Source organism: Pelobates fuscus, chromosome 3, assembly GCF_036172605.1.
Source record: "Pelobates fuscus isolate aPelFus1 chromosome 3, aPelFus1.pri, whole genome shotgun sequence".
Lineage (NCBI taxonomy): Eukaryota > Metazoa > Chordata > Amphibia > Anura > Pelobatidae > Pelobates > Pelobates fuscus.
This window is the reverse complement of record NC_086319.1, coordinates 425,770,318-425,914,496: the sequence shown is the minus strand read 5'-3', so window position 1 is coordinate 425,914,496 and position 144,179 is coordinate 425,770,318. Positions and strand designations below refer to the sequence as shown.

The 144,179-nt window shown below is 47.2% G+C and overlaps 2 protein-coding genes across 2 annotated transcripts; both read left to right on the top strand.

The window, feature by feature from the left end:
• Positions 1-8,972: 8,972 nt before the first annotated feature.
• Positions 8,973-18,209, top strand: PHF23 (PHD finger protein 23; the record flags this gene model as incomplete). Its single annotated transcript, XM_063446593.1, has 5 exons — positions 8,973-9,060; positions 13,745-13,776; positions 14,721-14,819; positions 17,286-17,724; positions 17,922-18,209. Coding segments are annotated over 5 exons (861 nt in total), but the record flags the coding sequence as incomplete, so codon positions are not given.
• A 10,806-nt stretch (positions 18,210-29,015) lies between these two features.
• DVL2 (dishevelled segment polarity protein 2) lies at positions 29,016-110,197 on the top strand. Its single transcript, XM_063449841.1, has 15 exons — positions 29,016-29,267; positions 62,789-62,858; positions 65,076-65,221; positions 65,303-65,409; positions 67,629-67,755; positions 68,133-68,223; positions 70,084-70,153; positions 70,738-70,877; positions 73,969-74,045; positions 74,128-74,195; positions 74,273-74,407; positions 88,987-89,136; positions 89,272-89,448; positions 107,403-107,627; positions 108,676-110,197. The coding sequence occupies exons 1-15, from the start codon at positions 29,107-29,109 to the stop codon at positions 109,119-109,121; spliced, it is 2,190 nt and encodes a 729-aa protein (XP_063305911.1). The 5' UTR covers positions 29,016-29,106; the 3' UTR covers positions 109,122-110,197.
• Positions 110,198-144,179: the final 33,982 nt, after the last annotated feature.

The window sequence follows — 144,179 nt, the reverse complement described above, 5'->3', positions numbered from 1 at the left end:
TTTAGAGGGGTTATACCCTCCTGTACAGGTTACCTTGTGTCTTACCCAAACACTAGGTGAGACGTAGTGAAGGATGGAGACAAACTGATTTATTAAGGCAAGACACACTGAATTCATACACAGACCCCCAGCATGGTGTCTCCATTCAAATTAACATAAGTCTGCCCAGGCATCTCTGTGTCTAGGAGATAATTGTGTCAGCTCTTGGTTACAATAATTATGTCCTGTATACATAAAGCCAAACACAAAAAAAATACAGAAAATACACATAATACAAAGAAGCACTCCCACATGCCATACATCCCCGGAAAGGTGGCTCTAGATCACCCAATCTATCCAAAAAGCGCCCGGATTGGAGCTGGCTAGCCTAAATTATGTGACAGTACAAAGTTCTGTGAGACGCAGCTAGCGCCGATATGGCGCAGAGTGCCGGGTAGAGTTTCCTTGTCGTCTTAAAATAAACAGTGCTTTCTGCTAATACAAGGAGCTCCCCAAAGTCATAGGTGTCATTCGGTGTCTCTCTTCTGCTCCTCTGTTAACCCTCCAAAAAGTACTCTGATTGATGGTCTTGGGGCCGAGAGCACTCTGCTTAATGATCTGGGGGGGTGGGGAGAAACACTATAGCAGAGGGGATAAAACGCTCTTGGGGGGATTAGATGGTTATAACGCTCTGGGGGAGGGGTCAGAGGGGATAAAAATACTGTGGGGGAGCGGTCATATAAATATAACGCTTTGGACGAGGGGTTAGAGGGATATAACGCTTTGGAGGGTGGGTTAGAGGGATATTACCCTCTGGGGGAGGGGTTAGAGGGATATAACCCTCTGGGGGAGGGGTTAGAGGGATATTACCCTCTGGGGGAGGGGTTAGAGGGATATTACCCTCTGGGGAGGGGTTAGAGGGATATTACCCTCTGGGGGAGGGGTTAGAGGGATATTACCCATTGGGGAGGGGTTAGAGGGATATTACCCTCTGGGGGAGGGGTTAGAGGGATATTACCCTCTGGGGGAGGGGTTAGATCGATATTACCCTCTGGGGGAGGGGTTAGAGGGATATTACCCACTGGGGGAGGGGTTAGATGGATATTACCGATTGGCAGGGCCGCCATCAGGGCATGACAACCATAACAGTTGTCATGGGCTGGGGGGCCCGGCCGCCCGGGCCCCACGTGTGGGGCCCATCGGGTGGCCCACACACTTAAGGCCACCCGATGAGCCCCCTCCTTCAGGGGCCCGGTCAGCGCTGTGGCCGTTGTATAGCGCGACCGGGCCCCTTTAAAGAAAAAAAACAAAAAAACAGCCGCAAGTGCTGCTGGGAGGAAGTGCTCACTTCCTCCCAGCTCACTCCGCGCGGGAGGAGCGCGCCTGCCCGCCCAGCCGTAAAGAGGGAGAGCCCAGCAATGAAGAGGGAGCAGCGCCGACTCCCATCATCCCCAGCCACCCTCCTGCAAAGAAAAGGTAAGAGACAGGAGGGTGGCTGGAAAATGAGCTGTGTGTGTGCATGTATGTATGTCTGTCTGTGTCTGTTTTTCTGTATGCATGTATGTGTATGTCTGTGTGTCTGTATGCATGTATGTGTATGTCTGTGTGTCTGTATGCATGTATCTGTATGTCTGTCTGTCTGTATGCGTGTATGTCTGTGTGTCTATGCATGTATGTGTATGTCTATGCATGTCTATGTATGTATGTATGCATGTATGTGTATGTATGTCTGTATGCATGTATGTGTATGTCTGTCTGTATGCATGTATGTGTATGTCTGTCTGTATGCATGTATGTCTGTGTGTCTGTCTGTCTGTATGTATGTCTGTGTGTCTGTCTGTATGTTTGTGTGTGTCTGTCTGTATGTTTGTCTGTGTCTGTATGCATGTATGTGTATGTCTGTCTGTATGTATGTGTGTGTGTCTGTATGCATATGTATGTATGTCTGTCTGTATGTATGTATGTATGCATGTCTGTATGTATGTATGTCTGTCTGTCTGTCTGTATATATGTATGCATGTATGTCTGTCTGTATGTATGTGTATGTCTGTATGCATGTATGTCTATGTATGTCTGGATGAATGCGTGTATGTATGTGTATGTCTGTATGCATGTATGTCTATGTATGTCTGGATGAATGCGTGTATGTCTGTGTGTCTGGATGCATGTATGTGTATGTATGTATGTCTGTCTGTGTATGTATGTCTGTCTGCATGCATGTATGACTGTCCGTATGTCTATGTGTGTATGTCTGTATGTATGTCTGTGTGTATGTCTATGTATGTATATCTGTATGTATGTATATGTCTGTTTGTATGTATGTGTGTATGTCTATGTCTGTCTGACTGCATGCATGTATGTCTACGTATGTATGTCTGTCTATGTATGTTTGTGTATGTCTGTATGCATACATATATGTCTGTATGCATGTATGTCTGTATGTATGTCTATGTATGTATATATGTATGTCAGTATGAATGTATGTCTGCATATTATTATGAACGTAGGTCTGTGTGTATGGATGTCTGTATGCATGTATGTCTGTATATATGCATGTATGTCAGTCTGTATGTCTGTATGCCATTATGAATGTATGTGTGTATGGATGTCCGTGTCTGTATGTATGTATGAATGTGTGTGTGTATGTATGTATGTATGTATGTCAGTGTCTGTATGTATGTGTGTCTGTATGTATGTTATTATGTGTCTGTCTGTCACTATGTATGCCTGTGTGTATGTCTCAGTATGTGTGTGTTAGTATGTATGCCTGTATGCGTGTATGTCTGTTTCAGTATGTGTGTCTGTTAGTATGTATCTGTGTCCTTTTGTATCAGTGTGTGCGTTTGTGTCTGTGTGTGGACCCAGTGGGCGGTATTTGGAGGCGGGCCCGAGGGGGCCCAGACCCTGAGCTGAGTTAGGGGCCCCAAAATTTCTGGTGGCGGCCCTGCCGATTGGGAGAGGGGTTAGATAGATATTACCCATTGGGGGAGGGGTTAGAGGGATATTAGCCATTGGGGGAGGGGTTAGAGGGATATTACCATCTGGAGGAGGGTTTAGAGGAATATAATGCTCTGTGGGAGGGGTTAGAGGGATATAACAAGACACATATTTCCTGGAACTATTTGGGGCTAGCGTCTCATGTATGGTCGGTCAAAACTTCCACATGATGGCATTCCCGTTCTACCGAACCGATCTGAGTGATTCTTGGATATGTTGGTCACTCAGATCGGGGCTATCAGGGAATGTGTTTTTTTTGTAGGGTTCCCAGGTATGGTTGGGAGACTTGGGGTACAGTATATTTTGTTTATTTTTTGTGCCTGAGAGATAATTAAATTAGAGAAGTTAATTCAAGCAATTATCTCTCAGGCACAAGGGATCTTGGCATTGAAACCCCTGAATGTTCTGTATGTGAAACCCCTTGCATGGAACTGGGCATAAAAGCCATGGATGTGACAATAAAAATCAGTTATACCCCCAGAGCTGATTGTCGTCCAGTTGCGGGGAATGAGGTGGGAGATTCTTGGATTGCTTTACTTGTTCCTGAGTGTATTTTGGTGTGGCCTGCGGAAGAGAGTCCCTGCTAGGACTAGGGCTCTGCTACAGATATAACGCTCTGGGGGAGGGGTTAGAGGGACATTACCCTCTGGGGAGGGGTTAGAGGGATATAACGTTCTGGGGGAGGGGTTATGAGGATATAAAGCTGTGGGGGAGGGGTTGGAGGAATATAATGCTCTGGGGGAGGGGTTGGAGGGATATAACGCTCTAGAGGAGGAGTTAGAGGGATATAACGCTCTGGGGAAGAGGTCAAAGAGATATAATGCTCTGGGGGAGGGATTAGAGGGATATAATGCTTTGGGGGAGGGGTTGGAGGGTTATAACCCTCTTGAGTTGGGGTTAGAGAGATATAACGCTCTGGGGGAGAGGTCAAAGGGATATAACGCTCTGGGGGAGGGGTTAGAGGGATATAATGCTTTGCGGGAGGGGTTGGAGGGTTATAACCCTCTTGAGTTGGGGTTAAAGGGATATAACACTCTGGGGGAGGGGTTGGAGGTTTATAACGCTGTGGAGCTGGGGTTAGAGGGATCTAATGCTCGGGGGAGGGGTTAGAGAGATACTACCCATTGGGGGAGGGTTTGGAGGGATATAACTCTCTGGGGGAGGGGTTAAAGGGATTTTACCCATTGGGGAAGGGTTAGAGGGATATAACGCTCTGGGGGAGGGGTTGGAGGGATATAACGCTCTGAGGGACGGGTTGGAGGGATATAACGCTCTGAGGGAGGGGTTGGAGGGATATAACGCTCTGGGGTGAGGGGTTGGAGGGATATGACGCTCTGTGGGAGGGGTTAGAGGGATATTATTCATTGGTGGAGGGGTTGGAGGGTTATAACCCTCTTGAGTTGGGGTTAAAGGGATATAACACTCTGGGGGAGGGGTTGGAGGTTTATAACGCTGTGGAGCTGGTGTTAGAGGGATATTACCCTCTGGGGAGGGGTTAGAGGGATATTACTCTCTGGGGGAGGGGTTAGAGGGATATTACCCTCTGGGGGAGGGGTTAGAGGGATATTACCCATTGGGGCGGGGTTAGAGGGATATTACCCATTGGAGAGGGGTTGCAGGGATGTCGAACATGCGGCCCCCCAGATGTTGCTGAACTACAACTCCCATGATTCTTTCAATGAAACAGATAGCCAGGGAATCATGGGAGTTGTAGTTCAGCAACAGCTGGGGGGCCGCATGTTCGACATCCCTGGGTTAGAGGGATATTACCCATTGGGAGAGGGGTTAGAGGGATATTAACCTTTGGGGGAGGGGCTAGAGGGATATTACACATTGGGGGAGGGGTTAGAGGGATAGTACCGTCTGGGGGAGGGGTTAAATGGATATTACACATTGGAGGAGGGGTTAGAAGGATCTTACCCATTGGGGAGGAGTTAGAGGGATATTACCCTCTGGAGGAGGGATATTACCCTCTGGGGGAGGGGTTAGAGGAATATTACCCTCTGGGGGAGGGGTTAGAGGAATATTACCCTCTGGGGGAGGGGTTAGAGGAATATTACCCTCTGGGGGAGGGGTTAGAGGAATATTACCCTCTGGGAGGGGTTAGAGGAATATTACCCTCTGGGAGGGGTTAGAGGGATATTACCCATTGGGGCGGGGTTAGAGGGATATTACCCATTGGAGAGGGGTTAAAGGGATATTAACCTTTGGGGGAGGGGTTAGGGGGATATTACACATTGAGGGAGGGGTTAGAGGGATAGTACCGTCTGGGGGAGGGGTTAAAGGGATATTACACATTGGAGGAGGGGTTAGAAGGATCTTACCCATTGGGGAGGAGTTAGAGGGATATTACCCTCTGGAGGAGGGGTTAGAGGAATATTACCCTCTGGGAGGGGTTAGAGTGATATTACCCATTGGGGGAGGGGTCAGAGGGATATTACCCTCTGGGGGAGGGGTCAGAGGGATATTACCCTCTGGGGGAGGGGTTAGAGGGATATTACCCATTGGGGGAGGGGTTAGAGGGATATTACCCTCTGAGGGGGGGTTAGAGGGATATTACCCTCTGGGGAGGGGTTCGAGGGATATTACCCTCTGGGGGAGGGGTTAGAGGGATATTACCCATTGGGGGAGGGGTTAGAGGGATATTACCCTCTGGGGGAGGGGTTAGAGGGATATTACCCTCTGGGGAGGGGTTAGATGGATATTACCCTCTGGGGGAGGGGTTAGAGGGATATTACCCTCTGGGGAGGGGTTAGAGGGATATTACCCTCTGGGGGAGGGGTTAGAGGGATATTACCCTCTGGGGAGGGGTTAGAGGGATATTACCCAATGGGGGAGGGGTTAGAGGGATATTACCCTCTTGGGGAGGGGTTAGAGGGAAATTACCCTCTGGGGGAGGGGTTAGAGGGATATTACCCTCTGGGGAGGGGTTAGAGGGATATTACCCAATGGGGGAGGGGTTAGAGGGATATTACCCTCTTGGGGAGGGGTTAGAGGGATATTACCCTCTGGGGGAGGGGTTAGAGGGATATTACCCTCTGGGGAGGGGTTAGAGGGATATTACCCTCTGAGGGGGGGTTAGAGGGATATTACCCTCTGAGGGGGAGGGGTTAGAGGGATATTACCCTCTGGGGGAGGGGTTAAAGGGATATTACACATTGGAGGAGGGGTTAGAAGGATCTTACCCATTGGGGAGGAGTTAGAGGGATATTACCCTCTGGAGGAGGGATATTACCCTCTGGGGGAGGGGTTAGAGGAATATTACCCTCTGGGGGAGGGGTTAGAGGAATATTACCCTCTGGGGGAGGGGTTAGAGGAATATTACCCTCTGGGGGAGGGGTTAGAGGAATATTACCCTCTGGGAGGGGTTAGAGGAATATTACCCTCTGGGAGGGGTTAGAGGGATATTACCCATTGGGGCGGGGTTAGAGGGATATTACCCATTGGAGAGGGGTTAAAGGGATATTAACCTTTGGGGGAGGGGTTAGGGGGATATTACACATTGAGGGAGGGGTTAGAGGGATAGTACCGTCTGGGGGAGGGGTTAAAGGGATATTACACATTGGAGGAGGGGTTAGAAGGATCTTACCCATTGGGGAGGAGTTAGAGGGATATTACCCTCTGGAGGAGGGGTTAGAGGAATATTACCCTCTGGGAGGGGTTAGAGTGATATTACCCATTGGGGGAGGGGTCAGAGGGATATTACCCTCTGGGGGAGGGGTCAGAGGGATATTACCCTCTGGGGGAGGGGTTAGAGGGATATTACCCATTGGGGGAGGGGTTAGAGGGATATTACCCTCTGAGGGGGGGTTAGAGGGATATTACCCTCTGGGGAGGGGTTCGAGGGATATTACCCTCTGGGGGAGGGGTTAGAGGGATATTACCCATTGGGGGAGGGGTTAGAGGGATATTACCCTCTGGGGGAGGGGTTAGAGGGATATTACCCTCTGGGGAGGGGTTAGATGGATATTACCCTCTGGGGGAGGGGTTAGAGGGATATTACCCTCTGGGGAGGGGTTAGAGGGATATTACCCTCTGGGGGAGGGGTTAGAGGGATATTACCCTCTGGGGAGGGGTTAGAGGGATATTACCCAATGGGGGAGGGGTTAGAGGGATATTACCCTCTTGGGGAGGGGTTAGAGGGAAATTACCCTCTGGGGGAGGGGTTAGAGGGATATTACCCTCTGGGGAGGGGTTAGAGGGATATTACCCAATGGGGGAGGGGTTAGAGGGATATTACCCTCTTGGGGAGGGGTTAGAGGGATATTACCCTCTGGGGGAGGGGTTAGAGGGATATTACCCTCTGGGGAGGGGTTAGAGGGATATTACCCTCTGAGGGGGGGTTAGAGGGATATTACCCTCTGAGGGGGAGGGGTTAGAGGGATATTACCCTCTGGGGGAGGGGTTAGAGGGATATTACCCATTGGGGGAGGGGTTAGAGGGATATTACCCTCTGGGGGAGGGGTTAGAGGGATTTTACCCTCTGGGGGAGGGGTTAGAGGGATATAACCCATTGGGGGAGGGGTTAGAGGGATATTACCCTCTGGGGGAGGGGTTAGAGGGATATTACCCTCTGGGGAGGGGTTAGAGGGATATTACCCTCTGAGGGGGGGTTAGAGGGATATTACCCTCTGGGGAGGGGTTAGAGGGATATTACCCAATGGGGGAGGGGTTAGAGGGATATTACCCTCTTGGGGAGGGGTTAGAGGGATATTACCCTCTGGGGAGGGGTTAGAGGGATATTACCCTCTGGGGGAGGGGTTAGAGGGATATTACCCTCTGGGGAGGGGTTAGAGGGATATTACCCAATGGGGGAGGGGTTAGAGGGATATTACCCTCTTGGGGAGGGGTTAGAGGGAAATTACCCTCTGGGGGAGGGGTTAGAGGGATATTACCCTCTGGGGAGGGGTTAGAGGGATATTACCCAATGGGGGAGGGGTTAGAGGGATATTACCCTCTTGGGGAAGGGTTAGAGGGATATTACCCTCTGGGGGAGGGGTTAGAGGGATATTACCCTCTGGGGAGGGGTTAGAGGGATATTACCCTCTGAGGGGGGGTTAGAGGGATATTACCCTCTGAGGGGGAGGGGTTAGAGGGATATTACCCTCTGGGGGAGGGGTTAGAGGGATATTACCCATTGGGGGAGGGGTTAGAGGGATATTACCCTCTGGGGGAGGGGTTAGAGGGATTTTACCCTCTGGGGGAGGGGTTAGAGGGATATTACCCTCTGGGGGAGGGGTTAGAGGGATATTACCCTATGAGGGGGGGTTAGAGGGATATTCCCTCTGAGGGGGAGGGGTTAGAGGGATATTACCCATTGGGGAGGGGTTAGAGGGATATTACCCTCTGGGGGAGGGGTTAGAGGGATATTACCCTCTGGGGGAGGGGTTAGAGGGATATTACCCTCTGGGGAGGGGTTAGAGGGATTTTACCCACTGGGGGAGGGGTTAGAGGGATATTACCCTCTGGGGGAGGGGTTAGAAGAAAGACTAGCTTCAGGCCCCACCCACTGATGACGTGTTAGCCACACCCACTCCCCCATGTTATTTGCTGTGAGATGAAGGGCCCACTAATAGAAGTACAGTTCACCGCACGCGCAGGGGGCAGCAGCCAATCAGCGTTTGGGATGCAGGTCAGCTGACCGACTTGCGCAGTGCACCCGTCAGGGCTGTCTGGACTGCACTCCCCTAACTTGCCGCGGAGGCTGTCGGGAGTAGTGACGCACTTTCCCGCAATGTATGTCGGGAGATGGAGTTCTTGCTCTCTCAGTGGGCGGGATTAGCCCGAGGTGGGTGTTCCTGTCGGACCACAAATCCCGTGACCCCCCGCGGCGGCCGTAGGACTACATGTCCCTGCAGTCAGTGCGCGGAGAGCAGGCGGCCGGGGAGCGGCGGAGAGGGAGGGGGGCAGTTACCGGGACAGGTTATCCGGAGACAGAGAGCCAGCCGGCGCTGGGGCCGGGCAGGCGCTTACCGTCCCCGGCCGGGACTGTGTGACCATTACCGCCCGGAGCAACCCCTGCCGACCGGGGGATCCGCAGCCGGACATGCTGGAGGCGGCCGTGGGGAGAGCCCAGCCCGGAAGGTGAGAGGGGGCAACTAGGGGCACCGGGGGGGGGCAACTAGGGCACCGGGGGGGGCAACTAGGGCACTGGGGGGAGAGGGGGCAACTAGGGCACCGGGGGGGGCAACTAGGGCACCGGGGGGGGCAACTAGGGCACCGGGGGGGGCAACTAGGGCACCGGGGGAAGAGAGGGGGCAACTAGGGCACCTGGGGGAGAGAGGGGGGCAACTAGGGCACCTGGGGGAGAGAGGGGGGCAACTAGGGCACCGGGGGGGGGCAACTAGGGCACCGGGGGGAGAGAGGGGGGGCACCGGGAGGAGAGGGGGCAACTAGGGCACCGGGGGGAGAGAGGGGGGGGCACCGGGAGGAGAGGGGGCAACTAGGGCACCGGGGGGAGAGAGGGGGGGGCACCGGGGGGAGAGAGGGGGGCAACTAGGGCACCGGGGGGAGAGAGGGGGGCAACTAGGGCACCGGGGGAGAGAGGGGGCAACTAGGGCACCGGGGGGAGAGAGGGGGGGGCACCGGGGGGAGAGGGGGCAACTAGGGCACCGGGGGGAGAGAGGGGGGCAACTAGGGCACCGGGGGGAGAGAGGGGGGCAACTAGGGCACCGGGGGGAGAGAGGGGGGGCACCGGGGGGAGAGAGGGGGGGAGAGGGGGGAGAGGGGCAACTAGGGCACCGGGGGGAGAGAGGGGGGCAACTAGGGCACCGGGGGGAGAGAGGAGGGCAACTAGGGCACCGGGGGGAGAGAGGGGGGGCACCGGGGGGAGAGAGGGGGGCAACTAGGGCACCGGGGAGAGAGGGGGGGCACCGGGGGGGAGAGAGGGGGGCAACTAGGGCACCGGGGGGAGAGAGAGGGGGGGCACCGGGGGGGAGAGAGGGGGGCAACTAGGGCACCGGGGGGGAGAGAGGGGGGCAACTAGGGCACGGGGGGGAGAGAGGGGGGCAACTAGGGCACCGGGGGGAGAGAGGGGGGCAACTAGAGCACCGGGAGGAGAGAGGGGGGCAACTAGGGCACCGGGGGGGGAGGGGGTAACTGGAGCTTGGCCGTGGTGGGGGGGGGGAGGTAGGGGGTAACTGGAGCTTGGCCGGGGGGGGGGGGTAGGGGGTAACTGGAGCTGGGGGGGGGGTAGGGGGTAACTGGAGCTTGGCCGGGGGGGGGGTAGGGGGTAACTGGAGCTTGGCTGTGGTGGGGGGGAGGTAGGGGGTAACTGGAGCTTGGCCGTGGTGAGGGGGGGCTCCAGTTACCCCCTACCTCCCCCCCACCACAGCCAAGCTCCAGTTACCCCCTACCCCCCCCCCCCCGGCCAAGCTCCAGTTACCCCCTACCCCCCCCCAGCTCCAGTTACCCCCTACCCGGAGCTTGGCCGTGGTGAGGGGGGGCTAAGGGGTAACTGGAGCTTGGCCGTGGTGAGGGGGGGCTAAGGGGTAACTGGAGCTTGGCCGTGGTGAGGGGGGGGTAAGGGGTAACTGGAGCTTGGCCGTGGTGAGGGGGGGTAAGGGGTAACTGGAGCTTGGCCGTGGTGAGGGGGGGGTAAGGGGTAACTGGAGCTTGGCCGTGGTGAGGGGGGATAAGGGGTAACTGGAGCTTGGCCGTGGTGGGGGGGAGGTAAGGGGTAACTGGAGCTTGGCCGTGGTGAGGGGGGGGTAAGGGGTAACTGGAGCTTGGCCGTGGTAGGGGGTAACTGGAGCTTGGCTGTGGTGGGGGGGGGGAGGTAGGGGGTAACTGGAGCTTGGCCGTGGTGAAGGGGGGGGTAAGGGGTAACTGGAGCTTGGGGGGGAGTAGGGGGTAACTGGAGCTTGGGGGGGAGTAGGGGGTAACTGGAGCTTGGGGGGGTAGGGGGTAACTGGAGCTTGGGGGGGTAGGGGGTAACTGGAGCTTGGGGGGGTAGGGGGTAACTGGAGCTTGGGGGGGTAGGGGGTAACTGGAGCTTGGGGGGGTAGGGGGTAACTGGAGCTTGGGGGGGTAGGGGGTAACTGGAGCTTGGGGGGGTAGGGGGTAACTGGAGCTTGGCGGGGGGGTAGGGGGTAACTGGAGCTTGGCGGGGGGGTAGGGGGTAACTGGAGCTTGGCTGTGGTGGGGGGGGAGGTAGGGGGTAACTGGAGCTTGGCCGTGGTGAGGGGGGGGTAAGGGGTAACTGGAGCTTGGCCGTGGTGAGGGGGCTAAGGGGTAACTGGAGCTTGGTGAGGGGGGCTAAGGGGTAACTGGAGCTTGGTGAGGGGGGCTAAGGGGTAACTGGAGCTTGGCGGGGGGGGTAGGGGGTAACTGGAGCTTGGCGGGGGGGTAGGGGGTAACTGGAGCTTGGCGGGGGGGTAGGGGGTAACTGGAGCTTGGCGGGGGGAGGTAGGGGTAACTGGAGCTTGGCCGTGGTGGGGGGGGGTAAGGGGTAACTGGAGCTTGGCCGTGGTGAGGGGGGGTAAGGGGTAACTGGAGCTTGGCCGTGGTGAGGGGGGGTAAGGGGTAACTGGAGCTTGGCCGTGGTGAGGGGGGGTAGGGGGTAACTGGAGCTTGGCCGTGGTGAGGGGGGTAGGGGGTAACTGGAGCTTGGCCGTGGTGAGGGGGGTAGGGGGTAACTGGAGCTTGGCCGTGGTGAGGGGGGGGGTAAGGGGTAACTGGAGCTTGGCCGTGGTGAGGGGGGGTGGTGGTAAGGGGTAACTGGAGCTTGGCCGTGGTGAGGGGCGGTAGGGGGTAACTGGAGCTTGGCTGGGGGGGGGTAGGGGGTAACTGGAGCTTGGCCGTGGTGAGGGGGGGGTAAGGGGTAACTGGAGCTTGGCCGTGGTGAGGGGGGGGGTAAGGGGTAACTGGAGCTTTGGCCGTGTTGGGGGGGGGGGGTTAACTGGAGCATGGGGGGTGAGTAGGTGGCAACTATATCACTGAGGGGGCAACTGGAGCACGACAGCGGTTTACCAGTGGAGGGGGCAGCTGGTGCGTGGCAGGGACGGTGAGGGGTCAACTGGCGCATGGCCTGGACAGTATAGGGCAAATGGCAGGAGGGTAGGGGTGGAGATGTATGGTGGAGGTCTTTGGGTCTAGTGGGTGGAAATGTACGGATGGAGGGGGATCTCTGGGGCTGGTTGGTGGAGATGTACAGGCGGAGGGGGGTCTCTGGGGCTGGTGGGTGGAGATGTACAGGCGGAGGGGGGGTCTCTGGGGCTGGTGGGTGGAGATGTACAGGCGGAGGGGGGTCTCTGGGGTTGGTGGGTGGAGATGTGCAGGCGGAGGGGGGTCTCTGCGGCTGGTGGGTGGAGATGTGCAGGCGGAGGGGGGGGTCTCTGGGGCTGGTGGGTGGAGATGTGCAGGCGGAGGGGGGGTCTCTGGGGCTGGTGGGTGGAGATGTGCAGGCGGAGGGGGGGTCTCTGGGGCTGGTGGGTGGAGATGTGCAGGCGGAGGGGGGGGTCTCTGGGGCTGGTGGGTGGAGATGTGCAGGCGGAGGGGGGTCTCTGGGGCTGGTGGGTGGAGATGTGCAGGCGGAGGGGGGGTCTCTGGGGCTGGTGGGTGGAGATGTGCAGGCGGAGGGGGGGTCTCTGGGGCTGGTGGGTGGAGATGTGCAGGCGGAGGGGGGGTCTCTGGGGCTGGTGGGTGGAGATGTGCAGGCGGAGGGGGGGTCTCTGGGGCTGGTGGGTGGAGATGTGCAGGCGGAGGGGGGGTCTCTGGGGCTGGTGGGTGGAGATGTGCAGGCGGAGGGGGGGTCTCTGGGGCTGGTGGGTGGAGATGTGCAGGCGGAGGGGGGGTCTCTGGGGCTGGTGGGTGGAGATGTGCAGGCGGAGGGGGGGTCTCTGGGGCTGGTGGGTGGAGATGTGCAGGCGGAGGGGGGTCTCTGGGGCTGGTGGGTGGAGATGTGCAGGCGGAGGGGGGGTCTCTGGGGCTGGTGGGTGGAGATGTGCAGGCGGAGGGGGGGTCTCTGGGGCTGGTGGGTGGAGATGTGCAGGCGGAGGGGGGGTCTCTGGGGCTGGTGGGTGGAGATGTGCAGGCGGAGGGGGGGTCTCTGGGGCTGGTGGGTGGAGATGTGCAGGCGGAGGGGGGGTCTCTGGGGCTGGTGGGTGGAGATGTGCAGGCGGAGGGGGGGTCTCTGGGGCTGGTGGGTGGAGATGTGCAGGCGGAGGGGGGGTCTCTGGGGCTGGTGGGTGGAGATGTGCAGGCGGAGGGGGGGTCTCTGGGGCTGGTGGGTGGAGATGTGCAGGCGGAGGGGGGGTCTCTGGGGCTGGTGGGTGGAGATGTGCAGGCGGAGGGGGGGTCTCTGGGGCTGGTGGGTGGAGATGTGCAGGCGGAGGGGGGGTCTCTGGGGCTGGTGGGTGGAGATGTGCAGGCGGAGGGGGGGTCTCTGGGGCTGGTGGGTGGAGATGTGCAGGCGGAGGGGGGGTCTCTGGGGCTGGTGGGTGGAGATGTGCAGGCGGAGGGGGGGTCTCTGGGGCTGGTGGGTGGAGATGTGCAGGCGGAGGGGGGGTCTCTGGGGCTGGTGGGTGGAGATGTGCAGGCGGAGGGGGGGTCCTCGGGTGTTGGTGGGTGGAGATGTGCAGGCGGAGGGGGGGTCCTCGGGTGTTGGTGGGTGGAGATGTGCAGGCGGAGGGGGGGTCTCTGGGGCTGGTGGGTGGAGATGTGCAGGCGGAGGGGGGGTCTCTGGGGCTGGTGGGTGGAGATGTCTCTGGGGCGGAGGGGGGGGGGTCTCTGGAACGGAGATTTGATGCTTTTATTTCTATCTTCCCAGATCCGTCGTTGAACCTAAAGTCTGTATCTCAGGTGGGGCCCTTTTTCATAATCCGCTTATTGTTGTTTATAAATCTATTCTACTTTAGAAAGTGTTTTTACCTGAACCGTTTAGTTTGGTAGACTGTCCCACTGTTGTTCCGTTGCAGTGGGAGGGTTTATACGTTGACTGCCCTGCTAGACCTCAAGAAAATCTTTGTTTTTTATTTTTATGAAAAGAGAGAAATAAATCCCCATTGTAACATCTCCCATCTTTCAGGAGGGTTTTTACCTCACTCCCTTCGAATTACCATTGTAAGCAATTCAGCTCATTGTCCAAGAAGCGATGTTCATTCACACTTCCACTCTAGGGACTCACATTATTTTTCCAGCTACCACCCACCCACCTAAAGATTACTGTTCTTCTATACCAAAAGTGTAGCGGAGAGCTGGTCTTTCACACGTTAACTCCACTAAAGATCCCAGTGAGGCTCAGGAACAAGTAATAAAATCCCATAGAACAATAGTCACAGCAAGCGAGGTAATCCACGAATATCCCAATACAGATCCCAATGACTGGATGACACACAGCAACAGGAGCAGAACTGAACCGAACAATCATACGAAAGCTATATACAATACTTCTACACATAGCAACAATTACACGAAATACAGCCCATTGCCATCCGCTACAAAAAGCACCTACAAAACAGAAGTAATAGTTGATGAGTAGATCCCTGGCCAGATCACAGGATCATCACTTACTGTCTCCTATCCATTGCTTCTTTCCACTAGTCCACTCCGTATTCTGCTCTCTGTAAAATAGACGGAGTTAGAAAGAGATCTGGTGCCACATTTGTCAGGTGTTTACGTGTGTTAGCATTCTGATCTCTGGTTATCACTCACTACAGCCATGGCTGCCGCAGCATGGCGCTAAATATTAAATATACACACAGTAAAACCTACAGAAATTCATAATCTTTTTAATTCTTCCCCAGCAGCCACCGCAGAAACGTTCCAGGACAGTTGAAGACTTTAACCGGTTCTGCAGTTTTGTATTGGCATACGCTGGCTACATACCGTCCTCTGCAAAAGAGGTGAGAGAAATTTATGGTACACGTTGGTGACGGTATGAGAGGTGTGTTATGGTACACGTTGGTGACGGTATGAGAGGTGTGTTATGGTACACGTTGGTGACGGTATGAGAGGTGTGTTATGGTACACGTTGGTGACGGTATGAGAGGTGTGTTATGGTACACGTTGGTGACGGTATGAGAGGTGTGTTATGGTACACGTTGGTGACGGTATGAGAGGTGTGTTATGGTACACGTTGGTGACGGTATGAGAGGTGTGTTATGGTACACGTTGGTGACGGTATGAGAGGTGTGTTATGGTACACGTTGGTGACGGTATGAGAGGTGTGTTATGGTACACGTTGGTGACGGTATGAGAGGTGTGTTATGGTACACGTTGGTGACGGTATGAGAGGTGTGTTATGGTACACGTTGGTGACGGTATGAGAGGTGTGTTATGGTACACGTTGGTGACGGTATGAGAGGTGTGTTATGGTACACGTTGGTGACGGTATGAGAGGTGTGTTATGGTACACGTTGGTGACGGTATGAGAGGTGTGTTATGGTACACGTTGGTGACGGTATGAGAGGTGTGTTATGGTACACGTTGGTGACGGTATGAGAGGTGTGTTATGGTACACGTTGGTGACGGTATGAGAGGTGTGTTATGGTACACGTTGGTGACGGTATGAGAGGTGTGTTATGGTACACGTTGGTGACGGTATGAGAGGTGTGTTATGGTACACGTTGGTGACGGCATGAGAGGTGTGTTATGGTACACGTTGGTGACGGCATGAGAGGTGTGTTATGGTACACGTTGGTGACGGCATGAGAGGTGTGTTATGGTACACGTTGGTGACGGCATGAGAGGTGTGTTATGGTACACGTTGGTGACGGCATGAGAGGTGTGTTATGGTACACGTTGGTGACGGCATGAGAGGTGTGTTATGGTACACGTTGGTGACGGCATGAGAGGTGTGTTATGGTACACGTTGGTGACGGCATGAGAGGTGTGTTATGGTACACGTTGGTGACGGCATGAGAGGTGTGTTATGGTACACGTTGGTGACGGCATGAGAGGTGTGTTATGGTACACGTTGGTGACGGCATGAGAGGTGTGTTATGGTACGCGTTGGTGACGGCATGAGAGGTGTGTTATGGTACGCGTTGGTGACGGCATGAGAGGTGTGTTATGGTACGCGTTGGTGACGGCATGAGAGGTGTGTTATGGTACGCGTTGGTGACGGCATGAGAGGTGTGTTATGGTACGCGTTGGTGACGGCATGAGAGGTGTGTTATGGTACGCGTTGGTGACGGCATGAGAGGTGTGTTATGGTACGCGTTGGTGACGGCATGAGAGGTGTGTTATGGTACGCGTTGGTGACGGCATGAGAGGTGTGTTATGGTACGCGTTGGTGACGGCATGAGAGGTGTGTTATGGTACGCGTTGGTGACGGCATGAGAGGTGTGTTATGGTACGCGTTGGTGACGGCATGAGAGGTGTGTTATGGTACGCGTTGGTGACGGCATGAGAGGTGTGTTATGGTACGCGTTGGTGACGGCATGAGAGGTGTGTTATGGTACGCGTTGGTGACGGCATGAGAGGTGTGTTATGGTACGCGTTGGTGACGGCATGAGAGGTGTGTTATGGTACGCGTTGGTGACGGCATGAGAGGTGTGTTATGGTACGCGTTGGTGACGGCATGAGAGGTGTGTTATGGTACGCGTTGGTGACGGCATGAGAGGTGTGTTATGGTACGCGTTGGTGACGGCATGAGAGGTGTGTTATGGTACGCGTTGGTGACGGCATGAGAGGTGTGTTATGGTACGCGTTGGTGACGGCATGAGAGGTGTGTTATGGTACGCGTTGGTGACGGCATGAGAGGTGTGTTATGGTACGCGTTGGTGACGGCATGAGAGGTGTGTTATGGTACGCGTTGGTGACGGCATGAGAGGTGTGTTATGGTACGCGTTGGTGACGGCATGAGAGGTGTGTTATGGTACGCGTTGGTGACGGCATGAGAGGTGTGTTATGGTACGCGTTGGTGACGGCATGAGAGGTGTGTTATGGTACGCGTTGGTGACGGCATGAGAGGTGTGTTATGGTACGCGTTGGTGACGGCATGAGAGGTGTGTTATGGTACGCGTTGGTGACGGCATGAGAGGTGTGTTATGGTACGCGTTGGTGACGGCATGAGAGGTGTGTTATGGTACGCGTTGGTGACGGTATGAGAGGTGTGTTATGGTACGCGTTGGTGACGGTATGAGAGGTGTGTTATGGTACGCGTTGGTGACGGTATGAGAGGTGTGTTATGGTACGCGTTGGTGACGGTATGAGAGGTGTGTTATGGTACGCGTTGGTGACGGTATGAGAGGTGTGTTATGGTACGCGTTGGTGACGGTATGAGAGGTGTGTTATGATAGATGTAGATGTTTAATGAATATTAATGTTGGGTCTTGTTTTCTCTAATTTGAATCGCTTTCCTCTAGGAGAGAGCATGGACACCATCAAGTTCGACATCTCCCCACAGGACTGAGGAGAGTGACAGCTGGGAGTCTCCTGACACCCCACGACCACCCTTGACTTCTGACTTACCTGGAGCACCTCAAACGTCTGATTTAAATACTATCCAGACTTTTGTAATGAAAGCCAAGACCCATGGATCCAGTGGCAGCAGTAAGAGGAGAGTGGGAGAACATTCACGAGTGAAGAAGAGCAGTCGGCGGAAGAAGAGACAGAGATACAGGGGGGGGGCAGCTATGAGACTAAGTGACTCGGATACAGAAGATGATGAACGAGGAGAAAGAAACCTTGGGTCTCCTCCTGGCCCACAGCCGCCACCAAGTGCAGAAAGCAGCAGAGATGGTGGCGGAAGCTCGAGTGATGCAGACACACAAGTGATGGATGAAGATATAATGGTGGAATCAGGTGATGTTTGAGCAGTAGTAACAAATAAAATGAGTCTCTTCATTTACTACTATAATACTGTAAAACGAGGATTGGAAGCCTGGGCCTGTGAGCTCCTCCTTTTCTCAGGCTGAGCTCCTATTGCTGTATCCCCTGTCCCCTCTTAATTCCACCCCCCCAGGACAATGTGTCACAATATATCTTCTTTCTTCCAACAGGAGATGATTCATGGGACCTGGTAACATGTTACTGTGAGAAACCATTTGCTGGCCGTCCCATGATCGAGTGTAACATTTGTTGTACTTGGGTTCATCTTTCCTGCGCGAAGATCAGAAAGAGCAACGTTCCAGATATCTACTATTGTCAGAAGTGCAGGAGTGGCCGGCCAAGTGGGAACACGGGAGCCAGGCTGGAGCCATGACACCTCACTGCTCCGCCAACAGACTCTTTAATAGAGCGGAATGGTCATTGAGAGAGCTAATGCAGGAGAGGACACGGAGGTTCCGGGGTGGGGGGAGTGGGGTGGGGGGGGGGGGGAATTTACGTGGTTAATGAATGAAATATGCAATTAGTTGAGTGAGGAAGCGTTTTCCTGACAGTCTAGCTCGTTGGGATGCTATAAATGGACATGACTTCCTCCCTTCGTGCAGACCATCGCTTTCCCGAACACCTTCTGCTCATTGTGTAAATATTGGACAGAAGCTTTTGGTTTTTGTTTTTTTCTTTTATTTTTTTTTTCCTCCCTGTAATAAATCCAGTTTCTATCCCAGAAATAAATGTTACTTTGTGTATAGTAGTGATGGGTTTTTATCCAGGAGCTGTGTGTTATTGGAGAGATGTACAGATGTCTTAATATTGTTCTAGTTCAGCACGGACTGAAATCCCAACACCCCAGAACAACTTCCTCTGTCAGAGGTGGTTATAGTGCCAGGAGAGCCTGGGTGACATCTTGCCTTTAGGGGTCAAACTGTTTGTTTTTTCTGGCCACCATACCGTCTGGAAAGGTCTGTTTTGGCGGCTGCTGTTGACCCTGGTATGGTAAGAAGGTGGGTTTTTTTATTATTATTATTTATTCACATGGCAAGCTCCCATACATTCCCATAGAGAGCCTTCAAATGAAAATCCACCTGCCCTGCCCATATGAAAATGGCAGACACTGCGTGTTAGCAAGTAGTGGATCCTCTATTCTCTAAGACCGGACTCCCATTTCCATTGGCAAGTGAAAAGTCTGCCCTGGCAAATGTCCAGTAAATTGGTTATGGTGCAAGGTTCCCTGGTGACAAGTTTGCTGCTTTAGCTGGTTCTGTGCTGGATAGTGCAGAGCTCTGGAAACGGCAGCATCGTCACTCATTGGCTGACTGCAATTGGACAATCGCTGACATTCTCTGGACGAAAGTTGCACAAGTTTAATGTTAACCATACCAGGACGGCTGTCACCCCAATGACGCTGCCGGAAGTGTAACCGAGGGGGTTAAACTATGTGCAGTGTTACATAGTGGTCATGGTGTTTGTAGTAATGCTTTAAGGATCTGACAGTTTGAACCCACAATAAGGTTTTGATCTCTTATGGAAAAGTGACAAAAAAAATCCTTTAAACATCAAACAAATGCAACAACACTTCTCCCTTATGTAAATGTATTTGAATAGTTCCATATATGCAGCGTTTAGTAGAATACAGAGATGTCTGACGCTTCATCTCCGGCAGTTTTTATTGGACGCCTGGCTTCACATACCCAGTGCAATGAGCTGTAAAGATTGACGTTTGGAGTAAGCTGTCTCTTTGCAGCCTGCAATGACTGCTCTGTATTTGCACTATCCTCTCAATGCTGCCATCTTGTGTTTAGAATGCTGTGTGCAGTGCTGAATAAGTGATGGTTCTTGGGATTTAATTAAAACATCTGTTTCACATATAACTTGTTTGAAATCTTGGTACAACCACTCTGCCAATCAGATGAGTCCACAGCATTTGCCAAACCCAACTGAAATATATGCTGGTTGAGTAACCACTGGCACCTGCACAAAATCCCACCCACTATAAAGATTATTAAGATGGGTTTAGGGTATACAATGGGGGAGAAAGGTGTAGCTGGTGGTTTTAAAATTTTCAAAATGGAGTTAAAATAGGGAGGGGATTGGAAGGGGTGTTTTTGAACAGACTAGTTATAGCTGGGGTAGATGTAGAAGGGAGTAGAAACATAAGGAAGGTTATATAAGATATATATATAATGTGTGTATATATAAAGGGGGGGGAAGATCTAAAACGAGGAGATTAGGATAGATACAATAGGGAGGTTAGAGGGGGTAGATGTAGAAAGAGAAGATTAGAAGTATAGATACAGTAGGGAGGTTAGAGAGGGTAGATGTAGATGAGGAGATTAGAAGTATAGTAGGGAGGTTAAATGGAGTAGATGTAGAACGAGGAGATTAGGAGTGATACAGTAGGGAGGTTAGAGGGGTAGATGTAGATGAGGAGATTAGAAGGACTGATACAGAAGGGAGGTTAAATGGAGTAGATGTAGAACGAGGAGATTTGAAGGATAGATACAGTAGGGAGGTTAGAGGGGGTAGATGTAGACCGAGGAGATTAGAAGGATAGATACAGTAGGGAGGTTAGAGGGGGTAGATGTAGATGAGGAGATTAGAAGTATAGATACAGTAGGGAGGTTAGAGGGGTAGATATAGAACGAGGAGATTTGAAGGATAGATACAGTAGGGAGGTTAGAGGGGGTAGATGTAGAACGAGGAGATTAGGATAGATACAGTAGGGAGGTTAGAGGGGTAGATGTAGACCGAGGAGATTAGAAGGATAGATACAGTAGGGAGGTTAAAGGGGGTAGATGTAGAACGAGGCGATTAGAAGGATAGATACAGAAGGCAGGTTAGAGGGGGTAGATGTAGAACGAGGAGATTAGGATAGATACAGTAGGGAGGTTAGAGGGGTAGATGTAGAACGAGGAGATTAGGATAGATACAGTAGGGAGGTTAGAGGGGGTAGATGTAGAATGAGGAGATTAGAAGGCTAGATACAGTATGGAGGTTAGAGGGGGTAGATGTGGAACAAGGAGATTAGAAGGAGTGATACAGTAGGGAGGTTAGAGGGGTAGATATAGACCGAGGAGATTAGAAGGATAGATACAGTAGGGAGGTTAGAGGGGGTAGATATAGAACGAGGAGATTAGGATAGATACAGTAGGGAGGTTAGAGGGGTAGATGTAGAACGAGGAGATTAGGATAGATACAGTAGGGAGGTTAGAGGGGGTAGATATAGAACAAGGAGATTAGGATAGATACAGAAGGGAGGTTAGAGGGGGTAGATATAGAATGAGGCGACTAGAAGGATAGATACAGTAGGGAGGTTAGAGGGGGTAGATATAGAACGAGGAGATTAGAAGGATAGATACAGTAGGGAGGTTAGAGGGGGTAGATATAGAACGAGGAGATTAGAAGGATAGATACAGTAGGGAGGTTAGAGGGGGTAGATGTAGAACGAGGCAATTAAAAGGATAGATACAGTAGGGAGGTTAGAGGGGGTAGATATTGAACGTGGCGATTAGGACAGATATAGTAGGGAGGTTAGAGGGGGTAGATGTAGAACGAGGAGATTAGAAGTATAGATACAGTAGGGAGGTTAAATGGAGTAGATGTAGAACGAGGAGATTAGAAGGATAGATACAGTAGAGGAGGGTAGATATAGAACGAGGAGATTAGGATAGATACAGTATGGAGGTTAGAGGGGTAGATATAGAACGAGGAGATTAGAAGGATAGATACAGTAGGGAGGTTAGAGGGGGTAGATATAGAACGAGGCGGTTAGAAGGACTGCTACAGTATGGAGGTTAGAGGGGGTAGATGTAGAACGAGGAGATTAGAAGGATTGATACAGTAGGGAGGTTAGAGGGGTAGATATAGAACGAGGAGATTAGAAGTATAGATACAGTAGGGAGGTTAGAGGGGGTAGATGTAGAACGAGGAGATTAGGATAGATACAGTAGGGAGGTTAGAGGGGTAGATGTAGAATCAGGAGATTAAAAGGACTGATACAGTAGGGAGGTTAGAGGGGGTAGATATAGAATGAGGAGATTAGCAGGATAGATACAGAAGGGAGGTTAGAAGGGGTAGATGTAGAACGAGGCGATTAGAAGGAGTGATACAGTAGGGAGGTTAGAGGGGGTAGATATAGAACGAGGAGATTAGGATAGATACAGTAGGGAGGATAGAGGGGGTAGATATAAAACGAGGAGATTAGGACTGATACAGTAGGGAGGTTAGAGGGGGTAGATATAGAACGAGGAGATTAGGATAGATACAGTAGGGAGGTTAGAGGGGGTAGATATAGAACGAGGAGATTAGGATAGATACAGTAGGGAGGCTAGAAGGGGTAGATGTAGAACGAGGAGATGAGACGTATAGATACAGTAGGGAGGTTAAAGGGAGTAGATATAGAATGAGGAGATTAGAAGGATAGATACAGTAGGGAGGTTAAAGGGAGTAGATATAGAACGAGGAGATTAGAAGGATAGATACAGTAGAGGGGGTAGATGTAGAACGAGGAGATTAGAAGGACTGATACAGTATGGAGGTTAGAGGGGGTAGACATAGAACGAGGAGATTAGAAGGATAGATACAGTAGGGAGGTTAGAGGGGGTAGATATAAAACGAGGAGATTAGGACTAATACAGTAGGGAGGTTAGAGGGGTAGATGTAGAACTAGGAGTTTAGAAGGACTGATACAGTAGGGAGGTTAGAGGGGGTAGATACAGAACGAAGCGGTTAGAAGGACTGCTACAGTATGGAGGTTAGAGGGGGTAGATGTAGAATGAGGAGATTAGAAGGACTGATACAGTAGGGAGGTTAGAGGGGGTAGATATAGAATGAGGAGATTAGAAGGATAGATACAGTAGGGAGGTTAGAGGGGGTAGATATAGAACGAGGAGATTAGGATAGATACAGAAGGGAGGTTAGAGGGGTAGATATAGAACAAGGAGATTAGAAGGATAGATACAGTAGGGAGGTTAAAGGGGTAGAAATAGAACGAGGAGATTAGGTTAGATACAGTAGGGAGGTTAGAGGGGTAGATATAGAATGAGGAGATTAGAAGGATTGATACAGTAGGGAGGTTAGAGGGGTAGATATAAAACGAGGAGATTAGACGGATAGATACAGTAGGGAGGTTAGAGGGGGTAGATATAGAACGAGGAGATTAGTATAGATACAGTAGGGAGGTTAGAGGGGGTAGAAACAGAACAAGGAGATTAGAAGGATTGATACAGTAGGGAGGTTAAAGGGGTAGAAATAGAACGAGGAGATTAGGATAGATACAGTAGGGAGGTTAGAGGGGGTAGATGTAGAATGAGGAGATTAGGATAGATACAGTAGGGAGGTTTGAGGGGGTAGATATAGAACGAGGAGATTAGAAGGATAGATACAGTAGGGAGGTCAGAGGGGGTAGATATAGAACGAGGAGATTAGAAGGATAGATACAGTAGAGAGGTTAGAGGGGGTAGATATAGAATGAGGAGATTAGAAGGACTAATACAGTAAGGAGGTTAGGGGGGGGTAGATATAGAACGAGGATGTGAAGGGTTTCCCTGTATTCCCTGGCTTCATTCGACTATTTCCTCTCCCTGCTACCTAAAAAACTTGGCAGCATTAGTTTTTCTGTGTGTGTTCGGTAGATTCTTTCTACCGAACAGAGACCACCATGGGTAACAATTAGAACGTAGAATACCATGTTGCAATACGAAACCACAAGGTAATTGAGTGCTCCTAGGTGGCTGCCATTCGGCATACGAACACGTGGCGAGAACAAAGGATGGCGGCCATCTTAAACTCCCGAACGAGGCCAGCGGGACTTGGTCGTCGAGTGCCTGGAACTGTTTTCGGCATGGCACTCGCACGAACACCCGGCCTTTATGGAAGTCCCGTCTGACCTGACCTATTTCTCCTTGCAGTACAAGACTGGCGTCTGGGGATTTCAATCAACCAAACGAGGGGAGCATTCTCATGTAACCAGCTGCATTCTACCTGTAGGGTTTTTGTATAATTCTGCACGAACGGAGACCGACTCTTACTACCAATTTCATGGAACTCTAAATCGGATACAACCGCATGGCAAGCCGGTCAGACTTCCACACGATGCGACACAGAAACTACCAAACGGATTTTCGTGAAATTTGGATATGTTACTCCCAGTATCCTCAGCTACCCAGGGATGTGGTTTTTATATTGTTATATCATATAGATAGTATATTTCTAAAAAATTGTTAATGTTTCTGGCCAGCAGATAATTGAGTTTAGTATGTTGCTGAAACTCAATTATCTAGCCTGGCCCAGAGGAGGAGTCTGTTACTGTATAAATTGAATGCCTGTTGCTTCCAGTAAATCAGTCTTGTTCCAGCATTAAGCTTTGGCTCATGTGTGGGTTATTTGGCGATACCAGTGATATTTGTTCCTGTGGATTCTAGGCGATACTCTGCTTATTGGGAAAAAGGGAATACTGGACGGTGGCACAGATTATTACCGTCACAGAGGAGATTAGAAGGATTGATACAGTAGGAAGGTTAGAGGGGGTAGAAATAGAACGAGGATATTAGGGTAGATACAGTAGGGACCTTAGAGGGGGTAGATGTAGAATGAGGAGATTGGGATAGATACAGTAGGGAGGTTAGAGGGGGTAGATATAGAACAAGGAGATTAGAAGGATAGATACAGTAGGGAGGTTAAAGGGTGGTATATATAGAACGAGGAGATTAGTATACAGATTGGGGGGTTAGAAAGGGGGGGGGGTGTGGGGGGTGGATACAGATGGGGGGTACAGGGGGGTGGATACAGATTGGGGGTTACAGAGTGTAGCGGATTGCATTGGGCTGTCCCGAGATTTTTATTGTTACCATGTTATTTCAGCTGTATTCCCTGTGTATCCATATATTGTATGTAGCATTCGTCTGGTTGTTCGGTAAAAACTCCTCTGTTTGACATACGAACAAACTACCGAACAACTAGACTTCTCCCTTCATTTACCTCCCACATCAACGTTCTAACCACATCATTAGCAAACAAACAAATGTATGCTGTGCTCCCTAGGTGGCCCCTAGGGAACACGTGGCGGCGGCCATCTTGCCGCACAAAAGATCAGCGGTGTTTGGTCATCGAGTGTCTGGAACCCAAATCGGACACTTGACTAAGCGAACACCGCTGAGACCTCCAGACTTCCAGCATTTCGTATAGAAACTACCGAATGGGCCACCGTTCGGTAGGAATAAACCGAACGAACGAACAAAGGGATTTATCCAAGCCATATACCCCAGTAATTTTGTGCATTTCCACCTCTGAAAGTAGACCGACCGCAAGGCCAGAATGTGTGGATCTAATTTCGGCTACTACCTCCTGTGCGGTCGGTCATATGACCATACCCCTGTAACTTCCGAACCCCTGATCCGATCTGGGTGATTTTTCAGTATGTTGTTCCCCCAGATCGGGGCTATCAGGGGATGTAATATTTAAAGGTGTTACTCTAGTATTGGAGGTACGTCTGGAAACCGGGGAGAAATGTGTCCTGCATAATGGGATTTTGTGTCACACTGAGGGGAGGAGATGTGTGGCTGGTAACTCAGATATGATTGGTGTATCGTATAATTATTATGGGTGTCTCCCTTGCATGGGAGAAATGCTTAAAAGGAAGTTGTGTGGATTAAAAGTTCAGTTCTGCTCCTGATGCTGTGTGTCGTCCAGTCATTGGGAAATGTGATGGGGATACTTTTGGATTACTTTACTAACCGTGGATATTATTCTCTTGGGTTTTACTACTTGTTCCTGAGCCTCACTTGGATTACCAGCGGAGATAGTCTGTGAGAGAACAGCACTCCGCTACAAAGAGGAGGGATGGATACAGATTGGGGGGTTACAGAGGGGGGATACAGATGAGGGGGGGGGGTACAGATTGGGGGGGTTACAGAGGGGTCATGGGGGGGATACAGATTGGGGGGTTTACAGAGGGAGGTGGGTACAGATTGGGGGGATACAGATTGGGGGGTTACAGAGGGGGATGGGTGTTACAGAGGGGGGGTGGGGTGGATACAGATTGGGGGTTACAGAGGGGGGTGGATACAGATTGGGGGGTTACGGGGTGTGGATAGAGATGGGGGTGGATACAGATTGGGGGTTACAGAGGGGGGGTGGATAGAGATTGTGGGTTAGGGGAGTGGATACAGAGGGGGGTTACAGAGGTGGATGGGGGTGGATACAGATTGGTGGGTTACTGGGGGATGGATCGAGATTGGGGGGTTACAGAGGGGGATGAGGGTTACAGAGGGGGGGTGGATACAGATTGGGGGTTACAGAGGGGGGATGGATAGAGATTGGGGGTTACAGAGGGGGGATGGATACAGATTGGGGGTTACAGAGGGGGATGGGGGTGGATACAGAGGGGGGATGAGGGTTGGATACAGATTGGGGGGGCTACAGAGGGTGATGGGGTGGATACAGAGGGGGGATGGGGGTTAAAGAGGGGAGATGGGGGGTGGATACAGATTTGGGGTTACAGAGGGGGGATGGGGTGGATAAAGATTGGGGGTTACAGAGTGGGGGGTGGATACAGATTTGGGGTTACAGAAGGGGTATGGGGGGTTACAGAGGGGGACGGGGGTGGATACAGATTAGAGGTTACAGAGGTGGGGGTGGATACAGATTGGGGGGGTTACAGAGGGGGGGTGGGTGGATACAGATTGGGGGGTTACAGAGGGGGGGTGGGATGGATACAGATTGGGGGGTTACAGAGGGGGGGGTGGGATGGATACAGATTGGGGGGTTACAGAGGGGGATGGTGGATACAGATTGGGGGGTACAGAGGGGGATGGGGGTGGATACAGATTGGGGGTTACAGAGGGGGGGTGGGATGGATACAGATTGGGGTTACAGAGGGGGGGTGGGATGGATACAGATTGGGGGGTTACAGAGGGGGGGTGGGATGGATACAGATTGGGGGTTACAGAGGGGGATGGGGTAGATTCAGATTGGGGGGTTACAGGTGGGGTGGGATGGATACAGATTGGGGGGTTACAGGGGGGGTGGGATGGATACAGATTGGGGGGTTACAGGGGGGTGGGATGGATACAGATTGGGGGGTTACAGGGGTGGGTGGGATGGACACAGATTGGGGGGGTTACAGGGGGATGGGATGGATACAGATTGGGGGGTTACAGAGGGGGTGGGATGGATACAGATTGGGGGTTACAGGGGGGGGTGGGATGGATACAGATTGGGGGGTTACAGGGGGGGTGGGATGGATACAGATTGGGGTGTTACAGGGGGTGGGATGGATACAGATTGGGGGGGTTACAGGGGGGGTGGGATGGATACAGATTGGGGGGTTACAGGGGGGGTGGGATGGATACAGATTGGGGGGTTACAGGGGGGTGGGATGGATACAGATTGGGGGTTACAGAGGGGGTGGGATGGATACAGATTGGGGGGTTACAGGGGGTGGGATGGATACAGATTGGGGTGTTACAGGGGGGGGTGGGATGGATACAGATTGGGGGGGTTACAGGGGGGGTGGGATGGATACAGATTGGGGGGTTACAGGGGGGGTGGGATGGATACAGATTGGGGTGTTACAGGGGGGGTGGGATGGATACAGATTGGGGGGGTTACAGGGGGGGTGGGATGGATACAGATTGGGGGGTTACAGGGGGGGTGGGATGGATACAGATTGGGGGGTTACAGGGGGAGTGGGATGGATACAGATTGGGGGGTTACAGGGGGGATGGGGGATACAGATTGGGGGGTTACAGAGGGGGTGGGATGGATACAGATTGGGGGGTTACAGGGGGGGTGGGATGGATACAGATTGGGGGGTTACAGGGGGGATGGATACAGATTGGGGGGTTACAGGGGGGGTGGGATGGATACAGATTGGGGGGTTAGGGGGGGTGGGATGGATACAGATTGGGGGGTTAGGGGGGGTGGGATGGATACAGATTGGGGGGTTACAGGGGGGGTGGGATGGATACAGATTGGGGGGGTTACAGGGGGGATACAGATGGGGGGGTTACAGGGGGGGTGGGATGGATACAGATTGGGGGGTTACAGGGGGGATGGATACAGATTGGGGGGTTACAGGGGGGGTGGGATGGATACAGATTGGGGGGTTAGGGGGGGTGGGATGGATACAGATTGGGGGGTTAGGGGGGGTGGGATGGATACAGATTGGGGGGTTAGGGGGGGTGGGATGGATACAGATTGGGGGGTTACAGGGGGGATGGATACAGATTGGGGGGTTAGGGGGGGTGGGATGGATACAGATTGGGGGGTTAGGGGGGGTGGGATGGATACAGATTGGGGGGTTACAGGGGGGGTGGGATGGATACAGATTGGGGGGTTACAGGGGGGGTGGGATGGATACAGATTGGGGGGTTAGGGGGGGTGGGATGGATACAGATTGGGGGGTTAGGGGGGGTGGGATGGATACAGATTGGGGGGTTACAGGGGGGGTGGGATGGATACAGATTGGGGGGTTAGGGGGGGTGGGATGGATACAGATTGGGGGGTTACAGGGGGGGTGGGATGGATACAGATTGGGGGGTTACAGGGGGGGTGGGATGGATACAGATTGGGGGGTTAGGGGGGGTGGGATGGATACAGATTGGGGGGTTAGGGGGGGTGGGATGGATACAGATTGGGGGGTTACAGGGGGGGTGGGATGGATACAGATTGGGGGGTTAGGGGGGGTGGGATGGATACAGATTGGGGGGTTAGGGGGGGTGGGATGGATACAGATTGGGGGGTTACAGGGGGGATGGATACAGATTGGGGGGTTAGGGGGGGTGGGATGGATACAGATTGGGGGGTTAGGGGGGGTGGGATGGATACAGATTGGGGGGTTACAGGGGGGGTGGGATGGATACAGATTGGGGGGTTAGGGGGGGTGGGATGGATACAGATTGGGGGGTTACAGGGGGGGTGGGATGGATACAGATTGGGGGGTTAGGGGGGGTGGGATGGATACAGATTGGGGGGTTACAGGGGGGATGGATACAGATTGGGGGGTTAGATGGATACAGATTGGGGGGTTAGGGGGGGTGGGATGGATACAGATTGGGGGGTTACAGGGGGGGTGGGATGGATACAGATTGGGGGGTTACAGGGGGGGATACAGATGGGGGGGTCAGGGTTGTTTATTTCTCGCAGGGGGCGTGGTCACGGCTGGGCGGGGTTATTCCCTTAGCCACTCTCCTGGAAGGGGCGGTGTCTCGCGATGCCTGACGTCAGCAGGGCGGGGCGTGCGGCACGCGGTATCGAGCTGTGGGCGGGGTTGGAGATCCAGCTGGCGGGGGCGTGGTGACGTCAGACGCAGTCGGTTGGTCGCTAATCGAGGCCGGGCTCCGGGCTGTGCTAGGCCGCAGGATGGCGGAGACCAAAGTGATCTACCACCTGGACGAAGAGGAGACCCCGTACCTGGTCAAGGTCCCCGTGCCGGCCGCGGACATCCGCCTGCGGGACTTCAAGGCCGCCCTGGGCCGGGGCCACGCCAAGTACTTCTTCAAAGCCATGGACCTGGACTTCGGGTAACTATCCCATAATAACCATAGCAACCAGAATCTAATATCCCATAATAACAATAATATATTATATTATACTACATACTAATACAAAGCCATGGACCTGGACTTCGGGTAACTATCCCATAATAACCATAGCAACCAGAATCTAATATCCCATAATAACAATAATATATTATATTATACTACATACTAATACAAAGCCATGGACCTGGACTTCGGGTAACTATCCCATAATAACCATAGCAACCAGAATCTAATATCCCATAATAACAATAATATATTATATTATACTACATACTAATACAAAGCCATGGACCTGGACTTCGGGTAACTATCCCATAATAACCATAGCAACCAGAATCTAATATCCCATAATAACAATAATATATTATATTATACTACATAATAATACAAAGCCATGGACCTGGACTTCGGGTAACTATCCCATAATAACCATAGCAACCAGAATCTAATATCCCATAATACCATCCCATAATAACAGTAATATATTATATTATACTACATACTAATACAAAGCCATGGACCTGGACTTCGGGTAACTATCCCATAATAACCATAGCAACCAGAATCTAATATCCCATAATAACAATAATATATTATATTATACTACATAATAATACAAAGCCATGGACCTGGACTTCGGGTAACTATCCCATAATAACCATAGCAACCAGAATCTAATATCCCATAATACCATCCCATAATAACAGTAATATATTATATTATACTACATACTAATACAAAGCCATGGACCTGGACTTCGGGTAACTATCCCATAATAACCATAGCAACCAGAATCTAATATCCCATAATAACAATAATATATTATACTATACTACATACTAATACAAAGCCATGGACCTGGACTTCGGGTAACTATCCCATAATAACCATAGCAACCAGAATCTAATATCCCATAATAACAATAATATATTATATTATACTACATACTAATACAAAGCCATGGACCTGGACTTCGGGTAACTATCCCATAATAACCATAGCAACCAGAATCTAATATCCCATAATAACAATATTATATTATACTACATACTAATACAAAGCCATGGACCTGGACTTCGGGTAACTATCCCATAATAACCATAGCAACCACAATCTAATATCCCATAATAACAATAATATATTATACTATACTACATACTAATACAAAGCCATGGACCTGGACTTCGGGTAACTATCCCATAATAACCATAGCAACCAGAATCTAATATCCCATAATAACAATAATATATTATATTATACTACATACTAATACAAAGCCATGGACCTGGACTTCGGGTAACTATCCCATAATAACCATAGCAACCAGAATCTAATATCCCATAATAACAATAATATATTATATTATACTACATACTAATACAAAGCCATGGACCTGGACTTCGGGTAACTATCCCATAATAACCATAGCAACCAGAATCTAATATCCCATAATAACAATAATATATTATATTATACTACATACTAATACAAAGCCATGGACCTGGACTTCGGGTAACTATCCCATAATAACCATAGCAACCAGAATCTAATATCCCATAATAACAATAATATATTATATTATACTACATACTAATACAAAGCCATGGACCTGGACTTCGGGTAACTATCCCATAATAACCATAGCAACCAGAATCTAATATCCCATAATAACAATAATATATTATATTATACTACATAATAATACAAAGCCATGGACCTGGACTTCGGGTAACTATCCCATAATAACCATAGCAACCAGAATCTAATATCCCATAATACCATCCCATAATAACAGTAATATATTATATTATACTACATACTAATACAAAGCCATGGACCTGGACTTCGGGTAACTATCCCATAATAACCATAGCAACCAGAATCTAATATCCCATAATAACAATAATATATTATATTATACTACATAATAATACAAAGCCATGGACCTGGACTTCGGGTAACTATCCCATAATAACCATAGCAACCAGAATCTAATATCCCATAATACCATCCCATAATAACAGTAATATATTATATTATACTACATACTAATACAAAGCCATGGACCTGGACTTCGGGTAACTATCCCATAATAACCATAGCAACCAGAATCTAATATCCCATAATAACAATAATATATTATACTATACTACATACTAATACAAAGCCATGGACCTGGACTTCGGGTAACTATCCCATAATAACCATAGCAACCAGAATCTAATATCCCATAATAACAATAATATATTATATTATACTACATACTAATACAAAGCCATGGACCTGGACTTCGGGTAACTATCCCATAATAACCATAGCAACCAGAATCTAATATCCCATAATAACAATAATATATTATATTATACTACATAATAATACAAAGCCATGGACCTGGACTTCGGGTAACTATCCCATAATAACCATAGCAACCAGAATCTAATATCCCATAATAACAATATTATATTATACTACATACTAATACAAAGCCATGGACCTGGACTTCGGGTAACTATCCCATAATAACCATAGCAACCACAATCTAATATCCCATAATAACAATAATATATTATACTATACTACATACTAATACAAAGCCATGGACCTGGACTTCGGGTAACTATCCCATAATAACCATAGCAACCAGAATCTAATATCCCATAATAACAATAATATATTATATTATACTACATACTAATACAAAGCCATGGACCTGGACTTCGGGTAACTATCCCATAATAACCATAGCAACCAGAATCTAATATCCCATAATAACAATAATATATTATACTATACTACATACTAATACAAAGCCATGGACCTGGACTTCGGGTAACTATCCCATAATAACCATAGCAACCAGAATCTAATATCCCATAATAACAATAATATATTATATTATACTACATAATAATACAAAGCCATGGACCTGGACTTCGGGTAACTATCCCATAATAACCATAGCAACCACAATCTAATATCCCATAATAACAATAATATATTATATTATACTACATACTAATACAAAGCCATGGACCTGGACTTCGGGTAACTATCCCATAATAACCATAGCAACCAGAATCTAATATCCCATAATAACAATATTATATTATACTACATACTAATACAAAGCCATGGACCTGGACTTCGGGTAACTATCCCATAATAACCATAGCAACCACAATCTAATATCCCATAATAACAATAATATATTATACTATACTACATACTAATACAAAGCCATGGACCTGGACTTCGGGTAACTATCCCATAATAACCATAGCAACCAGAATCTAATATCCCATAATAACAATAATATATTATATTATACTACATACTAATACAAAGCCATGGACCTGGACTTCGGGTAACTATCCCATAATAACCATAGCAACCAGAATCTAATATCCCATAATAACAATAATATATTATACTATACTACATACTAATACAAAGCCATGGACCTGGACTTCGGGTAACTATCCCATAATAACCATAGCAACCAGAATCTAATATCCCATAATAACAATAATATATTATATTATACTACATACTAATACAAAGCCATGGACCTGGACTTCGGGTAACTATCCCATAATAACCATAGCAACCAGAATCTAATATCCCATAATAACAATAATATATTATACTATACTACATACTAATACAAAGCCATGGACCTGGACTTCGGGTAACTATCCCATAATAACCATAGCAACCAGAATCTAATATCCCATAATAACAATAATATATTATATTATACTACATACTAATACAAAGCCATGGACCTGGACTTCGGGTAACTATCCCATAATAACCATAGCAACCAGAATCTAATATCCCATAATACCATCCCATAATAACAGTAATATATTATATTATACTACATACTAATACAAAGCCATGGACCTGGACTTCGGGTAACTATCCCATAATAACCATAGCAACCAGAATCTAATATCCCATAATAACAATAATATATTATACTATACTACATACTAATACAAAGCCATGGACCTGGACTTCGGGTAACTATCCCATAATAACCATAGCAACCAGAATCTAATATCCCATAATAACAATAATATATTATACTATACTACATACTAATACAAAGCCATGGACCTGGACTTCGGGTAACTATCCCATAATAACCATAGCAACCAGAATCTAATATCCCATAATAACAATAATATATTATATTATACTACATACTAATACAAAGCCATGGACCTGGACTTCGGGTAACTATCCCATAATAACCATAGCAACCACAATCTAATATCCCATAATAACAATAATATATTATATTATACTACATAATAATACAAAGCCATGGACCTGGACTTCGGGTAACTATCCCATAATAACCATAGCAACCACAATCTAATATCCCATAATAACAATAATATATTATATTATACTACATACTAATACAAAGCCATGGACCTGGACTTCGGGTAACTATCCCATAATAACCATAGCAACCACAATCTAATATCCCATAATAACAATAATATATTATATTATACTACATACTAATACAAAGCCATGGACCACGACTTCGGGTAACTATCCCATAATAACCATAGCAACCAGAATCTAATATCCCATAATAACAATAATATATTATATTATACTACATACTAATACAAAGCCATGGACCTGGACTTCGGGTAACTATCCCATAATAACCATAGCAACCAGAATCTAATATCCCATAATAACAATAATATATTATATTATACTACATACTAATACAAAGCCATGGACCTGGACTTCGGGTAACTATCCCATAATAACCATAGCAACCAGAATCTAATATCCCATAATAACAATAATATATTATATTATACTACATACTAATACAAAGCCATGGACCTGGACTTCGGGTAACTATCCCATAATAACCATAGCAACCAGAATCTAATATCCCATAATAACAATAATATATTATATTATACTACATACTAATACAAAGCCATGGACCTGGACTTCGGGTAACTATCCCATAATAACCATAGCAACCAGAATCTAATATCCCATAATACCATCCCATAATAACAGTAATATATTATATTATACTACATACTAATACAAAGCCATGGACCTGGACTTAGGGTAACTATCCCATAATAACCATAGCAACCAGAATCTAATATCCCATAATAACAATAATATATTATACTATACTACATACTAATACAAAGCCATGGACCTGGACTTCGGGTAACTATCCCATAATAACCATAGCAACCAGAATCTAATATCCCATAATAACAATAATATATTATACTATACTACATAATAATACAAAGCCATGGACCTGGACTTCGGGTAACTATCCCATAATAACCATAGCAACCAGAATCTAATATCCCATAATAACAATAATATATTATATTATACTACATAATAATACAAAGCCATGGACCTGGACTTCGGGTAACTATCCCATAATAACCATAGCAACCAGAATCTAATATCCCATAATAACAATAATATATTATATTATACTACATAATAATACAAAGCCATGGACCTGGACTTCGGGTAACTATCCCATAATAACCATAGCAACCAGAATCTAATATCCCATAATAACAATAATATATTATATTATACTAATACAAAGCCATGGACCTGGACTTCGGGTAACTATCCCATAATAACCATAGCAACCAGAATCTAATATCCCATAATAACAATAATATATTATACTATACTACATACTAATACAAAGCCATGGACCTGGACTTCGGGTAACTATCCCATAATAACCATAGCAACCAGAATCTAATATCCCATAATACCATCCCATAATAACAGTAATATATTATATTATACTACATACTAATACAAAGCCATGGACCTGGACTTCGGGTAACTATCCCATAATAACCATAGCAACCAGAATCTAATATCCCATAATAACAATAATATATTATACTATACTACATACTAATACAAAGCCATGGACCTGGACTTCGGGTAACTATCCCATAATAACCATAGCAACCAGAATCTAATATCCCATAATACCATCCCATAATAACAGTAATATATTATATTATACTACATAATAATACAAAGCCATGGACCTGGACTTCGGGTAACTATCCCATAATAACCATAGCAACCAGAATCTAATATCCCATAATACCATCCCATAATAACAATAATATATTATATTATACTACATACTAATACAAAGCCATGGACCACGACTTGGGGTAACTCCATTATAATATAATAATCCCATCCCATAATAACAATAATATATTATACTACATACTAATACAAAGCCATGGACCTGGACTTCGGGTAACTATCCCATAATAACCATAGCAACCAGAATCTAATATCCCATAATAACAATAATATATTATACTATACTACATACTAATACAAAGCCATGGACCACGACTTGGGGTAACTATCCCATAATAACCATAGCAACCAGAATCTAATATCCCATCATACCATCCCATAATAACAATAATATATTATATTATACTACATACTAATACAAAGCCATGGACCTGGACTTCGGGTAACTATCCCATAATAACCATAGCAACCAGAATCTAATATCCCATAATAACAATAATATATTATATTATACTACATACTAATACAAAGCCATGGACCTGGACTTCGGGTAACTATCCCATAATAACCATAGCAACCAGAATCTAATATCCCATAATACCATCCCATAATAACAATAATATATTATACTATACTACATAATAATACAAAGCCATGGACCTGGACTTCGGGTAACTATCCCATAATAACCATAGCAACCAGAATCTAATATCCCATAATAACAATAATATATTATACTATACTACATACTAATACAAAGCCATGGACCTGGACTTCGGGTAACTATCCCATAATAACCATAGCAACCAGAATCTAATATCCCATCATACCATCCCATAATAACAATAATATATTATATTATACTACATACTAATACAAAGCCATGGACCTGGACTTCGGGTAACTATCCCATAATAACCATAGCAACCAGAATCTAATATCCCATAATAACAATAATATATTATACTATACTACATACTAATACAAAGCCATGGACCTGGACTTCGGGTAACTATCCCATAATAACCATAGCAACCAGAATCTAATATCCCATAATAACAATAATATATTATACTATACTACATACTAATACAAAGCCATGGACCTGGACTTCGGGTAACTATCCCATAATAACCATAGCAACCAGAATCTAATATCCCATAATAACAATAATATATTATACTATACTACATACTAATACAAAGCCATGGACCTGGACTTCGGGTAACTATCCCATAATAACCATAGCAACCAGAATCTAATATCCCATAATACCATCCCATAATAACAGTAATATATTATATTATACTACATAATAATACAAAGCCATGGACCACGACTTGGGGTAACTATCCCATAATAACCATAGCAACCAGAATCTAATATCCCATAATAACAATAATATATTATATAATACTACATACTAATACAAAGCCATGGACCTGTACTTCGGGTAACTATCCCATAATAACCATAGCAACCAGAATCTAATATCCCATAATAACAATAATATATTATATTATACTACATACTAATACAAAGCCATGGACCTGGACTTCGGGTAACTATCCCATAATAACCATAGCAACCAGAATCTAATATCCCATAATAACAATAATATATTATACTATACTACATACTAATACAAAGCCATGGACCTGGACTTCGGGTAACTATCCCATAATAACCATAGCAACCAGAATCTAATATCCCATAATACCATCCCATAATAACAGTAATATATTATATTATACTACATAATAATACAAAGCCATGGACCTGGACTTCGGGTAACTATCCCATAATAACCATAGCAACCAGAATCTAATATCCCATAATACCATCCCATAATAACAATAATATATTATATTATACTACATACTAATACAAAGCCATGGACCACGACTTGGGGTAACTCCATTATAATATAATAATCCCATCCCATAATAACAATAATATATTATACTACATACTAATACAAAGCCATGGACCTGGACTTCGGGTAACTATCCCATAATAACCATAGCAACCAGAATCTAATATCCCATAATACCATCCCATAATAACAGTAATATATTATATTATACTACATAATAATACAAAGACCTGGACTTCGGGTAACTATCCCATAATAACCATAGCAACCAGAATCTAATATCCCATAATACCATCCCATAATAACAATAATATATTATATTATACTACATACTAATACAAAGCCATGGACCACGACTTGGGGTAACTCCATTATAATATAATAATCCCATCCCATAATAACAATAATATATTATACTACATACTAATACAAAGCCATGGACCTGGACTTCGGGTAACTATCCCATAATAACCATAGCAACCAGAATCTAATATCCCATAATAACAATAATATATTATACTATACTACATACTAATACAAAGCCATGGACCTGGACTTCGGGTAACTATCCCATAATAACCATAGCAACCAGAATCTAATATCCCATAATAACAATAATATATTATACTATACTACATACTAATACAAAGCCATGGACCTGGACTTCGGGTAACTATCCCATAATAACCATAGCAACCAGAATCTAATATCCCATAATAACAGTAATATATTATATTATACTACATAATAATACAAAGCCATGGACCTGGACTTCGGGTAACTATCCCATAATAACCATAGCAACCAGAATCGAATATCCCATAATACCATCCCATAATAACAATAATATATTATATTATACTACATACTAATACAAAGCCATGGACCACGACTTGGGGTAACTCCATTATAATATAATAATCCCATCCCATAATAACAATAATATATTATACTATACTACATACTAATACAAAGCCATGGACCTGGACTTCGGGTAACTATCCCATAATAACCATAGCAACCAGAATCTAATATCCCATAATAACAATAATATATTATACTATACTACATAATAATACAAAGCCATGGACCACGACTTGGGGTAACTCCATTATAATATAATAATCCCATCCCATAATAACAATAATATATTATACTATACTACATAATAATACAAAGCCATGGACCACGACTTCGGGTAACTCCATTATAATATAATAATCCCATCCCATAATAACAATAATATATTATACTATACTACATAATAATACAAAGCCATGGACCACGACTTGGGGTAACTCCATTATAATATAATAATACCATCCCATAATAACAATAATATATTATACTATACTACATAATACAAAGCCATGGACCACGACTTGGGGTAACTCCATTATAATATAATAATACCATCCCATAATAACAATAATATATTATACTATACTACATAATAATACAAAGCCATGGACCACGACTTGGGGTAACTCCATTATAATATAATAATGCCATTATATTATATTATTTTCGTGTGGGGTAGGACATGGAGGTGATGCTCCTTGTGGTATCTTACGTGTCATCTATGGCAATCGTCTGTCTGAGGAGCTGTTAGTGGGCAGTGTGGGACTGTCGGTTGCCGTATGAGGCATGGAGAGTGTTGTGTAAATCTATGTTCGGGTGGCATCCCGTCTGTGCCCCTGTGGGTTCTACCCCTGTACCTTGGGGTTGGAGGCAGTAGTGCCTTTCGCCCTATGGGAGCGTATTGTACACCTGACACAGGGCAGTTGAGTCTCTGGCACCTCTCTTGTGCTGTGGTGTGGATGAGTGTACCAACAGGTATTTTGCTTTGTGGGGCATTAACAAGAGCAAAGAGCTAGAGTAAAAGGGCTAACTATGAGAGCGCATAAAACACTGAAACTTTAGCAAAAAAGGAAAAATAATGTGCAGCGTCTTTGGGGCTGCATGGCCGTAAGTGTCCCCTCAGGTGGTGGGTCTAGTGAGGCTGTTCTGGTGGATGTCGTGGCTGGAGAGCAGGATGTTCCATGTGCTGGGATTTTCCTAGTGGATAGGCCCAGCGCTGTTAGCAATGCAGGTGCGTCCGTCGGGCGGTGGCTTTATTGGATTGTCCATCTTTAGTGATTCACAAAGTGTTTGGGTCTGCCCATCGGTAGGTCAGGTTTTCCACTTGTAATGTCCTTGTAAGAGGTTGCATACTCTTATGCCATAGCAAGGTAGCCCTGCTTAAGTCCTGAAAAAAGGATATGTGGCTGTCTTCGAAGTTGTATGGGGATTTCCCCTTTAATGCTGCTGTTAGTCCTAGCTTGTCTGCTCCTGTTTGGCATCTAAGGATGATGTCTCTTTGTGCTGTGGCTGGGACTTTAGGGGATTTAGCTATTCTGTATACCCCATCAAATGTGAAGTACTTGGCTTGTTTCGTCGGTAGTCGGGATGCTACTAAATGTCTCAAGAAGTGTGGTAGTTCCTCCAGGGGGATGGTTTCTGGGACCCATCTTATCTTTATATATTTTTTTCTCTGGGCTCTATCATCTAGGGTGCTCACTTGCCTGTTGGTGTCATTTTGGGCTGTTTGTAGCTGGCGTACCTTATCACTGAGCGCCTGGAAATCCTGTTGCAGGATAAGTACATTTGCTTCTGTGGCTTGGGTGCCTGTACCTCTGTGGTTAATGCTGCGAGGTCTGCTTACCACATTTTCTTGAGGTTATGTTGGAGGCCTGTAAGCATATCCTGTATATCTTGTTTTGTTGCAGGGGTTATCAGTCCTGGTGTGCCAGCATCCTCTTGGGTGGCCTGTTTTGGGCTCTGGGGTCTCAAACTGCAGGGGTGTCGGATCTCTCGTGGGAGAGGGCTCCTGTGAGTTTTGTGATGGTGTCAAGGACATCAACTTCTGGCCTATGTCGCGCTGCATTCTCGTGTCAGTCGCGGATGGTTTTGGGGATTTTCTCCCCATGTCCCTGTCTGGCTGTTAGGTAGGCAGCAGGTCTGTCAGGCTCAGCTCTCCCCAGATTGTTTTCTCCCCTGCGATCGCATGTGGCTGGCCGGCCGCGCGGTAGGCCCTGAAGTCTCGGTTTCGGTATTTCTTACCCGGTGCCAGAAAGAAAGGCGGTGCCCTGAGTGCGCCTCTGGTGTCAGGTGGGTCGTGGCTGGCGTGATGCTGGTGATTTTTGGCTGTGTTAAGTTGGGCGCACAGGAGCTGTGGAAAACGATGACTGCTTCTGTGCGCTGCTAGGCTTCGCCTCTCACTCTGTCTGGCGCTGGGGAAATCCCCTCTTGGCCGACGTCGGCTCTGAATGTGCATGCGCAGCAAGAACAGAGTGCGCATTCAAACAGTCCATAGGAAAGCATTTCTCAATGCTTTCCTATAGACGTCCAGCATCTTTTCACAGTGAGAAGCGCGGAACGGCCTCTAGCGGCTGTCAGGTAGACGGCCACTTGTGGCTGGATTAACCCTAATGTAAACATGGCCGTTTCTCTGTTTTCTGCTGCTGGGTTAATACTAAATGGACCTGGCACCCAGACCACTTCATTGAGCTGAAGTGGTGTGTGCCCCTGTAGTGGTCCTTTTAAATCAAGCACTCCTATATTGTCTGGCAGTAACTATGTTGCAATATAACCAGTGTTGTCCTGGATTAGAAGTGCTAGATGAGGCACTTACAGCAACACTGTTGTGATATAACAAATGAGACGGGAAGGTGTATGTCTCTTGCAGCTTCATTATTGTGAAAGAATACTTCTATATTTGTATTTAAAGGACCACTGTAAGCACCCAGACCACCTCAGCTTAATGAAGTGGTCTGGGTGCCTGGTCCAGCTAGGGTTAAATCTTAGAGAAACTGCTATGTTTATAATAGGGTTAATCCAGCCTCTAGTGGCCGTCTACCTGACAGCCGCTAGAGGCGCTTGCGTGCTTCTCACTGTGAAAATCATTGTAAATGCTTTCCTATGAGACTGGCTGAATGCGCGCGGTTCCTGCCGCGCATGCGCATTCAGCCAATGACGTCGCTAGGAAGGAGGAGGAAAGCTCCCCGCCCGGTGCTGGAGAAAGGTAAGATTTTAATCCCTTCCTCTCTCCAGAGCCCGGCAGGAGGGGGACCCTGCGGGTGGGGGCACCCTCAGGGCACTATAGTGCCAGGAAAACGAGGATGTTTTCCTGGCACTATAGTGGTCCTTTAACTCACACTAATGGAAATGCAGGGTAAGACACTATATAGTATTGCAGCAGCAATGTTGCTATATTACATATGTTGCTTAAAAAGTGTCTGATACAGCTGCCTAGGTAAACCTAAACTGATTCTTACTGCAGCAGCGATGTTGCTAATGCTGATAGACACTAAAAGGTGTATGTCTGATACAACTGCCTAGGTAAAGATATATAAGGTACAACTGCTGCTCTCAGAGAATTGTACATGTATATCACTGCTGGAGGAGACCGATCAAATAATTGTACAATGGTGGAATGTTACTAATGCAGCTATAGCACACTAAGCACTCCTAAATTGCCCCCTAATGAATTGACTATTGTGGGCATTAAATGTGTATATCATACTGTGTTACTGTTGGGGGAGACCGAGAAAATGTTAGTCTCCTGAAGGTGCACAGAGATATTGTCGCAGTTATTCAATAGTAACCAATCTAGATAGATTACAATCTGAGCAAATGCCTAGGCAGTGCCTTCAACAGCACCTGGACTCTGAAACGAACTATCTAGATAGCGGGGTGCTCACAGGTGTGCTGCCCTGGTAGCAAAAAAATGTCTCCAGATGGCAGAGCAACTTTAGCCTTACGATAATCAATCTGTCCGCATAAGGTACGATGTAAGTGGGTGCTGCACTTGTGAGGTCTGGACAGATAGATCCCTGATCTGTGCCCTCAAGGGCACCTAAGTAAAACTCTTAAGTTGTCTATGCTGAATAAGTGCCCCAAGTGCATATGGACACTATGGTGGTCGGGCAGCCAAATCGTGTGAAAATTTCAAAGCTGGGTACACTTTAAGCCATAGCCAGAAACAATAACATAATGAAAAAAGGTTTGCACTCATGGTCTTATAATATTAAATGAGGTTTTCTTTATTCGGATTTGTAACGGATCGCCTGGCACCCCGACTGGGTACCTCCGTTGAAAGATGCTCCTAGCGCTTCCTGAGGGCTCCAAGCACTCTAGCCGACACCACAACCACTGCAGACCGAACCTCTCTTCCTTCAGAGCAAAGCATGAACAAGATCTTAAAAGAGCTTAGGAGTGATTATAGCAAGGGAATATGCAGAGCATAGCAGATTCTCCCTATAAGAGACGGCACTCCAAATTGAGGGTGAAGTCGAACTGACTCCACTGAGCGTTAATTGCTGCTTTTATGCAGGATTTTACAGGAATGTCACCATCCACTGGACCTTGTTGGGCACCAACAATGCAATTAAAGCAGCCAATCAGACATAAGGTTACAATAGTACACACACAGCAATTACAATACATTCCTCCCCTCTGCTTAGGAGATAATTGAGTTATTTACTGTATCTACTCAATTATCTCCAAGCTGAAAAATATTTTTTTTGATATATTTTCATAACTTCTTGATTTTTACCTCGTAAATACATAAAACCTATATTTTTATAACCAGTATAATTTGGGGACAAACATATACAAAATTCGTGAAAATCCGTTCAGGGGTTCCAGAGATAGTAAAAAGTCCCTTTGGACCGACCTCAAGCACATTTTCCAGCCCAAAACAGTTCCATTGATTTGGGCTGTGCGGTCGGTCTATTTTACCCTGAAAAAGTGACTTTGAATCTTCGAACGGGACTTAGTCTCCAGCCGCATTGTCGAAGTGGAGTAGAAGGTACAGGTCAGCAGTGTTCACGCAATTAGGTAGCCGAAAACAGTTCCATAGATTTGCTGGCACACACCGCTGACCGCGTTCAAATGAATCTAAATGGCTGTCGATTTTCAAATAGCGGCCACTTCGGCTGCATCCGAAGTGCCAAGTCAAAACTGCAAGTCTCTTCCCAAAGTACTTAAAGGGCCAGAAACAGTCTTTTAAAAGTCCATGAGCCCATATAATCGAGATATATATATATATATATATATATATATATATATATATATATATATATATATATATATATATATATATATATATTTCATTCATTCATTCACCTGGACATGCTTAAATGGGGTGCTGTTATTGTTATACAATAAACAATACAAGATCCAGCGCACACTCTCCTATCTACTAAACAGCAACTTCAATGTTGACAGATTTTATTAGTTTTTAAAAGTTTTTTAAAAACACCTAATCTAGGCAAAAAAATAATGGGGATTTAGTTACATTATATGATCATACATTGCATAAGCCTGCCACAACGTCAATGTACCCCATCATTGGCAGGTCCTACTCTCACAGTCTAATGTCTGCTCTTATGCGATTAACCCACTTACTTGGGGAAAAATTCCATCTGAGGCTCTCTGCAGTACAAGGCTAAATAGGGACCTGAGATGAGGCACCTGTAACAGGGAGGGGTGCAAAACCAAGGAGTTGGCTAGACTCCCAAATATCTATCTATCTATCTATATCTCATGGGGGGATGGTTGCACTCACCTGAACATGCTTAAATGGGGGTGCTGCTGGTGGCCATATTATACAATAAACAATACAAGATCCAGCGCACTCTCCTATCTACTAAACAGCAACTTCAATGGTGACAGATTTTATTAGTTTTTAAAAGTTTTTGCAATGTATGATCATATAATGTAACAAAATCCCCATTATTTTTTTGCCTAGACTAGGTGTTTTTAAAAAAACTTTTAAAAACTAATAAAATCTGTCAACATTGAAGTTGCTGTTTAGTAGATAGGAGAGTGCGCTGGATCTTGTATTGTTTATTGTGTGTGTGTGGGGCAAATAGCCGTATATGGAGTAAGGATCCAGCATAAGCGTAGGATAGTATAAAGGGAGCAAGTCGGTTGTGGTGTGCCGAGACCGACGATACGGTAGGCCTGTAAATAAAGAGGGCAAAAATGAATAATCAAAGATTTAATACAGTCAACAAATATATACAAATTAACCAGACATTTCCTTAAATGCATTACAGTATTTAATTCCTGGAAGGATTTTGAAGGTAGGAATCTAGGACCGAAAGTGGACACCATTTGTTGTGGGTATGTTATCTCTACTGTTGGTGCGTGTTGACTCGTTTAGGAATGTGGTAGAGCCAATAGGTAATGATATATGTGTTTACGTACGTGGGATCGTTGAAGACAATGATCTGTCTGAGTGGTGGTGATGGTAGTGGATTCTCTGGCCTGAGAAAGGCATAGAAAGCAATGTGCTTCACTGGTAATGACCGACTTGGTTGTATAATTGAATGGTTGTAGATCTAATAGGTCCGATAAGGATGAAAAGTTGGATGGCTATTGGTAATCTCTGAGAGGAACGTGGGGGAATGGATACCTGAAATCCTGAGTATATTCTTGTCTGGTACGATAGCATGAAGTTATGGTAGTTTTGGCCATAGGTTATCCTGTGTTGTTGAATACCTGTAAAATATATAATTAATGGTGTGTGATAGTTTTAGATTAAGGTGGCAAAAAGAAGCAAAACCTAGGAGAAATGTTATGACACAGGTTGAGCTATGTCGAGTTCCAATGAGGTTGAGCCAGGTTAAAAGCTGTGTTACGCGTTCTACAAGTGCAAGCTATGCTGCATGAGTATGTCTAATCCAAAATTTTGTCTCTGGAACGAAAAAGGTGGCTGTGACTGTATGGGCGGCTGTAGGAAGCGTATGATGAACATGCCTGGAATATAAATGAGACAATTGTCGGCAGGGATGTATACCCCCATCTGGTACATGAAAGTAAAAGAAATGTGATAAGTGGCCAACCAAGTGAGATCCCCAGAAATATCATGACCTTATGGATGATGAGTGGCATTTGTTGATGATATGACATGTGCTTAGTTGTCTGAGTAACAACGGATTGATGACCCTGACCATGATTTACCACATGCCACAGCAGCTGCTACAATGGGGTAGATCCCCCAAAGGGGCTGAGGTGGTGGGAAAAAATGTCCAAACCTGGATGCCATGGCCAACAGCTCAAAAGCAATCGTTCCCGGTAGATCTCTGCCAAACCCGTGGTAGACGCCTCGTCTGACCATCTGGTTGGAGAAGTGTCAGACAATCCTGGAAGGAACATGCTTTTACCATGCCAAGTGGTTAAGAAATTCCCCCCATGTGCATGTCTGCTGTTGCTGGGGTGTCTAGGGACATCCTCTGATCGTCATGTTGGAAGTGTGGATAAAAGGGGAAAGTACTCTGGATGTGAAAGCGTGGTCTTGTGGTATGATTGGCATGGCAAAATTAAGGAACCTGGTAGGGATTGTAGTTCCTTGCAGTTGTAAGTACTAAGCAGGAGGTAGTGATTGATGTAGTTGAGAATGTTCCCTATTTGTCTTGTGGTAACTTGCGTGCATTGATGCCGACTCAAGTCGTATGCCCAGTAATGTGATGATAGTGTCTGGGCCTTCTGTTTCTTATGGGGTACTGGGACGCCCATGTGGTAAACCAGACTAAGCTGCCATGAGGCTTCTATTGAAATTTTTTATCTTTGATCAACAAGAAGTCTTCTAGATAGTGTATGACTGGAAGGCCTCTGGATATGTTATCATAACTAGCCCAGAGTATCTGCAAATATCGATAGTAGGCTAATCTGTAGCCCGAACGTTGAGCGGGGAAAGGATTGCCCATTTTATGTCATGTAAGTTCCAGTGTGTAGGGTAGATGGTAGCTGTTTACTGCGTTGATGATATTGGTCTTACTTAACCAAACTTCAACCCATGCTTGAGTGATCGCTGTAAAGGTAGATCAATGGTGTTGTATAGTAAGGAAACTCCTCGGAGGGTATGAGGGAGTTGAGACTTGGGGTAGCGGGGGGGTGTGGAGCCAATAAGTCTATGGTTAGTCTTTGTTTAAGGGAAGATTTCCTTGTGACAATACCAATGTGTTTGTGTTTGGTGCCATGCTGTAAATGGTGGAGATTGGAAGACCCCTCTGCAAATCTTGGCTATGAGTGTGTTTACAGCCAATGGTTCTGTTGTGCTGACTGTAAGTGAGGGCATGCTATATTCCTTGAAGGTGTATTTATGATACCTGTATGGGAGCCCTTTGAAGCTCCAGAGCTTTAGTCATTCTACTACAAGTCTGGAAGGGTGATGAGTCAGGAGTGTTGAAAATGCATTGGTGTGTACAGATGGTGAGTACGTTATTTGTAAGTTGTATTGGGACACATGGTTTGTTATGTGCCCTGAACCATTTGAACATATATGCAACAGTCTATATGCAACGCAACTACTCATATCAATTGTCTCTGGTAGTTCAGAGGTGCTGGTACCTGGAGCCTGAGAGTGCTCGTCCATTTGTTTGGGACAAAATCCCTCCTTTATGGGTACCTGTACAAAAAAACATCACCACATATTCCAAATGCCAACCCAACCAAGGGATGGTCAGTTCCCGATTTACCTGGAATCCCTGGATCTGATACATCATCATACATATATATGCCTTGCTTCCCCAATGTGCTGGGATCATACGTGCAGGGTTAACGTCTTGTGTGTCATAAGAATTGATTGTACCAGTTAACAGAGTTTCGGTTGGTGCTGGTTGTACAGTAGCGTGAGGCCCAGACTTGTGAGGGCTGTGGTGACCGACTCGAGATTGGCAGTCTGTCATAAATTTTTTGGCTCATGAGTTTGAGTGAGGCTAGCATGGCCTGGGTGTCACCTGAGTTGGTGTAGCTGGGCCTTCCCCTGCCTCCGTGTTGTCCGTTGATGTATGGAGGAGTTTGAATAACTCTGCTTTCCTTGCTGTGGCAGGGTAGGGGATTTGTCACCTCCTTAGGTCGGTGGTAATGTGTGGGACCGTCCAGGATCTGATTGCTGCTGGACTAGCAACATCTCCTCTGCTTGAAGGTGTATCAATTATAACCGGGCTAGGAAGAGGTGATTCTTCACCATCTTTTTTGAGAAATACTTAACGCCGTTACGGCGTTCCATGCCGTCGCGCTTTAAATGGGCTTTAAAGCCGTTGCGGCAGCATGGAACGCCGTAACGGCTGCAGCCCCCAGGAGCCAGCAACTACTCACCTCCGCCACGATCCTCTTCTGGGGGGCTGCCTGAGAGCCCAGGCAGCCCCCCTCTGACAAATGAGGCCCCCGGGGGCCATGTGGTCGCTCTCAAAGAGCGATCACATGGCCCCCTATAGCTGGCTGTGGATCTGCCAGCAGGGGGACTGTCTAAAATATCACAGTCCCCCTGCTCGTAGGTAGTGTAAAAAAAAAAAATGAAACATGTTTAAAATAAATTAAATACATTTTATATATATAATATTATTATATATATGTAACGTCATACAAAGTGTATTTTAATACTGATATAAGTATATATATATATATATATTAGTATTAAAATATACTTAGAATTACATATATATAATATGTATATATATATTATATATATAAATACGTATAATTAAAATAATAAATAAATAAAATATTGAAACAAAATTTTATATATTATATATCCATATGTAATTTCATTCTAACTGTATTTTGTTATATATATGTGTGTGTGTGTGTGTGTGTATATATATATATATATGTGTAACAAAATACTTAGAATGACATTCTATATATAAAATACAAATAACCGCATATATATATATATATATATATATATATATATATATATAATTACATTAGTATACACGTAGAATTTAAATACATATATGTATATTTAATCTTTTAACATAATTATGTGATTTGATTAATTAAAATTTGATTGACATGCCTGACCACACAGGGAGAGAGTGCAGAGAATTTAATTCGCAAGCACTATATTTGACCCTGTAACTCCAAGATGCCAAAAAAACTTGTACATAGGGGGTACTGTTTTACTCGGGAGACTTCGCTGAACTCAAATATAAGTGTTTCAAACTGGTAAATTGTATTACAACGATGATATTTTAAGTAAAAGTGAAGTTTTTTGCATTTTTTACAAACTAACGGCACTTTTATGGACTATATTATTGTTGTAATATGTTTTACTGTTTTAAAACACTAAGATTTGTGTTTAGTGAAGTCTCCCGAGAATAACAGTACCCCCCATGTACAGGTTTTATGGTGTTTTGGAAAGTTAGAGAGTCACATATAAGGCTTGCGTTTCATTTTTTTCACATTGAAATTTGCCAGATTAGTTATGTTGCCTTTGGAAGCGTATGGTAGCCCAGGAATGAGAATTACCCCCATGATGGCATACCATTTGCAAAAGTAGACAACCCGAGGTATTGCAAGTGGGGTATGTCCAGTCTTTCTTAGTAGCCACTTAGTCACAAACACTGGCCAAATATTTTTTGCTTTTTTTCACACAAAAACAAATATGAACGCTAACTTCGGCCAGTGTTTGTGACTAAGTGGCTACTAAAAAAGACTAAACATACCCCACTTTCAATACCTTGGCTTGTCTACTTTTTCAAATGGTATGCCATTATGGGGGTAATTCTCATTCAAATGTAAAAAAAAATCTTATTTTCTCACATTTTTTTACATTTTATTCATAATAAATTATGTTCCATAGATGAATAGTTAATGATAAATTAAAGCCCTGTTTCTCCTGAACAAAAAGATATATAATAAGTGTGGGTGCACTTAATGTGACAGCGGTGAATTACGGTTGAACAGACATATAGCGCAAATTCCAGTTTTTCTTTACGTTTTATTTTGATCAGAACGTGCACTATTGACTCCGTCCTGAAGGGGTTAAATAACAATAAAGATTGCAATTATTATTTGTACCCAGGGGTCTTGCTAGCTAAGCCGTAAGGCGGAACGATTAGGCTTGGTGTTTTTTGGTGACTGGTGAGGCCCTGCTAGTTGCCAAGTGGCTTGAGAGGCTCTATCTATGCTTGGCGCGAGGATTTGCTGTGGCCACCGAACGTTGTGGCAGGATGTTGGCCTCTGGGTGACAGTAACCAGAAAATAGGAAGGGGAGTGACAGGTGAGGCCCTCTCTATGATACAATGCGAGGCGGCTAGCTCACGAGTGGCCCGAGGAGTGTATGCCTCCGAGTGTGAGGCGGGGTATTGGCCTCACATGACCATTAACCGAAGCATAATGCAGAGAAAAAAAAGGGGGTAATACCTGTGGGCCCTAGGACCCTAATTGCCAGTACACTATTACTATTCCAGGGAAGGTAAGAGATGGATAACTACGTGAGCAGGTGTATGTACCTGGTAGTATGGTATTGAACCTGGCAATCCGTATAGGTTTTTTAGTAGTAACTGTAACCTGAATGGATAAAACCGTATGGCATAAGGAAATATGGCATAGACCAAGCTTATCTTAATACGTACAGTATATGTGAAAAGTGCCGTTATGTGTAAATATTAAACATCGTCGCCATACTGGTTAAATATGTATCAATCTTAACCCATTAAGTGCCGTATGTACAAGTGAAAATGTGGTCTGTCCCACCTTGTATGTTGTATGTCCCCTTGCTAGGGGGAAGTCTGTTGCGTGAGCAGCGTGCTGTGAAAGATGTATGTGAACTATATTGCCAGTTACGTATATACAGATGCGTCTGCTACTGTGTAATAATATATGTATTTATACCAGATGTTTGATATAGTGCTTGCTATGTGAATTGTATGTCTTATTGAATGGTAGGGGTCAGTGAACATGGTGTTGCAAAATGCAAGTGCACTGGAGATCTGCCGAGTGCCCTATAGGTGGCAGTGCAGTTGGATACTGATTGGTATGTGAAATGTTGTTTGTCTGTTGACCTATAGGTGTCAGTGTTTTGGTGTTTGAAAACCCCATGAAAATTGTCAATGTACTTGACAGACCTGTAGGTGGCAGTGTTGATAGAACCACGGTTGGTCTTGATGTGAAATGTAAATTATTGTGAATTAAACCTGAAGTTGAGCCCATGCTGGAGTTTAATTTATGGTTTATGGTTATGTTTAAAACAATCTTATGTGTAATTTATATTGGCTGGTAAATTGTATATGACATGTGAAGACAGTTTTGCTGTTGACCAGTAGGGGTCAGAAATGCTGATTGTATGGTAAAAATACCCTTTAACCCCTTAAGGACCAAACTTCTGGAATAAAAGGGAATCATGACATGTCACACATGTCATGTGTCCTTAAGGGGTTAAGGGGTTAATCCTACCGTTTGACAGATAGGAGTCAGTATAAAAGCGAAAATGCTGTAGTTGGTTTGTTTGCTTATGAAGTGAAATAAAGTCTGAGACGCCTGTAGTATACCAATTGACCGGTAGGGGTCAGAATGTAGGCGAAAATGCAGTGGTTTGTTGGTTTGCACATGAAATGCAATAATGTCTAAGAAGCCTGTAGTACAGCGAATGACCGATAGGGGTCAGTGTGTAGGTGAAAAATGCGGTGGTTCGTTGGTTTGCACATGAAATGCAATAATGTCTAAGAAGCCTGTAGTACAGCGAATGACCGATAGGGGTCAGTGTGTAGGTGAAAAATGCGGTGGTTCGTTGGTTTGTACATGAAATGCAATAATGTCTAAGAAGCCTGTAGTACACCCAAAGACCGGTAGGGGGTTTAAACGAATGATATGCATGAACATGCAATGGTTTTAGAACAGACTTAGACAAAATGCAGCCCTAAAGTGAGGACCTGACCCGTGCATGGTGCCGGCGTAACTGGTAGGTCGATTTACGGTTTGTGAGTCAATTGGACACCATCCACGGCGATGGATTGAAGAAAGAAGGTGGTAGGCCGGAAAAGCCTGTGGCTGGATTCCTGACACAGCTCAGGTTAGAAAACCTCATGGAGTAATCAGGTAAAATGGTGTCTGGATGACCCGGAAGTGGAAATCATTCTGATGCTGACCTCAAGCGATATGAGTCGGGTAAGGGGATTCCCTTCTATAGGGGAGTGAATTAATTTAAGCCCCTCCCACAAATACAGGCCAAACGGCCTTAATACATATATATATATATGTTTTAAGGCCGTAAGGCCTGTATTTGTGGGAGGAGTTAAGCGTTCCATATAAACGCTACTCCCCCCCTTCCTACCTGCCGTACGCACGCTGTTCACCTCGCTTCCGTGACAGCTGAACTTCCGGGTTCACTGGTCCTCCTCGATGACCCCGCACTTCCGGTTTCCGGCCGCACGTCCAACCGGTTCAGAGCTCCCCCCTCCGTTCCGGGAAACTCCGCCGAAACACTTCCAGCGCCGGCAACGCTGAACAAATGAACGTCCAGGTACCGGCGGGTATAGCCACGTTCAGGCTATTCTCGCAGTTTGCATTTTCCAAATTTCCATTGTGTAAACCCTGACTTACGCTCTGTACTATACTGTACCGTGGGAAGTTATTTTCAAACTGTTTAAACTGGTTGTACTACTTACACTAACATGGCTCTCCCTCTGTCCCTCTCCCCTCTCTAGTTAGTCTGGCAGTCCCTTCTGACAAACAGGACAACAGCAGAGAGGTAGCTGAGCCCACTATGCATTCACACTGCATGCTCTGCTGAGGAAACATCTCTTTTAACCAAATGAAATACAAGCGATTCACATTAGCTTGGAAACGTGTAACAATTATAAATAAATTTGTATCAGCTTCTAAATTTGTATCAGCTTCTGCAAACTGCACTCCCCATCATGCTCAGCCATGAAATGCAAATTGCGGTAATTGGTGTGTTAGAGCAAGGGGAGCACAAACTACATCCAAACCTGGAGCACTACAATTCTCATGATGCTAAGGCAGCCAAATAATGGGGTAGCCTATCTTTATATCACCCCTGTTTGTGATTCTTCCATTCCCTGCCCTTCTGTTTTAAACAGGGTAACTGCTATGCATGAAACAATGTTTCCCATGGCACCCTAGTATATGTCATGCAATTCAATCATGTCGGTATAAATTAGATTGAAAGAATGTTACCTATGACAATGTTGCAATTTTTTAGGAAAGACTTGCCTCCGATTCTCTGTAAGAGCATGCCTTTGTACTTTGATATTTCTGAAAAAAAAATAAAAAAAAATAAAAAAATATGGGGGTTACTGCCTAAACAGTGACTTGATCAGACGTAAAAATTCAGGCTAAAATAGTCGATCTCTGACTACAGATGAGATACTAAGCTACGTATTTAACTTAAATAATACAGTTAACTGCTGTATTTCACTTGTTTCTCTATCTACCATTATGGCGGTTCTAGTGAACAAGCCGTTTACCTATTGCAGCATTTGGTTGGGACAACAGTCTTGTCAACTTAATCTATGCTAAAAGGTTAGGTTGTATTTTATGAATTTCGTTGCTACTTGGTAGTCACATAAATCTTCCCAGGGACCACCCACGCTCCCCTCTCGCCAGCACCTAGGCGGTCACTTTCAACCACCCGTCTGGGGGGTCGGGGTCCTACACCCCCCCCCCCCTCACCCCTTCACGGACTCATTAATTTCCGGTCCAAACGTTAATCTTGCTATGGTTATATATATATATATATTAATCCACTTGGGTTAAGACTCATGTTGTTATAGAGGCTATGCTTTTCTACGGAGGGGGTAAAGGAAGGGATGCCAGTAATTTTATTATATCATGCACGACATATTGGCTACGTAAGTTTCCACTCCTACTTTCCGTAATGATTTTCGTATATCAGCGCAATATTTCTAAATCGGAGGTTTGGGCATACTTTCCATTATGTTTTAATGTATCAGTGCAAAGTCCTAGTCATTCGGCCGGTATCTCCACCTAGTGTTTTGATGGTATTTGCTGTTTTATTCTGTATAATGTGTAGCTTCTCTGCCGTCCTGTTTTCAGGTTGTTAATGGTGTTTCTTCTATTGGTGCATCCCATGTAATACCACTAAATGCCTGACGCTATGCATGTACGGTTTTATTGGGTCAAGTTAATCTAACTAACTAAACACTGTGTATATGTTGGATTTGTTTTATCTCCCAGATTACGCTTACAATTATGCAACTCCTGTTATACATGCATCGAATTACCTCAGGTTCAGGCGTAACCGCCATTTGACATTCCCCGCTGATTTCTATTAATGTTGTATACTGTCATTTGTTACCATTAGACAATCGCTAGGTCGCTATTATCGCCTATTTCTATCAGGTACAATTTTGTTTCATCCACACTTCAAACAACTGCCTCGACAAGGCCACGTTGTTACATGATGAGGTATCGAACCAACAATCACAGTTACTATTTGTTTCATTTTGTCATCTGCTAGCAGTAGACAATTACTGGTTCACTATTGCCGCCTGTTTCTATCTGGTATAAATGTTTTCGTTCACATTTCCTACAATTGTTACACAATTGGCCTTTGTTTAACGATTATCACCTGTTTCTATCAGGTTTGGTCTCATTGTGTTTCCTAACAACTGCCTCTACTAGGCCACGTTGTTACATGTTTGGGGTACGGGGGCTTGATTCCTGCCTTGCCTCGTCAGGCCACGGCTCCTCTCCACAACTCTTCATTCGTACTCACTACCCGTAACAATCGTTTTGTTACTCACTACCTTGCTAATTTCACCCTCCTCTCTCCGTCAGCTGCTACGACGTTTTCTCGGCACAACGCCTTCATTTCATCTCCTTTCAGGTTTATATAGTAACCATCACGAGAATCTTCAGCACCCTCAGGGTCTATCGATACTGCACTATCAGCTATATCTCCATAGTACTTCACTATACTGCACATTATTTTCCTTCCCTCGACTTCAGTTCCTTCTTCTTTCTTCCTCCTTTCTCTCCCTTCGTTTCCTCTGTCTCTATCTGGGAATATCCGGGTATCTATCATTTACTACAACTTGGGTTTCCAAGCACGTTGCGTTACCCCCTTATCAAGCCCCCGTCTAGGGTCAGAGAACTGGCTATCTAGGGTTAGGAGCTGGCCTTAGCTGTACACCGTAGCTGGTCCCGCGAGGCCAACTCCCCAATCTCAACACAGAGATTTTCGCCCCTCGGCCCAAATCATAGTTAGTGCCTCGCATTCACCCACCTATCGGGTTTATAGTTAGGGCCTCACCTGACACGGCCACACGTTTTGGATCTTTACTGTCACCGAGAGGCCACCACCCCGCCACCACGCTAGTGGCTCGAGCCCCACGCCCAAATCATAGGTAGAGCCTCTCACCAGCCGCTTGGCTACTAGCAGGGCCTCACTTGTCACGGGGTAGTGAGCTTTTCGCTTCGGCACTAGTTAGCCAGCCAGTTCTATTTTACTTTATCATATTGTTGTTGTTTGAGTTCATTGTTGTTGTCATGTTCTTTTTCAGGATGTCCTACAAACGCAACGTCAGACGAAGGATTGCAGCATTTTCGTGTCTATTAGGGCCGACTATCCATGAGTCGCTCAGTCTCGTACCTCACCCAACTCACATCTCTCAGGCATAATCTGCATTTTGGCATCCCCTTCCGGTCACTCGGCTGTTGGGGCTCGACACGAGTTATCGTCTAGAACATTGTTCGTTTGCTCTAAGATACATATAACAGAATCGTGACATTCTTCCAAGAATCAGTGGAGCAGGACTTCCACAGGCATACTGATCACCCTGTAGTCTTTTCTACATTTTTTGCCACCTTTTATTCAAACCTTCATACGTACATGATCGCACTATTCCGAACTGACATACACGTTTCAGACAAGCCTTTCAAACATACCCCATTTTTACACAAGATATCAAACATAATTGGTTTATCGCTTCACAGTAACGTACGTACACAGATGGGAATACCGGGCAGTATCAGACTCCCAAAAACAGCATTCGCGCCACACAACCAGGTCTTAAATCTATGTGCCTGCAACCATACAAGGGCTCGGGAACCCTACAACTCCACGATCACAACTAATCAGACAGGTAAGTCATGTCTCCCCAAGGAAAATTTAAGAAGGTACAAACACTACACCGCGTCACGTCAACGTTCGAACCAGACAATCGAGACACTTGACCTACTAATCACTCCCTATCTACTTCTAAATACGATTCTACATTCACATTCCGTCATTAGAGTAAGTAGGACCACTGGCTGCTATTTTCACATCCATTCTATAAGAACGACATCCAGTAGCAGTACGCCGGAACAAACATTAGAGGCACTAGGAATCGGCTATATATTATACAGGAACATTCCCAACGCAGGAGTAGCATGACATGGATTTTATATAGTGCTATAAGTGTGTTTTTCTGGCATTACCTTTTGCCCTCTTTTTCAGGCCTACCCTCTACGTCGGTTCCGGCACACCACACCGACTTAATTCCAATCACAAGGTACTTCACTATACGATATTAACCGACCACAAGTTTTAAGGCCGTAAGGCCTGTATTTGTGGGAGGAGTTAAGCGTTCCATATAAACGCTACTCCCCCCCTTCCTACCTGCCGTACGCACGCTGTTCACCCCACCCACCTCTCCCTCTTATACAATTCATTCAGGGGGGCCCTCTTTTTCAGGCCTACCCTCTACGTCGGTTCCGGCACACCACACCGACTTAATTCCAATCACAAGGTACTTCACTATACGATATTAACCGACCACAAGTTTTAAGGCCGTAAGGCCTGTATTTGTGGGAGGAGTTAAGCGTTCCATATAAACGCTACTCCCCCCCTTCCTACCTGCCGTACGCACGCTGTTCACCCCACCCACCTCTTCCTCTTATACAATTCATTCAGGGGGGCCCTCTTTTTCAGGCCTACCCTCTACGTCGGTTCCGGCACACCACACCGACTTAATTCCAATCACAAGGTACTTCACTATACGATATTAACCGACCACAAATATATATATATATATATATATATATAAAATTATTTTTATTTTTTTTCCTCTATCTCCATTATACTGGTTAACTGGGGTTTTTTGTTACAGGATTTATTCCATAAAATCATCACATCAACGTTTCAGCTCTCGTCCGGGGCTTTCTTCAGGATGAACTGACAACAAACTAACCAAAATTACTGTATTATATAGCCCATAAGAAAATAAATTGACCCACCCTTAGATGATTGTGATCGTCTCGCCGGACCATGTGTGTGCGTGTCATACACGAAAATAGTAAAACTGCACATAACATGGTTCCTTATGACTGACGCCAGATACGCCATAATAACTTTGAAATATAAGCAAAGAGTGTAAGATATCAATAAAAACACATCACCAGATGTATGAGAGAGATCCTTTAACTAATAAGCCCAAAAGCGTGTTGAATATTCAAGAACCTAATATATAGGAAAAATAAGTGAGACTCTAGGTCTAACTATACGTGACTGGACTGGAAAATACTAGAATATAAAAATCCAGTTAAAGTGATAGATATTGGCTGATTTGGGCTGAGGATAAATAAAGTGCACATGTTTTATAGACATCCCGGCCCCTGGGGGGGAGGCCTCCCAGATGAATAGACATCCCGGCCCCTGGGGGGGAGGCCTCCCAGATGAATAGACATCCCGGCCCCTGGGGGGGAGGCCTCCCAGATGAATAGACATCCCGGCCCCTGGGGGGGAGGCCTCCCAGATGAATAGACATCCCGGCCCCTGGGGGGGAGGCCTCCCAGATGAATAGACATGGGGGGATGCAGGGGGGGGGGTTGGAGGCCTCCCAGATGAATAGACATATGGGGGGGGGGAGGCCTCCCAGATGAATAGACATATGGGGGGGGAGGCCTCCCAGATGAATAGACATATGGGGGGGGAGGCCTCCCAGATGAATAGACATATGGGGGGGGAGGCCTCCCAGATGAATAGACATATGGGGGGGGAGGCCTCCCAGATGAATAGACATATGGGGGGGGGAGGCCTCCCAGATGAATAGACATATGGGGGGGGGAGGCCTCCCAGATGAATAGACATATGGGGGGGGGAGGCCTCCCAGATGAATAGACATATGGGGGGGGGAGGCCTCCCAGATGAATAGACATATGGGGGGGGGAGGCCTCCCAGATGAATAGACATATGGGGGGGGGAGGCCTCCCAGATGAATAGACATATGGGGGGGGGAGGCCTCCCAGATGAATAGACATATGGGGGGGGGAGGCCTCCCAGATGAATAGACATATGGGGGGGGGAGGCCTCCCAGATGAATAGACATATGGGGGGGGGAGGCCTCCCAGATGAATAGACATATGGGGGGGGGAGGCCTCCCAGATGAATAGACATATGGGGGGGGGAGGCCTCCCAGATGAATAGACATATGGGGGGGGGAGGCCTCCCAGATGAATAGACATATGGGGGGGGGAGGCCTCCCAGATGAATAGACATATGGGGGGGGGAGGCCTCCCAGATGAATAGACATATGGGGGGGGGAGGCCTCCCAGATGAATAGACATATGGGGGGGGGAGGCCTCCCAGATGAATAGACATATGGGGGGGAGGCCTCCCAGATGAATAGACATATGGGGGGGAGGCCTCCCAGATGAATAGACATATGGGGGGGAGGCCTCCCAGATGAATAGACATATGGGGGGGGGCCTCCCAGATGAATAGACATATGGGGGGGGGCCTCCCAGATGAATAGACATGGGCGGGGGGGGGGCCTCCCAGATGAATAGACATGGGGGGGGGCCTCCCAGATGAATAGACATGGAGGGGGGGGCCTCCCTAATGAATAGACATGGGGGGGGGGGGGTGAGGCCTCCCAGATCAAAAGATCTGATAAATTATTAGTTTGATGCACCTGTGCATATTACTTTTCAGGCTGTGTGCCACCCATGGTAAAATCCTGATCTCTGGGGCATTGCTAGTTTACATTAGAGAAATGGTTTGTGTAAGTATGAGAACAAGATCCTTTGAGAAATTCACTTTGTAACTTGTGAGGATATTTATGGGGTGCTAAATATTAAAAATATTTTCATAAAAATTATCAAAAATAATAAAATTTTATTATATAAAAAATTGATATCCTGGCACTGTTCCCCGATTAATGATTTAAAGCTGAGAATTACTCACGATTTTAATTCTCAGATCCTAGAGGAAGTTTCACTAGAAGATTTTTACTTCACAGTAATCACAAATTAATTATTAAAATATATTTTATTGTGACAGTAACAACAAAAATAATATATGTAACATGCGTAACAATAATCAGTGAATATTTAGGTATAACATAAGTATACAATATGGCAGTGGTTTAACACAACATAGAAGGCTAAAAGCAACCAGTTGTCAACAGTTTAAGATTTACGACAGACACTTCACAGAGAAGCCAATATAACACAGAACACATCAGTGCAGCTTAAAGCAATGCAAACTTTGGCTGACAGTCAAATCACACTGAATTAACTCTTACACTGCTGGCTACAATCCTCATAGGCAAGATAGCCTATTATATTGCAATTCTACAATTAAAGTAATCCTCAACTTAACTTTCCTAAATAAGATTCACCATCTTATATCAGAACAAGTCAATACCTCTGGATAAAAATGTGGTATTATGCCACCTGCAGGAATGGAATCTTTATAACCATATATTCCTTAGCTAATTATGATTTATAATAATGGAAATCTGACCAATATTTATCCAGATATATATTCCTGCTATTAGTAAAAATTTATTAATTTAAATTTAATTAAAACTGCATAATTACCAGTTAGGTTGTAGATTTTCTATCAGATGTGTAGAAATGTCCCAGGAATTTCGAATGCAAGTAGGATGAGAATTGTGGAAAATAGAAACGTTTTCAGAGTTCTGAAGTTGTGTTAGTACGAAAAGAATTAGGTGTGTCCAAGAGAATGTTTGATTCAGATGTTAGATCTTAGCTGCTAGATGTGAATCCAAGAGTGTTTAGAATGTCAGAGACCGAATGTGTAAGTTCCCAAGAGTTTGAGAGTATCTCTCTCTCTTCCCTTTGTCCTTTTAAAGGGGCAAATTCTCTGCACATCACTAGTCGATAGGACCAATAGGGAACTGTAGGTGTGTCTTCCCTATAGACTATAATCTAATTTTTGGACAGTAGATGACGCAATTACATAACAGAAAATTCTTGTCAGGGGATCCATTTACCTTTTTTGTATAATGTGTTAACTGATTTTGGTGATGCATTTGACGTAATTATTGTTCTCTTAATGCTACTATATATCAAAGAACCTGTCATCTTCAATAACTTTTCCCCAGTCTTGGTGTCTGGGATTTACCTAGCTTTCTGATATGTCTAAACTCTTCTTCAACTCTTTCTTACAATGCAACTTTGTAAGATTCAGTGTTTTCCATATAATAATAGTAAATTATAAGTGGATAGTGAGTGTGTGTATGTGTGTATATGTGTATATGTGTGTGTGTGTGTGTATGTGTATGTATATATATATATATATATATATATATATATATATATATATATATATAATCGCATTCAACCCCCCTTTTGCTTTAGACATCATGCATTATCTCTTGTCTTGTTTACATTAGTCGCATTCCTTAGCTCAGATTGAATGAATAAAGAGATTAATCTTGTCTGTCTTAGCCTTGTAATACAAAATGGAGTCACCTCTGTTCTGATGGTGACTGGCAGTATACACTTTTAATTTCTGTCTTAACACAAAATGTCTGCCAGTATAAATGTACTGACAAACTCTCCACTATTGGCTGAATCCACGGGTTTGGAGACCGCAAGGAGAGAAGTATGGTGGCATTTGTGGTAAACTGATGCTTTTCCTAAATGTTCTCGGTTTACTCTTTGAACAGTGTAGCCTTATTGGGTTATCCATATGGATGTTTTGTCCTGTCCTCCTGCTCTTCAGACCTGTAAGTACTAAAGATTGTTGGATATGCAACACTTTTTAAAACCGTTATACAACCAAAATAAAGCAAAGGATAATATAGTAATACATTTACTATAAACTTGGTCAGATTGCTCTCTCTACAAGAGGTATTTCTTCTTCCTGGTCCTCTCAAATCAGCAGGTACATTGCTATCACTGAGGATCCTTCCATGATTTTTCACAGCCCTAGTTCACTAGTCCAGTTGAGAGCCCCTGATCCTTGTTGCATGGATGCAGCAATACTAATTGAGGGAAAAGACTAGGAAGCAGGAATCGACTGCGTGGAGCTATATGCTGGTTTGAGCGACTTTGGCCAGTGAATCTTTATCTTAGCATGTCGCAATCACCACTATCAGGGTACTTTTAGGTCAGGAGCTGGCAGAGATGGTGAGCCATATAACAAAAAGGGTTCAGATTGCCCTGTTTTTCCTCTTCCACCTCTGGATTGACTCAGCTGGTCTCTGGTTTTAGCCTTCATAAAGTCTTGACTTGTTTTGGGGGATGTTGCTATTATCAATGTGGAATGTGGACTGAGCTGTGTAGGGTGGGCGGGCAAACTAACGCTGATCGAGTGAAAGGGCTACATTACTATGGCTTTTACAAATCACTACAGGTTACATGTCTTAGCCTGTGAGGATGATGTATATTTTAAACCTTGTGCAAGAAGTTCATCCCTTTAATCAAGTGTTTTGCTGCCGATATCCACATGGAAACAGGGAAGTTAATTTTCCACGGCATTTGGGTGCTCTAGGTTTGGACATCTTATGCCTGTTGTGAGGGGTGGAATAAATTGGTACCTAGTTCATACTTTAGGGATATATTCTGCCTGCCCATTCCTTGAGGCTGGAGACAATATCCAGTAGCTGGTAATCCCATGGAGTAAAACACAGGGGCAGTGTGACTTCCCCGCACAATATGGGTGAAACCGAAAAGAACCTGGTTTGAGTTTTCATCCTTAATTAATGTGATCATTCGCTTAAAGCTCTACACAAAATGAAGATATTATTTATAAAGTGCCAACAAGTCCCGTAGCACTGTGCAATGAGTAACCAGACAAATAGATGAACAGGAACAGAGGGATTGATTGCCCTGCTCAGTGAGCTTACACGCTAGAGGGAGTGGGATATAGTGACAGAGTAACAGAGGGATTGAGGGCCTGCTCAGTGAGTTTACATGTTAGAGGGAGGGGGTTATAGTGACACAGTAACAGAGGGATTGAGGGCCCTGCTCAGTGAGTTTACATGTTAGAGGGAGTGGGGTATAGTGACACAGTAACAGAGGGATTGAGGGTCCTGCTCAGTGAGTTTACATGTTAGAGGGAGTGGGGTATAGTGACACAGTAACAGAGGGATTGAGGGTCCTGCTCAGTGAGTTTACATGTTAGAGGGAGTGGGGTATAGTGACACAGTAACAGAGGGATTGAGGGCCCTGCTCAGTGAGTTTACATGTTAGAGGGAGTGGGGTATAGTGACACAGTAACAGAGGGATTGAGGGTCCTGCTCAGTGAGTTTACATGCTAGAGGGAGTGGGGTATAGTGACACAGTAACAGAGGGATTGAGGGTCCTGCTCAGTGAGTTTACATGTTAGAGGGAGTGGGGTATAGTGACACAGTAACAGAGGGATTGAGGGCCCTGCTCAGTGAGTTTACATGTTAGAGGGTGTGGGGTATAGTGACACAGTAACAGAGGGATTGAGGCCCTGCTCAGTGAGCTTACATGTTAGAGGGAGTGGGGTATAGTGACACAGTAACAGAGGGATTGAGGGCCTGCACAGTGAGTGTACATGCTACAGGGAGTGGGGTATAGTGACACAGTAACAGAGGGATTGAGGGCCTGCTCAGTGAGTTTACATGTTAGAGGGAGTGGGGTATAGTGACACAGTAACAGAGGGATTGAGGGCCCTGCTCAGTGAGCTTACATGTTAGAGGGAGTGGGGTATAGTGACACAGTAACAGAGGGGTTGAGGGCCCTGCTCAGTGAGTTTACATGTTAGAGGGAGTGGGGTATAGTGACACAGTAACAGAGGGATTGAGGGCCCTGCTCAGTGAGCTTACATGTTAGAGGGAGTGGGGTATAGTGACAGTAACAGAGGGATTGAGGGCCCTGCTCAGTGAGTTTACATGTTAGAGGGTGTGGGGTATAGTGACACAGTAACAGAGGGATTGAGGCCCTGCTCAGTGAGCTTACATGTTAGAGGGAGTGGGGTATAGTGACACAGTAACAGAGGGATTGAGGGCCCTGCTCAGTGAGCTTACATGTTAGAGGGAGTGGGGTATAGTGACACAGTAGCAGAGGGATTGAGGGCCTGCTCAGTGAGCTTACATGCTAGAGGGAGTGGGATATAGTGACACAAAAGGTAAGGGTAGAAAAGTAGGTTGCTAGGATAGTGTTCATTGAAGGCTTAGTGTTTTGTTTTGAAGACCGTTTCAGGAGAGGAATCTGGGTACGGAGAGGGAAAGCTGTTCAGTTTAATGTCCATCAACAACCAGGCCTCGTAGACAGACTGATCTTTTTTTATAGGGGAAAGAACTCACCAGTAGTTTCCTCTCAGTTTATCATATATTGAAATGTACAAGGTGTGTGTGTCTGTCTCCTAGACAGAGAGCAGATTTAGCCAAGGTTTGGAGGACGGTGTGAATGTTAAATCTGTTCTCTGCTGTTGCTAATCTTTGGGGCACTTGGTGGGTATCTGGAGTTATTGTGTTTTCTTCTCTTGTAGGGTGGTAAAGGAGGAGATTTCGGACGACAATGCCAAACTGCCATGTTTTAATGGCCGTGTGGTTTCTTGGGTAAGAGCTTGGAATTCATCTCTGTGATATTGTGATCATTTGTCCTTGTCCCCGTTTTTCTCTGACCGTCTTAGCTTGTGACTCTATTTAGCGTTTAGTTTCCACACCTGTCCCCCTGTTCAGTGTACCCTTCTCCTACTGCCAACTGGCATCTCTAGGGATCAGCAATATGACTTTGCTGTTACTGCTATCCGGAGTAATAGAGGGACGTTTCCTCATTATTTCTCCCCATTGAACACGATGATATAATTTACTGGGGAGGAATAACATGGCGGAGAGATATTGAGAAACCCGTTGTGCGGCCACCGTTCGTACAGCACTGCAGGCGTTAATTTACATACTTTGCCTGCCTAAGCTTGTTAAAGGGACACTATAGTCACCTGCATAATGTCCGTTATACATGTTAATGTAGTTGTTCTGGTGTGTGTATAGTCAGGTCATGCAGCTATTTACATTGCTGGCTATTAACACCTCTAGTGATAGTCGCTCAGACGGCCACTGGAGGGGCTTCCTGGATGTGCAGCACTGAAATTCACCGTCTCTGCTCTCTCTGAACTCTGCCAGTGCTTTTCTATGAGGAAATGCGAAGAGCTGTATTTTGCAACATGTGCGCATTTACTATGGCAAAGCATTTGATTGGCTAGAATGGCCAATTCTGGTGATCTCAGCCAAGGAGGCGGATCAGCAGCAGACCAGTTCTCTAATTTAGTTCTGATGTCTATATCCTATCTCTGCAGACTTTTTGCTGTTTAGACAGTGTTTACATTGCCCCCTAGGGATAATTCCACTGGACACTCCTCAGATGGTTGCTAGAGGTGCTTCCTGAGGCAGTGCTGCACAGTGTGACATTCAGGATCTCCACCCTCTGCATGCAGACACTGAACTTTCCTCAGAGATACATTGATTCGGTGTATCTCTGAGGAGATGCTGAATGACCAGGGCTGTGTTCGGCTCCTGACTCCTTGGTTTAGATAATTAGAATTGACTATCTCAGCCAATCCAATGCTTTTCTATGAGAAAGCAAAGCGTTGTGATTGGCTGACCTCGTAAATTCGGATGTCAGTCAAGAGGGTGGGTCAGAGGCAGACACGCATGGTGCTGGAAATAAGGTGTTTTAGAGTTATGTTTTTACTATAGAGTTAACATTTGTGTTACGGACCCTGTAGTATTCCTTTAACTTAATTCTAGCTCCCCGTATACACCAGACAATGGCTACAGGTTTAGTGTATGGACTAATACAAGGCGATAATATTTATGCATAAATGGAGTCAATTGTCCAACTTCTCAACCAAAATAAAACCTAGAATTGGAGCGGAGTGTTTCACTGTAATTTAACGGGTGCCTACATAACAAATACAACTTAATGGATAGAGAATCAAATTTTAGCTCAACCCTTAGCTAGCAAAACTGTTAAAATCAGAGGTTTAAAGATTGCCCTTTCCCCATTTAGCCTGTGTGCTGACCTTGGGCCAATTGTTAGAGAAAGGTAGGCTGTGCCCTGTATGTCTGGTAAACCCTCCCCGGGCATCTCTCTCGCTTGTCTACAGCTTAAAGAAATGCAATACCTGGAAGGGGAAACAGGAAGGAGGGGCAGGCATTGTGTGAGAGCAGCAGTAGCAGCATGGAGAGGAAGAGCCAGAATAACTTATTGCAGCAGGTTTGGACAGATGACCTATATTTATACAAAGCCAACATAAGATATATGCATTAAACCTGACTACTGGTCTCAGCAGGAGACTGGGTAAAGGAAATAGTTTAAAATATGAAATATGAACCTTTAATAGTATTAAGGGAAGAACGTGTATACCATGAGTCAAACCAGATGTTTAGAAAACCGTAATCTTTGTCTATCATGGCAGGTTCATTAAGGGTTTCTCTTTAAATGCACCCATAAGCCATCTAGTGTGTGATTGCAGCATGACTGTGAGATCTCTCTAACTATATATCCTTTATATCCCAGCTATAAGATAAGGCCAGGGACTAATGAAAGTATTTAAAAAAAAAAAAAAAAAAAAGACTAGATGGACCGAATGGTTCTTATCTGCCGTCACATTCAATGTTTCAACTCCTGCTTTCTGTTCTGCTAAAAATGTTTGCTCCCTTACTTGGAAGCAGTGCCAGGGCTTTCCTGACATAACCACTACAGCAGGCTGTGTTGGCGTAACCTCTTAACAAACCCCTCTGTATAACCTGATCAATACATTATTTTTCTTATAGTTGGTGTCTGCGGAAAACACTCCACCTGAGCCTCCGCCTCCTGTCACAGATCCCAGGCCTGAGCAGTCCCCGGTTCCTCCTCCTCTGCCTCCGCCTCCGGTGGAGAGAACTAGTGGCATTGGGGATTCGCGTCCTCCATCATTTCAGTGAGTGTGTCATGTTCTACTTTTAGCCCAGAATGTGTTGCAGCTTGGATTGTCTGACGTGACATTTTCTCCTATTCACAGTCCGAATGCTTCTGGCAGCACCGAGAACCTTGATCAGGAAACAGAGACAGAGTCTGTGATCTCTGTGAGAAGAGACCGTCCACGGAGGAAAGAGAGTGACGGGCAGGGTATGTGAGTGAATGTCACAGCTAGAGCTGCGGACGGGGGTAGATGTAGAGCCATGGCTAGCGTGACTGTTAGGTAGGAGGTGGGGATTAGATGTAGAGCCCTGGCTAGCGTGACTGCTGGAGGGGGGGTAGATGTAGAGCCCTGGCTAGCGTGACAGCTGGAGGGGGGGTAGATGTAGAGCCCTGACTAGCGTGACCGCTGCGTGGTGGGGGTAGATGTAGAGCCCTGGCTAGCGTGACTACTAGGTGGGGGGCTGTTGATGTAGAGCCCTGGCTAGCGTGACTACTAGGTGGGGGGCTGTTGATGTAGAGCCCTGGCTAGCATTACCGGTGCGTGTTGGGGGTAGATGTAGAGCCCTGGCTAGCGTGACTGCTGGGGGGGTGGGGGTTAGATGTAGAGCCCTGGCTAGCGTGACTGCTGGGGGGGGTGGGGGTTAGATGTAGAGCCCTGGCTAGTGTGACTGCTGGGGGAAGGGGGGGGGGGGTTTAGTTGTAGAGCCCTGGCTAGCGTGACTGCTGCATGGTGGGGGTAGATCTAGAGCCCTGGCTAGTGGGACTGCTGTGTGATGGGGGTAGATGTAGAGCCCTGGCTAGTGTGACTGCTGGAGGGGGGTAGATGTAGAGCCCTGGCTAGCGTGTTGTGGGGGGGGGAGGAGGGGGAGGGGGGAAGGGAGGGGTTAGATGTAGAGATGCTAGAGTGACTGCTGGATTGGGGTAGATGTAGAGTCCTGGCTAGCGTGACTACTGAGTGGTGGGGGTAGATGTAGAGCCCTGGCTAGTGTGACTGCTGGAGGGGGGTAGATGTAGAGCCCTGGCTAGTGTGACTGCTGGAGGGGGGTAGATGTAGAGCCCTGGCTAGCGTTACTGCTAGGTGGGGGGCTGTAGATGTAGAGCCCTGGCTAGCGTGACTGCTAGGTGGGGGGCTGTAGATGTAGAGCCCTGGCTAGCGTGACTGCTAGGTGGGGGGCTGTAGATGTAGAGCCCTGGCTAGCGTGACTGCTAGGTGGGGGGCTGTAGATGTAGAGCCCTGGCTAGCGTGACTGCTAGGTGGGGGGCTGTAGATGTAGAGCCCTGGCTAGCGTGACTGCTAGGTGGGGGGCTGTAGATGTAGAGCCCTGGCTAGCGTGACTGCTAGATGGGGGGCTGTAGATGTAGAGCCCTGGCTAGCGTGACTGCTAGATGGGGGGCTGTAGATGTAGAGCCCTGGCTAGCGTGACTGCTAGATGGGGGGCTGTAGATGTAGAGCCCTGGCTAGCGTGACTGCTAGATGGGGGGCTGTAGATGTAGAGCCCTGGCTAGCGTGACTGCTAGGTGGGGGGCTGTAGATGTAGAGCCCTGGCTAGCGTGACCGCTGCGTGGTGGGGGTAGATGTAGAGCCCTGGCTAGCGTGATTGGGAAATGGCAGCCATGCATCCAGTATAAAGCACGCAGGTTTACTCCATGTAGGAGCTCACAGCGCAAGACGGCAGTGGGTAAATGAAGAGCGTAGTGGAGGTGTCCATCAGTTAACATTCATATCGCTCCAGCATAGTCTGCAGCGCGGTATCTTATTGGAGGTTCTATTTCCATACTGTAAGCCATTGGGTAAGGTTAATGAGGTCCCTGTTCTAACAGGTTTAGTTGCTTAATCTGTGTTCTGTAGAGCTGGCATTTTATGACTCATTCACTCAGTCGGGAATTGGCAAGTCTGACTTCAGTTTGGCTGTTTTTTGGGCTTGCAATTGGAAACCGTTTCAGTTCCTGCCTTTTCCCATTAGTGAATATACCTGATAATCTGTTACTGGTTAGAAAGTGGCGTCATTTGGACTCCTCGTTCTGAAAATACATTTTGCCGCATTTTAAATAAACTCCAGTAATTCTCCTGAACTGATCAGAGTAAAGGCTTTTTATATAGGTTTGGGAATGAAGGTGTTAAAGCCAACACATGCTGTTAGATGGCTACGATGCTTAAATGTGATGAAGTGGATTTTCTGTGTGAAATGTAGCTGCTAGCTCGCAAGGCGCCAGTCTGGGTGACCGTTTATTTTATCAACTCGATGAATACTATAAAATGGAAATCCTTTAACAAGGTACCCCGGAGCAGCTATGGCTGGTCGTAGAGCATGTGATGCAGAGGATAGGAGACAACTGCGCAGGGCTTTGTTGGGGGTGCATCACTTGTCTAATGGCAGCCTGGGGATGGATTAACTAATCCTATCTTCATCTTTCTCGTTGCGCAGGACTTGCTCGAGGCGTTAATGGCCGAACTGAACGACATTTGGCTGGTTACGAATCTTCATCAACTCTCCTAACCAGTGAGATCGAGACCAGCATCTGTGACTCAGAGGAGGACGATACTATGAGCAGGTAGAGGGGCGGCAGTAACCAGTCCACAATTCTGCAACATTAGAGAATTCTAATTGGAACTAAATTGAGTCTAGTACTAGTCCCAATGGAGTAGGTGTAAAACTGTTTGTTTGTTCCAAATCTGCCGTCTGCTGATATTTGGCAGTAAACCCTTTTAGTGGTGTTTCAGTGTCTGAGGGAGTACCAGATGCATACATTACTATTGTCTCAGGCCATCAATACTTCTTATTCTGAAACCTTTTCCTAATGCAAAATCCTGAGCGCAACCTTTTCTGACCCCCATACTTTTCCAGAATTTCTGCTGGCCTCCTCCCAGGTACAGGCACACTCAGAGGATTCTGTTATTGTTTATTATAAATATTATTTTTGACTCCTAGGTTCAGCAGTTCTACTGAACAAAGCAGTGCGTCACGACTTCTTAAACGACACCGCCGTAGACGTAAACAACGGCCTCCCCGACTAGAGAGGGTGAGTAGAACCCCACTACTGGCAACCAGCCCAGCTTCCACAATGGCCAAAGTCATAACTGGAACACAAGTTCAAACTATTTTCAAATCTTTTATTTCTGATTTAAATTAAATTGCTACTAAATTATCTTTGAGACAGATCTCAGGAATTGGCCCATTTTAGTGTAGTACCCACCGATATTGGGGATCTATGACGTAGGGATGGACATATGGTGGAACTGAATCTCCATATTTGTTTGCTGACATAGGTGATTTTAAGTAGCCCTATACAATGTTATAATGTATTTGTGTGCGCTTTTTCTTAATCTGTATTATGTATACATTTTAGGCAGCACCATTCCTGCAGAATGCATGTTCTGGGTGTGCCCCCAATTCCCTTTTGTCTTTTTAGATCTCAGACGAGACCATAGGCTATTCTGATGGGAGGTGGGTTTTAACACTCCAGATCCCTAAAGCAGTTTATCTTGCTGAAATGCTTTATGCATGATGAGTGCATCCTTTCTTTGTAAAATGGGAGAGGGGATTGCAGGTTTCAGTATAAATTGTCACTTTTTCTAAATTAACCTTGTTACACCCCCATCTGGCTGTCAGACAACCAACTGGTCCTGTTACGTCCTGGTTGTTTAGCTCAGAGGACTTGAGCTGCATTGGGAAGTCTGATTGGACAGCCACAGAAAGTCTGGGCGGGGTTAGAAGGGGAGGGCCTGCAAGGGCTGCAAGTAAGATCTGCAGCTTTTACAAAGTGGAAATGACTGGATTTGGTGACGTTGAATATGCAGGGAGAAGGACCATGGAGGGTTAGTTTTATTTGGAGGGAAGGTACATTTTAGGGACCAAGAAGATGCCCAGTTGACGAGGAAGCGAGGCAGTAAGTGACACATTGTTGATGAGTGGGAGAGAGATTGGAAGCAGAGAGGTATGTCTGGGTGTCATTAACATTTTGCTGTTGCTGGAATTCAAGGGACTAAGTTTGAGCAGCGGTATGCAGAGAAAACAGATGGGGAGAGGGACAGAGCTTTGAGGAAATGTGATCAGAACATCTGGAAGGAGCATTGAGAGGGGCAGGGCAGTGTGGGTGCATTGAGAGGGGCAGTGTGGGTGCATTGAGAGGGGCAGTGTGGGTGCATTGAGAGGGGCAGTGTGGGTGCGTTGAGGGGGGCAGTGTGGGTGCGTTGAGGGGGGCAGTGTGGGTGCGTTGAGGGGGGCAGTGTGGGTGCGTTGAGGGGGGCAGTGTGGGTGCGTTGAGGGGGGCAGTGTGGGTGCGTTGAGGGGGGCAGTGTGGGTGCGTTGAGGGGGGCAGTGTGGGTGCGTTGAGGGGGGCAGTGTGGGTGCGTTGAGGGGGGCAGTGTGGGTGCGTTGAGGGGGGCAGTGTGGGTGCGTTGAGGGGGGCAGTGTGGGTGCGTTGAGGGGGGCAGTGTGGGTGCGTTGAGGGGGGCAGTGTGGGTGCGTTGAGGGGGGCAGTGTGGGTGCGTTGAGGGGGGCAGTGTGGGTGCGTTGAGGGGGGCAGTGTGGGTGCGTTGAGGGGGGCAGTGTGGGTGCGTTGAGGGGGGGCAGTGTGGGTGCGTTGAGGGGGGCAGTGTGGGTGCGTTGAGGGGGGCAGTGTGGGTGCGTTGAGGGGGGCAGTGTGGGTGCGTTGAGGGGGGCAGTGTGGGTGCGTTGAGGGGGGCAGTGTGGGTGCGTTGAGGGGGGCAGTGTGGGTGCGTTGAGGGGGGCAGTGTGGGTGCGTTGAGGGGGGCAGTGTGGGTGCGTTGAGGGGGGCAGTGTGGGTGCGTTGAGGGCGGCAGGGCAGTGTGGGTGCAGGGTGATTCTGTCCATCTCCCTGTGGAGTGACTTGGATCTGTTTTTGTTGTTCTCTTTCCAGGCAACCTCATTCAGCAGTGTTACAGATTCTACCATGTCGTTGAATATTATCACAGTGACGCTCAATATGGGTATGTGTGTTAATCCAGCAGGAATCCCTGACCGACTGTCTCCGTATCTCGTTCACGCTCTAGACCCCAGAGTTTCACATTTGGGAGCAGCTTCATGTTGCAGAATCATTTTAATAGCTCACTGTATATAATCACTCCCCAGTGCTAGTGGTGTTTCTATTTTCCTATTACAACCTGTAGTTTGGCATTCAGTGCTAGATTTCTGGTCCTAGTAGTCTGAGCCGCTCAGCTATTTTGTCTTCATTGAGCCCTGGGCTGCAGAAAGAAACCGCCTGACTTTATTGAAACATACCTGGCTTCATTCACTGCGGCGAATGGTACAGCAGAGTTGGTGAACGTTTCCAGATTGGCTAATTTAGCCTGGATTTTGCTGTAGTTCAGTGAATGGAGATTAAAGCCACTGTGTTGCTCCTTTCTTCGTGTATAATATAATGCTCGTCTCTGGTCCTCCAATGAAATAATATTGCACAAATGTATTATTTGCATTTCTATTATATAGGAGTTGTAACCCAATCGATATAATGATCTTCCTTTATTTAGTATTGGCAACGCAATCTGAGGATTAACTCTCTCTTCCTTTCTAGAAAAGTATAATTTCCTGGGCATTTCCATCGTGGGTCAGAGTAACGAGCGCGGCGATGGTGGCATTTATATTGGGTCCATAATGAAGGGTGGGGCCGTTGCTGCTGATGGAAGGATTGAACCTGGGGACATGCTGCTACAGGTGAGCTGGCGCTGATTGGATTGATATTTTATTTGAGCATACTAACCAGGCCAACACTCGGCCCGAGGATGGTTTAATCCATGGTCTAAAAATTCTTGCTATAACACTGCTTCAGATCAATAAATACTGAACTGAAAGGTGAATCTATAAATTGCGGTTTGGAATATTTCTAAAACTCCGCTTATAAACTTTTCAGTTTGGTTTTCAGTCTCTATCATTTTGTGTTAGTGAATAAATCCTATTGTGAATATGATGTAGTCTAGGTAAATATAAAAAAAAAAAAAAAAAAAGGGCTGGATAATTGTCTTTTGGAAAATGTATGTGGAACTGAATAGAGAAGTCTGATGGCTTGATCAGGGAAGAACGACATTGACCGCGCCTCTGTGTGTGTGTAAATCCTGACACCCCCGGTCTCCTTGCCCTCCTTTTCCATGTGCATTCTGCCTGACGCCCCTTGTCTCCCTGCCGGTGCCTTGCCCTCCCTCTCTGTGTGCGTTCTACCTGACGCCCCCTGTCTCGGTGCCTTGCCCTCCCTCTCTGTGTGCGTTCTACCTGACGCCCCCTGTCTCAGTGCCTTGCCCTCCCTCTCTGTGTGCATTCTGCCTGATGCCCCCGGTCTTGATGCCTTGCCCTCCCTCTCTGTGTGTATTCTGCCTGATGCCCCCGGTCTTGGTGCCTTGCCCTCCCTCTCTGTGTGTATTCTGCCTGATGCCCCCTGTCTCGGTGCCTTGCCCTCCCTCTCTGTGTGCGTTCTACCTGACGCCCCCTGTTTCGGTGCCTTGCCCTCCCTCTCTGTGTGCGTTCTACCTGACGCCCCCTGTTTCGGTGCCTTGCCCTCCCTCTGTGTGCATTCTGCCTGATGCCCCCTTGCCCTCCCTCTCTGTGTGCATTCTGCCTGACGCCCCCGGTCTCGGTGCCTTGCCCTCCCTCTCTGTGTGCTTTCTGCCTGATGCCCCCGGTCTCGGTGCCTTGCCCTCCCTCTCTGTGTGCTTTCTGCCTGATGCCCCCGATCTTGGTGCCTTGCCCTCCCTCTCTGTGTGTATTCTTTCTGATGCCCCCGGTCTCGGTGCCTTGCCCTCCCTCTCTGTGTGCATTCTGCCTGAAGCCCCCTGTCTCGGTGCCTTGCCCTCACTCTGTGTGCATTCTGCCTGACGCTCCCTGTCTCGGTGCCTTGCCCTCACTCTGTGTGCATTCTGCCTGACGCCCCCTGTCTCGGTGCCTTGCCCTCAATCTCTGTGTGCATTCTGCCTGATGCCTCCTGTCTCGGTGCCTTGCCCTCACTCTCTGTGTGTATTCTGCCTGATGCCCCCGGTCTCGGTGCCTTGCCCTCCCTCTCTGTGTGTATTCTGCCTGATGCCCCCGGTCTCGGTGCCTTGCCCTCCCTCTCTGTGTGTATTCTGCCTGATGCCCCCGGTCTCGGTGCCTTGCCCTCCCTCTCTGTGTGCATTCTGCGTGATGCCCCCGGTCTCGGTGCCTTGCCCTCCCTCTCTGTGTGAATTCTGCCTGACGCCCCCTGTCTCTGTGCCTTGCCCTCCATCTCTGTGTGCATTCTGCCTGATGCCCCCGGTCTCGGTGCCTTGCCCTCCCTCTCTGTGTGTATTCTGCCTGATGGTCTCGGTGCCTTGCCCTCCCACTCTGTGTGCATTCTGCCTGACGCCCCGTCTCGGTGCCTTGCCCTCCATCTCTGTGTGCATTCTGCCTGATGCCCCCGGTCTTGGTGCCTTGCCCTCCCTCTCTGTGTGCATTCTGCCTGATGCCCCCGGTCTTGGTGCCTTGCCCTCCCTCTCTGTGTGTATTCTGCCTGATGCCCCCGGTCTTGATGCCTTGCCCTCCCTCTCTGTGTGTATTCTGCCTGATGCCCCCGGTCTTGGTGCCTTGCCCTCCCTCTCTGTGTGTATTCTGCCTGATGCCCCCGGTCTTGGTGCCTTGGGGATCTATGACGTAGGGATGGACATATGGTGGAACTGAATCTCCATATTTGTTTGCTGACCCCGGTCTTGGTGCCTTGGGGATCTATGACGTAGGGATGGACATATGGTGGAACTGAATCTCCATATTTGTTTGCTGACATAGGTGATTTTAAGTAGCCCTATACAATGTTATAATGTATTTGTGTGCGCTTTTTCTTAATCTGTATTATGTATACATTTTAGGCAGCACCATTCCTGCAGAATGCATGTTCTGGGTGTGCCCCCAATTCCCTTTTGTCTTTTTAGATCTCAGACGAGACCATAGGCACCTCTCTGTGTGTATTCTGCCTGATGCCCCCGGTCTCGGTGCCTTGCCCTCCCTCTCTGTGTGTATTCTGCCTGATGCCCCTGGTCTCGGTGCCTTGCCCTCCCTCTATGTGTGCATTCTGCCTAATGCCCCCGGTCTCGGTGCCTTGCCCTCCCTCTCTTTGTGTATTCTGCCTAATGCCCCCGGTCTCGGTGCCTTGCCCTCCCTCTCTGTGTGTATTCTGCCTAATGCCCCCGGTCTCGGTGCCTTGCCCTCCCTCTCTGTGTGTATTCTGCCTGATGCCCCCGGTCTCGGTGCCTTGCCCTCCCTCTCTGTGTGCATTCTGCCTGATGCCCCCGGTCTCGGTGCCTTGCCCTCCCTCTCTGTGTGTATTCTGCCTGATGCCCCCGGTCTCGGTGCCTTGCCCTCCCTCTCTGTGTGTATTCTGCCTGATGCCCCCGGTCTCGGTTCCTTGCCCTCCCTCTCTGTGTGCATTCTGCCTGATGCCCCCGGTCTCGGTGCCTTGCCCTCCCTCTCTGTGTGTATTCTGCCTGATGCCCCCGGTCTCGGTGCCTTGCCCTCCCTCTCTGTGTGTATTCTGCCTAATGCCCCCGGTCTCTGTGCCTTGCCCTCCCTCTCTGTGTGTATTCTGCCTGATGCCCCCGGTCTCGGTGCCTTGCCCTCCCTCTCTGTGTGTATTCTGCCTGATGCCCCCGGTCTCGGTGCCTTGCCCTCCCTCTCTGTGTGCATTCTGCCTGATGCCCCCGGTCTCGGTGCCTTGCCCTCCCTCTCTGTGTGTATTCTGCCTGATGCCCCCGGTCTCGGTGCCTTGCCCCACATAACACTGTTTCCCCCAATTTGTTTCTTTTTGCAGGTGAATGACATCAATTTTGAGAATATGAGTAACGATGATGCAGTGCGGGTCTTGAGAGATATCGTACATAAACCAGGGTGAGTGGCAGAATAGACTGGGAGTGCGGTGTTTGTGCTTGGCTCGGAATCTGTCATTACTTGCCCTTGTTTTCTCTTTCAGCCCCATCATCCTGACTGTGGCCAAGTGCTGGGATCCCTCCCCTCAGGGCTACTTTACTCTCCCTCGCAGTAAGTGATTATGGCTCCTATCTCTGCCCTACCCCTCCATCTCGGCTCTCTTCTCATGCTCTGCTTTCTCTACCTAGATGAGCCAATTCAGCCGATTGATCCTGCAGCCTGGGTGTCCCATTCTGCAGCCCTGAGCGGATCGTTCCCCGTGTATCCTGGCAGTGCCTCCATGAGCAGCATGACATCCAGCACGTCTGTGACTGAAACTGAGCGTGAGTGAGCACTGAGCAAGCTGCACTAATCTTGCTATCTGCCCCCCTCTCTGCTTATTTATTACTGCATTATCCTCAAACTTTTAACCTGTTGTTGTACTGTACAAAAGGTGGCGACAATTAAATCACGTAGTGTAGTACATATAGCAGAATAACACGGCCTGGGGTGGTGATGGCAGTTGGTGCACGTAGTGTAGTACATATAGCAGAATAACACGGCCTGTGCACGTAGTGTAGTACATATGGAGAATAACATGGCCTGGGGCGATAATGGCAGTTAGTGCACGTAGTGTAGTACATATAGAGAATAACATGGCCTGGGGTGATAATGGCAGTTGGTGCACGTAGTGTAGTACATATAGCAGAATGACACAGCCTGGGGCGATATGGCAGTTAGTGCACGTAGTTTAGTACATATAGCAGAATAACACAGCCCGGGCTGATGATGGCAGTTGGTGCACGTAGTGTAGTACATATAGAGAATAACATGGCCTGGGGTGATATGGCAGTTGGTGCACGTAGTGTAGTACATATAGCAGAATAACACGACCTGGGGTGATAATGGCAGTTGTTGCCCGTAGTGTAGTACATATAGCAGAATAACACGACCCGTTAAAACAGTTCTCCGCGTCAGGCTTAAGGCACCTTCTTCTAACCACCTTGCAGTGCAAAGTGCATTCACGAGTATACAGAATGCATAGTGTACAACAGTAGACTGAAACTCTCTTGTCTAAAACGGGCTTCCTCAGGGAGAGATGCTTGTTCCCATCTTCTACTCCACATCTTTAAATACAGTTATAATCAAAATGATTCAACTCCTATTACACATTAGGTTTATTGTCAACATTTACAGACTTTCACCTGATTTCAGTGATCAAATAAAAGCAATTGAAATGGCTCAACACAAGAAATGCTTCATTTGGTTTCCCCAAATCCAAAGAAATGCAACTTGCAATGTAATGATTTCAGGTCTCAAAATTATTCAACCCTTTTATGGCAAGCATCTCTAGTACTTAGTAGAGCACCCTTTAGCAGTCAGGCCTGCTATAAACGAGATGCATAGTGTAGCGGATGGCATTGGGCTGTCTTCAGAATTATGTATATTCGCATGTTTTCGGTTTAATTGTGCCCTGTGTATGCAGCATTCGTCAGATTGTTCGGTAAAATCACTCCAGTTATTATGTGAGTGAAACTACCGAACAATCAGACCACCCCAGGAGTAAGTGTGCTTCCAATTACTGTTCGCAACAATGTTAACGGGTAATTGGCAATTCATGCGGTATGTACTTTGTCCTCTGGGTGGCCGCCATTCAGGAGACTAACACATGGCGGCGGCGGCGGCCGCCATCTTAAACTCCCGAACAGCGGTGTTATGCTGTCGAGTGTCTGGAACCCAAATAGGACACTCGGTTAGGCAAACGCTGCTGAGACCTCCACACTGTCGCCAATTTGTGTAAAAACTACCGAACGACTCCCCGTTCGGTAGAAAGAACCCCACGAACAAGGGGATTTACCCGAATCCTCCCCAGCTCTCATAACCCTTGCGATTCGAGTGTTTCATTCCCTTTTCTGTGAATGACCGCAGGGCCAAAATGTATGGAACCCTTTTCGGCTGTTAACCCTAGCGCGGTCGGTCTTTTTAGTACTTCCAGGAATTTCCCGAACCCCTGGTCCGATCTGGGTGATTTTTGGATATGTGTCTCACCCAGATCATGGCTACTCTCAGGTTTAGGGGTACATCCAGAAAACAAGGGGAACGGTGTCCTGCATAATGGGATTATGTGTCATACTAAGGGGATGGGATGTGTGGGTGGCAACTCGTATGTGATTGGAGTATTGTGTAATTACTGTAAATCCCTCCCTTGCATGGGAGAATTATTTAAAAGAAGGTTGTGTGATTAAAAGTTCGGTTCTGTTCCTGATGCTGTGTGTCGTCCAGTCATTGGGATTGATGTTGTGATATTATTGGATTGTCTTGCTTGCTGAAATTATTGCCTAATGGATTTTTAATACTTGTTCCTGAGCCTCACTGGGATCTTGAGTGGAGATAACCTGTGGAATATCAGCTCTCCGATACACATAGCAAGACACAAGCTTCTGGCAGCGTATCTGAGCAATGGCCTCCAGTCCAGTAATATTCTTGGGTCTGCATTCAACTGCCGCCTTCAAATCCCACCTGGGATTTTCTATGGGATTCAAGTCCGGTAACTGTGATGGCCACTGAAGAGTTTTTGAGAACTTTTTCTTGGTGGAATTTAGGGTATGTTTGTGATCATTGTCTTGAAAGGTCCAGTGACGCCCAAGCTTCAGCTTCCTTACAGACGGCATGATGTTTTCTCCTAGGATTTCCTGATACTTCAATGAATCGATATTGCCTTGCACATGCCGCAGGTTTCCAGTGCCAGAAGATGCAAATCAGCCCCAGAGCATCACCGAGCCACCACCACGGTTAACTGTAGGCAGTGTTCTTCATTCTTCTTATAGACATAGCACTGATCCATTGGGCCAAAAAGTTCCAGTTTTGTTTAATCACACACAGAACAGAATACTAAAACTTCTCTGGCTTTTTGTATGATTGTCTATTTGTGTCAGTTTTGCCATATTGTGCTCACTGAGACCTTGGTGCCGGTTTTCTCCAAGTTTTGCTGCAGGTCTTTTGCAGTCACTCCAGAGTTTTTCACAACCTGCCTTCTCAGAAATGTGGTTGCAGCCATTGATAGCTTCCTTTTTCTGCCACATTCTGTTCCTTGTTTGTGAAGGACGATCTTTTCTCTTACCTTAGTGAACCATTCTTTTGCCATATTTTAACATGCAGTCAAACATGTCACTCAACAAACCCCTAGCCAGTTCAGGTATTTCAAGTCTTCCAGTTCAAGCACACCTGGTACAACTAATGATGCCGTTGACTAGTTGCACCATGTGTGCTTGAGACACTTGTTTTTCATATTTGTGCTATTGTGAGGGATTCTATAGATAGGGATAAATCCTTTTAAAACTGGAGAAGTCATTATTAGTTGCATTTGCTGTTGAATTTGGGGAAACCACTTGAAATGTATAATCTGCTTTGTCTGATTTGTTCATGGCAAACAGCTGAAAGTCCATAATTTTGATCATAAACCTGATTTGATTACAACTGTAGCTCCTCCTATAAATACCTAATTAAGGGAGATAAATCCGCTGTATTTGCAACCAAAAATATGGCTGTCTGGATCCTATAACGACAAAATAAAAATTGAATACAAAGGTAATAAACGCTGTTGCGTTTAGCCATTGCCACGGCAACCCAATGGAACCATGCCATTTTATCTATGTACAGATAGTCCTTTACAGTGTAAGCTCATGGGAGATCTAAGCATTTTGTATAAAAGCGCTACAATGGCTAGGTCTCTACATAGACTGCAGGGAGCACTCAGTCTTACACTATAACCTTATAGCTGCAGTTATAATACACTGTGTGCGGGGAGACAGGTGACCTCCTCACACCATAACCTTATAGCTGCAGTTATAATACACTGTGTGCGGGGAGACAGGTGACCTCCTCACACCATAACCTTATAGCTGCAGTTATAATACACTGTGTGCGGGGAGACAGGTGACCTCCTCACACCATAACCTTATAGCTGCAGTTATAATACACTGTGTGCGTGGAGACAGGGGACCTCCTTACACCATAACCTTATAGCTGCAGTTATAATACACTGTGTGCGGGGAGACACGGGACCTCCTTACACCATAACCTTATAGCTGCAGTTATAATACACTGTGTGCGGGGAGACACGGGACCTCCTTACACCATAACCTTATAGCTGCAGTTATAATACACTGTGTGCTGGGAGACAGGGGGCCTCCTTACACCATAACCTTATAGCTGCAGTTATAATACACTGTGTGCGGGGAGACAGGGGACCTCCTTACACCATAACCTTATAGCTACAGTTATAATACACTGTGTGCGGGGAGACAGGGGACCTCCTTACACCATAACCTTATAGCTGCAGTTATAATACACTGTGTACGGGGAGACAGGGGACCTCCTTACACCATAACCTTATAGCTGCAGTTTTAATACACAGGATCGGGGGGCGTGTCTTGGCCACCATCTTAGATGGCCGCGTTTTAGAGAGGCTCCTGGACAAGGGGGGCAATTTCGTTCATAAAGTGAAAATTTAATTGAAATAGAGAAATTCTACCTTTAAATAATAATAGTTAATACAATTCCTAACATGGAGAAAATGAAGAAAGCTGAAAAATCTGTACCTGTAACGAAGAAATCGGGAGCAGGAGCTGCTGGGGTGAGTAAGGTTGCCCAGGCTCACTCCCCTGCTTCCAAGCCTGGCTCGCGGCTGGTTTCGCCGCTTAAAATTTCGTTGGTGGCGCCGGGGAAATCCTTCCCGGTCTCCCATGCTAAGACTTATGCCTGTGCGGTCGCGACCCGCTCGCAGCATTCAGAGAGCGGCGGGACTGCGGCCGCACTAGCCGACACCTCTGTGTGCGGCTCAGAGTGCTCCGAGCACTCGGCATGCTCGGAGCACAAAGCTGTGTCTCCCGTGAGCGGCAAGGACCACCCAGCAAGCCGCTCGCGGTCTCAGCATAGAGCAGCAAGTAAAGCTGCAAGTAAAGGGGAGGGTAGTGTGAGGTCACACTCCCCATCGGGATCCTCGGCCTCCAGGTTGTCGGTCCCGGTGGGGGGGGGGCTCTGCTATCCGACCCAAAACTCTTAAAGGCACAGTAAGGGCTATGGAAAGCCCAGAGGTCCAAAACATGGAACTAGGAGCTGAAATGCTCCAAACAAGTACTTTCTCTGCACTACCACAGAGAAAAGGTCATGATGCCACAACAAAGATGGCTGCCAGACCAGACATTGTGTATTCCACTCCCAAGATGGCCACTGCCACCTCCAATATGGCTACCACCACATTTATAGCAGCGACTTACAATCCTAATATGCCACCTGAATTGGCAGATGATCTGCCACCATCAGCTGGCATGATAATACAACTCATTAAAGATTTGAGAGTCGATCTGAAAAACGACTTTAAGAAAGACTTTGATACTTTATATGGAGCCATGGAGGGCATTAATCAGCGGACGGAAATAATAGAGAATAGATTGCACTCTCGAGCAATCTCACCTGGATTTGGTTGAAACTGTAAAAGAGCTTCAGAAGCAAGTACACCAACAAGCGGAAAAGTTAGCGGACGCCGAGGATAGAAGTAGGCGTAATAACCTAAGGATCAGGGGGATCCCTGAAAATATAGACTCTCTGGAATTACAAAGTTATTTCCAGGCAATGGTGAAGTCAGCTCTACCAACTGCTAAAAATACGGATCTGCTACTGGACCGCATCCATAGATTGCCTAAACCCGGTAATGCGCCTGCGGCTGCACCCAAAGATGTGATGGTGAGATTTCACTATTACCACATTAAAGAGGAATTTCTGGGTGCAGTATGCACGTCAGGTCTCACGGGGGACTACAGCGGTATGAAGGTCTTCCAAGACTTCTCTGCCCAAACAATGAGGCGACGCAGAGAATTTCAACTTTTTACTGCGGATCTAAGACGAAGAGGGATAAGATATAGATGGGGATTCCCGGTTAACCGATTTGACCACTTAAATCTTTCCAAATGTTTACAATCAATATTATTTTATGGTCCCTTGTTTTTTTTATATATTTCATATTTAATTTTATTATTTTTTTATTGTTCTGTGATTTTTGTCCTTTCAAATGTCATATTTTACAGCTGCCTCTTTGTTTTTTCTTTTTTCATTTTTTTTTTTTTGTTTACTTATATTGCTCCCCTTGTATCCAGCAGCCTTCTCTCCCCCCAACCTGGGCCTAATACCCTGAGATGGAGAAACTTTTCTTGCTCTCCCTCATGGCCCTTTTTCAATGTTTGTTTATTTCCCCTGATAGGGGTATATACCCAAGTTTTTTGTACCCCGTTGATATTTTTATTTTTCTATTTTCTTTGACCATCCATCCTTTAAAATTTGGTAGAAATGTTTCCAGACCACAAATCACAGAAATGCCTCATACAAAAATGCATATTATGTGGCATCAGCGACTTGCACAAATTTGTTTATTTATTCCCGTACACACATGTACACATCTTGAGTTTGTTGTGACAGTATTGTTGGATGTTTCTTTATTGGAAGGCGGCTGTTCGGACTCTCACAAAGTTGAATATTCCTTTACTCTTTATCAAGCATTGCTGTTCCATAAATTATGGTTTTAAAATATATGTCATTTAATGTGAGAGGCCTGAACTCCGCCCACAAAAGACGATTACTATTCAAAGAAGCGAAAGCCAACAAATCAGATGTCATCTGTGTACAGGAAACGCATTTTAAAGCTGATAAAAAACATAAGATTATGTCAAAGCTTTTCCCAGTCCAATATCATAGCACTTATAAATCCAAGTCTAGAGGTACATCGATTTTCTTCCACAGGAATGTAGCATGTTCGACGAACAAAGTAATGACGGATGATGACGGGAGGTATTTAATATGGATAGGTTCACTTAACACTATTGAATATACCATAGTGAACGTGTATTTTCCCAACACCGGTCAGTTGCAGTTCTTTAGGAAATTGATGGACTTAGTGAATGAGAATGTGAGAGGCAGCTTGGTAATGTGTGGCGATGCGAATTTTGTTATGGACGGTGAATTGGATAATGCTAGGGAAGACAATGATCAACAACATAGAGGGGACAGCGACAGATTAGCAAACAAATGTTCCAGATACATGATTGAATGTGGTTTATATGATTCCTGGAGACTGATGCATGAGCATGAAAGAGATTTTACGTATTATTCTGTATCTAAAAATATGTATTCCAGGCTGGACAGGTTTATGGTCCAGAGCGCTTTAATCCCGCACATCTTGAAATTTGATATCTTAGACATTAACTGGTCTGACCATGCTCCAATCATAATGCATATTGACGAAATTGTTTCTTCAGCCCCGAATAGATCCTGGAAATTAGGCGATTATTTATTAAACGATGTTGTGAATAGATCCTTGACGGAGAAAGCCTTGAGCGATTATTTTTTGGAAAATGCCTCACCCGAGGTTCCTGGTGAGGTGTCTTGGAATGCCCATAAGGCTGTGTTAAGAGGTCATTTTATTTCTAGAGCGTCTCACCTGAAGAAACTTAATAGCAATAATTTAAGAACATTGGAAAAAGAACTGTACAATTTGAACCAGGCTAATAAATTTGGTCCCTCGTCTTCACTATCAGCAATGATAGGAGAAATGAAGGCTAAAATTAACAAAATTAATTTAGATCGTACATCTCTTATGGTGAGACGTCTCAGGAAAACATTTTACTTAAAAGGCAACAGGGCCTCTACTCTTTTGGCATCTAAACTCCGGCATGTAAATGCACAATCAAAAATAGCGTATTTACTTGATGATCAGGGGCGAAAAGTGTTTCATCCTACTAAAATCAGTGACATGTTTGCAGAGTATTATAGTAAACTTTATAATTTAGAATGTGATTTGAACCTTACCCAGCCTTCTGCAACAACCATTGATAAATTCTTAGACAGAGTGACATTGCCTCGGCTGTCTCCAGGACACTTAGAAAGCTTAGGATGTGAAATATCAGCAAAAGAGATAGCTGAGGCGATCAAACTTATGCCATCCGGAAAAGCCCCTGGTCCCGATGGATTCACTATTTTATATTATAAAACTTTTCAAGAAATTTTAATTCCCCACATGACCAAATTATTCAACTCCTATAAGTCCGGGGGAACGATGCCAGAGGAGTCCTTGTGCGCACGAATAGTCACCTTGCCAAAACCGGGAAAAACTCCCGATAGATGCCACAATTTTAGACCCATTTCTCTAATCAATAATGACTCAAAGATTTATTCTAAAGTTCTCGCAAATAGATTAACCAAATTAATCCCATTGCTAATAAATAAGGATCAAGTGGGTTTTGTAAAGGATAGACAGGCGCCCGATGGGACTAGAAGATTCATAAACTTGATTCAGCACATCAATATGACCAAAACGCCTTCATTGCTTCTATCTCTAGACGCAGAGAAGGCATTTGACAGGATACATTGGGGATATTTATGGAGAATGTTAGAAAGATTCAACATACCATCATCCTTTATCACAGCAATTAAGGCGCTATATTGTGCACCTTCCGCCCATGTCTCAGCTTCCGGTTTCACATCCAAAACGTTTTCTCTAACCAATGGGACGAGACAGGGGTGCCCTTTATCTCTGTAACGGACCGTTTCACTTACAAGAGGATAAAACCCAGTTTAGGCGATAATCCCCTTTTCTAGAGACAGGCACAGCTACTGCAGAACACCAAACTCCCGATCTGGATACGAAATAACACTCCGAACTGGAACAGCTGAACAAGAAAAGCATACAATCCGCTTACACTCTTGGCAGTCAGCTTACAATCCAATTCCCCCCAAGAACGAGACGACACTTCATTTTGAGGGTAAAACAGGAACTGAGGACTGGCTCATCCAGCCTGGCTTTTATTTCCAACTCACACATACAGGCCACACCCAGGGGGAGGCATAAAAGAACCAATGACATAGATGTTACCTCCCACACATCCCCCTCCCCTTAGTGTGACACATAATCCCATTATGCATACAGTGTAAAATATACTTTTACACAACTTTCATAACTTTAAAACCATACATCACATTCACATAAAAATACATATCCACAATCAATCCATTCAGGGGAACAACATATTAAAAAATGGCATGAATCCGACCAGGGGTTCAAAAGTTACTAAAAGTATCTTTTGTTCCTTTCTGGCTGGCAGAAAAACATCCCCACAATGCACCCTGGTTTCCTCCCTTCTGCCCTGGAGTTAATTGGAGAAGTAATCCAATTACCCAGGACTAAAGGCAGACTCCATTAACCACATGGTTGCAAAACAACATAAAACACTTTAAAATACATAAAGTCACATTTACACATAACACACAGACATTTCACCTATCCCCAGATAGCTGAGATCTGCACGCACAAAACTACCGAATAGCGCGCAGATCCTACTCACACAGTACAATTGCCATGGAGCTAAAGTCTTTCCCATAGTCTTTCATTATATGAATAGGCTCCATGGTATGGCTATCTGGGGTATCACATTCCCATAAAGTCTGGTCCATAGTCCAAAGGCAAGAGGCGGGCAATCAGCCCCCTCCAAGGACACGTGGCGAGGTCAGTTTCGCCACACTTCTCCCCTTTACCCCCCAGACTAACAGGGTACTTGACCTCCTGCCGGTCAGTGCCCTTGTTAGTCCAGCAGCCCACCCACAAGACAGAAACAGCAGAGCAGCCCACCCACAATAAACAGTTACTACACCTGGGTGAGGGAGAATCTTGTCCAGGCTCAGGTGCCTCACCACGGCTGTGTGGGGGACTGGTAGGCTGCCTTGGTAGGTTGCTGAGGGGGCAGAGACCAGCGGTACTCTGTCCTGTTGCCAGCACTACCACGGGAGTAGTCTGGTTGGAGCCTGGTTGCTGGAGACCGACTGTCTCCCCTTTGGATATATCGCTCTGTGGCTGGGGAACAGGACCGACCGTCCCTACCCCTGGTGCTGTAAGTGCAGAGACTACGGTCCCATCTGCACAGCTGTGGGGCTTAACATCTCCCCTTGGTGGGTTAGGCTGCCGCTGGAGAGAGGGTGTAACAAGCTCCTCTCTCTGGATGGTAAACTGCCGCTGGGGAGAGGGGTTAGCAGGCTCCTCTCCCTGGCACTCTCTCTGCTGGTGGAAAGGGGAACCAGCTGTCTCCCCTTTCATTCTCTTGTCCGGCTGCTGGGGTGCGAGACTGACTGTCTCTGCTCCCTGCAGGACACACTGCCGCTGGGGAGGATGTACGACACCATCAGCTCCCTGGGGTACACACTGCCGCTGGGGAGGGAGGACGCTGCTCTCCTCTCCCTTCACTTCACACTGCCTGCTTGGCATATCACTTTGCTGCTGGGGGCAGGAACAACTACCTCTGCCCCCTGTAACTCAGCCTGCCGCTGGGGAGGAAGGACTGCACCTTCGGCTCCCTGGGACACACACGGCCGCTGGGGAGGATGGACGACACCATCAGCTCCCTGGGGTACACACTGCCGCTGGGGAGGGAGGACGCTGCTCTCCTCTCCCTTCACTTCACACTGCCTTCTTGGCATATCACTTTGCTGCTGGGGGGCAGGAACAACTACCTCTGCCCCCTGTAACTCAGCCTGCCGCTGGGGAGGATGGACGACACCATCAGCTCCCTGGGGTACACACTGCCGCTGGGGAGGGAGGACGCTGCTCTCCTCTCCCTTCACTTCACACTGCCTTCTTGGCATATCACTTTGCTGCTGGGGGGCAGGAACAACAACCTCTGCCCCCTGTAACTCAGCCTGCCGCTGGGGGGGGAGGACGACACCATCCGCTCCCTGGGGTACACACTGCCGCTGGGGAGGAAGGACGACACCTTCGGCTCCCTGAGACACACACTGCCGCTGGGGAGGATGGACGACACCATCAGCTCCCTGGGGTACACACTGCCGCTGGGGAGGAAGGACGGCACCTTCTGCTCCCTGGGACACACACTGCCGCTGGGGAGGATGGACGACACCATCAGCTCCCTGGGGTACTGCTGGTTGCTGTTGTGAAGGAGGACCGGTTGTCTCTTCCCAGGCTTCAATGATGAGTCGCAGGTAATCCCCCTCCAGGTTCCATTCCTTGGCAACCAAATACTGTAGGTCTGCCTCGAGGTCAATAGCGCTAGGGAGACCCAGCATGTCCGCTCGGTCGTAGTACAGGTCCCAAAAACTTGAGTCGGTCATTTTCCCAAAGTCCTCATCGTCATTATTATCCCAAAATCGGCCACAGCCAGTGTACTCTCCGCCTTCTGGGAACTCATACTCCGCCATCTCGGGGACACACTGAGCTGCGTACCATTGTATCGCCTGGTATGCGTCGTCTAGCGCCCGTTCTGCATATACTAGAATCTCGAGTCTAGTCACCCACTTTTCCTCGGCCTGTGTTCTCAGGAGGGGCCTCCGTTCTGCCATTCGAGCCAAGATTCGCTGCCTTCTGCTGCGGCGCTGACCCCCTCGCGAATACTGAACTTCCTCTAGGGCTTCGTTCCACAACCCGGCTCTGACCACCTCTCTGTACATCAACATGTTCTCCTCTGAGACTTCTCCAGACTCCGGGACGTAAAAGTTCAATCTAACTTGAAACTCCTCCATTTTCTGAGTTCCTTTGTAGATAGGGTCGCTGTACGGGTACTAGCGTTGCCCTCAATTTGTAATCCCGGAATGGTGTTGTCTGTAGCTGTCCCTCTGTTTGTAGGAACGATCCCGCCGCTTGCCACCAATTGTAACGGACCGTTTCACTTACAAGAGGATAAAACCCAGTTTAGGCGATAATCCCCTTTTCTAGAGACAGGCACAGCTACTGCAGAACACCAAACTCCCGATCTGGATACGAAATAACACTCCGAACTGGAACAGCTGAACAAGAAAAGCATACAATCCGCTTACACTCTTGGCAGTCAGCTTACAATCCAATTCCCCCCAAGAACGAGACGACACTTCATTTTGAGGGTAAAACAGGAACTGAGGACTGGCTCATCCAGCCTGGCTTTTATTTCCAACTCACACATACAGGCCACACCCAGGGGGAGGCATAAAAGAACCAATGACATAGATGTTACCTCCCACACATCCCCTCCCCTTAGTGTGACACATAATCCCATTATGCATACAGTGTAAAATATACTTTTACACAACTTTCATAACTTTAAAACCATACATCACATTCACATAAAAATACATATCCACAATCAATCCATTCAGGGGAACAACATATTAAAAAATGGCATGAATCCGACCAGGGGTTCAAAAGTTACTAAAAGTATCTTTTGTTCCTTTCTGGCTGGCAGAAAAACATCCCCACAATGCACCCTGGTTTCCTCCCTTCTGCCCTGGAGTTAATTGGAGAAGTAATCCAATTACCCAGGACTAAAGGCAGACTCCATTAACCACATGGTTGCAAAACGACATAAACACTTTAAAATACATAAAGTCACATTTACACATAACACACAGACATTTCACCTATCCCCAGATAGCTGAGATCTGCACGCATAAAACTACCGAATAGCGCGCAGATCCTACTCACACAGTACAATTGCCATGGAGCTAAAGTCTTTCCCATAGTCTTTCATTATATGAATAGGCTCCATGGTATGGCTATCTGGGGTATCACATTCCCATAAAGTCTGGTATATAGTCCAAAGGCAAGAGGCGGGCAATCAGCCACCTCCAAGGACACGTGGCGAGGTCGGTTTCGCCACAATCTCCAATTCTATTTGTTTTAGCAATAGAACCCCTGGCTGAACTAATTAGAACAACCCCACAAATTGCAGGAATTGTTGTTAAAGAATCCGCTCACAAAATTGGCCTGTTTGCAGACGATATAATTCTAGCTGTCAAAAACCCCAAAGAATCTTTGAGCCACCTCAAAGACATTTTAACTAAATTTGGCGAGATATCGTACTACAAATTAAACGAGCCTAAGTCTCAGGCCCTCCCATTTCATTTAAAAAATTCGGAAACCATTGCCCTTAAGAAATTATATTTATTTGATTGGAGAGCTGACTACATGGAGTATCTTGGCATTCATTTATGCAAAAATTTGGTAAATATGCATAATCACAACTTGAGGAAAGCATGGTCGGACCTACAAAAGGAGATGGAGAGATGGGGCGGAATGGAACTTTCATGGCTGGGGAGGGTCGCATCTGTTAAAATGACGATACTACCAAAAATTCTGTATTATTTTTAGGACCATCCCTTTGTCCATCCCATTATCATTTTTTAATAAAGTTCATTCGACAATGATGAAGTTCATCTGGGGGAATAAGCCTGCTCGAGTAAGGCTCACTTCCTTGTAGCAACACAAATCGAATGGCGGTATCGGTGTTCCCGATTTCCGCAAATATTATTTCGCCACTAACGCTGCAGTGGCTGTGAGCTTTAACAATCAGGTTGATAAACCCAGATGGATGGAAATAGAAGAATCAAAAATTTTACCGGTTAGATTGTCGGAATTACCCTGGTTAAATTCTAAGAAAAGACCTGGAATTACAAAGTTATTTTTATCTACCAAGACTACACTTAAGGCCTGGGATATTGTTTTTAAAAATGATCACTCTCCCAGCCTATATAGAGCAATGCCTATTGAGTTATTGAAAGATTATATTCCATCCTTAAAAATAGAACTGTTGAAGGAATGCTCTATAACTAATCTTGACAATTTTTTTCACGGCAATGCTATTCTTTCTTTGGAAAAATTGAAACTTAAGTATGGATTAACGAATGTATGTGAGTTGGATTGTAAGGTAATCATTGACAAATTTGAAAGAACTATATAAGGTACCTGAATTGGATAAAAACTATAAAACGCTTGAGATGTCTCCATTAGAGAAAGCTTTTTTATGCAGCCCCACTAGTAAAGGCATGATATCTTTATGCTACTCGTTTTATAATGCCAAGCCCCTAGTTAAATTAAAACACATGTTGTCATGGGAGACGGAGTTGGGTGCCCAGTACGATCTAGAAGAATGGTTCGTTTTTTTTTTTTAAAGCTTTAAAAGGTATTTCGTATTGCACCGACCACTTTGAAAATCATTATAACATTTTATATCGTTGGTACCTGGCCCCGTCTAGATTGCACAACATGAATAATATGTATTCTGACCGGTGTTGGAGAGATTGTGGGGGTGTGGGCAATATGGCCCATATTTGGTGGTTCTGTCCTAAATTAACTAAATATTGGAAAATGATTCACGACCTAATTATTAAAGTGGACAGAACCATTAGCATTTTAACCTCGGAACTAGCCTTATTTAAAAAAACTCCCGGAGTCCATTAATAGATCAGACAAAATAATCATAGGTCACATTTTGATCGCTGCTACATCCTGTTTACCTAGACATTGGAAGTCCCAAGATGTGCCATCTCTCAGGGAAGTTTTTAATTTGATTCTAGAAAACAAGGCACACAAATTATCACATAGAGCTAATATGCGTGGTTTCCCAATATTAAAATACAATTGGGATAAGTGGGAAGAAAAAATCAAAACCGCATATGGTCTTTGACATATTTATTATTAAAGTGCATTGATGTAAAAACATATTATTATTATTTTGTATTTATTTGTTTTGCCATATACACTGTTATGCCTATTTTAATACTGAATGGTTATTCTCTTCCATTTCCAAGTTCCCCTTCCCTTCCTACCCCCAATACAATGTTTATATTCTTGTTATACAAATATGTAAAACTTTAATAAAAATTATTTGAAAAGAATACACAGGATCTTGTGTATTAAGCATACATTTGTAGTATCACCCTTAAAGACACGTAGTTGATACTTTTATTCCATTAACAGTGATATAGAAAAGGCTAGTAGTTGCCTGATAGCCTTTATTTGTTACACTGAAAGACTAACGTTCTATTTATACATTACTTTGCTATTGCTTCTCTGTTATTGCTGTTGAGTTGCTAAAGGTATTTTGTCCTTTTGCCGCAGTGTCTCATGCCCTCCCTCCAGTGTCGCTCTTCAGTTTGTCCATACACACTGACTTAGCTTCTGTAGTAAAGGTGATGGCGTCTCCGGAGTCTGGTCTTGAGGTTCGCGATCGCATGTGGCTGAAAATTACCATTCCCAATGCCTTCCTTGGTGAGATCCTGCAAAGATGTTTTCTTGGTTATTTGTGAGATGTAAATGTTTCTGTGGCCTGTTTACAGAAGAAACATGTGGTAGAATTAGAACCCAACCACCTCCTTTTAATATTAACCTGTTTTTATTTGTCAGGCTCTGATGTGGTTGATTGGTTGTACCATCACGTGGAAGGATTCCAGGATCGCAGGGAGGCCCGCAAGTTTGCCAGTAACTTATTAAAAGCTGGATTCATTCGTCACACTGTGAACAAGATTACTTTTTCCGAGCAGTGTTACTACATCTTTGGGGACCTTACCGGCTGTGAAAATTGTGAGTGTGTCTGCCTGCTACATGGCAATAAACGAAAACCGAGGAATCCGCATTTTATTTGCTACTGCTCCTGGTCCACTCCAAAAAAAACGCATTGTCCAGGCGCTCAGGATCATTTACGCCACAGTTTTATTGGAATAACAGGAAAAACACACAACATTTCGATCTCTACTGAGCTCTTTTTTTTTTCCCAGCAAGTAGAAATCAAACGTTGCGTGTTTTTGCTGCTATTCCACTAAAATATCTTCTTAAGTGTTCCTGAGTGCCTGGCAACCGTGACAAAGATAATGAGGAAGCTAATAGCCTATCCCATCACTGGAAGTGTGACAGTCAAGGGGAGCTATCAGCCTGTGTCCTCTCAATAATCTGTAATATATGCCATATTAACCCCTTAACAACCACTGACGGTTCAGGACCGTCAAAAATACCCTTGAGGACCGGTGTTGCTCCCGGTGTGGGGGTACTGCCTGACAGCCCAGACAGTCCCCCCTTTGGCGAATTAGGCCCCCGCAGCCATGTGATTGCTCTAACAGAGCGGTCACATGGCTGCAATAGGCGTCCAAGCATCTGCCTGCAATGTGTAAAAATAAAAAAATGTTTAGGAATAAAAATATGTGTGCGTGTGTGTGTATGTGCGTGTGTGTGTATGTGCGTGTGTGTGTGTATGTGCGTGTGTGTGTGTATGTGCGTGTGTGTGTATGTGCGTGCGTGTGTGTATGTGCGTGCGTGTGTGTATGTGTGCGTGTGCGTGTATGTGTGCGTGTGCGTGTATGTGTGCGTGTGCGTATATGTGTGCGTGTGCGTATATGTGTGCGTGTGTGTATATGTGTGCGTGTGTGTATATGTGTGCGTGTGTGTATATGTGTGCGTGTGTGTATATGTGTGCGTGTGTGTATATGTGTGCGTGTGTGTATATGTGTGCGTGTGTGTATATGCGTGCGTGTGTGTATATGCGTGCGTGTGTGTATATGCGTGCGTGTGTGTATATGCGTGCGTGTGTGTATATGTGTGCGTGCGTGTGTGTATATGTGTGCGTGTGTATATGTGTGCATAAAAGATCACAATAGGGTCAGGAACACAAACATGCATTTCTAACCCTATACTAAAAAAAAAAACATTTAGGTGGCTTGCCCCCTCAGAATGGGTTATAACTTATTTTCAGCTCTCCACGTGTCTGCTGGTGCTGGCCCCGCCCCTTGGTGACATCAAAATTGGCGATTTTTAGCCAATCCAATGCTTTTCACTGAGGTGTGGGTGTGTGGGGGGGGGGTTGAGGTGTGTGGGGGTGTGGGGGGGGTTGAGGTGTGTGGGGGTGTGGGGGGGGTTGAGGTGTGGGGGTGTGGGGGGGGTTGAGGTGTGGGGGTGTGGGGGGGGTTGAGGTGTGTGGGGGGGGGTTGAGGTGTGTGGGGGGGGGGGTTGAGGTGTGTGGGGGGGGGGTTGAGGTGTGTGGGGGGGGGGGTTGAGGTGTGTGGGGGGGGGTTGAGGTGTGTGGGGGGGGGTTGAGGTGTGTGTGGGGGGGGGTTGAGGTGTGTGTGTGGGGGGGTTGAGGTGTGTGGGGGGGGGGGTTGAGGTGTGTGGGGGGGGGGGGTTGAGGTGTGTGGGGGGGGGGGGTTGAGGTGTGTGTGGGGGGGGGGGTTGAGGTGTGGGGGGGTTGAGGTGTGGGGGGGGGGGTTGAGGTGTGGGGGGGGGGGTTGAGGTGTGGGGGGGGGGGTTGAGGTGTGTGGGGGGGGGGGTTGAGGTGTGTGTGGGGGGGGGTTGAGGTGTGTGTGGGGGGGGGTTTGAGGTGTGTGGGGGGGGGTTGAGGTGTGTGGGGGGGGTTGAGGTGTGTGTGGGGGGGGTTGAGGTGTGTGTGGGGGGGGGTTGAGGTGTGTGTGGGGGGGGTTGAGGTGTGTGTGGGGGGGGGGGTTGAGGTGTGTGTGGGGGGGGGGGGGGGGTTGAGGTGTGTGTGGGGGGGGGGGGGTTGAGGTGTGTGGGGGGGGGGGTTGAGGTGTGTGGGGGGGGGTTGAGGTGTGTGGGGGGGGGGGGTTGAGGTGTGTGGGGGGGGGGTTGAGGTGTGTGGGGGGGGGGTTGAGGTGTGTGGGGGGGGGGGGGGGGTTGAGGTGTGTGTGTGTGGGGGGGGGGGGTTGAGGTGTGTGTGTGTGTGTGTGGTGGGGGGGGGTTGAGGTGTGTGTGTGTGTGTGTGTGGGGGGGGGGGGGTTGGAGGTGTGTGGGGGGGGGGTTGAGGTGTGTGTGTGGGGGGGGGGGGTTGAGGTGTGTGTGTGGGGGGGGGGGTTGAGGTGTGTGTGGGGGGGGGTTGAGGTGTGTGTGGGGGGAGGGGGTTGAGGTGTGTGGTGGGGGGGGGTTGAGGTGTGTGTGGGGGGGGGGGGGTGTGTGTGTGTGTGGGGGGGGGGGGGTTGAGGTGTGTGGGGGGGGGGGGGGTTGAGGTGTGTGGGGGGGGGGGGGGTTGAGGTGTGTGTGGTGGGGGGGGTTGAGGTGTGTGTGGTGGGGGGGGTTGAGGTGTGTGTGTGGGGGGGGGGGGTTGAGGTGTGTGTGTGTGTGGGGGGGGTTGAGGTGTGTGTGTGTGTGGGGGGTTGGGGGGGGTTGAGGTGTGTGTGTGTGTGGGGGGTTGGGGGGGGTTGAGGTGTGTGTGTGTGTGTGGGGTTGGGGGGGTTGAGGTGTGTGTGTGTGTGGGGTTGGGGGGGTTGAGGTGTGTGTGTGTGTGTGTGGGGTTGGGGGGGGGGGGGGTTGAGGTGTGTGTGTGTGTGGGGTTGGGGGGGGTTGAGGTGTGTGTGTGTGTGTGTGTGGGGGGGGGGGGTTGAGGTGGGGGGGGGGGTTGAGGGTTGAGGTGTGGGGGGGGGGGTTGAGGTGTGGGTGTGGGGGGGGGGGGGTTGAGGTGTGTGTGTGTGTGGGGGGGGGGGTTGAGGTGTGTGTGTGGGGGGGGGGGGGTTGAGGTGTGTGTGGGGGGGGGGGGGTTGAGGTGTGTGTGGGGGGGGGGGGGTTGAGGTGTGGGGGGGGGGGGGTTGAGGTGTGGGGGGGGGGGTTGAGGTGTGTGGGGGGGGGGGGGTTGAGGTGTGTGGGGGGGGTTGAGGTGTGTGGGGGGGGGGTTGAGGTGTGTGGGGGGGGGGGGGTTGAGGTGTGTGGGGGGGGGGGTTGAGGTGTGTGTGGGGGGGGGTTGAGGTGTGTGTGGGGGGGGTTGAGGTGTGTGTGTGTGGGGGGGGGTTGAGGTGTGTGTGGGGGGGGGGGTTGAGGTGTGTGTGTGGGGGGGGGTTGAGGTGTGTGTGGGGGGGGGGTTGAGGTGTGTGTGGGGGGGGGGGGTTGAGGTGTGTGTGGGGGGGGGGGGTTGAGGTGTGTGTGGGGGGGGGGGGGGTTGAGGTGTGTGTAGGGGGGGGGTTGAGGTGTGTGGGGGGGGGGGTTGAGGTGTGTGTGGGGGGGGGTTGAGGTGTGTGTGGGGGGGGGTTGAGGTGTGTGTGGGGGGGGGGTTGAGGTGTGTGGGGGGGGGTTGAGGTGTGTGGGGGGGGGTTGAGGTGTGTGGGGGGGGGTTGAGGTGTGTGGGGGGGGGTTGAGGTGTGTGGGGGGGGGTGAGGTGTGTGTGTGTGTGGGGGAGGGGGTTGAGGTGTGTGTGTGTGTGGGGGAGGGGGTTGAGGTGTGTGTGTGGGGTGGGGGGGGGGGGGGGTTGAGGTGTGTGTGTGTGTGGGGTGGGGGGGGGGGGGGGGGTTGAGGTGTGTGTGTGTGTGGGGTGGGGGGGGGGGGGGGTTGAGGTGTGTGTGTGTGTGGGGTGGGGGGGGGTTGAGGTGTGTGTGTGTGGGGGGGGGGGGTTGAGGTGTGTGTGTGTGGGGGGGGGGGTTGAGGTGTGTGTGTGTGGGGGGGGGGGGGGGTTGAGGTGTGTGTGTGGGGGGGGGGGGTTGAGGTGTGTGTGTGTGGGGGGGGGGGTTGAGGTGTGTGTGTGTGGGGGGGGGGGGGTTGAGGTGTGTGTGTGTGTGGGGGGGGGGTTGAGGTGTGTGTGGGGGGGGGGGTTGAGTTGTGTGTGTGTGTGGGGGGGGGGTTGAGGTGTGTGTGTGTGTGTGTGTGGGGGGGGGGGGTTGAGGTGTGTGTGTGTGGTGGGGGGGGGGGGGTGAGGTGTGTGTGTGTGTGTGGGGGGGGGGGGGGTGAGGTGTGCCGAAACCGACGTATTGGTAGACCTGTAAATAAAGTGGGCAAAAGATGTATGCCAAAATAATTTTTTCAATCAACAACTTATTACAACATCATATCATAATGCTTAGTGTTGGAATGCCTGTCTAATTTCTTTCTTGGATTGTGGAATGTACCTACAGTATGCTGTAGATTTCCAGCGCCACAATGACTTAATAATATGAGTAGGTATGTTCCTGTAGGAGGCTGCTGAGGCTGCCCCAATCCTAAATGAATGTCCAGAGTAGTGTGAGGGGTTGAGGCCTAGTCTCATCAACCTAATTATTGGTCTTGGGTTTAAATGGTGAGTTATCCAAAAGGTCTGACTGACCTGAACAAGCTCCCATTAAAAGGTAATCTTTGTGGCGCTTGTGTCGTACTGCACCTCTGGATTCATTTTAATAAGGTCTTGATTTGATTAGATGATATGAAGGTCTGTCTGTTTGGGAATAGTGTCAGCATGTGACCCTGTGAGGTAAAGTTTGATTGTGTTGTAGGATAGATGTAATTTGCGGTGGCAAAAGGAAGTGAAAGCCACCAAGGATTCTATTATGAACATATCTACCACCTGGAAGTCCCTAGTAAAATATTGAAAGCTTGTTTGTATGCCCGCCTGGTGTTTTCAGATAAAGCGTATTGGGAAAGCATTCTGCCGTGCGCTAGGAGTTGGCCTAATCCAAGATGCGCTCTTGAAATTGAGGGGCCGGGGTTGCCATAGGTGAGGCATTGGGGTGTAGTTGGAGGAATTCCTGAAAACTGAAGCGGGACAAATGTTCAGCTGCCGTGTTGTGAATACCAGGAACATGTGTGCAACATATAAAGAACTGATGAGTGGCATCGAGCCAAGTTAACCGTCTAACAAAACTCATGATAACTAGAGAGGGGGAACGGCCTTTGTTCATAATGACAAGTTGCTTGATTGTCTGAAAAACAATGCACCGTGTGTCCTGACCAGGAGTGTCCCCAGGTTGCTGCCGCTGCCACAATTGGGTAAATCTTCAGCAATGCTGAAGTCTGATCAAATTCCTCCAATGTTCTGGTCTTGGGCGACCAACTGCCCTAGAACCACTGGTCAACACAGATGGCCGCAAAAACAGTAGAAGCCGCTGCATCTGACCACAGCATTGGAGAATCTGAGGACAGTGGAGGTATGAACATGGACTTCCCACTGACTCCACTGACATACTTGCTAGGATACGCTCAGAAAATGGACTATGGTGTCGGGACCTTCTGTTTTGAAGGGGGAAATCGGACACCCAACCTCCCAAACAGCTGCCTGGCATCTTGAAGGCTCTGTGGTGGGTTATGATTACTCTCTATAAAGAGAAAATCATCCAGATAGTGCAGAACTGATGGATATCTACATGAGTTTAAGAGCAACCAGCATAAGGCCTTGGCAAAAGAGTCGAATATTTTCAGGCTACTTTTTGACCCAAATGTTGGCCTGTTGAAAAAATACTGGTTTCTCCACTTAATACCATGTAGATGCCATAAAGAAGGGTGAATTGGAAGCAGCTTAACCCCTTAAGGACACATGACGTGTGACATGTCATGATTCCCTTTTATTCCAGAAGTGTGGTCTTTAAGGGGTTAAAGGCATTCACAATATCCGTTTTGTTTGAACAGCATTATCTATTGTGTACTGTAAGGAGAATTCTTCAGATGGAATCAATTTAAACTGGGAATGGTGGAGGAGTGAGGTGCTGACAGATCAATTAGTCCTTTTTTTTTTTATTTTTTTTTTTGTACTTTGTTTTCAATGAACTTCAGGGGTACAGAAAGAAAAAGGGGGGTTAACACTGTAGGCATAGATAATGTATCTTACATTTCACATAGTAAATATTCCAATTCATGGGTACCAAGATCGTGTTAGTGTGTCAGTTGTCGATTGTCTTGGCCAGCTCTTGAGTCTACGCGTGTTTTGGACTGCACGGCTTATTTCATGTGGTTAGAGGGTCTCTCTATCGTGTACGGGCCTGCAGCCTGCGCAGGGTTAGGGACCTTGTGGGTTTGTTTTTTCACGATTCGGCATGTTGTGTGTGTCTGCAAGGACTTTGTCAACGGTAGCTGGCCCTATGTGTATGCCACTGGTCCGTGACTCTTCAGACAGTTCAGCTTAGCCTTGGAGTTGTGTTGTGTCTTAGAGTAATGAGAGATTTCACATTAGTGTTCGGGTATAGGGGGGGAGGGGGACTGGGGGAACCTTGTAGGAAGGCGTAATAAGCCCTTGTACCGGGGCAACTATATTGCAGAATAGACTTGAAAATAAAGTGTCTGTCACTGTGGCTTCTTTACATGGGGCATCTTTACTTGTTGGGTTTGCATTTGTTGGGGCTTTTGGACACTTGAGTTCAGGGGTGTTTGTGTTCTGTGACTGACTGTGGTGTTAACCCTGTTGCTGGTCGGGGGTTCATGTAACTCGGGTAGGTAGGTATATATATATATTTTAAATTCTTTATTTTTATTGCGCAGGTGAGTACAAACATATCAATAAACGCCACAACAGCGTACATGTGGGTATAAGCAAGTGAAACTGTGGCAGAGACAGTTGCGCATTTTCCATTTTTAAGTGAAATCTTAACAGAATTACGTTAGTAACAGGAGAATTAAAACATAATACCGCTAAAGGTCAATGATCATACAATTTTTAAATAATGTTTAAGTATTGGACACTAAAATTAAAATAAAGAGAACCTGGCTTCTCATGTTAAGCGGGCCTCTTTAGCCAAAATTTTCATTGCTTCAGTAAAATATAGCATATGATAAAGGTATTAAGTAGACTGACCCTGCGTGTCTAGCGTTTACATGTATATAAGCTAGCTAAATAGGGGTAGTTTTATTTTTAAGTACAGGCATAACAATATTATGTCCGCTTCAGCGAACATGCAATATGGTACAGCTAGAGGTCGCTTACAAAATCTGGTTGATTTATGGGCATCATATACTAAAATTATAATAAAAGAAAAAAGAGCCAGCATTCTCGTCATGCGTTTAACTGTCTCCCTAAACAGATGCTGAGTACCATCGTCAATCGCATAATATGGAGTACCGCATTTTGAGTGCTGGCATCTTATTTACCGAGACTTGATGGTACTGCCATGGAGCTTTATAGCCGATGCTAATGGTTGGGGGAACAGGGACCCATTTAAGGGTATTATATAGAACTACACATTTTCTTTTATGGATTAGAGCTAACAAAAATTTTACTCGGTATTAATAATGCTGTTATACGTGTAGCATATAACAAGATGTCGATAATAAAATAACAGTTTTCAGGCAAGTAGCTGAAACACAGTGTGGGCGTAATTAATATAATCATGGAGGGCGATATATATATAACAAAGGAGAGTTGCGAGAAAATTGTGACATTATAAAAACGTATCAACAGTAATGTGCTTTATCTGGTGCATAAGTCCAGTGTATGCAGGGAGTATTGCTGCCCAAGAATACCGGTCATGATACCGGGTGGCTCTGGGTCCGCCTCAAGTTTTGGCCTCCGTGGCAGTTGCAGTGTCCGCTCTTCTGGGGACGAAAGGGACCGCCGTTGCGGGGTTCCAAGTGGGGCCATGTGCCGTCATGGTTCTGGTCTCGGAGGGAGTACCAGTGTCGGCAGCAGTTCGCTTGCTTCCTGTAAGTCCCGGATGGTAGAGGCCACATTCCCATGTTGGACAAGTAGCATGCGGGAAAATTCTCCAATGATAGATAATTTTATGTTGGCGTAGGAGGGCTGTAAAGGGTTGGAGAGTACGTCTCCATGCCAGTGTGGACCCCGACAGGTCGGTGTAAAAAGAGAGCTGCATATTTTCAAATAAGTACGGGGATTGGCTCTGCGCAGCCTGCATTACCGCCATCTTGTCCCCTTAATTTTGGAAGCAGACCAGAAGGTCCCTTGGGGCCGCTATGGGGGCCTTGGATGCTCGTGGCGGTGCAGGTTGTCTATGGGTATCTGTCTGGCTTGCTTATGAGGCAGGAGTGTCTGTAGCATTCTCCGCAACGTGTGTGGGAGCTCCGTCTCCGGGATTTCCTCTCCTATGCCCCTGATTTTAATATTCCGACTATGGCTCCGGTCCTCTAGTGTCGCTATGCGCTGCTCGTAGGTGCAATGCTGCATTTTGATCTCTTGGACCGTTTGTTGCAGGTGTTGTCTGTTGTTTGGTGCACTGGGAGTCTGCCTCCAGTGTGCTCCGGCGACCCGTCAGGCCTTGTAAGTCTTGGCGCAGTTGAGCCATGTCGGCTTGTATCGTTAGGCGGAGTTCCGCTAGAAGGTCTTTCATAACCGTGACTGTAACCGGCGAGGAGTCCGGTTTTGGGGGTGACTTGCGGGGTGGTTGTGCCGCAGGTGGTTGTTCCAACTCAGTCTCCGTAGTGAAGTCGTTGGAGATGTCCGAGCCGTAATCGTTGTAGGCGGCCATGTTTGCGCCCTGAGCACTAAGCGCCTGCTTTCACATGTCGCCGATACTTTGATTTAGCCGCGGATTATCGGGCTTGGGCTTTTTGGTTTTGCGGCCCATACCTTCAGCGGTCTTTTGTGGGTTGGTTGGTGCTGGTTTCGGTGAGCTGAATTTATTATTTGGTCCAAAGTTTCCTTTGCTGCGGAGCTCGCGTAACATGCGGCCATTCAGGTCGGCTGCTTGGCTCCGCCCCCTCCCGGGTAGGTATATTTTTGGCTGATTTGTAGGTAGGACCGCCACACAGTGGCAATGTTGGGGCTCAATTTTCCTAGTTTTGTTTGGTTCCACATAATGAGTTCATAGTCAATTGTTGAGGACATTAAGGTTGTAATTTCATGTAGGTAGGGCAGTTTTGGGGGTCTTCCAGTATCTGGCGATTAGTGTTGACACTGTGCTCAGCAGGAGGAATATAATTTTCCGGGTGGGCTTGGCGATGTTCTCTGGCAGAGCTTTAAGTAGGATTGTCTTCGGTGTGTGTTCAAGCTCACAGGTCGTGACTTCTCGGATCAGAGTTATGGTGTCCTTCCACAGGGTGTTCACCTTTGTCGCATGTCCACCAAACATGTAGCATGGTGCCCCTGTGCGAGTGGCATCTCCAACACCTCTCGTCCGTTGCGGGGTAAATTGAGTGGAGGCGGGAGGGCACCATATACCACCTATATCGTATCTTCCTTGATGTTTTGAAGTGCGTGGCGCATGCCGATAGTCCCTCATGTGCCGTGAAAATCTATTCTCATTCTTTTGGCGGTATATCTTCACGGAGGTCTGTTTGACAGTCTGTCATGAATTTCCATGCAGTTTCCTCGTTTGGGTTCGCGAGGCGGTAATAACAGGTTGATAATGTTTTCTTTAGGGGGAGTATTGATGTGCATTGCTGTTCAAACTTTGTGATGGAGGTTCTTAGTGTTTGCTTACTCACTTGTATCTTGTTGGTCATGATTGCTTTGATTTGTAGGTAAGCAAATGTATAGTGTGAGGGAAGCGTGAATTCCGATTGAAGATCTGGGAAGGTCTTCAGTCCCTAAATTGTGTAGAGGTGGTACAAATGTGAGATTCACAGTCGGTTCCAGTTTTGGTGTGGGAATGGTCCGTTGCAGTTGTACAGAGTTTTAATTGGGGCTGCTAGTGACCACGGGTCAGCTTGTCCCTAGACGTGTCCTAAATTTTTAGCAGGTGTCTGGTGGCAGGTAGTGCGTTTGGGTGCAATGTTCTCACGTGTTGGGGTATCCAGAGCATGGATTACAGTTCTTGAGTTTCGCAGCAGTTTTCACACCCACTGAGGAGTGTATGTGGTCGAGTGTGCGCGGACTACGTTTGTTAGGTGGGCTGATTGATAGTAGGCTTTCAGGTTCGGGAACACCATGCCCCTGCATTGCACATGTTTCAAGAGCAGTCTTTTAGGAACCCGAGGGTGTTTTCCTCCCCAACTGAATCGTAGGTGGATCGCTTGCAGGCTTGTGATATGTTTTCGGTATCCTGATTTGTAGGGATCTAAAGAGGTAGAGTATCTTTGGCAGAATTGACATCTTGATCAACGCTATTTTCCCTACCCAGGACAAGAATGTGGTCTTCCAAGCTTGTAGCTGCTTTTCAGTTTCTTTTAGCAGTTTTGTATAATTTGCAGAAAATAGCTGGTCCTTTTTAGTGATTCTGATACCGAGGTATACCAGGTAGTCTTCCCTCCAATCGAAGCGATGTGCAGCATTTAGTCTCTCTTCCATGGGTTTGGGGATGTTAAGGCACATTGCTTGTGTTTTGGTAGTGTTGAGTTTGTAGTATGACTGTTGGCTGTGTGTGTGGAGTTCTCTGTGTAGGGTGGGTAGTGTAATGTGTGGTTGTGTGAGTGTCAGTAGAATGTCATCTGCAAAGAGATTGAGTTTGTATTCCGTTTGGCCTCGCACTCCATGTACAGGTGATACTCGAAAAATTAGAATATTGTGCAAAAGTTCATTTATTTCAGTAATACAACGTAAAAGGGGAAACTAATATAGGAGATACACATTACATGCAAAGCGAGAGTTCAAGCCGTGATTTGTCATAAGTGCAATTATGGCTTACAGCTCATGAAAACCCCAAATCCACAATCTCAGTAAATTAGAATATTGTGAAAAGGTACACTATTCTAGCCTCACAGTGTCGCTCTAATCAGCTAAGTAAGCCATAACACCTGCAAAGGGTTTCTGAGCCTTTAAATGGTCTCTCTAGTCTGGTTCTGTAGGAATCGCAATCATGGGGAAGACTGCTGACCTGACAGTTGTGCAGAAAACCATCATTGATACCCTCCATAAGGAGGGAAAGCATCAAAAGGTAATTGCAAAGGAAGTTGGATGTTCCCAAAGTGCTGTATCAAAGCACATTAATAGAAAGTTATGTGGAAGGGAAAAGTGTGCACAAGCAGCAGGGATGACCGCAGCCTGGAGAGGATTGTCAGGAAAAGGCCATTTAAATGTGTTGGGGACTTTCACAAGGAGTGAACTGAGGCTGGAGTCAGTGCATCAAGAGCCACCACACACAGACGGATCCTGGACATGGGCTTCAGATGTCGTATTCCTCTTGTCAAGCCGCTCCTGAACAACAAACAACGTCAGAAGCGTCTTACCTGGGCTAAAGAAACACAGACCTTGTCAGTGGTCCAAAGTCCTCTTTTCTGATGGGAGCAACTTTTGCATCTCATTTGGAAAGCAAGGACCCAGAGTCTGGAGGAAGAATGGAGAGGCACACACTGCAAGATGCTTGAAGTCCAGTGTGAAGTTTCCACAGTCTGTGTTGATTTGGGGAGCCATGTCATCTGCTGGTGTTGGTCCACTGTGCTTCATTAAGTCCAGGGCCAACGCAGCCGTCTACCAGGAGATTTTGGAGCACTTCATGCTTCCTTCCGCAGACGAGCTTTATGGGGATGCTGACTTCATTTTCCACCTGCCCACACTGCCAAAAGCACCAAAAGCATCAATGACCGTGGGATTATTGTGCTTGATTGGCCAGCAAACTCGCCTGACCTTTCTCTTGGCTTTGCCAAGACAAAGATGAGACATGAGACCGACCAATGCAGAAGAGCTGAAGGCCGCAATTGAAGCATCCTGGTCAAATCACGGCTTGAACTTGCTATGCATGTAATGCGTCTATCTCATATATTAGTTTCCCCTTTTACGTTGCATTACTGAAATAAATGAACTTTTGCACGATAGTCAAATTTTTCAAGTATCACCTGTTTGTCCCTATTGTTCCATATGGCTATGGCCAGGGGCTCTAGGGACAAAACATAAAGCAGGGGAGATAGGGGACATCCCTGTCGAGTTCAGTTGGTGATCTGGAAGGGCTTTGAACAGAAACCTGAGCTCAACACCGTTGCTGTACAGGGCTTTAATTACCGATAGGAAGAGGGGTGAGAAGCCATAAGTCCTTATGGTTTTGTGGAGAAAGTACCAGTTCAGGTGATCAAATGCCTTTTTGGTGTCTAGGGATAGCATAATGCTTTCCTGTTTTGTTTTTCTTTAGGAGATTGTATAGGTCTAACACTTTCCTTGTGTTGTCTGGGCCTTGTCTGCCTGCTATGAACCCCACTTGATCTGTGTGGATGAAGGTCTGTAATATGGCTTTGAGCCTTTCTGCGTATATTTTTGCATAAAGCTTGGCATCCGCGTTAATCAGAGAGATCTGCCTTACATTTTGGCATACAGTTGGGGGTTTCCCTGGTTTGGGGATAGTTATAACATGCGCTGACAGGAACTCAGTCAGGAAGGTTCCCATCCTGGTTGTTTTGTTAAAGAAATGGGTGAGAAGAGTGGCCAGTGAGTGTTTGAATGTGGCTTGTACAGGTTGGTGAGCCCGTCATGACTCCGTGCCTTCCCTCTAGGCGTTTTGTCTATGTGGTGTGATATCTCATCTGTGGTAATGGGTGTGGTGAGCTGTGCTGATTGTTGCTTTTGTATATTGGGGAGGGCAAGTTTAAGTATGAGCATATTGAGGTGGGGGTAGGTTGAGGCATGTTTTGGTGTTCTTTCAGATTGTATAAGGTGCCGTAGTAGCGTGCGAATTCATTGCAGATCTGGATTTCATTTATTTCTCCCTGTACAAATTGTATCCGGTTTTGCAGATTTGGGGAGGGGTTCGCTTGGTTCCGTCTGTGGAGGTCTTGGGCTTGTTTTAAGGAGGTTGAGTAAAGAGGTGTGGGTGATCTTTTTGAGGTATGACGCTCTGCTTATCAGAATCCCTCGTATAACCGGCTTGTGTGCTAACCATAGTGTACAGTAAAAACAAAGATAGGTCGCACCACAATACACTGTAGAGAAATACAGTAGTGTACTTATATCAATCAGAGTAAAGATATACAATAGTCGTGATATTAAATGAGCAGGTAGGCAACCAGGTGGACTTGCAGGAGCTTGGATTTAGTGTAGGCCTGTATGGGTTGTGGATCTTGAGATGGTAAATGTAACGGATCACCTGGCACCCCGACTGGGTACCTCCGTTGAAGGATGCTACTAGCGCTTCCTGAGGACTCAAAGCACTGCAGCAGACACCACAACCACCGAACCGGAGAAGCATACAAATGCTCTCAAGCATATGAATGCTGTAAACAGCAGAACAGGAAAAGCATACAATCAGCTTACAGTCCTGGCAATCAGCATATGTTACGGTTACCCCCAGGCTAGCTGATGGCTGGACCGCTTGGATGTCCTGGTCCCAGAGTGTGGAGAGAGAGTAGTGCTATTCCGGTCGGCAGACCACCAGAGTCCTGTGAATACAAAGCAATCCCACTAGCTCTAGTATAGCTAGGATACCGTGGTTCCCACAAAACGAGTCGAGGCTGCAATTTGAAGGTCAAACACGAACTGGCTTTAATGGCACAGGGACAGCGTTATCTATGCAAAAGCCCAGGTCCAGGGACAGCCCCCTCTGGACCTGATGGGATACAAGGACAATACATACAGTTGACCAATGACAATACACTGCATCGTTTGAAATAGTCCCCGCCCAACTTGGAGATAATGATTCCAACGGTTATGGCAATGCAATTATCTCCAAGTGCACAGAATCCTACGTGCATTTCCAACATGTAAAAACAGAACAAATATATATTTATAACAATGTACACAATATCCCTGATATTCCACCATTCGTTAGCTCGGGTCTGAGCGCATCAGATAGACTAATAGCGCTCAGACCTTACGAACGGTATGGCTAGTCTCTGAGGTATAAGTCTTTTCGTGTCTCATTGTCCCGAACACGAGATGGCGGCCATCTTTTCCGCTTGTGAATAGGCGAGCGGGTATCGGTCCCAAAACTCCTGGAACTAAACACGGATGGCCAGCTGCACGAATACCGCTCTCTGAGAATAAAAGAATATTCTCAATAATCCACAGGAATGAATAGCTCTGGTAACATGAAATAATCCACACATGAGCCAAGGCTTAATGCTGGAACAAGACTGATTTACTGGGAGCAACAGGCATTCAGTAACAGACTCCTCCTCTGGGCTAGGCTAGATAATTGAGTTTCAGCAACATACTAAACTCAATTATCTGCTGGCCAGCAATATTACAATTTACAGTATTTTCAGAAAAGTACTTTCCATAATACATACATCCCTGGGTAGCTGAGGATACTGGGAGTTACATATCCAAAACTCACGAAATTCCGTTCGGCAGTTTCCGTGTCGCATCGTGTGGAAGTTTGCGTCTAATTACACTAAAACTACCATACGAACGTTGCATTTGGTTATATAGAACTGCTCCCCTTGTTCGGTAGATTCCACCTCCCGAATGCCGGTTTGATTCGTGAGGTGGAAAGTAGTCAGCCGGGACTTCCATGATGACCAGGTGTTTGTGGAATTGCCATGCCGAAAATAGTTCCAGGCAAATCATGCGTAAGTCTCGCTGACCGCGTTCGTGAGTTTTAAGATGGCCGCCATCCTTTGTTCTCGCCACGTGTTCGTATGCCGAATGGCGGCCACCTAGGAGCAATTAAATGCGGTTTCCTCAACCTTCTAAGTTCTGATCGCTACCCAGGGTGGTCTTGGTTCGGTAGATGAATACATTGCTCAACATACATAAACTAAAGGAACTTATTACTCAAATTTAAACTGCAGGGAGAAGGCATAACCGAAGGCACACAGGTAAATACATACAAATCCTTCACAGTAAAGTTCTCTTGATTCAGGTTAAAATATGTGAATACAGAAAAAAAGAGACTCCAATAGTACAGATTGCAACTGGCAATAAAAAGGAACAGGAAAACTTCACAGCAGGGTGGTATTTTCACTCACTTATTGGAGAGCTAGGACTAGCTCAGGTATAACTAGCATTCAGTGCTATAGGTGTTAGTAGACAGAGGTGGTCCTCTGTATGGAGAAAAGATAAAACCAAATATAGTGCTCACTATATATATATATATATATATATATATATATATATATATATATATATATATATATATATTACTTGAAGATTTTTTGTAATAAAATTTAGAAAAGTGATTGCGGCATATTACGACCACGTTGTCCGTCCCAGCGCCCTATGGGAAAGGTATGCCGGGCAAGGAGGATCGTGAGTGTTTACACGCCCCCTTGCTAGAACAGGACACTCCAAGTAGGGGCTGGGCGGAGCTTCCCCTATGCGTCTGTAGGTAGGGGATTGATTGTGAGAGATTGTGGGACGGACGTTATAGGAAAGTACGTCCCCCAGCTATGCAGTATGGGAATAGTAGTTCCCGGGTAGAGCGTACCCGGAAGGAACTACAAATAAAATGGCAAATAACGAAAAGAAAAAAAGTACACGAAAATAATGACAAATATAATCGCGACAATGCTATCATTCAAAGAACATAAGAGATAAATATCTTGCTACAGAGTATTGGAAACAAGTAAAATGACATCAAAAGTTGAGTATCTCACAACATGATGGCGAGAACAAGTGGATATCCCATACATAATAACTTTCAATTGGATTTATTATATATATATATATATATATATATATATATATATATTAGACCAGTGCATAACAATATTTCTGGCAGGTAAAATAGGGACAGAAAACATATTATATTTGTCTGTGGGGTAGGTTACACCTTGTTGTAAGGAAAATAGCCTACCTTTTAAAACCAAAACAAGAATTCTCCTTTAATTTGGTGAATAGACCATGGTTAGGTTATTAACTTTAGTAGAAAAAATAGAAGAGGACAGGAGACATGGCAAAAACATAAAATGAAGAAATAAAAATATGAAATAGAGAAAAAATATACTCACTTATAAAATCAAGAGAAATTTGTGTAAAAATCTTTGTAAAAGAAAAAAGGGGACTTAAAAACAAGTTAAAAAATTAGGTCAAATTCGGCCATTAAGCCCTTCTGGGGCAAGAGTTTTGATGTGGAAAACCCAGTTCATTTCTCTTTTGCCTAAAATTTGTGTCGTATCTCCACCTCTCCAGGGGATATTAACTTGTTCTATTCCAATAGTTTTTAGAAATTTCGGGTCTTTATTGGGTATTTAAAATTATTTTAGAAACTGGTTTTCGTACCCTCTTCTAATATTGCGGCAGTGTTCCGCTAGTCTGACCTCGAGGCATCTTTTTTAGTCATACCTACGTATTGAAGTCCACACGGAAGTGGTCTGGGTGCCAGGTCCATCTAGGATTAACCCTGCCTGCTGTAAACCTAGCAGTTTCAGAGAAACTGCTTTGTTTACAAATGGGTTAATCCAGCCTCTAGTGGCTGTCTCATTGACAGCTGCTAGAGGCGCTTCTCACTGTGATTTTCAGTGAGAAGACACCAGCGTCCATATGAAAGCATTGAGAATGCTTTCCTATGGACTGGCTGAATGCACGCACGGCTCTTGCCGCGCATGCGCATTCAGCCGATGACTGTGGAAAGGAGGGAGCCCGGCGCTGGAGAAAGGTGAGTGTTTAACCCTCTTCCTCCCCCTTCAGCCTGGCGGGAGTGGGACCCGGAGGGTGGGAGCACCCTCAGGGCACTATAGTGCCAGGAAAACAAATACATTTACTACACTTAAAAAACCCTTAGGTCTGGATAAAAAAACAAACTTGTTTTATGTTGTATATTTTTCTTAGTATAGTAGTATCTTGTGAGAATAGTCTTGAAACTAGGGGCACCTCTAAATATTATATTCGGTCTGTCTGGAATTTGATCTTTCAAAAGATCATCTTGTTTAAGAATGTGCCTATGCTTGTTTGTTGTTTTTTTTTTTGCATATTTTTATTATTATAATCCAAAATAATAGGTAATGTTGGGGGAATCTTCTTTTCTTTTTTTTTTTGCCTTGTATTTTAAGTTATTTTCTTTCTTTACTCTTAACCGTATTGAGGGCTGCATACAATTTATCTATTTTACATTTTTTGTCAGTGAACTTGTTTCTTAATGAGGTAGATTGGGTATAGAAGTTCTTGATTTGGGAGCAATTGCGGTGGAGACAAAGGAATTGACTTTTTGGAATGCCATCTAGCCAAGATTTGTGGTGGCAACTGTAAAAGTCAATTTTTTTTTTTAATATAAAGTAAACTATGTGACATGATAGAAATAATGGTCTGTAAAGAAAGCCCTACTTGTCCTGATAATATATATCTTGCATGGGAACAGTAAATGAGAGAGGAAAATTACAGCTAAATACAAAGACCAAAAAAGTGTTAAAACTGCTCTGGTCCTTAACGTACAACATGGCCAAAACAGCTCTGGTTCTGAAGGGGTTAAAGGTACACATCTTCCGCCATTGGTGTTCAATGCTAAGCCCAATGCCCACATGGGTGCGGATTTTGTGTTCTTGGTTTGGTTGATAGGACCGGATCAGTGGGTGCTGAAGGTTTGTTCTTGGTTTGGTTGATCAGATCAGTGGGTGCTAATGGTGTGTTCTTGGTTTGGTTGATCAGATCCGTGGGTGCGGATGGTGTGTTCTTGGTTTGGTTGATCAGATCCGTGGGTGCGGATGGTGTGTTCTTGGTTTGGTTGATAGGATCAGTGGGTGCGGATGGTGTGTTCTTGGTTTGGTTGATAGGATCAGTGGGTGCAGATGGTGTGTTCTTGGTTTGGTTGATCGGATCAGTGGGTGCGGATGGTGTGTTCTTGGTTTGGTTGATCGGATCAGTGGGTGCTGATGGTGTGTTCTTGGTTTGGTTGATCGGATCAGTGGGTGCAGATGGTGTGTTCTTGGTTTGGTTGATAGGGTCAGTGGGTGCGGATGGTGTGTTCTTGGTTTGGTTGATCGGGTCAGTGGGTGCGGATGGTGTGTTCTTGGTTTGGTTGATCGGATCAGTGGGTGCAGATGGTGTGTTCTTGGTTTGGTTGATAGGGTCAGTGGGTGCGGATGGTGTGTTCGGTGTTGGTTAAATGCTCTCTCTCTTGCAGATATGGCTAATCTATCTCTGAATGATAACGATGGTTCGAGTGGAGCCTCAGATCAGGACACTCTTGCTCCTCTGCCTCTCCCTGGAGCTTCACCATGGCCTCTGCTCCCCACCTTTTCCTATCAGTATCCAGCCCCTCACCCATACAGTACACAGCCGCCAGCTTACCATGAGCTCTCCTCCTACAGTTACGGTGTGGGCAGTGGTGGGAGCCAACACAGTGAAGGTGAGTGTCCATGTCATATGACCTCCCAATCGTTGGGTCTAGGTCGAACTGCTATATTTAATACCCTGATGGGTGCTGTGCCCTGTATGATGCCTTCATAACACTGTAAGGTCCAGCTGGATTCCTCACTAGTGGGCGCCTGATAGCTTCTCTCCCCTTGGGCATCGTTGGTTGGCAGAGGAATATCCTCTACATGCTGGTATCTGCCCTACCTGGCATTGGAATGCGGTGACACACTGTCAGTGTTGTGCGACTTTATTGCCGGTTCATGCCATGATCTGTGTGTACTGCGCTATTGCTTGATCTTGTTTACATTAAATTGCTCCAGCAATACTGTGATCACACTAATCTGAATTTTAGGAATAGTGTTCTCAAAGGGTCATTAGAAATGGGGTCATAGTGAAAACTGGTCAATAAATAGCGCCTCTGGGGGAAAGTAAAGCGGAAACATGAGAGCATGTCTGTAATTTGACTCTGTAAGCCCCCCAAAGACACGAAAGTGGTATACTTTTGGGGTATGCAAGTCTAGTGTCTCTGTAGCAGTATAGAACACAATTTGTGAAAATCACCATTAAAACTTAAACTTTGCTTCTGGATCAACATTATTCTTGGGAAAAAATTGAAAAGTGCTTCAAACAAACATTTTTAATCAACAGCAAAAACAGATGCGAGGAATTCTGAACTTGATGGACGCAAGTCTCTTTTCAGGCTATGTAACTACATAGCTATGTACTACATAATGTGTGAAAATAAATTAAATGTATAGTTTATCGTGAATTTCCCAAAATGTAAATATTAATATAAACCCACGTAGTCAATATTTGGCCAAAAAATAACTGAAAACAAATGTATTCTTTCTGGCTGTTAAAGTTTATGATGCGTCCATAAGTGCCAAAAAAGCCGTAAGGAATCTAACAAAAGTTGTTAATGTGGGATGTTCAAAAAAGGCACCTCATAGTTTGGGTTTTTGTTCTGGGTGTTTTTTTTGTTATTTGCCCCAGAGGTGTAACTTTTTTTTTTTTTTACTTTTTACCTTTTTGCTGTACAGGTAGTAGAAGCAGTGGCTCCACACGCAGTGATGGGGGCCATGGTGTACAGAAGGAGGATCGCCCTGGCACTGGTGGCGGAGCAGAGTCTAAATCTGGTTCTGGAAGCGAATCTGAATATTCAACCCGCAGCAGCCTGAGACGAGGGGCAGGAGGAAATAGTGGACCCGCCAGTGACCGCTCTGCTTCCTCTCGACCTCAACCTTCTCCTCACCATCATCCACCATCACTTCACTCCTACCCTGCTCCTGGTCTCCCTCTCTCCTATAATCCAATGATGCTCATGATGATGCCACCACCCCCTCTTCCGCCACCTTCCTCTGTTCCTCCTGGTGGTCAGCCTCTGGTACGTGACCTTGCATCAGTTCCCCCTGAGCTAACTGCCAGCCGCCAGTCCTTCCACATGGCCATGGGCAATCCCAGCGAGTTCTTTGTTGATGTCATGTGATACAGGCCTGACTGTGACGTAGCTAGCTCCACACCTGCCTAGTCCTGGACTTGGTCATTAACACTCCGTAGTTTTAAGGAATTCCTGTATTCTATGCAGATTAATCTAGCATTATTCAATCGAACAGGACTGGTCAGATTCCTCATATTGTTGGGATTAGCGTGGATATTTCGATAGGAAAGAATCTGTCATGTTCCTTTGGAGGTAGATGTATCTCAGCATGTTTCTGGCTGTTGGGTTAAGCTTTGTCTAAGGCTATGTCCATGAAGAAGAAAAGAAAATGGTACGCTGCTCGCGGTACAACTGACCATGTTCCTGGGAGTTTGACTGGTGATTCCTGTTCAGACCAGGTCCGGAGGTTTCACCGCTTTACTCCAAAACACTAAATGTAGCATTAATTACCGGACTCCACCCTATATCCAACGCACATGTATGTATCTATAAGCAGACGCTGGGCGTGATCATTATATGAAGTATTTTTAATCTCCTTTTTACCAGTGTTTTTTTTGAATGGCGTTCCTATGTACAGGGGCCTTGTAACAGGGTTTTTATTTTTGTGGGGCGGGGGGTTAATGGTGATTAGTTCTCCACTTCCTGTGGTAGGGTGTGAGTCTCTCTACCAGCCCCTTCCACGACAAAGCAATGGCTGTGAAATGACCCCTCTACTCCCCCCGATTTCCTCCTCTATTGCAGGAGACTATATATTCATGTGCCTTATTCTCTTTGGGGTCTCCCAGAGGTGGAAGACATTGTACCTGTGCCAAGGAAGCTCGTGTCCCTGACCCATTGCTGACAGGTAAACCCTGAAGTTGGAGATGGTTTAACAAGAGCACGTGCTATTCACCCTCCTTGTAATGTCACATGTTGGTGACACTGTTCCCATGTGCCTTACGTGACGTGCCCCTAGGAATACAACCTGTGCAATGTGTTTATAGGGGTGCTTATACAAAGCATCTAAGCAAAGTGTTTTATGGGAGTAAAATGTGAGAATCGGTTGCTTTTTACTGCCTGCTCTTCACTAATCAATTGGAAGTGCCTCACTTATTGCCCTTTTTATGTATTTATTACTTTTTTTTTTTTTGTGTATAAACTCCATAATAAACAAAGGAATCCTTGTGTTTGCTAGCCAGTGCTTTGCAGTCTCATACTACCTCTGTGTGCTTGGATTGATCCTGATATTGTATAATGCACAGCAGAACCGAGTTAAATACTGCATGGTGAATCAGTAGTTACCGCTGAGGTGGATCCCAGTTATATACAGTACCTGTAGTGAAACACTGCATTCACTGCTCAACTCATCAGTACAAATAATTATATACAGTACCCGGAGAAACACTGCATTCACTGCTCCACTCATCAATAAAAAGTTACATAGAGTACCCGGAGAAACACTGCATTCACTGCTCAACTCATCAATAAAAAGTTACATAGAGTACCCGGAGAAACACTGCATTCACTGCTCAACTCATCAATAGACATAGTTATATACAGTACCCGGAGAAACACTACATTCACTGCTCAACTCATCAATAGAAAGTTACATAGAGTACCCGGAGAAACACTGCATTCACTGCTCAACTCATCAATAGACATAGTTATATACAGTACCCGGAGAAACACTGCATTCACTGCTCAACTCATCAGTACAAATAATTATATACAGTACCCGGAGAAACACTGCATTCACTGCTCAACTCATCAATAGAAAGTTACATAGAGTACCCGGAGAAACACTGCATTCACTGCTCAACTCATCAATAGAATTAGTTATATACAGTACCCGGAGAAACACTGCATTCACTGCTCAACTCATCAATAGAAAGTTACATAGAGTACCCGGAGAAACACTGCATTCACTGCTCAACTCATCGATAGAATTAGTTATATACAGTACCCGGAGAAACACTGCATTCACTGCTCAACTCATCAGTAGAAATAGTTATATACAGTACCCGGAGAAACACTGCATTCACTGCTCAACTCATCGATAGAAATAATTATATACAGTACCCGGAGAAACACTGCATTCACTGCTCAACTCATCAGTACAAATAATTATATACAGTACCCGGAGAAACACTACATTCACTGCTCAACTCATCAATAGACATAGTTATATACAGTACCTGGAGAAACACTGCATTCACTGCTCAACTCATCAATAGACATCGTTATATCCAGTACCCGGAGAAACACTGCATTCACTGCTCAACTCATCAATAGACATCGTTATATCCAGTACCCGGAGAAACACTGCATTCACTGCTCAACTCATCAATAGAAAGTTACATAGAGTACCCGGAGAAACACTACATTCACTGCTCAACTCATCAATAGAAAGTTACATAGAGTACCCGGAGAAACACTACATTCACTGCTCCACTCATCAGTAGAAATAGTTATATACAGTACCTGGAGAAACACTGCATTCACTGCTCAACTCATCGATAGAAATAGTTATATACAGTACCTGGAGAAACACTGCATTCACTGCTCAACTCATCAATAGAAAGTTACATAGAGTACCCGGAGAAACACTGCATTCACTGCTCAACTCATCAGTAGAAATAGTTATATACAGTACCCGGAGAAACACTGCATTCACTGCTCAACTCATCAGTAGAAATAGTTATATACAGTACCTGGAGAAACACTGCATTCACTGCTCAACTCATCAATAGAAAGTTACATAGAGTACCCGGAGAAACACTGCATTCACTGCTCAACTCATCAGTAGAAATAGTTATATCCAGTACCCGGAGAAACACTGCATTCACTGCTCAACTCATCAGTAGAAATAGTTATATACAGTACCCGGAGAAAAACTGCATTCACTGCTCAACTCATCAATAGAAATAGTTATATACAGTACCCGGAGAAACACTGCATTCACTGCTCAACTCATCAATAGACATCGTTATATCCAGTACCCGGAGAAACACTGCATTCACTGCTCAACTCATCAGTAGAAATAGTTATATACAGTACCTGGAGAAACACTGCATTCACTGCTCAACTCATCAGTAGAAATAGTTATATACAGTACCTGGAGAAAAACTGCATTCACTGCTCAACTCATCAGTAGAAATAGTTATATACAGTACCCGGAGAAACACTGCATTCACTGCTCAACTCATCAATAGACATCGTTATATCCAGTACCCGGAGAAACACTGCATTCACTGCTCAACTCATCAGTAGAAATAGTTATATACAGTACCTGGAGAAACACTGCATTCACTGCTCAACTCATCGATAGAAAGTTACATAGAGTACCCGGAGAAACACTACATTCACTGCTCAACTCATCAATAGAAATAATTATATACAGTACCCGGAGAAACACTGCATTCACTGCTCAACTCATCAATAGAAAGTTACATAGAGTACCCGGAGAAACACTGCATTCACTGCTCAACTCATCAGTAGAAATAGTTATATACAGTACCCGGAGAAACACTGCATTCACTGCTCAACTCATCAGTAGAAATAGTTATATACAGTACCTGGAGAAACACTGCATTCACTGCTCAACTCATCAGTAGAAATAGTTATATACAGTACCTGGAGAAACACTGCATTCACTGCTCAACTCATCAATAGACATAGTTATATACAGTACCTGGAGAAACACTGCATTCACTGCTCAACTCATCAGTAGAAATAGTTATATACAGTACCTGGAGAAAAACTGCATTCACTGCTCAACTCATCAGTAGAAATAGTTATATACAGTACCTGGAGAAAAACTGCATTCACTGCTCAACTCATCAGTAGAAATAGTTATATACAGTACCTGGAGAAACACTGCTCAATTTATCAATAGAAAGTTACATAGAGTACCCGGAGAAACACTGCATTCACTGCTCCACTCATCAGTAGAAATAGTTATATACAGTACCCGGAGAAACACTGCATTCACTGCTCAACTCATCAATAGACATAGTTATATACAGTACCTGGAGAATCACTGCTCAACTCATCAATAGACATCGTTATATCCAGTACCCGGAGAAACACTGCATTCACTGCTCAACTCATCAGTAGAAATAGTTATATACAGTACCTGGAGAAACACTGCATTCACTGCTCAACTCATCAATAGACATAGTTATATACAGTACCTGGAGAATCACTGCTCAACTCATCAATAGACATCGTTATATCCAGTACCTGGAGAAACACTGCATTCACTGCTCAACTCATCAGTAGAAATAGTTATATACAGTACCTGGAGAAACACTGCATTCACTGCTCAACTCATCAATAGAAAGTTACATAGAGTACCCGGAGAAACACTGCATTCACTGCTCAAGTCACCAGTAGAAATAGTTATATACAGTACCCGGAGAAACACTGCATTCACTGCTCAACTCATCAGTAGAAATAGTTATATACAGTACCCGGAGAAACACTGCATTCACTGCTCAACTCATCAGTAGAAATAGTTATATACAGTACCTGGAGAAACACTGCATTCACTGCTCAACTCATCAGTAGAAATAGTTATATACAGTACCTGGAGAAACACTGCATTCACTGCTCAACTCATCAATAGACATAGTTATATACAGTACCTGGAGAAACACTGCATTCACTGCTCAACTCATCAGTAGAAATAGTTATATACAGTACCTGGAGAAAAACTGCATTCACTGCTCAACTCATCAGTAGAAATAGTTATATACAGTACCTGGAGAAAAACTGCATTCACTGCTCAACTCATCAGTAGAAATAGTTATATACAGTACCTGGAGAAACACTGCTCAACTCATCGATAGAAAGTTACATAGAGTACCCGGAGAAACACTGCATTCACTGCTCCACTCATCAGTAGAAATAGTTATATACAGTACCCGGAGAAACACTGCATTCACTGCTCAACTCATCAATAGACATAGTTATATACAGTACCTGGAGAATCACTGCTCAACTCATCAATAGACATCGTTATATCCAGTACCTGGAGAAACACTGCATTCACTGCTCAACTCATCAGTAGAAATAGTTATATACAGTACCTGGAGAAACACTGCATTCACTGCTCAACTCATCAATAGAAAGTTACATAGAGTACCCGGAGAAACACTGCATTCACTGCTCAAGTCACCAGTAGAAATAGTTATATACAGTACCCGGAGAAACACTGCATTCACTGCTCAACTCATCAGTAGAAATAGTTATATACAGTACCCGGAGAAACACTGCATTCACTGCTCAACTCATCAGTAGAAATAGTTATATACAGTACCCGGAGAAACACTGCATTCACTGCTCAACTCATCAGTAGAAATAGTTATATACAGTACCCGGAGAAACACTGCATTCACTGCTCAACTCATCAATAGAAATAGTTATATACAGTACCCGGAGAAGCACTGCATTCACTGCTCAACTCATCAGTAGAAATAGTTATATACAGTACCCGGAGAAACACTGCATTCACTGCTCAACTCATCAGTAGAAATAGTTATATACAGTACCCGGAGAAACACTGCATTCACTGCTCAACTCATCAGTAGAAATAGTTATATACAGTACCCGGAGAAACACTGCATTCACTGCTCAACTCATCAATAGAAATAGTTATATACAGTACCCGGAGAAACACTGCATTCACTGCTCAAGTCACCAGTAGAACTAGTTATATACAGTACCCGGAGAAACACTGCATTCACTGCTCAACTCATCAGTAGAATTAGTTATACACAGTACCCGGAGAAACACTGCATTCACTGCTCAACTCATCAGTAGAATTAGTTATACACAGTACCCGGAGAAACACTGCATTCACTAATCAAGTCACCAGTAGAACTAGTTATATACAGTACCCGGAGAAACACTGCATTCACTGCTCAACTCACCAATAGAAATAGTTATATACAGTACCCGGAGAAACACTGCATTCACTGCTCAACTCATCAGTAGAAATAGTTATATACAGTACCCGGAGAAACACTGCATTCACTGCTCAAGTCACCAGTAGAACTAGTTATATACAGTACCCGGAGAAACACTGCATTCACTGCTCAACTCATCAATAGAAAGTTACATAGAGTACCCGGAGAAACACTGCATTCACTGCTCAACTCATCAGTAGAAATAGTTATATACAGTACCTGGAGAAACACTGCATTCACTGCTCAACTCATCAATAGACATAGTTATATACAGTACCTGGAGAATCACTGCTCAACTCATCAATAGACATCGTTATATCCAGTACCCGGAGAAACACTGCATTCACTGCTCAACTCATCAGTAGAAATAGTTATATACAGTACCTGGAGAAACACTGCATTCACTGCTCAACTCATCAATAGACATAGTTATATACAGTACCTGGAGAATCACTGCTCAACTCATCAATAGACATCGTTATATCCAGTACCTGGAGAAACACTGCATTCACTGCTCAACTCATCAGTAGAAATAGTTATATACAGTACCCGGAGAAACACTGCATTCACTGCTCAACTCATCAGTAGAAATAGTTATATAGAGTACCCGGAGAACCACTGCATTCACTGCTCAACTCATCAGTAGAAATAGTTATATACAGTACTCGGAGAAACACTGCATTCACTGCTCAACTCATCAATAGAAATAGGTATATACAGTACCTGGAGAAACACTGCATTCACTGCTCAACTCATCAGTACAAATAGTTATATAGAGTACCCGGAGAAACACTGCATTCACTGCTAAACTCATCAATAGACATAGTTATATACAGTACCCGGAGAACCACTGCATTCACTGCTCAACTCATCAGTAGAAATAGTTATATAGAGTACCTGGAGAAACACTGCATTCACTGCTCAACTCACCAGTCAAACTAGTTATATACAGTACCCAGAGAAACACTGCATTCACTGCTCAACTCATCAATAGAAATAATTATATACAGTACCCGGAGAAACACTGCATTCACTGCTCAACTCATCAGTAGAATTAGTTATATACAGTACCCGGAGAAACACTGCATTCACTGCTTAACTCATCAATAGAAATAGTTATATACAGTACCCGGAGAACCACTGCATTCACTGCTCAACTCATCAGTGGAAATAGTTATATACAGTACCCGGAGAAACACTGCATTCACTGCTCAACTCATCAGTAGAAAGTTACATAGAGTACCCGGAGAAACACTGCATTCACTGCTCAACTCATCAATAGAAATAGTTATATACAGTACCCGGAGAAACACTGCATTCACTGCTCAACTCATCCTATTGCACTGTTATTTTGCTCTTGTGTCTAGGTTACCTGATTTGGTCTGACTAATATTTCATAATTATATCCATAAGCGGGCATTGCACTGGTGCTACGTCTAGAGCCGAGAGATCGCTCCCTACACTGTAGCTGTATTTTCTCCGGTCTTTAATTTGGATATTTGACATACTGCACTATATATTTTTCCTCTCTTTTCCCACTACATGCCACTTGGAATTTGACGACCCCTCCAAGGCACTTCTCCCAATTTTTCATCTCCTCTACTCCACATCAATGACCAGACAAGAGAGACTGTGGCTTGGGGGGAAAAGCTGCCTTTCATATTTGGACATTGTAAGTGCTAGAAACCTCTTATATCTTTTATTTAAGACTTTATCCGACGCCTATATCATGCCTCGGAACGATAGTATGGCTCGGGGCCTGTCCCTCACCATGATTGATTTGTGCAAGGGGAATTGGCAGATGATGGCGCTATATAAATAATGAAATAATAATAATTTGACTACCCGAGGACACTATTCCGAAGTTGCCTTTGTCACCCCGTTCGGCTTGTACCCGTTCAAGGCAGGCCCGGACTGGCCATCGGGCATACCGGCAAATACCCGGTGGGCCGCGATAGCCATGGACCTAGGCCGACAGGGGAGACCTGCCGGCCCATGCAGAGCCAGCGATATCAGAGCGCCGGCCCTGCTGTGTGCCTTCATGGGCCGGTGGGGAGAGAAACTTATCTCCCCACCGGCCTACAGGTCCGTGACAGGACGTCCGCGATAGGAGCCCTGGACCGACGATCTGCAGCACCCCTTCACACACACAGAACCCCCACACACTCAGCACCCCTTCACACACTCAGGCCCCCCCCTCACACTCTAAGCACCCTTTCACACACAGCACCCCTTCACACACACAGCACCCTTACACGCACACAGCACCCTTTCACACAGAAGCCCCCCATACACTCAGCACCCCTTCACACTCAGCACCCCTTCACACGCACAGCACCCCTTCACATGCACAGCATACTTCCATGCACACAGCACACTTCCTCGCACACAGAACCCCTTCACGCACACAGCACCCCTCCACACACACAGCACACACACACTGTACCCCCCCACACACTAAACCGTTACACACACTGCACCCCCTCCAAATACACACCACACCCCACACACACAGAACCCCTACACACACTGCTCTCCCCACCTCTGAACCCCTACACACACTGCACCCCTCACTGCAGTCTGTGTGTGTGCGTGTATTCAGCAGTCTGTGCGCGTTCACCAGTCTGTGTGCGTGTATTCATCAGTCTGTGTGTATATTCTGCAGTCTCTATATGTGTGTATTCAGCAGTCTGTGTATATATTCAGCAGTCTCTATATGTGTGTATTCAGCAGTCTGTATGTGTGTGTGTATTCAGCAGCCTGTGTATATATTCAGCAGCCTCTATATGTGTGTATTCAGCAGTCTGTATGTGTGTGTGTATTCAGCAGCCTGTGCATATATTCAGCAGTCTCTATATGTGTGTATTCAGCAGCCTGTGTATATATTCAGCAGTCTCTATATGTGTGTATTCAGCAGTCTATGTGTGTTTTTTGCGGTTTGTGTGTATTCAGCAGTGTGTGTGTATTCAGCAGTCTGTCTGTGTGTGTGTGTGTAAGTATTGTATTTGTTGGAGGTACCAATAAATATAAGCCTCATTTTATTGATAATTAATATTTTTATTCCTTTGAGTGGTTGCGTAGTCAGGGCCCCAGTGCATTGGTTTGCCCAGTGGGCTATTATGCTGTTACGATGGCCCTGGTCTAGGGTATGTGTGTGCTCTGATGATCATGCTCCTACAAAATGTAAATGAAAATACACTCATTTGAGTACCAGGAAGGGGATGAGCTGTAGCAGCCCCTTCTGCCAAGAAGAGGTTAAAGACTTCTAGTGTGTATGTATTTCTCTGTTTTGATTTGGGGTTTTTTTTGCGATTTTTGTATCGCTAATGGGTGCCCCATTTTTATATTTTCAAAATCTGGTCACTCTAGACACATGAAAGGTTGGGAGGGGGACACATGGGAGGCTGACGGAGCTATAGGGACACATGGAGGACTGGGAGAGAGGGCTAATAGGACACATGAAGGGCTTGGTAATGGGACACATGTTTGAGCTACTAAGACACATAGAGGGCTGTGAGGTAATGAGACACATGGAGGGGCTGGGGAGTAAAAAAGACACACGGAGGTGTGTGGGAAAGAGACAGACAGATTGGGAAAGGAGAACAGGAGACGCATACAGAGGAGCTGAGGAAGACGAACAAGAGACACACAGAGGGAGTGGGGAAGGAGAGAATGAGACACAAAGAGGAGCTGTGGGGAAAGATACACATATAGGTGTTGGGGCCTGGGAAAGAGACAAAGGGGCTGGGGCTGAGAGACACGTGAAAGAGGATTGAGGGAGAAAGACAAACAAACTTCACTTGTGTCTCCTGCTCTCCCTGTAACTCAAAGTCGGCTGGTGAGAGAAAGACGTGATATTTAAGGGACACTTTAGTCACCAGATCTACTACAGTTGATTTTAGTGGTTCTGGTGTCTATAGCCTGTCCCTGTAGGCTGAGCACTGTAAATGCTACCTTTTCATAGAAAAGGCAGTGTTTACATTGCTGCCTAGGCACAGCTCTAGTGACAGTCACTTAGACGGTTCAGCATCTACACTCTCTGCATGGAGGTCCTGAACGCTCCCCGTAGAGATGCAATGATGCAATGTATCTCCATGGGGATATGCTCATTGGTGCGGTGAAGCACAGCGTTTTGCCACACATACGCAATAGCCTCCCAATGCTTTCCTATGGGAGATCATCCAGTTGTCGGCCAAAGTGAAGAGAACACTCGTTACTTCAAAATGAGCAAGATAACATCATTTTTTTTATTGCTGCATACATTCACAATTTCAATCCAAATGACCAAACATTTCTTAATATATCAAGGTAGTTGGACTGAAACATGGATTATATGCTTACAATAAATATGCTCTGCTTTATTTTGAGCCCTATGAGTGCTTTCTTCATGTTTGAGTGATAGTTTTCAGTTTTTTTCCCGCTTCCATATCTGCGCACTATGCTGGCGCGATGCATTACGTGGCTGGTATGGAATTTCTTCCCAGGGCTTTTCATTCCCAGTCCCTGGGAATGAAAAGTCCCTGCCCTTAACTCCTCACTTACCGACCGATTTGTTCTACGACAAGGTCATAGGAAGGGAACCCGGTCGATAAGTGAGGAGTGTCTATAGTATATATGTGTAATATATTATAAAATAATTAAATCATTTTATAATATATTATACATATATAATGCATCTATACTAACCCAAGGATCCACACTAATCTCATACCCATCTCTGGAACGCACGATCTGTTTGCAATATAACTAAATCCACTGCTGTCCATGACTTCTTTATCTCTCGCTCAATAGATTTACTAGCCATAACAGAAACCTGGCTCTCCCCCTCTGACACTGCCACCCCTGCATCTTTGTCCTTCGGTGGTCTCCAACTTACCCACAACCCAAGAAACTCTGAATGTAAAGGTGGTGGTGTAGGGTTTCTCCTCTCCCCTCACTGCTCTTTTAAACCTCTTCCCACCCCCCCTTCCCTCTCTTTCCCGTCATTTGAAATGCACTCAATTCGCCTTTTCAAACCCTTCTCTGCTAACATTGCTGTTATTTACCGCCCCCCTGGTTCCCCTCTTCTCTTCCTTGACCACTTTGCTGCCTGGCTACCCTATTTCCTCTCTTCTAACATTCCATCCCTAATTCTCAGGGACTTCAATATTCCTATAAACCCATCTTTGACCTCTGCAGCCACTAAACTACTTTCAATTACTTCCTCCCTCGGGCTATCGCAGTGGGCAAATTCTCCTACCCATGTAGCTGGCAATACCCTTGACCTAATCTTCACTTATGCATGTACAGTATCTAATATCTGCAACACTCCATATCCTCTCTCTGATCACCACCTCTTATCATTTGCTCTCGCGTACCCCCTCACCCAACAACATCAGCCTAACCCCCCTCAACTCAGGAGAGACCTTAATTCTCTTGATCTCCAACAGTTGTCAGCTGACATTGATTCACAACTGCTGTCCATCCCTTCCCTCTCCTGTCCTTCACAGGCCATCTCCATATATAACTCTACTCTTACATCTGCCTTGAACACTGCAGCGCCACTCCAAACAAGCACCTCGAGGAGGACCCGCCCCCAACCATGGCATACTAAATCAACACGCTACCTGCAAAGATGCTCCCGTTGTGCTGAACGCTCCTGGAGGAAGTCTCGTACCCAATCAGACTTTCTCCATTATAGATTCATATTGTGTTCATACAGTGCAGCCCTTGCCCTTGCCAAACAGTCCTATTTTTCCTCTCTCATTAGTTCATGTTCCCACAACCCCAGGCGTCTCTTTCACACCTTTAATTCTCTTCTTCGCCCTGCTGTGGCCACCCCCCAAACTAACCTTACTTCTGATAACTTTGCATGTTACTTCACTGACAAGATTGAACAGCTAAGGAAAGAATTCTCCCCTCCTTGCCTTTCTGTTTCTCAATCACACATAGATCATGCCTTTCCTACCCTTCAGACATTCTCCCCAGCTACTGACCAAGAGGTGGCTGCTCTTCTTTGCTCCTCTCGCCCCACCACTTGCCCGCTCGATCCTGTCCCATCTCACCTCATCAGATCTCTCTCCACTTGTCTCGTGCCTTCTCTAACACACATCTTCAACTGCTCGCTCTCTTCTGGCATCGTCCATGCTGACCTTAAACATGCAACTGTAGTACCTATACTAAAAAAACCATCCCTCGACCCATCCACCCTCTCTAACTACCGTCCCATATCCCTGCTCCCTTTTTCCTCAAAGCTTCTGGAAAGACTTGTCTTTACCCGTGTGTCTCATTTCCTCAATTCCAACTCTCTCCTTGACCCCCTTCAATCTGGCTTCCGCCCCCTGCACTCTACAGAGACTGCCCTTATCAAAGTTACTAACGACCTAATCGCAGCTAAATCCAAAGGCCACTACTCCATACTAATTCTTCTTGACCTCTCAGCGGCCTTTGACACCGTTGATCATGCTCTCCTTCTTCAAACTCTTCAATCGCTTGGTCTCTGTGACTCTGTCCTCTCGTGGTTTTCCTCTTATCTCTCCCAACGCTCATTCAGTGTCTCCTTTTCTAATGATACCTCCTCCCCTCGTCCTGTCTCGGTTGGAGTCCCCCAAGGCTCCGTCCTTGGTCCCCTTCTATTTTCTCTTTATACTGCCTCTCTTGGCAAACTTATTACCTCTTTTGGATTCCACTACCACCTGTACGCTGATGACACCCAGCTATATCTCTCCTCCCCGGACCTCTCCCCTGCCGTCCTGCAACGTGTCACTGCTTGCCTTTCTTCCATCTCTGACTGGATATCCTCCCGCTTTCTGAAACTCAATCTCTCAAAAACTGAGCTCCTTGTCTTTCCTCCTCCTAATATTGATCCTCCTCTTTCGCTCTCCCTTCAAGTTTGTGGTACCAACATCAGTCCATCCTTGCAAGCGCGCTATCTTGGCGTCATACTTGACTCTGGTCTCACCTTTGAGCCTCACATCCAGCATGTTGCCAAATCCTGTAGATTCCATCTTAAAAACATAGCCCGCATCCGCCCCTTTCTTGCACCAGATACTACCAAGGAGCTTGTCCATGCTCTAGTAATTTCCCGCATGGATTACTGTAACCCTCTCCTGATTGGTCTTCCCAAAAGCCGTACTGCACCCCTACAGTCCATAATGAACGCTGCTGCTAGACTGATTTTCCTCTCTAGTCGTTTCTCTCACACCTCACCCCTCTGCCAGTCCTTACATTGGCTTCCTGTATGCTATAGGAGTCAATTCAAGGTACTAACTCACACCTATAAAGCTCTGAACAACTTTAGCCCCTCATATCTCCTCACAGATCCATAGGTATGCCCCTTCTCGGTCTCTCCGCTCTGCCCGTGACCACCTCCTGTCTGTTGTCCTCACTCGTACGGCCAACTCGCGCTTGCAGGACTTCTCGCGGGCAGCTCCCTTCCTATGGAATAGCCTGCCTACCACCATCAGACTCTCCCCTAGTCTTGCATCTTTTAAGAAGTGCCTTAAACCCATCTCTTTAGGAAAGCTTATGGCCTCCAAGACTAACCTCTACCTCACATACCTGTCTCTTGCCCTCTCCTAAAGGGAAGTCCACCTTATTTGACTGCAAATTCCTGTCCTAACGTGTTTTACACCCCATCTCCTATAGTCTGTAAGCTCGTTTGAGCAGGGTCCTCTTCAACCTATTGTTCCTGTAAGATTTCTTGCAATTGTCCTATTTATAGTTAAATCCCCCTCTCATAATATTGTAAAGCGCTACGGAATCTGTTGGCGCTATATAAATGGCAATAATAAATAAATAAATATGATTTCATTATAAGTGTACTTTGATATATATCTAATAATATATTATAAAATTATTTAATTATTTATATATAGGAAATAAAAGTGTATATATATGTGTGTGTGTGTGTGTGTGTGTGTGTGTATATGTATTGTAGCGGAGAGCTGGTCTTTCACACGTTAACTCCACTAAAGATCCCAGTGAGGCTCAGGAACAAGTAATAAAATCCCATAGAACAATAGTCACAGCAAGCAAGGTAATCCAGGGGCAGAAAGGAGCAGGAGGGGTCAGCAAGGAGCAGTGTCACGGTTCTCACCAGTTAGACAGCCAGCCAGACGTGGTCGCTCCTGGAGTTCCCAACAGGGGACTTGAACCAGGGAACTTCTCAGTCCTAGTCCTGCTTTCTGCCTCTGAGCCACAGCAGCTTTATACAGAGACTACTGATTCCGGTCCTGTTCATCCTGGCATGGCTACTACACCGGGGGCTGCACCTTGACTTGTCTGTGTCTCACCTGACTCTGATCGGTCATCAGCAGGGTATTTAAACCCAGCCTCGCCCTGTGCTCAGTGTCAAGTCTTTGATCCTGTTTCGTACCAGTGTTCCTGTTTCATCTGCTTCGTGTTTTGACCCTGGCTTCTGACTCGTTTATTCTGACCTCTGGCATCCCTTGACTTCGGCTACTCCTCATTGTTCCTGACCTCTGGCATCCTTTGACCTTGGCTATCCCTCGACATTGCTGCTGGTTCAGTCCTTGCCTGTCCTGCGTATTGGTACTGCATCCTGCACAGCCCCCGTGCACAGACCCACAGGCTAGGTGAATTCTTACCTGACCACCTTGGCCTGTGGCTATCTGCAAGGGTGAGCAACATATCTGCGCTACAGACTCCCAACTCAGGTTCGGCCCTGACAAACAGGAAGGGGCAAAAAGGAGCAGGAATGGTCAGCAAGGAGCAAGAGGGGTCTTCAAGGGGAGGAGGGGTCAGCAAGGAGCAGGAAGGGTCAGCAAGGAGCAGGAAGGGTCAGCAAGGAGCAGGAAGGGTCAGCAAGGAGCAGGAAGGGTCAGCAAGGAGCAGGAAGGTAAAAACAGAAAAATGAGTAAGCGCTGGATAACACAGGAGGCAGCAACTCTATAAGGGAATCCCTCAAAGACCCTTAAAAGTAACACAATAAAAACAAATAGAAATAAGAGCTGCGCCTAATACAAAATAAATAAAATAATGAACAGATAGTCCGAATATAAAAATAAAAATAGAAAGTCTTATCTAAATCGATCTGATGTGGTCGTCTGGTACAGCAATGTTCAGTCCGCAATAGTTATCCTTGTTTGGTTCTTCCTTATGAATCCACTCATATGTAAGAGACAAAGGGTATATAAAGGAAGCCAGATAGTGTAGTATTGTTAAAAATTAGAGGGGAAAAAAATGGATAAAACTCTTGAATGCAAACTCACATTTGAAAGAGCAAAAGCCTGCTCTGGTGTAGAGGGCGTGCAGCGGTTTGGATCCCCGCTTATGGGATATGCAGTAGGTGTCCTCCGTCTTTAGTGTGTTTTCTCCGTCCTTTGTATGGCAAATGGGGGAGCAGGTACACTGCTCCTTTAAAATAGCGTTGGTGGTATTATCCCCACCTAGGATTTCTTGGAGTCCGAAGTGATGATAAAATGCCAGGTAAGGAAGTAATAAATATATATAAAAAATACAATAAAAAGTGATAAAATATACTTTAATATTAAAAATACACAATATTATAACCATAAACGCGTTTCGCCAATACGGCGTTATCAATATGGGGAAAGAACCTGATACCTGGCAAAATTTTAAATAACAAACACAGTACTTTGAAATTGGCGCAGAAAATTGGGCTAACCAATCACAGCAAAGGATTCAAATGATAATATAAAACCATATTAAAAATTATATAAGAACAATATGTTAGCATAAAAAAGCATAATGGCAACATGATTGTACAAATGTATATAAAAAACGAGCGTGTAATGCGATAAAAACAATATAATGAAGCTCGGTCACATGACCGGCATAAACAAAGCAGGGGGATTGTGGGAAATGTAGTGAGACGCCGGCGAGCACTGCGCAGCCGCCAGCGTCTCAACAAGACTACAGATAGGAGGGAGGCATGGGCTGCATCACGTCAGCACGCATAGAATATGCGGCTGACGTGAAGGGGAAAAGCGACGGCTCGCACGAAGCTGCGGCCGTCGGTATAGGAGGGGCGTGGATTGAGTGACGCGGCTGATGACAGCGGTCGTCATGGCAATGAAAATAAACAGCCGGTCGGCACGCACAGAACTGCGGCTGGCCGGACAGAAAAGGCTAGATAAAGAAGCATGTAGTAAAAACATGTAAAAGGAAAATACACATCATGTCTGATCCACTTAAACAGTGTGACCAGACATGATGGTATAACAATATAAAAGCAGACATAAGAACAGTGCATGAAAACCAATGTCTTAAAGCAACAGCAGCCCCAAAATGTAAAAAAATAAATAACAAAGAGGCAGTGGAATAAAAATAAGCAGAAGCATATACAGAGAAATAAAAAATATTATAAAAAGTTGAACAGATCAAAATCAACATTAAGACCGTGTGGGGCAAGGGTTTGGAGTCTATAAACCCACTCCATTTCTTTTCTGCCTAAAATATTCTTAATATTTCCGCCCCTCCATGGAACAACACATTTTGTTATACCAATACATTTTAGCATTTTTGGATCTTTATTATGTGTAATAAAGTGTTTGGATACAGAATGATTCTGGTATCCATTTTTAATGTTTCTGCAGTGCTCACTTAAGCGTGTCTTTAAGCACCTTGTGGTCATTCCAACATATTGGAGGCCACAAGGGCATTCAAGCAGATATATAACATTTTTTGTGGAACAATTAATAAAATCATTTATTTTATAAACCTTGTTTGTCTTATTTGATACAAATTCGGTGACTTTATGAGGGACGTCAGGATTGGTAGTTCTGCATAATATACACATTTTGCACTTACAAAAACCTTTAATTTGTGGAAAGAAAGATACAAAGGGGGCCTTTTTGGTTTCTCTAGTAAAATTATTGGTTAAAATAGATTTGAAATTTTGTGCTCCCCTAAAAATAACATTTGGACGTTCAGGTATAATTTTATTTAATGTTTCATCTTGTTTTAACAGATGCCAATGCTTCCTTATGATCTTTTTTACATTGTTGCTTTTGTTATTAAAATTAAAAATAATTGGTAAAGGCATTGCCATATCTGTGGAGCAGGAAGGGGCAGCATGGAGCAGGAAGGGTCAGCAAGGAGAATGAAGGGTCAGCAAGGAGAATGAAGGGTCAGCAAGGAGAATGAAGGGTCAGCAAGGAGCAGGAGGGGTCAGCAAGGAGCAGGAGGGGTCAGCAAGGAGCAGGAGGGGTCTGCAAGGGACAGGAGGGGTCAGCAAGGAGTAGGAGAGGTCAGCAAGGGGCAGGAGGGATCATCAAGGAATAGGAAGAGAGGAAGGGTCAGCAAGGAGCAGGAGGGGTCAGCAAGGAACAGGAAGGGGCAGCAAGGGTCAGGAAGGGGTAGAAAGGAGCAGGAAGGGTCAGCAAGGAGCAGGAGGGGTCTTCAAGGGGCAGGAGGGGTCAGCAAGGAGCAGGAAGGGGCAGCAGGGAGCAGGAAGGGGCAGAAAGGAGCAGGAAGGGTCTGCAAGGAGCAGGAAGGGGCAGAATGGAGCAGGAAGGGTCAGCAAGGAGAATGAAGGGTCAGCAAGGAGAATGAAGGGTCAGCAAGGAGCAGGAGGGGTCAGCAAGGAGCAGGAGGGGTCTGCAAGGGACAGGAGGGGTCAGCAAGGAGTAGGAGAGGTCAGCAAGGGGCAGGAGGGATCATCAAGGAATAGGAAGAGAGGAAGGGGCAGCAAGGGTCAGGAAGGGGTAGAAAGGAGCAGGAAGGGTCAGCAAGGAGCAGGAGGGGTCTTCAAGGGGCAGGAGGGGTCAGCAAGGAGCAGGAAGGGGCAGCAGGGAGCAGGAAGGGGCAGAAAGGAGCAGGAAGGGTCTGCAAGGAGCAGGAGGGGTCAGCAAAGAGCAGGAGGGGTCAGCAAGGAGCAGGAAGGGGCAGCAAGGAGCAGAAAGGGTCAGCAAGGAGCAGGAAGGGTCTGCAAGGGGCAGGAGGGATCAGTAAGGAATAGGAAGAGAGGAAGGGGCAGCAAGGAGCAGGAGGGGTCAGCAAGGAGCAGGAAGGGGCAGCAAGGATCAGGAAGGGGAAGGAAGGGGCAGGAAGGAGGAGGGGTCTTCAAGGGGCAGGAGGGGTCAGCAAGGAGCAGGAAGGGGCAGCAGGGAGCAGGACTGGGCAGAAAGGAGCAGGAAGGGTAAGCAAGGAGCATAAAGGGTCAGCAAGGAGCAGAAAGGGTCAGCAAGGAGCAGAAAGTGGCAGCAAGGAGCAGGAGGGGTCTTCAAGGGGCAGGAGGGGTCAGCAAGGAGCAGGAAGTGTCAGCAAGGAGCAGGAAGGGGCAGCAAGGAGCAGGGAGTGGCAGAAAGGAGCAGGAAGGGTAAGCAAGGAGCAGGAGGGGTCAGCAAGGAGCAGGAGGGGTCAGCAAGGAGCAGGAAGGGGCAGCAAGGAGCAGAAAGGGTCAGCAAGGAGCAGGAAGGGTCTGCAAGGGGCAGGAGGGATCAGTAAGGAATAGGAAGAGAGGAAGGGGCAGCAAGGAGCAGGAGGGGTCAGCAAGGAGCAGGAAGGGGCAGCAAGGATCAGGAAGGGGAAGGAAGGGGCAGGAAGGAGGAGGGGTCTTCAAGGGGCAGGAGGGGTCAGCAAGGAGCAGGAAGGGGCAGCAGGGAGCAGGACTGGGCAGAAAGGAGCAGGAAGGGTAAGCAAGGAGCATAAAGGGTCAGCAAGGAGCAGAAAGGGTCAGCAAGGAGCAGAAAGGGTCAGCAAGGAGCAGAAAGTGGCAGCAAGGAGCAGGAGGGGTCTTCAAGGGGCAGGAGGGGTCAGCAAGGAGCAGGAAGTGTCAGCAAGGAGCAGGAAGGGGCAGCAAGGAGCAGGGAGTGGCAGAAAGGAGCAGGAAGGGTAAGCAATGAGCAGGAAGGGTCAGCAAGGAGCATAAAGGGTCAGCAAGGAGCAGGAGGGGTCTGCAAGGAACAGGAAGGGTCTGCAAGGGGCAGGAGGGATCAGCAAGGAATAGGAAGAGTGGAAGGGACAGCAAGGAGCAGGAGGGGTCAGTAAGGAGCATGAAGGTTCAGCAAGGAGCAGGAAGGGTCAGCAAAGAGCAGGAAGGGTCTGCATGGGACTGGAAGGGTCAGCAAGGAGCAGGAGGGGTCTTCAAGGGGCAGGAGGGGTCAGCAAGGAGCAGGAAGGGGCAGCAGGGAGCAGGAAGGGGCAGAAAGGAGCAGGAAGGGTCTGCAAGGAGCAGGAAGGGGCAGAATGGAGCAGGAAGGGTCAGCAAGGAGAATGAAGGGTCAGCAAGGAGAATGAAGGGTCAGCAAGGAGCAGGAGGGGTCAGCAAGGAGCAGGAGGGGTCTGCAAGGGACAGGAGGGGTCAGCAAGGAGTAGGAGAGGTCAGCAAGGGGCAGGAGGGATCATCAAGGAATAGGAAGAGAGGAAGGGTCAGCAAGGAGCAGGAGGGGTCAGCAAGGAACAGGAAGGGGCAGCAAGGGTCAGGAAGGGGCAGCAGGGAGCAGGAAGGGGCAGAAAGGAGCAGGAAGGGTCTGCAAGGAGCAGGAGGGGTCAGCAAGGAGCAGGAGGGGTCAGCAAGGAGCAGGAAGGGGCAGCAAGGAGCAGGAAGAGGCAGAAAGGAGCAGAAAGGGTCAGCAAGGAGCAGGAAGGGTCTGCAAGGGGCAGGAGGGATCAGTAAGGAATAGGAAGAGAGGAAGGGGCAGCAAGGAGCAGGAGGGGTCAGCAAGGAGCAGGAAGGGGCAGCAAGGATCAGGAAGGGGAAGGAAGGGGCAGGAAGGAGGAGGGGTCTTCAAGGGGCAGGAGGGGTCAGCAAGGAGCAGGAAGGGGCAGCAGGGAGCAGGACTGGGCAGAAAGGAGCAGGAAGGGTAAGCAAGGAGCATAAAGGGTCAGCAAGGAGCAGAAAGGGTCAGCAAGGAGCAGAAAGTGGCAGCAAGGAGCAGGAGGGGTCTTCAAGGGGCAGGAGGGGTCAGCAAGGAGCAGGAAGTGTCAGCAAGGAGCAGGAAGGGGCAGCAAGGAGCAGGGAGTGGCAGAAAGGAGCAGGAAGGGTAAGCAATGAGCAGGAAGGGTCAGCAAGGAGCATAAAGGGTCAGCAAGGAGCAGGAGGGATCAGCAAGGAATAGGAAGAGTGGAAGGGACAGCAAGGAGCAGGAGGGGGTCAGTAAGGAGCAGGAAGGTTCAGCAAGGAGCAGGAAGGGTAGGCAAAGAGCAGGAAGGGTCTGCATGGGACTGGAAGGTTCAGCAAGGTGCAGGAAGGGTCAGCAAGGAGCAGGAGGGGTCTGCAAGGGGCAGGAGGGGTCAGCAAGGAGTAGGAAGAGACAGCAAGGAGCAGGAAGGGTCTGCAAGGAGCAGGAAGGGTCTGCAAGGAGCAGGAAGGGTCTGCAAGGAGTAGGAGGGGTCAGCAAGGAGTAGTCAGGGGCAGCAAGGAGTAGTCAGGGGCAGCAAGGAGCAGGAAGGTCAGCAAGAAGCAGAAAGGATCAGCATGGAGCAGGATGGGTCAGCAAGGAGCAGGATGGGTCAGCAAGGAGTAGGAAGGGTCTGCAAGGTGCAGGAAGGATCAGCAAGGAATAGGAAGAGTGGAAGGGGCAGCAAGGAGCAGGAGGGGTCAGCAAGGAGCAGGAGGGGTCAGCAAGGAGCAGGAAGGGGCAGCAAGGAGCAGGAAGGGGCAGCAAGGATCAGGAAGGGGAAGGAAGGGGCAGGAAGGAGGAGGGGTCTTCAAGGGGCAGGAGGGGTCAGCAAAGAGCAGGAAGGGGCAGCAGGGAGCAGGACGGGGCAGAAAGGAGCAGGAAGGGTAAGCAAGGAGCAGGAAGGGCCAGCAAGGAGCAGGATGGGTCAGCAAGGAGTAGGAAGGGTCAGCAAGGAGCAGAAAGGGTCAGCAAGGAGCAGAAAGGGTCAGCAAGGAGCAGAAAGTGGCAGCAAGGAGCAGGAGGGGTCTTCAAGGGGCAGGAGTGGTCAGCAAGGAGCAGGAAGGGGCAGCAAGGAGCAGGAAGTGGCAGAAAGGAGCAGGAAGGGTAAGCAAGGAGCAGGAAGGGTCAGCAAGGAGCAGGATGGGTCAGCAAGGAGTAGGAAGGGTCTTCAAGGAGCATAAAGGGTCAGCAAGGAGCAGGAGGGGTCTGCAAGGAACAGGAAGGGTCTGCAAGGGGCAGGAGGGATCAGCAAGGAATAGGAAGAGTGGAAGGGACAGCAAGGAGCAGGAGGGGTCAGTAAGGAGCATGAAGGTTCAGCAAGGAGCAGGAAGGGTCAGCAAAGAGCAGGAGGGGTCTGCATGGGACAGGAAGGTTCAGCAAGGTGCAGGAAGGGTCAGCAAGGAGCAGGAGGGGTCTGCAAGGGGCAGGAGGGGTCTGCAAGGAGTAGGAAGAGACAGCAAGGAGCAGGAAGGGTCAGCAAGGAGCAGGAAGGGTCTGCAAGGAGCAGGAAGGGTCTGCAAGGAGTAGAAGGGGTCAGCAAGGAGTAGGAGGGGTCAGCAAGGAGTAGTCAGGGGCAGCAAGGAGCAGGAAGGTCAGCAAGAAGCAGAAAGGATCAGCATGGAGCAGGAAGGGTCAGCAAGGAGCAGGATGGGTCAGCAAGGAGCAGGAAGGGTCTGCAAGGTGCAGGAAGGGTCTGCAAGGGGCAGGAGGGATCAGCAAGGAATAGGAAGAGTGGAAGGGACAGCAAGGAGCAGGAGGGGTCAGTAAGGAGCATGAAGGTTCAGCAAGGAGCAGGAAGGGTCAGCAAAGAGCAGGAAGGGTCTGCATGGGACTGGAAGGGTCAGCAAGGAGCAGGAGGGGTCTTCAAGGGGCAGGAGGGGTCAGCAAGGAGCAGGAAGGGGCAGCAGGGAGCAGGAAGGGGCAGAAAGGAGCAGGAAGGGTCTGCAAGGAGCAGGAAGGGGCAGAATGGAGCAGGAAGGGTCAGCAAGGAGAATGAAGGGTCAGCAAGGAGAATGAAGGGTCAGCAAGGAGCAGGAGGGGTCAGCAAGGAGCAGGAGGGGTCTGCAAGGGACAGGAGGGGTCAGCAAGGAGTAGGAGAGGTCAGCAAGGGGCAGGAGGGATCATCAAGGAATAGGAAGAGAGGAAGGGTCAGCAAGGAGCAGGAGGGGTCAGCAAGGAACAGGAAGGGGCAGCAAGGGTCAGGAAGGGGTAGAAAGGAGCAGGAAGGGTCAGCAAGGAGCAGGAGGGGTCTTCAAGGGGCAGGAGGGGTCAGCAAGGAGCAGGAAGGGGCAGCAGGGAGCAGGAAGGGGCAGAAAGGAGCAGGAAGGGTCTGCAAGGAGCAGGAGGGGTCAGCAAGGAGCAGGAGGGGTCAGCAAGGAGCAGGAAGGGGCAGCAAGGAGCAGGAAGAGGCAGAAAGGAGCAGAAAGGGTCAGCAAGGAGCAGGAAGGGTCTGCAAGGGGCAGGAGGGATCAGTAAGGAATAGGAAGAGAGGAAGGGGCAGCAAGGAGCAGGAGGGGTCAGCAAGGAGCAGGAAGGGGCAGCAAGGATCAGGAAGGGGAAGGAAGGGGCAGGAAGGAGGAGGGGTCTTCAAGGGGCAGGAGGGGTCAGCAAGGAGCAGGAAGGGGCAGCAGGGAGCAGGACTGGGCAGAAAGGAGCAGGAAGGGTAAGCAAGGAGCATAAAGGGTCAGCAAGGAGCAGAAAGGGTCAGCAAGGAGCAGAAAGTGGCAGCAAGGAGCAGGAGGGGTCTTCAAGGGGCAGGAGGGGTCAGCAAGGAGCAGGAAGTGTCAGCAAGGAGCAGGAAGGGGCAGCAAGGAGCAGGGAGTGGCAGAAAGGAGCAGGAAGGGTAAGCAATGAGCAGGAAGGGTCAGCAAGGAGCATAAAGGGTCAGCAAGGAGCAGGAGGGATCAGCAAGGAATAGGAAGAGTGGAAGGGACAGCAAGGAGCAGGAGGGGGTCAGTAAGGAGCAGGAAGGTTCAGCAAGGAGCAGGAAGGGTAGGCAAAGAGCAGGAAGGGTCTGCATGGGACTGGAAGGTTCAGCAAGGTGCAGGAAGGGTCAGCAAGGAGCAGGAGGGGTCTGCAAGGGGCAGGAGGGGTCAGCAAGGAGTAGGAAGAGACAGCAAGGAGCAGGAAGGGTCTGCAAGGAGCAGGAAGGGTCTGCAAGGAGCAGGAAGGGTCTGCAAGGAGTAGGAGGGGTCAGCAAGGAGTAGTCAGGGGCAGCAAGGAGTAGTCAGGGGCAGCAAGGAGCAGGAAGGTCAGCAAGAAGCAGAAAGGATCAGCATGGAGCAGGATGGGTCAGCAAGGAGCAGGATGGGTCAGCAAGGAGTAGGAAGGGTCTGCAAGGTGCAGGAAGGATCAGCAAGGAATAGGAAGAGTGGAAGGGGCAGCAAGGAGCAGGAGGGGTCAGCAAGGAGCAGGAGGGGTCAGCAAGGAGCAGGAAGGGGCAGCAAGGAGCAGGAAGGGGCAGCAAGGATCAGGAAGGGGAAGGAAGGGGCAGGAAGGAGGAGGGGTCTTCAAGGGGCAGGAGGGGTCAGCAAAGAGCAGGAAGGGGCAGCAGGGAGCAGGACGGGGCAGAAAGGAGCAGGAAGGGTAAGCAAGGAGCAGGAAGGGCCAGCAAGGAGCAGGATGGGTCAGCAAGGAGTAGGAAGGGTCAGCAAGGAGCAGAAAGGGTCAGCAAGGAGCAGAAAGGGTCAGCAAGGAGCAGAAAGTGGCAGCAAGGAGCAGGAGGGGTCTTCAAGGGGCAGGAGTGGTCAGCAAGGAGCAGGAAGGGGCAGCAAGGAGCAGGAAGTGGCAGAAAGGAGCAGGAAGGGTAAGCAAGGAGCAGGAAGGGTCAGCAAGGAGCAGGATGGGTCAGCAAGGAGTAGGAAGGGTCTTCAAGGAGCATAAAGGGTCAGCAAGGAGCAGGAGGGGTCTGCAAGGAACAGGAAGGGTCTGCAAGGGGCAGGAGGGATCAGCAAGGAATAGGAAGAGTGGAAGGGACAGCAAGGAGCAGGAGGGGTCAGTAAGGAGCATGAAGGTTCAGCAAGGAGCAGGAAGGGTCAGCAAAGAGCAGGAGGGGTCTGCATGGGACAGGAAGGTTCAGCAAGGTGCAGGAAGGGTCAGCAAGGAGCAGGAGGGGTCTGCAAGGGGCAGGAGGGGTCTGCAAGGAGTAGGAAGAGACAGCAAGGAGCAGGAAGGGTCAGCAAGGAGCAGGAAGGGTCTGCAAGGAGCAGGAAGGGTCTGCAAGGAGTAGAAGGGGTCAGCAAGGAGTAGGAGGGGTCAGCAAGGAGTAGTCAGGGGCAGCAAGGAGCAGGAAGGTCAGCAAGAAGCAGAAAGGATCAGCATGGAGCAGGAAGGGTCAGCAAGGAGCAGGATGGGTCAGCAAGGAGCAGGAAGGGTCTGCAAGGTGCAGGAAGGATCAGCAAGGAATAGGAAGAGTGGGAGGGGCAGCAAGGAGCAGGAGGGGTCAGCAAGGAGCAGGAAGGGGCAGCAAGGAGCAGGAAGGGGCAGAACGGAGCAGGAAGGGTAAGCAAGGAGCAGGAAGGGTCAGTGTTACGGTTACCCCAGGCAAGCTGGAAGCTGGACCGCTTGGATGATCTGGATCCTGGTTTGGAGAGAGAGAGAAGCCGCTTCAGCTAGACGACCAGAAGAATCCTGCAAATGTAGAACAATCCTACTAGCTATTGTACAGCTAGGATACTCTTTTCCCCACAAAACGAGTCGAGGCTGCGATTTGAAGGTCAAACAAGAACTGGCTTTAATGGCACACAGGGATCGGTATTTATGCAAAATCTCAGGTCCAGGGACAGCCCCCTCTGGACCTGATGGGATACAGGAATAATACAAGGGATCAACCAATAAGAATAAAATGCATCATTTGAAATTGTTACCGCCCAGCTTGGAGATAATGAATCCAACGGCTATGACAATACCATTATCTCCAAGCGCCCAAAATACCACGTTTTTATTACACATAAAAAACAGGTTAAAAATATATAACTTCAACATTTTCAGCTATAATTCGGGACTTCCACCATTCATTCTGTAGCCCAGGTCCGGATGCAATAGTTCACGGAAGAGCACCTCAAACCCACGAACCATATGCTTGGTTTCTTCGTTACAAAGTCCGTTCGCATATTTGGTCCCGAGCTTGAGATGGCGGCCATGTTTTTGAGTGAGTCAATAGGAAGCGGGACCTCGGCATCAAACTCGTGGAACGAGTAACGGCCAGAGTTGTGCACGAATCCCTGCTCTCTGGCTGGATGTTTCAGCTGTTCGGGAGACGAACGTAGACCGCCGTGAAGGGGGTACTTAACCTGCGGTTAACCGCAACACTCAACATTCTAATTGAGGCCACACGGCAGGCTGTAGGTTGTCCCCGTTCGTGACCCTTTCGGTAGTTAGACTATCGGGAAATAAGGCACGAACGAGAATGCCCGGAGGCCGTCAATTAACCTGCGGTTAACCGCAGACCGCAACTCTCTGGGCAATCAAGTGGTAACACACTCCCCTCGCAGGGTGGTCGGTCGTTCGGTTGTTTGAAAGGGTTAAGTGGCGGCATACGCCAGGGACCGGGTGGTCCGTTATTCATTTAACGAATCGGTGTAAGTAATCCGTTCGTGAGTTGGGTACAGGATTCAAGTACGAAGCAATATTATAGCAAAGAAACAACATAATGCTTGTCTGTAACGGGTTTGTAACAGTGCTCCCTTTTTGTGGAACACTCTGGCAGACACCGTCTGACCCCTTTTCGGGGCAGACTAAGGTTGACCAGACTGATGGTTATGCTGGGCTGAGGTCTGTTTGTCTGGACAACCCGTCGGCGTTGCCATTCTGTTTTCCAGGTCTGTAGGTAATGGTGAAGTTAAAAGGTTGCAGTGACAAACTCCACCGTAAAAGTCTGCCATTATCCCCAGAGACCCGGTTTAGCCACACCAACGGGTTATGGTCTGTAACCAGAGTGAACTCTTGTCCATACAAATATGGAGTCAGTTTCTTTAGTGCCCACACCAGAGCCAAACACTCCTTTTCTACTGTGGCATAGCTGACTTCGCGTGGCAGGAGCTTACGGCTGATGTAGGCAACCGGGTGCTCTCCTCCGTCTTCGCCTACTTGGCTGAGGACAGCTCCCAGCCCAAACATGGAAGCGTCTGTATGGACAATAAAACGTTTGTTAAGGGCTGGGGCCGCCAAGACAGGAGCGTTAACAAGTGCATGTTTGAGAGCCTGAAAAGCCGTTTCACAGTGGGGAGACCACAAGATCTGTCTGGGTAAGTTTTTCTTGGTCAGGTCAGTCAATGGTTTGGCAAGTGTGCTGTAGTCCGGTACGAACCGTCTGCAGTACCCTGCAGTGCCCAGGAAGGCTAGGACCTGGGTTTTAGTGGTGGAACTGGGCCAGTTGGCGACGGCTTCTATCTTAGCCGGCTCTGGTCGCTGTTTCCTACACCCCACCCTGTGACCCAGGTACTGTACCTCGGCCATCCCAAAGTGGCATTTTTCTGACTTCAGGGTCAGGCTGGTGGCCCGAATCTGATCCAGAACCATTCCCACATGAGCCAAGTGGTCCTCCCAGGACTCACTGTGAATTGCTATGTCGTCCAGATATGCGCAAGCAAAACTCTGGAAGCCATCCAGGAGCCTATCCACCAAGCGCTGGAATGTAGCTGGGGCATTCTTCATACCGAACGGCATTACCTTAAAATGGTATAAACCGAACGGGGTGACGAATGCCGACTTGGGGATAGCCTCCTGGGCCAGGGGAATTTGCCAATAACTCTTGCAGAGGTCAATAGTGGTTAGATAGTTTCCCCTGGCTTTTCGATCAAGTAGCTCGTCTACTCTGGGCATAGGGTAAGCGTCTGTCACAGTTTTCTCATTGAGTTTCCGATAGTCCACAGAAAACCGGGTAGTCCCATCTTTCTTGGGTCCATGGGCTATCGGAAGACTCACGACCCATAGTTGGAGCATCTCATCGATCTCCTTCTTCATTTCTGTCCGAACTGCCTCTGGGATTCGGTAAGGTGCCTGCCATAAGGGGGTTTATCCCGGGGTATCCACCTGGTGGGTGGTAAAGGTAGTGTATCCAGGTTTCTGGGAAAAAGTGGGGCTTTTGGCTTGAAGTAGCTGGTTAAGCTGCTCCCTTTCAGTGGGGCTAAGTCGGTCCCCTATTTTGACCTGAGTCACTATGTCTGCGTGGGTTCTCTTTTCTAATATGTCTGGTATGGGTAGGCTGTCTGGATCTTCGTGGGAGGGACAGCATACCGCTGTCACGTTCGCAGGTGGCTCGAAGTATTCGTTGAGCATATTTACATGGGACATTTTTCTAAGATTGTTGTTGTGGAATGGTGGAAGTTATCACGTAAGTGGTGAATGGTGGAAGTTATCACGTAAGTGGTGTCTCCCCTCTTCTCTACTACTTGGTAGGAGCCCTGCCAGGAGGCTTGTAGTTTGTCGGTCTTAAACGGCTTAAGTACTAATACCTTTTGCCCTATGGTAAAGATTATCTTCTGCCCCCCCTCCCCCCCCCCCCCGATCGTACCATACCTTCTGTCTCTTCTGGGCCGACTGGAGGTTAGCCTGAACGGATTTGGCTAATTGCTCCATTCGGTCCCGGAGTTCCAGCACAAACGGTACAATGGGGACACCGTCAGTCTCCATCTCTCCCTCCCAGTGCTCTCGGATCAGGTTTAGGGGTCCCCGTACCTTGCGTCCGTATAGCAACTCGAAGGGAGAGATGGAGACTGTCGTTTCCTGGGGCGCCTCCCGATAAGCAAATAGGAGGTGCGTCAGAAAACGTTCCCAGTCTCTGTACTCCTGGGTGAACGTTTTGAGCATTTGTTTGAGGGTCCCGTTGAACCTCTCACAAAGCCCATTCGTCTGTGGGTGATAGGGGGAGCTTAGGAGGGACTTTATCTGGCAGACCTGCCAGAGCTGCTGTGTTAAGTCGGCTGTAAACTGTGTGCCTCGGTCAGACAGGATTTCTTTTGGGAATCCTACCCGAGAGAACACCTGAACCAGCGCATTAGCTACCGTATCCGCTTGAATGTTAGATAGGGCTACAGCCTCTGGGTACCTGGTAGCGTAGTCCACTATGGTAAGAATGTATCGCTTACCGGAGGGACTAGGGGTAGCCAGTGGCCCTACTAAGTCTATGGCAACCCTGCTGAATGGCTCCTCTACAATGGGCATATTCACCAGGTGTGCCTTAGGGAGGTCGCCTCTCCTCCCTACTCGCTGACACACATCGCATGTATTACAATAGGTTCGGACATCAGCGTGTACCCCATGCCAAAAAAACGTGTGGGTTATGCGGTGTAGGGTGCGGGTCACAGCTAGGTGACCTGCTAACGGAATGTTGTCTCCTACCTTCAGTATCTCTTGGCGGTATTTGTGGGGCACTACCAGCTGTCGTCTATGCTGTCCCTTTTTCTCAGTCAAGCGATACAGCTTCCCTTTTTCCCATAAGAATGTTTCATTATCTAGCCCGCCCCCTCCGGTCTCTGCCCTTTCTCTGTATTTTTGCAAGGTCGGGTCGGACTTAGACTCGGTCTCAAAAGTAGCTAGGGTGTCCCAGGGGATGGGACCTAAAGGGTCGGTCCAGGTCAGGGTAAGTCTTACCTGTGTCTCCCGCACTGGTGAGGGTTCTCGCTGCGTCTGGGCTTGTGCTCGAGTAGTCACTGGATTCACTTCATTGTTGAATGCTGGAGCATAGGCAGAAGTCATGGGGCCCAAATTGTTGCTCAGTAATACTTCCGCAGGCAAATTATCCATTATGCCCACGTTCACTGCCCCTTTCCCCGCTCCCCAATCAAGATGTACTTTAGCGGTAGGAATCTTATAGACATCTCCCCCGCCACTCTAACAGCCACAGTCTGTCCCGATCGTTTATGTTCCGGCACCAAATGGCTGTGGACCAGCGTAATGGTAGCACCTCGGTAGGGCGACCCTCGAGCCATACCTTCGGCCGGTGGTGTTGGCGATTATCTGAAGCGGCATATACAGGATCAGCTTCGTGTAGCGGTCCCAAATATTCCTCCATAGGGGCCTCTTGGTTAACACAGAGTGCCCTGGCAGGATGAAATGACCTGGGAGGATAGTTATAATTCCGGAGGGTCTCATGTGTGTTGAGAGGGCAGCTTGCCATGAGATTCCCTGGCTGTTTGCATCTGAAACACGTTGGTCGGGGACGGTCAGAGGAGTTGTTACTGGGTGGTCCTGAGTACCGTACGGGCCCAGCAGGTACCGGAGCTCGGAAATCGGTGCGAGGAGACGTACGGTAATTGTCATTGTGTTCGACTCGTGCCGCTGTTCGGTAGTTCGTAGGTTCGTGTAAACGGGAATCATAATGTTCGTCGGGCAACTTGGCCGCTTCTTCTAAGGTAGCAGGTCATCTGTCTCGCAGCTATTCCTTTCCCTGTTGCTCTATGCCGTTATAAAAGTGTTCCAACAGGAATAATTGCAAAATTTCCTCAGCGGTAACGGCTTTGCTCCCGTTCATCCAGTGGTTAGCTGCCCTTCTCATTCGGTGCGCCCATTCCATATGCGTATCATTGGGCTTGTTTTTCGTGCTACGAAATTTTCGGCGATACGTGTCAGGAGTTACAGCGTATCGCCGCAGGAGGGTGTCCTTGACCAGCGTATACTGGGTCACTTCCTCAGCACTCAAAGTCCGAAACGCTTCCAGTGCTCGCCCGGATAACTTTCCAAACAATATCGTGGGCCACTCTTGGTTGGGGATCTAGTGCAGTGCGCATTGCCGCTCAAAATCTGCCAAATATTCGTCAATTTCTGTCTCGTTCTCCAGGAAAGGTCTAAAAGCCGCATAGGGTATCTTTGGCCTCCCGGTGTTCTCTGCAGGAATTACGATCGGTAATGCTTCGGCGTTGCGGTGTGCGGTCACTAGGCTGAGTTCTGGTGGGCTCTAGCTTTCCGTATGTCCTCGTCTGCTTCTGCCATCAGTTGCTGCACCAGTTCCATAGAGGGGTTCGGCCCATATAGTGAGAGCCTCTCTCGAACAATCCTGGTCTTTTCATCACTACTCGTGGTTGGGGTTTCTGCCATCGTGAAGCTCTGATCCAGTTCGGTTAATTCTGCGATCAGCTCCCTCCTCGGATGGTTGCTGGCGTTCCCCCCTCGGCTTTCGAGTAAGTCCTTTAAGGTTGTGCGTTTCAATTTGTCATAAGCGCTCTCCATCCGTTCGGTATCTCTCCTAGGAAATCCAGGACAATCCCGCCGCTGCCTCCAAATGTTACAGTTACCGCCAGGCTAACTGGAAGCTGGACCGCTTGGATGATCTGGATACCGGTTTGGAGAGAGAGAGAAGCCGCTTCAGCTAGACGACCAGAAGAATCCTGCAAATGTAGAACAATCCCACTAGCTATTGTACAGCTAGGTCACTCTTTTCCCCACAAAACGAGTCGAGGCTGCGATTTGAAGGTCAAACAAGAACTGGCTTTAATGGCACACAGGGATCGGTATTTATGCAAAATCTCAGGTCCAGGGACATCCCCCTCTGGGATACAGGAATAATACAAGGGATCAACCAATAAGAATAAAATGCATCGTTTGAATCTGTTACTGCCCAGCTTGGAGATAATGAATCCAACGGCTATGACAATACCATTATCTCCAAGAGCCCAAAATACCACGTTTTTATTACACATAAAAAACAGGTTAGGGGGGCGTGGTCTGACCGTCGATGAGACTAGACGTGTCTCACTAGAGCTCCCGGCAAAACGCGCCCTAATAGCTTACAAAAGCGACCTTTCTGCTTCTAATTTACCCTGATTTACCCTGTGATGGAAAAGAGGCTCTCTAAGAAACAAGCGAAGAAGGGCACTGACTCTGGAGGCACGGTTCTCGACCTCATGTCGGCGCAAAAACAGGGCCGCGTGGGGACCCAAGATGGCGCTGGTGCGACCCCGCAGGCTTCACCCCGTGCTAACAGGGAGGCTTCCCCAGATGACCGGGACACAGTCCTTGCTAAGTTGGCGGAGGTAAGGGCCTTCCTCGCGGGCGAAATAGCAAAGTCTACCGCAGTTCTGCAGGCTGAGATTGGGGCCCTGGGTGAACGCACTGCGAAACTTGAGGGCCGCGTGGAGGCCTCAACGCAAGCCTACAATGCTGTCGTGGAGAGGGTAAACAGCATCTCAGCGCAAATAGTGGGCATGGACCTGGCTTTCGAAGACATGGCAAACCGGTCCAGGAGAAATAATATTCGCCTGAGGGGCCTGCCAGAGGGCGCAGATGAAGACTTACAAGGGCTTGTGCTTACCATCCTGAAGCCTCTGCTGTAACGGATCAACTGGTACCCCGACTGGGTACCTCCGTTGAAAGATGCTCCTAGCGCTTCCAGAGGACTCCAAGCACTCCACCAGACACCATAAGCACCGCAGGCTGCAGCTATCTCCCTTCATAACGAAGCAGGAACAAGCTCTTACAAGAGCTCAGTGATTATAGCAAGGGAATATGCCTAGCATAGCAATCCCTTGTAGCAGATTCCCCCAATAAGAGACAGGACTCAAGTTGAGGGTAAAAATAGATCTCTCTGGCTGCTAGCTTGCAGCCCTTTTTATTACAAGTGTACACATACAGGCCACACCCAGGGGGAGGCATAAAATAACCAATAGTATCACGGGTGCAACCCACACATGCCCTCCCCTTAGTGTGACACATAATCCCATTATGCATACAGAGTAAAATATACTTTTACACAACTTTCATAACTTTAAAACCATACATCACATTCACATAAAAATCCATATCCACAATCAATCCATTCCGGGGAACAACATATTAAAAATTGGATTTTTGAATGAATCAGACCAGGGGTTCAAAAGTTAGTAAAGTATCTTTTAAAACCCCTGGCAGCATGGCAAAAAAACATCCCCACAATGCATCCTGGTTTCATCCCTTCTGCCCTGGAGATAATTGGAGAAGTAATCCAATTATCCAGGACTAGAGGCAGACTCCATTAACCACATGGTTGCAAAACATAAAACTCTTTAAAATACATAAAGTCACATTTTACACATAACACACAGACATTTCACATATCCCCAGATAGCTCAGGTCTGAGTGCACATTATTAGGTGAATGGCACTCAGACCAACCGAATACAGTTTAATCGCCATAGAGCCAAAGTCTTTAATCACACGAATAGGCTCCATGGCATAGCTATCTGGGTTACCACAGCTCACACAGGGCAAGTACCAAATGACCCCACTGTATTTAAAGGGCCAGAATGAGTGACATACACTCTGGTATGGCCGAATACTGTTTTTAAAGGGCCCAATCTCCCAGGGCCATAGTCCAAAGGCAGCAGGCGGGCAGCCAGGCTTCTCCAATGCAATGTGGCGAGATTGCTCTCGTCACATCGCCTATTACTGAAGCACTACGGAATGCGGGCATAAAATATGCGTGGGGATTCCCCTTCAAGCTGATGGTGTTCCGTGGAGACCGGGCTCACATCCTTACACTGGGAGGGGATCCCCATCGTCTACTGAGCGGCCTTGGCATTCAACCGCCTACTGATCTCCCCAGCGTGGCTCTGTATCCAGAGGACCTTCCTCAGATGCCCTCGGAGTGGCAGGGAACGTGATCGAGAGGACGCAGATAACTACGGATGGTATCGTATAGAGTGGCCGGTGGTGACCCGTCACTTTCTCTTCCCCGGTGGTATGAGGCCTGAGGGAGGTTGATCTCTGGGTTTTTCCCTTTTTTGCTTGGGGTGGGGGACGGGGTGAGGTCCCACGATACGGGGATGGGTATCTGTTTCTGCTGTGGGCCGATTGGGACGTCCCCCCTACCGTCCTCACCGTTATGCCTTCAGCCTGAGTCTTTGGGGGATGTTTACCTCCCATCATACCGGGGCTGCCGGTACCGCATCGATAAAGTGGGGGGTTCACCGGGACGTGAGGCCTTCTTTTTTGGCCGCTTTTTGCATGGCTTGGGAGGGGGAAGGGGTGCAGTACCTGCCGGTTCTCCTGCAGCGGTACACCTCAGCCTGGCTTCCTGTGGGACTCCCCTGGTGAAGTACTTTTAGCAAGAGAGGGGCCTGGTCCTTCACTTCGGGTCTGTTCAAATTTAATGGTTGAAATGTTGATTGTTTTGTGTATGGTGTCCCTGTTCTCCCCTAGGGGGCGCTCTTCTCCCTGGCCGCGGCTGCGGGGGGCTCCTGTTGGCCCTTGCGTCTCATGCTGTAGTCACATTCCCGCAGTTTTGACCCCTCCGTTTGGGGGCTTGGGATACCGGCGCCCCCGGGAGACTAGAGTCTTCCAGTTATGTTTTGGGAAACAATGCTTTTATTATTGAAAAATATATTTAAAAAAAAAAAAATGTAAAAATAAAAATAAAAAGGGGAAAAAAGGGAAAAATACATAAAAATTAGCTTAACTTGGGGACACGGAAATGGTGATAAAATTGATAAGAATTATTATTAAGGTATCTATAAAGTAAATGGGGGGGAAATGGACAAAGATAATCATTAAAAACAGCAGATCAACTAAAACGTTATACAAACTTCAAAATAATACATGGTTGAAAATTGTTATACACTATAGGACCTGAGAGAGCGCGATTTTTATATATATTTTTTTTTTTATTTTTTAATTTTTTATTTTTGCAGTGCGTATGACGGGTACATGCAGGCCTGAGGTGCCCCGGGAGCAATCCTCAAGTTTTTCCACGCTAAACATGCGGGACAGATGATTTACAAGCACATTTTTATATTTTAGTTTGTAGGCAGGAAAATAACAGTAATGAGTAACAGTTGTGTACAGTAATAGCAAATAGTTAGATATCTAGACATGTGAATTAAATCATGAAACATTCAATAGGCAAGTTATAGGCTAGTGTAAGGGAGAGGCTTCGTTTGTTATATGTCTATATCTTGCTGAAATGTTACTCGAGAAAGTAGAAGTAAAGTAAAAGTAAACCACTGGTGATTAGACTAGACAGTATAGTCGAGCATATTTTTTGGGACAGCATTACTATCAGTAACCTTAACTATTTTCAAATAGGTAAAAGAAGGGCATAGTGTGTAGTGTGCAATGTGGCAAGCGCCTGTACAGGTGACTGCGTTATGCAGGCGTTAGGTCTAATACCAGGTTCAGCCTATTCCCCTGAGCGTCAAGGGCAGAGTGCCACCCGGTGAGTCTCTGTCCATGTCTGCAACCTTGGTCCGCCGTTGGGTCCCTCTCCAGGTGCTGATACGAGCCGCTTTCTGGACGCGAGGAGTCTCTGTGTTGAGTGACTTCGCCCTCTGGGTGCGGTATAGAGGCCCGGGATTTGGTCGCTGTTTTACGCCATGGCTCCTTCTCCGGGAGCGCACCAGAGGTTGTGGCCTCCCCGACCCTTTCACCCAGGTGCTGTTGCTTCGGCGCTTGTGTGCCCGTTGCTTGTGTCTCCACGCTGCTGCTGCATGGGGGTTGCGCCGGGATGCATCTGCAGGTCTGATCCGAGGTACCACTGCTTGTGCCGTGTGAGCTGCAGCAAGAGCCCGGTCAGTGAGTTTCTGCCAGAAGTCTGAGCATAGTTTGTCAAATGCTTGCAGGAGTGGGTCCGCAGAGGCGGGTGGCTGTGAGCAGGCTTCTGTCGCTGTAGGCCCTGGTGGTGCCGCCATTTTAGGTAGCAGGCTGCCTTCGTTTAGAGCTGCAGAGTTTCTTTGTTGTGTAGGGTAAGTTCCCGACTTACACCAGTGGGGACCGGGATATCCCCCACCGGTCCAAAGGGGGGGGGAACAGGGCGTTAGAGTCGGTTCCGCGGACGCCAGCATGTCCAGGCTAGGAGATCGGCCGTTTCTCCTCTCCATGGAGTATCCTAGGCGTCTAGGCCGCAAAAGCCTTTCGGTCCACGAGGCTACCTGGCGGAGCTCCAAACTTGATCGGGAGGTTACCCCAGCATTCAGGTCAGGTAGGTACTTGTTTGAGTGTTCGCTATAGGTATTATCTCCTCTCTAAGTAGTAAGTTCGAAGCTTTATGTGAGGAGCTCTCGCCATGTGCATCTATCCACCATGATGGCCAGGCCCCGCCCCCTCGATTTTTATAAACATAATAAGAATTGATAGATAATACCGAGCGCACGACCTAATGTTACCTATTACGCACATGGCTATGTATTTTTGTTTATTCTTTCTACAGTTTTGGGGGTGGGGGGGGGGCAGTTCAATACATCTTATGTCTAGAATCGTTAACAGAACGGAGGGAGGATGACAGAAAAGAAGGGGGACAATTTTAAGTTCGGCGGTCCCCATGTGGAGGATGACGTCTTCTTCTTCCTTGGGGGTCCAGGGGGGGAACCACTGCATGCCTATCACGACACCCAAATCATTGAGCCATTTTCACGAGGAGGGTGGGTTAGTGTAGACACACGGTTT

Coding starts and splice junctions, on each gene's coding strand:
- DVL2 (XM_063449841.1), top strand. CDS start 29,107: ATGGCGGAGACCAAAGTGATCTACCACCTGGACGAAGAGGAGACCCCG. Junction 68,224..70,083: donor GGCCTCCCCGACTAGAGAGG/GTGAGTAGAACC, acceptor TTCTCTTTCCAG/GCAACCTCATTCAGCAGTGT. Junction 70,154..70,737: donor CACAGTGACGCTCAATATGG/GTATGTGTGTTA, acceptor CTTCCTTTCTAG/AAAAGTATAATTTCCTGGGC.